Below are 144179 nucleotides of genomic sequence, written 5' to 3' on the forward strand. Positions count from 1 at the left end.
ATCTGGTTGGGGTCGTTGACTTTCCGCCTGACACCCCTTTAAGTGGTTTCCATAGTAACCCCTGCGGCACGCCTTCGCTTCTGCCCTTGTCCCTCTGGCTTCCAAACTAAAACGCCTCTCGCTGTTTGTTTCACCTTTCGTTCACAGACATGGATTATGTAGGAACGGTGTGTTAATTACCATCGCTTGACTGTCATCCCTTTTTGCATTACATACTGATAGGCAAATTTGCTCATAACCACCGAATTACGTTAGGTGTCAAGATGTGCGTGATGTGATTCGTACTGAAGAGATCTGTCACTGACAAGGGGCCATACAGTACAGTTCATTCTAACGGCTGTACTATTAAGACCAGAGCTGCACGCCGTGTACAATGATTTTAAGACAGAGTATGTAATGTGAAACTGATCTGTGACTGTAATTTAACGTACCAGAATCATAAGTGAGGTGTTACATACATGAACTGTGTTACCCATGACTGTAGGCATGTTGTTGTTGTTGTTGTTGTTGTTGTGGCTTTCAGTCCTGAGACTGGTTTGATGCAGCTCTCCATGCTACCCTATCCTGTGCAAGCCTCTTCATCTCCCAGTACCTACCGCAACCTACATCCTTCTGAATCTGCTTAGTGTATTCATCTCTTGGTCTCCCTCTACGATTTTTACCCTCCACGCTGCCCTGTTGTTGTTGTTGTGGTCTTCAGTCCTGAGACTGGTTTGATGCAGCTCTCCATGCTACCCTATCCTGTGCAAGCCTCTTCATCTCCCAGTACCTACTGCAACCTACATCCTTCTGAATCTACTTAGTGTATTCATCTCTTGGTCTCCCTCTACGATTTTTACCCTCCACGCTGCCCTCCAATACTAAATTGGTGATCCCTTGATGCCTCAGAACATGTCCTACCAACCGATCCCTTCTTCTGGTCAAGTTGTGCCACAAACTTCTCTTCTCCCCAATCCTATTCAGTACTTCCTCATTAGTTATGTGATCTACCCATCTAATCTTCAGCATTCTTCTGTAGCACCACATTTCGAATGTTTCTATTCTCTTCTTGTCCAAACTATTTATCGTCCATGTTTCACTTCTAGACATGGCTACACTCCATACAAATACTTTCAGAAATGACTTCCTGACACTTAAATCTATACTCGATGTTAACAAATTTCTCTTCTTCAGAAACGCTTTCCTTGCCATTGCCAGTCTACATTTTATATCCTCTCTACTTCGACCATCATCAGTTATTTTGCTCCCCAAATAGCAAAACTCCTTTACTACTTTAAGTGTCTCATTTCCTAATCTAATTCCCACTGCATCACCCGACTTAATTCGACTACATTCCATTATCCTCGTTTTGCTTTTGTTGATGTTCATCTTATTTCCTCCTTTCAAGACACTGTCCATTCCATTCAACTGCTCTTCCAAGTCCTTTGCTGCCTCTGACAGAATTACAATGTCATCGGCGAACCTCAAAGTTTTTATTTCTTCTCCATGGATTTTAATACCTACTCCGAATTTTTCTTTTGTTTCCTTTACTGCTTGCTCAATATACAGATCGAATAACATCGGGGAGAGGCTACAACCCTGTCTTACTCCCTTCCCAACCACTGCTTCGCTTTCATGTCCCTCGACTCTTATAACTGCCATCTGGTTTCTGTACAAATTGTAAATAGCCTTTCGCTCCCTGTATTTTACCCCTGCCACCTTTAGAATTTGAAAGATAGTATTCCAGTCAACATTGTCAAACGCTTTCTCTAAGTCTACAAATGCTAGAAACGTAGGTTTGCCTTTCCTTAATCTTTCTTCTAAGATAAGTCGTAAGGTTAGTACTGCCTCACGTGTTCCAGTGTTTCTACGGAATCCAAACTGATCTTCCCCGAGGTCGGCTTCTACTAGTTTTTCCATTCGTCTGTAAAGAATTCGTGTTAGTATTTTGCAGCTGTGGCTTATTAAACTGATTGTTCGGTAATTTTCACATCTGTCAACACCTGCTTTATTTGGGATTGGAATTATTATGTTCTTCTTGAAGTCTGAGGGTATTTCACCTGTTTCATACATCTTGCTCACCAGATGGTAGAGTTTTGTCAGGACTGGCTCTCCCAGGGCCGTCAGTAGTTCCAATGGAATGTTGTCTACTCCCGGGGCCTTGTTTCGACTCAGGTCTTTCAGTGCTCTGTCAAACTCTTCACGCAGTATCATATCTCCCATTTCATCTTCATCTTTTTGTAGGCATACGTTATGTAAATATCTTGTCAGCAGTTTATGGATTTAGCTACTCAGTGGCTAATAAATAAACGAAAAGCCTTTGGCATATCAGGCAAACTTCGAATACTCATTTAGTAGTGATGTGAGACTAAGACAACTTAATAGTAAATATCACAGCCTCACATAGGGAACGAAGTATTCACGGCATGAATGCTACTTCCGTGCAGGGTCAAACACATCAGTTGAGTGAACAATTAAATAATCTCAGTGTTCTGTTCTGATTTGGTATAGCAGATGTAGGCTCCTCACATATCCTGCATTACCTGTACAAATGGGACCAGTTAAATGGTATTTGGGGTAATACAGAGAGGGAATGAATGCACACTGAGTATGTTGAGCTGGAGCTGTCGATGCATTCAGTTCCAATCCTTCTGTCATTGTTATCACAATAGAGTACAAAACATTCGAACTTCTCCTTCGACCATTGCAATTTAGATGTTTGTAAACGGGTTAGTTTTCAAACTACAGTTACACAGGGTGATTCAGCTGCCCCTAACTCTGAGTTCATTCAACCCACAATGCCTTCAAAAACCATTTGTCAAATTTTATTGTTCTCTAGCTCGCTACATGCAAACTATTAGCCATACTAAAAAAAAAAAAAACTGTACCTTTTTGTAGAAGATGAACGTAGCTAAAATGTGTAGTGGAATACGTTTTCGTTAGAGGCCACAGTTTTCGAGTTATTCAAAAAATTCGTGGTTGAAGGTCATTTTCGTGCATTTGTCTAGAATAATTCCAAAACCACGGCCTCTAACGAAAATTTATTCCAGAACAAAATTTAACTAAGTTAAATATCTCACAAGAAAGTCCTTTTCATTTTTTCGGTAAGACCAATATGTTGCACATAGCGAGATAATAATCAGATCTCATGCGTGGTTCTTGAAGGCGTTGCAGGTTGCATAAAATCCATAGGTAGGGGCAACTGAATCATCCTGTGCAAAATGAACAGTAACCTTGATTCGCTACCATCTTAGGAGCGCGATACACAGCTATACTGCTAACAAATGGAACTATTTCGACTTTCGTCATTGGGATGTCTCGGAGAGCCTCAACAAATGCTAAAGAAAGCTGAATTGAACATAATCATCAACTGCCTCGGGAAAGCCTACTTACGAAGTTTCAAGAACCAGAATTACGTGATTAATCTGGAAATACGGTAACTGTTGTATCTTTCCTACGCGTCAAATATGGGGTGCCCAGGACACCTGCTTTCTCCGATCGCTAGACAACAGTTCAAGCAAATCGTATTAATGAACTTTATTACAGAAAATAAATGACAATACTTAACTTTGAGACATACATAGATGTGTCGCAATCGAAGGGCGACATGCAGTATAATGAGTGTGCTTCAGTATACTGATTCCAATACAAGTGAAGTAATACAGTGGATGCTTCTACCCAGGTCGCTGGTCTTGACGCTTCTATAGAACTGGGCCGCGACCAAACGGGAGCGGCGCTTATGTTCTCTTCGCCTAGATGCTGCTGATGTCGCGTTGTCGTCCTGGACAGGGGTCGGCCAGCGTGCAATTGGCTGACATCTCCTTCACGGCTCTCTCCGCTCTAACGTTCCCGACTGGCGATGCCACCTTTTGAGTTTACGCCGAGCAGTAACGATCTTCCCTTTACACATCACTCGCGCAAGGACCACCAAGACGAGACTAATTATAGCGTGCACAGTGCCATTAAAGCTGTCTTTCTTCGCATATTCCGTACGCGAATGAAATGCAAGGATCCCTAATACGTGATACAATGGGAAACATCCTATACCATGCAGATGACAGCTGTTTTCACGGTATGTATATAGATGTAAATGATCACGTACAGACTCTTATTCAGACCGTTGTTAGACAGTCATCACCACTGCAAATTAGACGGACGTGCTGAGAGCTTAAAAGGGTGGGATACGCTCTAGGGGTACATCTGTTTTAATCGGATAAGCTGCTGGGTTGGTGCTTGTCTTTTCTACAGCATGAGCGATGTATCAGCGTGGTTGTTTGGCGTAAGTGACTGATGATTGCGTTTTGAGTCTGGTGTCATGTTTACGTTATTATTGGTGATAAACTGTGCGCCCGCCCGCTGCTTCACTCGCGTAGACTGCACGGTCTGCACAGATATTTTTTGTTTTTTTTTCTGTTTTTCTTTAATCGAATTTTTATGTTTTTCACAAATTGCAACACTTTTAAATTTTCATGCTTAGTAAGGACACAGAAGCGTGGTCTTTTCCAAATCTACTTCCGATCAAAAAGTCATTCTGGTTGCTAGAGTACAATGTTTTTGTCAATCATGCCTTTGGCGTCCTTGTGTCGATATTTCCATAAAAACTTTCCCTAGGTATAACTGAGGAGTGAATATAGCGATATATTTTCTTAATAACTTTCATCCCCAACTTCATCCTCGTAGGGGTTGAATTTCCAAAAGCCATGAAACACATTTTTTAATCTCTAACAGAGAAATCAAAATCAAACTTTCATAGTTTTAGCCTTGAAAATGCTTTCATAATGAAATAATTTCAGAATAAATTTCATCTCCTATTTCATTCCCTTGGAGAGTTAACTCTCCAAAAATAGTGAAACATAATTTTTTTTATTTCTACCAATTTTCATAGATGTAGCTTAAAAATACTGCGGTGGTTCTTTAATAATAATTTACTTTGAAACAAATTTCACCAACTATTTCACATTCCTAGTGGCTGAATTTTCAAAAATCCTAAAACACGTACAGGGTGGCGCAGGGGTAATTTTGAACGTTACAGTTGGGAGCACTGTAGCGCCGGCAGATGTTCGAAACTTTGCACAATTGATGTGAACGCATTGCCATTTAGTAATCATGGAGAATTGGACTGGTGCGGAACATGCAGTAGCTGTGAGAGCGGTTTACAAAAATGGTGATAGTGAGACTGCCGCGAAGAGAACATTTCGACAGCATTACCAGATTGGACGTCATGGACGTGTCCCATCTGCGCATGCGATTACAACATGGGTGCGTAATTTTGAAGAAACAGGATCCGCCTTGAAAAAGAAACCTCCACGTGGCATTCCAACGGTACGTACCCCAGAGAACATTGCAGCTGCTAGAGCTGCAATCGAGAGAAGTCCTCGCCGCTCCGTTCGACAGCATGCATCTTCGCTAGGGATTAAGCTTACAAAGAATACTGCACGAATTAGACTTCCATCCCTATAAGTTGCAGATAGTGCAACACTTACGTGAACGAGACCCAGCGTCACTTATGGAGTTTAGTAGCCAGATATTGGCTAAAACTAACGAGGACGCGAATTTCCTTGGTAACTTATGGATATCAGACGAAGCCCGTTTCCACCTGAACGGATTCGTGAACAATCAGAATTTTCGTTATTGGGCACAGGACAATCCTTGTGAGTTTCACCAGCGACCACCACTTAGCGCCAAGGTCACAATATGGTGTGATGTATCATGTCATGGTGTTATCGGCCCTTAGTTTTTTGAACGTGAGGATGGTAGTGCAGTGACAGTAACATCCGCTCGATATGTTGAAATGCTTCAAACATTCTTTACACCGAGACTGTACGAGCTTAATCTTAACGTCGAAAACATGTGGTTTCAGCAGGACGGAGCCACGTTACACACCGCTCGACAATCGATGGCAGCAGTTCGTCAATTGTTTGGAAGACGCATTATTTCACGTAACGGTGACATTGCATGGCCTGCGAGATCCGCTGATCTTAGTGTGTGCGACTTCTTCCTGAGGGGATCTATTAAAGGCAAGGTGTACCGTACACGTCCTGCAACAATTCATGAACTGAATAAGAACATTGAAAACGAAATCACTGCCATTCCCCAAGATTTGCTACACCGCGCATTCCAGAAGTTTCATAACAGGCTGTTAGAGTGTGAACGCCGAATGGGAGCACATCTTTCCTATGTCATCTTTAAAAAGTAAAGAGACACTTTTGGACATTTTGATTGTAAAGACATACTGAATAATGGCATACTGAATACATTCACTTTCGTTAATAAATTACTAGTTTTATGAATTGATTCATAGAAATGACGTTATTTCGAAATTTCCCGTTTCCCTGCGCCACCCCGTATTTTTTTATTTCTGTCTCAGAAAATAAATAGCAGTTTTCGTAGTTCTAGCTTCAAAACTGCCTGAATAGCAATATATTTTCAAAAAGCCTTTCATCCCCTGTTTCACGCCCTTACGAGTGGAATTTCGAACAGTCGGTTCTTAAATGATGCCTCCAATATAAAATTCACACCTTCTCCAAATTTCAAATTTCTATCGTTAGTGGCTAGGGCTGCGCGATGATGAGACAGTGAATCGTGTGGCCTTATTTCACCCCCACGGGGACTGAATTTCCAAAACCAATGAAACACGCATTTTTTTTTTATTTCTTACTGAGAAACCAAATACCAATTTTCAAAGGTTTAGTTTTAAAAATACTATCACAACGAAATATTTTCACAAAACATTTCACCCTCTATTTCACCCCCTTAGGGGTTGAATTCACAGAGAAATGAGTATTTATTAATTTCAAACAGAGAAGTCAAATACAAATTTTCGTAGATTTAGCTTCAAAAATGATTGCTTGTGTTACAGTTCCATAAAACATTCATTCTCTCTTTCACCCCCATAGGAGTTGAATTTATGAAAACATTGAAACACATTTTTAGTTGTTTGTAACCGGAAAGTCAGATTTTCATAGATGCAGCTTTAAAAACACTTTGGCAGTTCTTTAATAATGACTCATTTTTAAAAAGGACTTCCCCCGCTATTTCACCCAGATAAGGGTTAAATTTCCAAAGAAACCAAATGCCAATTTTCGTAGGTACACGTTCAAATTAACTTTAATAACGGCATATTTTCACAAAGCCTTTCATCCCCTATTTGGCTCCCTTAGGGATGGACTATCGATAAATACCTTCTTATACGACACCTAAAGTATAAGATCAACACCCTCTATAGATTTTAAGTTTTTATCCTTGGTGGTTTGGGCTGCGGGACGATGAATCAGTGAATCTATCAGTCAGGAGGACGTTGCCGTTTATATACAGAGAGAGAGAGAAAAATAAAAAATCTGAACATTTCCAACTCCGGTGCTGGCACAAAAACTAATATTGTCTAATAAGACCAAGGTGTCGCTTAGTTTTAACGTCTCCATCCGATGAGCGAATGACTATCAACATTGTGGCTTGAATTAAGTTCATTCAGCACTGCATAGAGATTTAGCATTTAATCCAGGATAATGGCGGACAGATTGGTGACGGAAAATTTTACAGTGCCACTTCTCTTTCCCTTGAGAGATAAATACTGCCGGTGCAAATTTCTTAAGCCGTCATGATTCATACCTGATCCACCGAGTCGAGTGCCAGCACGCTAACGTGCGTTAGAAGCCTCCGCTACGGAGTTGGGTTCAGACTTCCAAAATGTCGTAGAATCATTTCATGACAACACACTTTTGAAAATTACGATAATTGTTTACGATAGTTTCAAGTCGCTCACCTTATTCAAACAGGTCGCAGTGGTTTACTGAAGAACGCTATTGATCCCAACTACGGATAGGCCAAAGTCTTTTTCTGCGAGGAAAACTGTTTCCTGACGTCAGCCCAAGTGAAGCAAATGGGGAAGGAGGTCCCGTGTCTGAAGCACCCCCGAAGGTGACAGCTAAACTTCGAGTGATCATACGTTGAACGGATGTTATGGCCAAGACACGACCGGCGCTGAATCTCATTTCGAATCGTGGCCGCAATGGAACGTACCGATGTTGTGTGTGCTTTTCAGTTTTAAATTGGTGCCGAATTGTTTTTCGTCACCAACACATGTCACAACGTAGCATCCAACATAGCAGAAACAGTGTGAAAAGAATATGTCCGTTAATTGAATGCCCTGTATATTTACCGGACTTGAATCACCTGCAGTAACGACTTCATAATCACAGAGTTAGCATGGTATCTTATTTAGAGATACTTCCTGGCAAATAAATGTGGTGCTGGGCAGCAAGCTTAACTGATAAAGGCACTGGACTTTAAGGACCAAACGCCAATTTAAATTAGCCATATGATAGCACAATGACCAGCATCCGCATGTTCAGCTGCAGAAGGTTACGGAACACTGCGTTCCCACACGTATCAAGAGCCACAGTAAGACTGGCTGTACTATGACGAGTTGGACGAAATCAGTAATAGCTGGAAAACTCGTGCCTGGTTCTGAAAATAAAATAGTTCCAAGCAAAGCTGCACTCTGTAATTTCAGCCCAAAATGTAGTTTTACTCAACAGAAAGCATCCTTAAAGCGTAGACACCACTGCAGTGTGCAAGATTCGTTTTGCGTATCTACAGAAATGCCAAAAGCTCCACAGACAGTCATTAAAGTAGCACAGGCTTTTTTTTGTACAAGGAATACGTTTTACTGATGATATGGAACACAGAGTAACGGCCATTATTTCAGCAATTAGAAAAATTTGTATTACAACAGTGTCTTTTTTATTTTCATTTGATCTTTTAACGCATTTCGGTTTCCATCACTTTTATTCCTAAGGCACATACAACAATTCGAATGAACGTAACTACCACACACAAACAGTCTACAATGAAATACGCCAAAACACTGAAGAGCGAAAGAAATTGATAAGTCTGCCTCATATCGTGTAGGGCCTCCGCGAACTCGCAGAAGTACCGCAACACGACGTGGTATGAACTGGAATAATGTCTGAACTAGTGCTGGAGGGAACTGACACCATTAATCCTGCAGGGCTGTCCGTAAATCCGTAAGAGTACGAGGGCGTGGAGATCTCTTCTGAACAGCACGTTGCAAGGCATCCCAGATATGCTCAATAATGTTCATGTCTGGGGAGTTTGGTGGCCAGCGGAGGTATTTAAACTCAAAAGCGTATTCCTGGAGCCACTCAGTAGCAATTCTGAACGTGTAGGATGTCGCATTGTCCTGCTGGACTTACGTCCGAATGCATAATTTACATGAATGGATGCAGGTGATTAGACAGGATGCTTACGTACGTGTCACTTGTCAGAGTCGTATGTAGTCGTGTCAGGGGTCCCATACCACTTCAACTGCACACGCCCCGCACCATCACAGAGCCTCCACCGGCTTGAACAGTCCCCTGTTGACATGAAGGATCCATGCATTCATGCGGCTGACTCCATTTCCGTACACATCCATCCGCACGTTACAATTTGAAACTAAACTTTTCGGACCAGGTATCATGATTCCAGTCATCAACAGTCCAATGTTGGTGTTGACGGGCCCAGGCGATGCGTTAAGCGGTGCTTTCATCAAGGGTACAAGAGTGGGCCTTCGACTCCGAAAGCCCACATCGATGATGTTTCGTTGAATGGTTTGCACGCTGACACTTGTTGCTGGCCCAGCATTGAAATGTGCAGCAGAAGGGTTGCTCTTCTGTCACGTTGAACGATTGTCTTCTGGCGTTGTTCGTCCCGTTCTTGCAGGATATTTTTCGGGCCGCAGTGATGTCGGAGATTCGATTTTTCACCGGATCCCTGAAGTTCACGGTACAGTCGTGAAATGGTCGTACGGGAAATCTCCACTTGGTCGCTACCTCGGGGAGGCTGTGTCCTATCGCTCGTGCGCCGATTATAACACCAGGTTTACACTCACTTAAATCTTGATAAGCTGCCACTGTAGTAGCAGTAACCGATCTATCAACTACGATAAATACTTGTCTCATGGTATATTGATAATTTTTACTTAGAGACAGTTTGGCAGCAACTGAATAAAACACAATTTTAGTGCCATACGCGTTTCGCCTTTATTTTCTGCAAGGTATCATAGTGGCAGGTTGCGTGGACAGTTTCTAACTGCCAGGTTGCGTGGACAGTTTCTTACCGCCAGGTTGCGTGGACAGTTTCTTACTGCCACTGATGATACCTTGCAGAAAATAAAGGCGAAACGCGTATGGCACTAAAATTGTGTTTTATTCACTTACTGTCAGACGGTCCCTAAGTAAAAATTATCAATATACCGTGATATTACACGCAACTGAGGAAGACAGGACTACAAAAGTTGAAGATGTCAATACTTGTCTCATATACGCGTTGCCGACAAAAGCGCTGTATGCTGCCTGTTTACGTATCTCCGTATTTCAATACGCGTGCCTATTCAAGTTTCTATAGCTCTTCAGTGTAGTTGCACGTATCAACACAATGCATCTGATATTCATATAATCATACTAACGTGTTTTATCAACGTAAATTTTGGTGTAAGAAACGAAGAGAACGTATGTACCACCAGATGACGGTGGAATACGATACAACTGTAAAATTAACTTATCAAAAGATAAAGGAATCAGGCTGTCTTGAAGCTAACAAATGGACGAAGCCCCTTTCACGTTTTCTAAAAATTCTATGAACGTTCTATTAAAACCTGGGTTACATTAGGCAACTCTCACATTTGTATGGAAATATAAATGACCACAGCTGACATAAAACAAGAACAATGTGGAGCATCGTATGGTCGTTCACAAAAAATATACCATACAGATATAACTTCGAGTGAAATGCACCATTATAGTGGAATTTTTGGAATACGCTCAGAGAATAGTAAAAAGAAAAACGTCAAACAATTGTATAAATCGTGATATTATGAAACCTACATTTCTTCATTTTGGTCTTTGCGTAAAAGGAAAAATGCGTTTTAGAATTCGGTATAGTTACTCGGAACATTTTGTTACAAAAGAAGAAATCTTAATTAGTATAAAAATATGTCTTGTGGGGTAAGTTCTATCCGGTTACCTGTTATCAAAATTCTTTTAATTACACGATTTGTTTCGCAATATTGTTTTTAGTTTTGTCCTCGCTATTATTGTCCGTGCATAAGAGATGAATGAAAATGACATACTCTCTTGAGTGTCGGACGGTGTTTAGATATCTTAGTATCAATATTTAGAAAACAATACGTATTATTTGTTAGTGTATGCAGTACACTAGTCAGCCCTCGGCGATTCTATGTCGAATAAATCCAATCAGAAAGGCTGTGAATTGTATACGAACTGCTGTCGAAACATTTCTGCCTGTTTTTCACAGATGTGTGGAGGGGACCGACAGAAACCTCAATGCAGCGGACGACTGGTGTCATTGGTGCCAGGTGAGTCAGCCGGTGCGACTTACTTCCTCTCAGGTCAGAGGAATGCCCGGACGGATGCGGTGACGAGTCGCGGAAAGAAGTGAGTGAAGTCGGACTGGTAAGCAAGTCGTAGGTGGTTCAGTCAGACATGGGCACCACAGACCGTCGGATGGCACAGTGGGCGAGCAGGCTGCTGCTCGGTGCTGCTGTACTGTGCGCCCTGGCCGCCGCCTCGCCACGCCAGCAGCGCTACGGGCAGCGGGCGCAGCCCGGGCCTCCACACAAGGTACGGTCGTACATGTAGGGGTTATCCCTGCTCTCATTATTCACTGAGACAGGTGTCATTCGGGGATCAACAGTAAATTGCAGTTAACCCAGAAAATTTACGACTGTTTTTGCAAAATACGAGGGTTGGAGCTTAAATAATGGCAACTATTTATTTACGGCTCATACAAAGTAGATACGTGTTTAAAAGTTTTACTGACCCTAAAAGTAGTCACCAGCATAATGTATAATCCATTGCCAGCGATGTGGAAGTCATAGGATACTCTTAGCAGAGCCAGTTGTGTTGGCAGTTCGATCGGGGCTGTCTATTGACCGACGACTTTGTAACAGTTCTGAAGTGAATGCCGTGAAGTGTTTTCTTCAGTTTGGTTCAAAAATGGTTCAAATGGCTCTGAGCACTATGCGACTTAATTTCTGAGGTCGTCAGTCACCTAGAACTTAGAACTAATTAAACCTAACGAACCTAAGGACATCACACACATCCATGCCCGAGGCAGGATTCGAACCTGCGACGCGGTCACGCGGTTCCAGACTGAAGCGCCTAGAACCGCACGACCACACTGGCCGGCTTTAGCTTGGAAATCGATTTGAACTTATGAGGGCTTAAGTCAGTGGAGTGCAGTAGGTGGTCTAGCACTTAGCAGCCCCATCAGCCAAACAAATCAGTAACAGCTTGCACTTTACATGCTTGAGCATTGTCCTGCAAAATGATGGTCAAGTCCTGCAGAAAGTGTCATCACTTCTGTTTCTAAGCTGTTCGTAGGCTGTGATCCAAAAATCAACAGTAGAGAGACAGAAGTGATGACACTGTCTGCAGGACTTGACAATCATTTTGCAGAACAATGCTCAAGCACGTACAGTGCAAGCTGTTACTGATTTCTTTGACTGATGGGGCTGCTAAGTGCTATACCACCTACTGCATTCCCCTGACTTAAGCCCTCGTAAGTTCAAATCGGTTTCTAAACTGCGGAAAACACTTCACGGCATTCGCTTCAGAACTGCTACAAATTCGTCGGGCAATAGTCCGCGCCCCTCGAACTGTCAACACAACTGGCACTGCTAAGAGTATCCTACGACTTCCACATCGCTGTCAACGGGTTAGACACAATGCTGGTGACTACTTTGAAGCCCAGTAAAACTTTTTATGAGCTGTACATAAATAGTTGCCACTATTAAAGTTCCAGCCCTCGTAATTTAAATTGTCGGGAGCAGGAAACGCGCATCTTTCCTTATACTTAACTTGCGAACGCGTCCTCACAATGACTGTTGTAATACTCGCTCTATTAACTTCAGAAAGTCTCTAGGTTTGTTTTTAAACTTCGCATAACTAAATGTGCTTCACGTTTTCACAAATCAAACAGGTGCACCAAATTTTCTTAGATTTATTCGCTTTTCTATATGTTCACATCATTGTTCTTCAGACGATTAGTAGAGTCTGCTCAGATGTAAGAACACTTCGCCATCCTGGCCAATGAACAACTCGTCACATAGTCCTTGTCAAACTCATAACTAACTTACAATAGTCTTCCGCCGAGAGGCACTCGGCACCACACCAAAGCATTACAGTACAAAGAAGAGACGTTACAGATATGTATGTAAGTTAATATTTAACCCTAGAATACTAAAGAGGGGATGTTACATTGTTACGAAACCACTGTAAATTTTTCCACTCCACATTTTCTTCAAAAGAAGTCACAATTATAAGGTTTAACACGATATGTCAAGTAAAAAATAAGTAGAAAATGTCCTAATTTACACCCTATACTGAGAGTACCATACTAGCGGGAACTGCGAATTGGTACCAACTGCAATCGTAAATTTTACGAGGGTTCAGTAATGTAACATTAATAATACTAGTAGCTTTTAAGATTTTGGTGTACTTGCTAGTTTAACTTGATATACAAACTTGTAAAATAAAATAAAATAATTATTCTAAATTGTAACTGTCAAAGATAAATGAAATAAAATAAGAGGTACTAATGCTTGATTTCCTGAACGGAATAGGTTCAGACTCATAAATATATATTATTTATGTAATACCTACTTCAAAATAATTGTTTTACAATTGATCAGATTTTGGGTATGAAAATGACAAAGTAAACCTATCGATACCGCGCTGCGACATAAAACGAAGACTCAAGTACTGTCGGGCAAATTTGAGCCTCGTTCGAATTCAGTTCCAACAATTGTGAACATCTCACTATCCAGAAGAAGTCTAACGATTTCCGTGGCACTTAGGTATAGAATCATATACTACAGAATGTGACACAATACGTGCGTTAATGTTTCAGATTCCTTTAGACTTGTTCAGGATAGTGACGAATTCAGAAATGCAAGAGAAAGCAAACAAGGAGATTCCACTGTTCCTAATGGTACTAGAGGAAGCTTTTTGGTTCTTAAACTTTGTAAAAGCAAAAGGAATATGCATTATGCAACATACCTGAACTGCGTTAGTTTTGCTAGTAGCAGTGTACTGTTTCCCTCTGGTGCATCTAAACTTTATAACGAGTGTTTAGCAATTAGAGTTGAGAATCTGTTGAAGTAAGACCAATCTAATTTAGAAAAAAGAAAGCAGAGAAAAATACAATACAAATTAGCAATGAAGTCACAGAACATGTGAATGACATTTTATACATACAAGAAAGAGTAAAATTGGCCTGGAGATCATTTCGTAAGCTACATTAGGTTTTCTATTTTAAGCTTAACGATTTTTGTGAAAGTTTATTTTGCTTGTTGACCTTTTTGACTCATAGCAACTGTTAGACATTTAATACAATCCATAAACTGCGAGAGGTGCATAGGTAAGGAAAAAAGAAATGTTTCCATGGTTCCAAGACACAGTAATTACATTATAGACCGTCCCTTAATTCAGATTATATGATTGACAGGATGGCTCCTTCAACAGTATAGCGCAACTATTTCCCCGAGTCTATTCAAAAATCACTTACATATAACGTCTAACTACGCATTTCCCTTGGAGTACCATTGTATCAGTTTCAGGACCTCTAAATTAGAAGGAAGTAAACATATTTAACTCTACAGACAAAGTGTAAATTTTTCAAATCCTTCGCGAGATCAAGATAATTTTTTCAAGAAATTATGTGATATAACTGATACTTCTAGTATATACATCTACAGGTAGCCATTTCTCTTCATTGTTTTAGCAGAAGCTCTGATTTCGTGTTTAACTGAAACTAATAATTGGGTTCATTAATAAAAGTAAATAACTCTTCTTATCTGGACAAAAAATTTGTAATGGTATGACCAACGAAAGTAACGAGGAGTTGCAGAAATTGGAGACTGCATAATAGACGAAGTGAAGTAATACCGCTACCATGGAAGCAAAATTACCCATGACGTATGAAGCTCAGCCTGGCACAGACTGCTAGTAACAAGAGTAGGTGACAGTTTGAGGGAGAAGTTACTGGCAAAATACGTTTGGAGCTCAACACTGCGTGGAAATTAATCATAGACTGCAGTAAAACGAGAAAACGTTACAGAAGAACGTTGAAAATTAAGTGAATAGATACAATAAGAGATGGGTGAGTCACCTGATAAGCGATGAGGGAAGGGGTGTGTGGGAAACAGTGGCTAGAGGAAAGGACAGTATGATAGGACATGTGTTAAACACTAGGGAATAACTTGCGTGATACTAGGAGAACCGTAGAGGGCAAACGCTTTCGGCGCAGACAGAGTTGGGAACAGATCCAAGAAATGACCAAGGATATGAGGTGTAAGATGAAGAGGTTGGAGCTTGCCACAGAAGTTGTGCCTGGCCGCATCATCCAGACAGAAGACTGACCCCAAAAAATAAAATAAAAAGCCAAAGATAATATTTAAAAAGGTGTTGATGTAGATCGAAAAAGAAGATAGGTCTTACTATTTTTTCATCTCTAGAGTAATAACTACTTAGATTTACATCAAGAAGATTTGGCTATGCGGATTTGATTTGTTTACTAACTATCTCATAGCTTCTTTGTCTATCATGGACAGCAGTGAAATATAACTAATATTACATATTTTTCATAAAGCTAATGTCAACGGTTCAATAACTACACCTAACAGAAGGACGAAAATCAGATGGGAAGACTCTAGTAAAAAGTGCATACAATTAATTCACAGATTTAAGGAACAGCGAAGTATGTCAAATAGAACTTATCACCAGGAGTAGATGGGTAACTGATCTGCAACCTGATTACCAGTGTATTTAATCATTTTAATGAGTCTAAAATTCAGTGCATTTTGTTCTAGTCACACACAAAACGGGAAAGTGAAAGACAACAGCAACTTTCACTAATACTACTGCTTACATTATCAGTCACCAATGCTAACATCAGCCATGACGAAAACAACGTATTCCATTACAAGACTTTTCCATTACTTATCTTCACTCTAGAATAAAAAACAACAAGCAGTACTATTGCTACTTCGGACTTGAGTAGCAACAATACCATACATTGCTGCCACCATACCTGATCATTCACTGAGACCTTATCAGGACAGACGGCTCTTAATTTTCAGTCTTCAGTATTTGAGCGAACTGGATGCGACATTCCATCTCACCCAACCAGGTCCAAATCTTTAGTTAGCTACGGCAAAATGATAAGTTGATTTTGATCTCTGGTTATCGGTATGTGTTCCTTCTATTGCTGCTTGAAATGGCAAATATATTTTGGACAAATAGCAGCTTCGGCAGTAAATACTAAAATCCTTTATTTTACATATTGATCTCGGTCACTGTGTAACCATCTTAAATGCTGAAAATATATAAGAACCGTCAGACATGAGGATCTTAACACAAATGTGGCCTTATTTATAAAAACCATCAATAAATACTGAAACAGGAAAATATATACAGATTCTCGTACACATCAAATTATTCGAACCTTATAGGCCAATATCATAACAGCACAACGGTTTCCGTGAGATGCAACATGTACTGTGATGATTACTTCCAAGTTCCAAAAGACATCTTCGCTTTCACTGCATAAATTTACAGAAGAGCCTATCTTGTATACTTAGCAGTTAACCTTACCATTTCCCGATCCAACGTACAGTGATCTTACAGCTTACGTAGCCAGCTAGTTAAGCTCAGTTGTTTTTGCAATACTGAGCTTAGCTATCTGGCTGTGTAAGCTATAAGATCACTGTACAAGGTTAACTGCTAAGTTTACAAGATACGGTTTTCTGTAAATTTAAAAATTATTGTTCGCAGTAAAAGTGAAGATATCTGTTGGAAATAATCATCACAGCGCATGTTACATTTCATAGAAAATGTTCTGCTGTTATGATATGGAACTACAAGGCTCGAATAATTTGGTATGTACCAGAATATATACATTTGTATATGTTTTCCTGTTTCTGTATTTTTTTATGTTGGCTATAAATAGGAGCACATTTATGTCAAGACCGGCATGTCTGATGATTATTATGTATTTTTATCACTGAAGACGGTCACACAGTGACAGAAATGATATAAAGAATTTCAATGTTTACGACCGACGCTGCCATTTATACAAAATATGTTTACCATAATATGGTCATGGTGCACACAGTTCCCAACGGAATTAAACATTAATAAAAATGATAAAATTTGTATATTCAGTATCTCGTAAAAGACATACTACAATTCGGCCCTTTCTTATAGCAACGACACTAAATATCTGCTTCTCTCCTCTATTTTGTAAAGTATACCTTCATTTCTAGCACCTTATCCAATACATCCAGTCACAATCTATGTGCTTCCACTTCACCCTCTCTTTTTTCCCAGTTGTCCACACCAGTTCCATACAATGTGCCCCATACACTTTTAGGTGTATCTCCATCAATTCTATTAGCTTGTGATACCAGAAAGTTTTCGTTGTTGAAAAAAAAGGCTTCCTATGCATAAATCTATTTCCCTTACATTTATTGTTTCGAGAATTCTATAGGATCTTGCTTCCAACATACGACTACTGTTTCACTTATCTGTTATTGCATGTTAATGAATTTTTATCTTTATCTAGTCGCTGTTTTCCACCTGCTACTCTGGATCACCTTCGTCACAGTTTGGCTTGAACTTAAACAATGTGCCGTGATAAGGTGATACGTATGCTGCCCGTTCCACTCAACGGGTACTCCAAGACTTTCTTAGATGATGCCTTCCGAGGTGCCATGTTCTTTGTGAATCTTGTTCCACTTGCACTATTATTATAGTACAGAAATATTTTTTACTTCCAAATTGATTCTTCCATATGCGTTAAATAACAGGAGCGATAAGCAACAACTCCACTGTATACTCTGGAAACAAATTTGTCTTTCTTGATCTTTTAACTTATTACATCTTTTCCCGTTCTACTCGCAAATAGAACGAGGGAAAAACAACTGTCTATATGCCACCGTATGAGCCTTAATGCTCGGATCTTATCTTCGTGGTCCTTAATTCACTTTATTGTGAATAGCAGAGTAATCACGTAGATGTATATGTATGTTGGCGAAAGCAGAATAATTCTACATTCATCTTCAACTTCTGGTTCTCTAAATTTTTTTTTTTCCCTCCTAATTTTCTCTAAACTGTCTTCTCGAAAAGAAAGTCACCTTACCTCCAGGTATACCCATTTGGGTTCGTGAAGTATCTCCGCAGTATTTGCTTGTTGTTCGGACCTACTAGTAGAAAATCTACCAGTCCGCATCTGAACTGCTTCGATGTCTTCCTTTAATCCGACTCGGTGAGGATGTCAAACACTCAACAATAGGTCGCACCAGCGTCCTATATATGGTCTCCTTTATAGATGAACTACGCTTTCCGAAAATTCTCCCATTGAACCGAAGTCGGCCGTTCGCCTTCCATACCACAATCCTCAAGTGCTCGTTCCGTTTTATCTCGCTTTGCAGCGTTATGTCCAGATGTTTAAACTACGTGATTGTGTCGAGCAGGACACTATAATTGCTGTATTCTTACATTACAGGTTTGGTTTTCCTATTCACTCGCATTACTTTACTTTTTCATAAATTTAGAGCTAGCTGTCATCGTCACACCAACTAAAATTTTTGTCTAAGTCGTCTTGTATCCTCCTGCAATTATTCAACTCCTACCCTTTCCCGTATACAACTGTGTCATCAGCAAACAACTGCAGCTTGCTGTCCATCGTGCTCGCCAGATCATTTATGTATATAGAAAATAATAGCAGCCTATCTTACTTCTCTGGGGTACTCTTCGATATCCTTGTTTCTGACGAACACTCGTTACCGAGGACAACATACTGGGTTCTATTAATTGAGATATCTTCAAGGCACTCACATATTCATACGCAACCTATTGCATATGCTCGTACCTTTGTTAACAGTCTACAGTGAGGTACAGTATGAAGTGCTTTTGGGAAGTCTAGATATGTGGAATCCGCTTGCAGCCCTTCATCCACTGTTTGCAATATATCATGTATGAAAAGGGCAATCTGAGTTTCGATTTCTAAAACCGTGGTGATTCGTGGACATAAGATTCTCTGTGCCAAGGAAATTTATTATGTTCGAACGCAAAATATGCTCGAGAATTCTGCAACGAACGGATGTTAGGGATATTAGTTTGTAATTTAGCGGAGCCGTTCTTTTAGTCTTCTTATGAACAGGAGTCACCTGTGCTTTTTTCCAGTGGCAAGATAAATAGGGAGCGAATCCTGTAGAGTACTCTTTGTAAAACTGAAATGGTATCCCATCCGGACCTGGCGATTTACTTGTTTTCAACTCTTTCGTTGTTTCTCTACGCCAGAATACTTATTACTCTATCGTCTATACGGGACTCTGTGTGATGGTCAAACGACGGTATGTTTCTACGAGTTACCTGCGTGAATGATTTCTGAAACATGGTATTTAAGACTTCGGCTTTCTTTTGCCGTCCTCATTTGACATACCAGACTGGTCAACGAGCGACTAGGTGGAAGCCTGAGACTCGCTTAGCGATTTTACACAGGACCAGAATTTTCTCTGGTTCTCGGCCAGATATTTAGCTGTGGTATGACGGTGGTAGCTGTTATGCGCTCCGCGCATAGGTCTTTTCACATACGTAAGTATCTCTATCAATATTTGCCTACTGTCATTTGCGCGTTCTTTTTTGAACAGCCCTTGATTCCTCATCGTTTACCGAAATTCTTCGTGTACTATGGCAGATGGCGTTTATAGGCATACGCACGCACTCTCACACCTCGGTGAAACACTACAAATGAGTGGACATAACAGACTCAAACGAAGAAAGAAAAACTAAACTGGACAAGGCATACAAAGGGTTGTGGAATCATTACAACAATAAGTCTATCTCACAAAAAGCCAAATTACGCCACTACGACACGGTGGTGCTTCCCGAGGCACTATATGCAGCAGAGACCACACTAATCCTAGGGCGTACACGTATCAGAGAACTATAAAAAGTAGAACGGAAAATACTTAGGAAAATATTTGGCCCAATTAACAACAATGGAATATGGATCAAGACATCTACAGAGGAACTATACAAACATACGGAGACAATCACAGAAAAAATTAGAAAACGCAGACTACAATTCTATGGACACCTATGCAGAATGCCATCACACAGACTGACCAAACAGATCTTTGACTGGGTAACAACTAGAAATAACAAACGGGTGGCAGACGTAAAAAATGACCTGAACCAACTGAACATAACAGCAGACACAATTATTGGCAGAATAAATTTCAGAAACATCATTAAGAAAAGTGCACTACATGAGATACAATGTGACCAACGAACAGGCGTAAAATGGACCGAAGAATGCAAGCAAGATCACAGCTGGAAGATGAAAGAAATATGGGCAACCAAGAAAGCAATCAAGATGAAGCCGAAAACACAAAGCCGACAAGAAGCATGGACAGAGGACCGGAAACAGAAACACAGTGAGCGAATGGGTGTTTCCTTAGTCATAGCAGTGTGTGGCAGATTTTACATCAGCAGGTACTCTATCCATATAGCCAGCTCGGTTAGCTGTGGAGTCTAACACACACCTTTCCAGACTGGGAACAAGTGCCTGGTCCCTGGCACGAATCCGCCCGGCGGACTTGTGTCGAGGTCCGGTGAGCAGGGCAGTCTGTGGATCGTTTTAGGCGTTTTTTCATCTGCCTCGGCAAATGCGGGCTGGTTCCCCTTATTCCATCTCAGCTACACTATGTTGGCAATTGCTGCGTAAACAAGTTCTCCATGTATGCCTACACCAACATTACTCTACCACGCAAACATAGGGGTTACACTCGTCTGGTGTGAGACGTTTTCTTGGGGGGTCCAGCGGGAGCCGAACCGCACGATGACCCTGAAAGAGTGGTTCGGTGTAGGGTGGGAGGGGGGTGACGTGGACTGCGGCAGTCGTCATGGGGTTGTGGACCACTGCAGCTGTGGCATAGATGGAACCTCTCCATCGTTTCTTGGCCTCCGGTTAACGTACAATACAATACATACAATACTCTATCCACATCATCTAAAGCGAGTACAAGCCCTCAAAAATGCATACTTCCCACCTAGAATTTCTGCCAATGGGTGCAACAACAGTGTACCCTGGATTCCCTGTTTGCAAGCTGTATTCTGTTCACGGGTGAGGCTAGATTTACCCACGATGGTAATTTTAAATACCATTTCTGTCATATTTGGGCCAATGTCAGTCCTAATGCAGCAGACGTATGATGACATCAGCAGTGTTATTCGTTGAATGTCTGGGTACGACTGCTCGGAGACCACATAATTGGACCAGACTTCCTACTGCAGAGACTAACCGGACACTAGTAAATGTGGTTTCTGTGGACTGTACTTCCGGATGTACATGTTGATGTCCCACTAAACCAATGCCTGAATACTAGTGCCCCGGCTTCTAACTTGGACATATGGTCAACATTGGATAGGTAGAGGAGAGCCTGTGCCATGGCCACCAAGGTCACTGGATTTAAATCCCATGGATTTTTGTGTGTGAAATCACGTCAGAAGCCTGGTCTACGGTATCGAGGCAACTCTCTTGAGGGCTTACGTTTGCGGATTGAAGCAGCCTTCCAGCATTTACACAATTCCCCAGGACTGCCTGAGAGGATTCACAACTCATTTCACAGACGAGCAATCAAAAACATGTTATATACCGACAAGGGTTGACCTATATATATATATATATATATATATATATATATATATATATATATATATCTCCACAGCTTGTGGCTTTGCGGTTGCGTTCTCGCTTCCCGCACACGGGTCCCAGGTTCAATTCCCGGTGGGGTCAGAGATTTTCCCTGCCTCTAGATGACTGGGTGTTGTTGTGTCATCATCATCATTCTGGTCGGAGGAAGGCAATGCCAACCGTCTCTGCTAGGACCTTATATCATCATATACATATGATGAGGTGGAAGGGCCAAGGTGGAGGTAGGCCTTCTGGCGCCTAATCGCTCTGTGAGTGATTAGGTGGCCATTCCCTCATCGAGGTCCAATCAGGCACACGTGGGCAGAGGTTTGCTAATTATCGGGAGGTTCAACGTTTGGCACGCAATGGAGTGGCTTAGGAAGGTGGCGCTCAGGGCTGGAATGCTGGTGTGCACTCGGTATGTCTATGGGGCCCTTATCCGAGATGTGAAGGCGGCCCTGCCTGCGGCTATCGAGCGTGCAGGGTGCATTCGTATGCAAGATGTGGCTCACATCGACACCAACGACGCCTGTTGCATGTGTTCTGAGGCCATCCTCAATTCGTACACCATGCTGCCAAAGGCGTGGAGGGCCTTTGGCTTCACGCGTGGGATACAAGCAGAGCACGTAATTTGCAGCATTGTTCCCAGAGGTGATCGGGGTCCTTTCATTTGGAGCCGAGTGGAGGGTCTCAAACAAAGGATTTGTAGGCACTGACGGTTTTGGCTGTAGATTTCTATACCTGCGTTTTCTGTTGGGGATTTGTAGTTTTCCTCTTGATAGGTCAATAGTGTGCTGCACAAAGGAAGCAGAGTGCTTGTTTAGTGCGCATGGGTATTATTTAGGCTAGGCTGTAGTTTGTGGTCAATACGCAGATAGCGAAATCAGACCACTTCAAACTGAAGACAATTCGACTGCCAAAATTTTATCAGTAAATTGTCAACGTATTCTTAACAAATTTCCAGAATTTGCTGCCCTCCAGGAGAGTTCTCGTGCTCATGTTCTCCTTGTGTCCGAAAGCTGGCTGAAACCCGACATAGGAAGCTCTGAGATGCTTAGACGCCATGAGAGAGGGAGTGTTTACTGCAGTTGACAAAACCTCTATGGAGGTCGAAGTTGAGTGTGGCATTGAAGTTATCTGGTCGCATATAACAGATGTAGGTGAAACCATGTTAATTATTGGACGCCTACAGATTCATCGCAAGGGGTGCAGACAGATTGTCTTGCGAAGAACTTTTTAACACGTTTTAGGAAAATTCTCTTGAGCAGATACTTCGTTCTTCCACATGCAATGGAAATGTCTTAATTCTTGTAGCTAAAAATAGGACGGTCCTAATCAACAACGTCAGTACAGAGATGGGAATTAGTGATTATAATGTCATCATAGCGACTATGGTTATGAAAATTAATAAATCAGTGGCGAAAGCTAGGAGAACGTTTCTGTTGGAAAGATCAGATGAACAGTTGTTAACTTCTCACTTCTACATCTACATCTACATGTACATCCATACTCCGCAAGCCACCTGACGGTGTGTGGCGGAGGGTACTTTGAGTACCTCTATCGGTTCTCCCTTCTATTCCAGTCTCGTATTGAAAATGGGAATCATTTCCCGAAAGGTGTCATACAAGGAATAAATGAAAGAAAATCGTGACTGGCAGCCGGAAATGTTCTTTCATAAGCACATATTTTTAGCAGTAGCAGCCTTACATCAAAGATTTGTAATGGATACAATAAAAGTAGAAAAGTAGTGCATCGCCAGTGTCTCAGGATTTCCTGTAGATGTCCTTACTTCCTTACAGCAGGGTGGATTTCGCAGCGATACGCTACAGAATGCTGTTTTTTTCCGACAGGTCCCGCCCGTCGGCGCCCCTCTGACGCCCAGGCTGCCAGCACCGCCTCCGCCTCCTCCGCCGCGAGCAGAACCGCCACAGCGCCACTACTGGCCACACAGCGTGCTGTCCTGGATGTGCCCGCCGGGGTACTCGCGGGACGCACGGGGAATGTGCCGCGAACGCTGGTAGACATGAGGCATTCCAGAAGCTCAACCATGCTACTGTCGCATGGCGCGCTCCAGTGCAGCAAAACTGTTCAGTCTGGTTATTAATGTGCGTGTCTTTCCTGTATAACACAAAACTAAATAAAAATAAAGCAATGATTTTGAGCACCATTTCTCTTTTATATTTGACGTGAGAGCTAGTGAAAAATTAGGTATCTGCTCGGCAATGTTATGGTTCTTCTGTTTCCGGAAACACGTCGAAATTGTTAGATGTCCTTCAGTTCTTTCAGTCGTATTACTTCGAGTTCTGATACTTTATGGATCTCTGATAAAGTTTGCCTGTAGTAACTAAAGGATCGGCTGACTGCAAACTTAGATTTATTGATGTACTCAAATACACTCTAAGACCAAAGAATTATCCGAATGAGACCGAAAACGGTAGGTGTAACGTACGTGTACAAACAAATTAATGATTGCAATTTCAGAAGATTGCATGATCTGTTCAAGCGAAATACCTTTATAAACTGAGAAAGTCACTATCGCATTGGTTCACCTCTGGTCCTTGTGCATTAGTTATTTGGCTTGCCACTGACAGAGTTGTTGAATGTCCTTCTGATTTAGATAGTGCCAAATGTGGTGTCAATAGCAACGATGCCACGGCATAGTTTCAAAGGTTGGCACTACCACGAGACACAGACGACAGCGCCCTATAGCTGGTGCTGTGCAGCTCTACGAGCTCCGCAACAGATTGAGCCCATTTCATCAAGTGCAGACAACCAGAACACTTCGCTTCAGCTTTGCTCTACATACGACGGGTCTACGACTTCGCATCTGTATAAAGTTATGTATTCTTTCTTGCACCAGTAAACCACCTTTACTCACTGCAGTACCGAAGTCATTTTCCTGCTCCTGCTCCTACCCACGCCCCACCTTCGAGGCGAGATACAAAACCTAATTCTGTCCATGCGGCACATTAGATAGCCAAAATTCCGAGATGGTTGGAAGGTACGACACATAATGCTCCAGACGTCCTCAACTATGGAGAGATCCGGCGATCTTGGTGGGCAAGGTAGGATTTGGCAAGAACGAAGAGACGCAGAAGAAACTATCGCCGTGTGCGGACGGCCGTTATCTTGGTCAATGTAAGCACAGGGTGGCTTCCACGAAAGCTAACAAAACGGGGCGTAGAATATCGTCGACGTGCCACTGTGCTGTATGAGTGTCGTGGATGACAACCAAAATCATCCTGCCATAAAACGAAATGGCTGGCCAGACCACCACTCCTGGTTGTCGAGCCGTATCGTGGGCGACAGTCACATTGGTGCTCCACACTTATCCGGGTTGTCTCCAGAAATGTCTTCGGTGGTCAGCGGGCCTCAGTTCGAAGAGGGAATCATCACTGAAGGCAATTATATTCCAATCAAGCTGAATTTACTCGACACCCCTGCAAAACCGCTTGTTATTGTATAGGGTTAGTGGTAGTCGGTGCAAGGGACGCCCTGAGCCCAGCCGTCATTTTGTAAGTCACCTATTAATGGTCCTTGTGGTCATTGAAGTATCAGTTGCATGTCGGGTAGATGATAATGATGAACCCGACACTCTGAAGGGTTCTCAGGCGATTGCACGGGGCTCCCTCTGTCTCTCGCCTCTATAGGTCGACTGCTTCCTTCGTCACGCTGTGTTGGGCCATGGTTTACACTTTCCTGTCAACATCGTGGAATAGAGGCATCGCTCCTACACAGTTGTGGAGCGATTTACCGATTACTACAGTCCGCTTGTTTGAGCCCAACTACACTTCGTGTCTCAAATGCGGACATCTTCGTATTTGACGGCCACTATGGTCGAGCGGTTCTAGGTGCTTCAGTCCGGCTCCACGTGATTGCTACGATTGCTGGTTCGAATCCTACCTCGGGCATGGATGTGTGTGATGTCCTTAGGTTAGTTAGGTTTAAGTAGTTCCCAGTCTAGGGCACTGATGACCTCAAATGTTAAGTCCCATAGTGCTTAGAGCCATTTGAAACATTTCTTCGTATTTTATTCACGCCCGTGCGAGGCATAGTTACTGTCCAACTGAGTACATGAAATTCGAAAAGACTTGATGGCCTGTTTATTGTCCTTGCCATCTGCGCTGTGTAATTGCGCTGCAGCGTCGCGCAGTCATCCATCGGCCGCAATAGTTTACAAGTTTGCTTTTCCCGTCGATATCTATATTAAAAACAGTTTGTGACCAACTTGCGTAACTTCTTGGTGGTGTGTAGCTTTCTTTGTATGTTTTTTTTTTACTTTTTTTTCGTAGAGTGCACAAGTGAGTGTATATAGTCGTACGTATGGTTACACACGTCAGCTTTGACAGGATTTGTTGAGACCTCTCACTGTGTCACTTCTGCTGCTCTCACTCTCTCCAGTGTTACATGCCCCAAGTCGGGGAAAATAACTATTTTGGCGGGTATCTACGTGGAGAAACTCTTCTGTGCAACAGACTTCACGATGAGTGGACGTATTGTGTGACTGACTCGTCGGCTAATCCTGTAGTAGTGCATGAGTGTGATACGTAACATATGCACTGAAACTTCCTGGCAGATTAAAATTGTGTGCCGGACCGAGACTCGAACTCGGGACCTTTGGCTTTCGCGGGCAAGTGCTCTACCAACTGAGCTACCCAAGCACGACTCACGCCCCGTCCTCACAGCTTTAATTCCGTCAGTACCTCGTCTCCTACCTTCCAAACTTCACAGAAGTTCTCCGGTGAACCCTGCAGTTTTAATTTGCCAGGAAGTTTCATATCAGCGTACACTCCGCTGTAGAGTGAAAATTTCATTCTAGTAACATATGCATTGTATTTTACTAGGAGTGTAAATAATTGGAGGACGAGTTCTCCCATGTTGCACACTGAATCTAAACGTACGATCGCTGGAGCTTGAATCCCGCGGTGATCGTTGGTGATCATTCTACTACAGACGGTAAACTCGAACTCCGGCTAGAAAATTTCTGCATGTTTTGGTGGTAGGGACCCGTGGCCCCCACTGGCTTCTTACAGAGTAATCACATCTCGTTCGATTTTTTTATTCTGTTAACATTACAAATGTCGACGGCATGTGCTGTGTGTCTTGTTTGGAAACAGACTTGTTCTCTTGACTCACGATCCTTGCTGCTTAAAACAGTAAGGCCCACTTTACTCTTCGCCCTCAATCTTGCGTCCGACACTGACCGATTCTGTCTCGGATTTGTTCTTCCCGGCTGTGTTAGTTGTAAATTAATGTTGGTACACAGCAATATGGTTGGGTTTATGACGAAGAGTTGGCCGATTTCTTCCTCGCATATGAGGTCGCTGAATGCAGTGGAAGAGCGACAGCCGCGCGAGATTAGCCGAGCTGTCTGAGGCGCTGCAATCATGGACTGTGCGGCTGGTCCCGGCGAAGGTTCGAGTCCTCCCTCGGGGATGGGTGTGTGTGTTTGTCCTTAGCATAGTTTAGGTTAAGTAGTGTGTAAGCTTAGGGGCTGATCACCTTAGCAGTTAAGTCCCGCCGGCTGGGGTGGCCGAGCGGTTCTAGGCGCTTCAGTCTGGAACCACGCGACCGAAACGGTCGCAGGTTTGAATCCTGCCTCTTGCATGGATGTTTGTGATGTCCTTAGGTTAGCCAGGTTTAAGCAGTTCTAAGTTCTGGGGGACTGATGACCTCAGAAGTTAAGTCCCATAGTGCTCAGAGCCATTTGAACCAAGTTTAGTCCCATAAGATTTCACACACATTTGAACATTGGAAGAGCGACACAACGACGCTATGCCGGGCTGTTCCCACAGCGAGGTAGCCCCAAAACAGCAGTTCTGCATCTGAGCGATGTTGTATTACTCTGTGTTGTGTGTTGCACGTTTTGGTGACTGCATATCACAGGCCTTCTTACTGCTACGAAGGTATTTCACACGGTAACGGTAATTGGGACAAACTGAATGAGTTATAATTACATTATTGTTCTGCTACAAGCCACCTGAGACCGAAGGTCCCTTATATCAATAGAAAAATCCTTCTGGTTCTGGATATCCTGTGCACAGAATGTAACAATACGGTATAGACAACCTACGACAGTTATAGAGGGTGTCCTGTGGAACAAACTCATTACAGGATTGCACGTCTGTAAACGGCGCCCAGTGACGCGGCAGAGCTTCGATATCGCAGCGGAACACGCTTGCTGCCAGGCAGCCCCTTCGGTAGTAAACATGAGGTTATACATAAGGTTGAAAAACAAACAAAATATGTTTTTCTTATTATAATATTTGTTTATTTCGAATCTGTTTTCATCCTATTAGACCATTGTCAGCATCAGCCTTCTAGCGTCCACAAATCGAATACTGGAGAAAAATGCAGCACACGCAGAATCTTGAAAAATGACATTATGTGAGAAATGCAAATAGAGCGCTCGCCACTCACGTTGTGCGCCAAACATGTTAAGTTGCAATAGACTACATGGATAATACGAAATACGCTACATAAGCAAAACACAGAATATTAACGTATACAAGTTATATGAATATAATTTTAAGAGTTGTGAGACTGAGGTCAGGGAATGTGTGGCTGATTGATTGGATCACGTGAAACTTGAGAGTGTGGATACGCTCAGCTGTAACTGATCATTCAGAACTAAGTGAGGATTTTGAGCAAAATGCATATTAACCTCAAGGAATTTTTTAAAATTTTTTTATCTATATTCTTCCTTCAACACATGTTAAGCAAATGTGCAGTTCGACTCATGTAATACAGCTGCGTTGGCTTTCAGTCAGCCCAGTTGCTGCAGCCTTGCCTGTTTGAGCCGTATACTTTTTGTTACAGTCAATGCAACTGATTTTATAAACAGCGCTGTTACTTAATAACTCCGTTTTGTCCCCGTTGTTGAATAAAATATGGACTATTATGCTTACATAAAATCAGCTTTTGTAGTTTCAGGATTTGAAAGTTTTGCCTAATTTGTTGGATAAGTAATAAATAGTAAAGAAACGCCATTTGATTTGTGACTGTTAATGCAGAGAGGTCATAAATGTAGGCAAGATGTCCCTTTTTATTTCTGTAGAATTCTGTTAACTAATTCACGGCTATAGCCATTGCTAAATGTAATAAATTTCATTATGTCTAATGGTAGACTGAATCTGTACTTTGCAGCAGAGTGTGCGCTGGTTTGAAACTTCCCGGCAGATTAAAACTGTGTGCCGAACCGTGACTCAAACCTGGGAGCTTCGCAAAATACGCTGGAGAACTTGTGTGAAGCTTGGAGCGCATACCATGAGATACCGGCGGAATTAAAGCTGTGAGCAGAGGTCGTGGTTTCCGCTTGGGTAGCTCTGCATCTGCCCCGAAATGCAGAGATCCCAGGTTCGATTCCCGATCTGGTAGACAGTTTTAAACTGTCATGACGTGTTCAAATGTGTCTGTAAATTCTATTTTGTCATCCACAAATGTAAATTTATTCACTGGACCCCAAGCGGAACTTCTCACACTGGATGTGACAAATTTCGTGACATTAGATGGCGTCTAACGAATCCACGCCTCTCAAAACAGCACGTAGACGCGGTCAGATGTTATGACAGCGTAGGTGTCAGCGTACAGACTCTGTTAAAAGGGTTGTCCAGTGACAAGGAGTTTCCCTCTAACTTCGACGCCCTTTAGCATCGTTTCTGGACATTGGTTCCTATCCTCAATTTGTTTTTCAAGGCACCTAGAGGTTCGTCAATATCAGTTTTAACACTTTGTATATGAGTGTCTAATATTGATCACCAGGAACAGAAAATCTCTGTTGCGACTCTGTCTTATAAGCAGTTTTGGAAACTGTCTTCCGTTATCAGGAGTACGTTTCTGTCTTACACCTCCTGCACTGAAGATACATTCTGCAACTTCGAGCTGTTCTGGCACATGATTTGCTCGTAGGCGAAGATACCTTACTGTACAAATTGGACAGTAAGCACGTCTGGGATGCATTAGAGACATAACTCGAAGCCAGCAAGGCACCACCAAGGATTATTACAAATTTCTCAGGAAGAGGGACGGCTGTAAATAGAATCCTTGGAGCATTCCACAGACAGTTCAGCAAGCACTACATTGCACTTGTGGCGGCTAGGGACAACCACGTCTCCTGTCTTGATGTTACGGAAACGTTTACGAGTTTGGTCACTTACTCTGAACAACATATCTTTGGTTTCCAATTTTTTCTATTTAATAGTTTTAGACATTGTTGTATGGGAAACGTGATTGTACTTAATCTTGTTCTGTTCCTCATTCGGCTATATATTCAGGAAGTTTGCTTTTATTTCTTGGACAGAGACGGGGTTTCAGACAATCCCCCAGGCTGTGGCTAAGCCATGTCTCCGCAGTATCCATTCTTCCAGGAGGGCCAGTTCTGCAAGGTTCGCAGGAGAGCTTCTGTGAAGTTTGGAAGGTAGGAGACGAGGGACTGACGGAGGTAAAGCTATGAGGACATGGAGTGAATCGTGCTTGGGTAGTTCAGATCGTAGTGCACTTGCCCGCTGAAGGCAGAGGTCCCGAGTTCGAGTCTCGGTCCGACATATAGTTTTAATCTGCCAGGAAGTTTCATATCAGCGCACACTCCGCTGAAGAGTGAAAATCTCATTCTGGAATATATCTGTTCTCTCGAGCGCTAGTCGCGTGTGGCGGCAGAGATCCTGCATGGCGTTGAACATGGCCCTCCATATTTGCATGGCAGTCGCGGGATCCAGACCAACGCGAGCAACGATATCGCAGAACGCTAGATCACAGTCTCGGCAGTCCGCGATCTTGCCGTTGTCGTCGAGTGCGGTAGCGCAGTGATTAGCAGACTGGACTCGCATTGGGGAGGACTACGGTTCAGACCCGCGTGCGACCATCTTGATATAGGTTTCCCGTGATTTCCCTAAATCGCTTAAGGCAACCTTCGGGTTCCTACGAAAGAGCACAGCCGCTTTTCTCCTCCATTCTTCCCTAATCCGAGCTTGTGTTTCGTCTCTAATGACCTAGTTGTCGACGGGACGTTAAACACTGATCTCCCACTCCTCTTGCCGTTGTCTAACTCCGACACGTGCTAGTACTCGTTTCTCCTTACACGAGGCATAAAACAATTGTCTCACAGGAAAGTAACATTCAGGTGCGGTTTCTGAATAAGAAACTCGCAGCGTAATATTTCCTTATCTACATCTACATGATTACTCTGCAATTCACATTTAAGTGCTTGGCAGAGGGTTCATCGAACCACAATTATACTATCTCTCTACCATTCCACTCCCGAACAGCGTGCGGGAAGAACGAACACTTAAACCTTTCTGTTCGAGCTCTGATTTCTCTTATTTTATTTTGATGATCATTCCTACCTATGTAGGATGGGTTCAACAAAATATTTTCGCAGACGGAAGAGAAAGTTGGTGACTGAAATTTCGTAAATAGATCTCGCCGCGACGAAAAACGTCTTTGCTTTAATGACTTCCATCCCAATTCGCGTATCATATCTGCCACACTCTCTCCCCTATTACGTGATAATACAAAACGAGCTGCCCTTTTTTGCACCCTTTCGATGTCCTCCGTCAATCCCACCTGGTAAGGATCCCACACCGCGCAGCAATATTCTAACAGAGGACGAACGAGTGTAGTGTAAGTTGTCTCTTTAGTGGGCTTGTTGCATCTTCTAAGTGTCCTGCCAATGAAACGCAACCTTTTGCTCGCCTTCCCCACAATATTATCTATGTGGTCTTTCCAACTGAAGTTGTTCGTAATTTTAACACCCAGGTACTTAGTTGAATTGACAGCCTTGAGAATTGCACTATTTATCGAGTAATCGAATTCCAACGGATTTCTTTTGGAACTCAAGTGGATCACCTCACACTTTTCGTTATTTAGCGTCAACTGCCACCTTCCACACCATACAGCAATCTTTTCTAAATCGCTTTGCAACTGATACTGGTCTTCGGATGACCTTACTAGACGGGAAATTACAGCATCATCTGCGAACAACCTAAGAGAACTGCTCAGAATGTCACCCAGGTCATTTATATAGATCAGGAACAGCAGAGGTCCCAGGACGCTTCCCTAGGGAACACCTGATATCACTTCAGTTTTACTAGATGATTTGCCGTCCATTACTACGTACTGCGACCTTTCTGACAGGAAATCACGAATCCAGTCGCACAACTGAGACGATACCCCATAGGCCCACAGCTTGATTAGAAGTCGCTTGTGAGGAACGGTGTCAAAAGCTTTCCGGAAATCTAGAAATACGGAATCAACTTGAGATCCCCTGTCGATAGCGACCATTACTTCGTGGGAATAAAGAGCTAGCTGCGTTGGACAAGAACGATGTTTTCTGAAACCATGCTGACTTCGTATCAATAGATCGTTCCTTCGAAGTGATTCATAATGTCTGAATACAGTATATGCTCCAAAACCCTACTGCAAACCGACGTCAATTATGTAGGTCTGTAGTTCGATGGATTACTCCTACTACCCTTCTTAAACACTGGTGCGACCTGCGCAATTTTCCAATCTGTAAGTACAGATCTATCGGTGAGCGAGCGGTTGTATATGTTTGCTAAGTAGGGAGCTATTGCATCAGCGTAATCTGAAAGGAATACATTATATACAGAATGCAGATGATGTTACTCTTACCTGACACAGTTGATGGCAATTGGACGTTTGTTGCACAGCAACTTCAACAGCTAATAGTGTAAATACGTTAATGGGTTGGCTCCTTTAATGTAATGGGAATTTTCCACAACGTGGTTTCACATCATTTGTGAACTACTGTCTTAGAATGCAAAGGGTTCAGCTAGTCTAAGTTTGTCCACAGAGATCTCAGAATGTCACTATTTGTTGGTTGCTGCGGTTCTTAACACCTTTCTCATCAAGACTGTCAGAAAGATCGCAAGTGGTCGTTCATTTCTTTTGGAAATGCAATGGTCTCTACTTAACTCTGCACATCTAGAAATCACCTCTGTATTTCGGTGTCTGAAGCGTGCATACCCAAGAAGAATTGTTTCATACACTAAGACGTTTGAACAGTAAACTTTAATGAATAACTACAAGGAAAAAAAACTCTCCATTGTACGTTGCGTGTAAGATGGGTGCTTTAACTCCTCCCTCCGCTATTTCGAACTCTTCGAATTGTCCCTTTGGTTACATCCTGTTGCTGTCCAAAAATTGCAACTCAGTCCTCATTGCAATGATTACCTTAACACGTCACTAACAATTGCCAAGTACAACAGACGGCACTAAACTACTACATTAACCATTCGTTCATGGATTGCAACATGTTCGGCTTGCTGTGGGGTATCCTACCCTCTATCAGCAGCCCTAACTAAACTAAGGGAAATACTCCTCCAGTGTTATTTTCGTCTCTAAGAACACGCACCATCTGAGGAGCAGCCTGGAGATTCGAACTACTTACTGTATTTGTCAGAAAGTGCGCACTGAGCTAATCACTTACTTCGGAATACATCGACACATTTTTGTTCCAGTTCGTTACTGTAAACGTTTTGATTTTCATTGTGGGGAGCACTTTTCTAAGCCAGCATCAATTAATGGGGAAACTCAAATGCACCGTTTATTTATGAGTGTCTCCTTCCAACAGTGATAAATCGCAAACGGAATGACTCGAAGTTACTCATTCTCGCAATTAAACCACTTCGATCAACTGAAGGCCCTTTAAATTTAGTAATAAAAGTGAATTACTGTATCAGACGGTTGGACTTTCTCAAAAGCCCCAACATTTTCGTAATTATTAATATAACGCTAATAGCGCTGCACTCTACTGGTTCCCACAAAGTTTGGGAACGTAATACACAAAGCATAAATTAATTGACACTAGATGACAGCATGCTCTTGCCATATTAACGCTGCGGAAAACTGTGATACAACAATAGACAACGTTGAAATATTTCATTTATCAATGGTGTATTCAATATGTTGAAGTTAGTGACTGTATTATAAATTTATGAAATAATTTTTTCTGCTGCAGCTACTTTTTGCCGATATTTATTTGAACGACGCGTTTCGGTAGCTGTGTGGTATCATCAGATGCTGTGCAGTTACATTTACATTGACTTCATCACATTACAGATTAACATACCTGTAAGTGTAGAGCACCTGATGACGCCACAATTTTGCCGAAAAACTGACTGACACAGAATAAATTACTTCATAAATGTTGAAAACGTCTTTTTAATCGTGCCTCAGCTTTTCTTTCGGTCGCCATGTGGTGAAGTCGAACTGTTTGAGAGCGCATTGTAGAGGTCGTGTCTTCTGAACGAGGTCTTATAGTTGCCCAAATATCGAGGAAAACCTCTCGACGATCTTGGTCGAAACCACAACACTATTCAAAAATATGGCTGACGTGTGTGTGTGTGTGTGTGTGTGTGTGTGTGTGTGTGTGTGTGTGTGTGTGTGTGTGTGTGATTAAAATGTGACGTCGACTCTTGCTCAACATATGAAGTACATCTCTCCACGAGTGCTGTGTGCTGTATTCTCTTAATTTCGTTGCATGCGCACAACGGGTAAGTTTATAGTGAATCTCGCCTCTGCTACCCCTTACTACTTATGTCTTCCCTTGGTTTACTCTTATATTCTGTGATTAGTAGTCAGTTCACTCCATTCAATAACTCTTGTAATTGCTCCAATTTCTCAGAGGATAGCAATGTCATCAGTAAATCTTCTCAGAACCTGCCTCCCACTCGTTTTAATCCAAGCACTTCTCTGTAAGGGTTCCATTACTGTTTCCGCCTCTGTGTCCTTGTACATATTGTGTAGTACCCGTCTTACCCAACAGTTTAACTGTTCTACCCAGTAAGATAAAGCATCGACAGCACCAGCGATCGAATCATAAAAATTGAGAGATACTTGCACGCTTGCAGCTTTCAACGTTAGCTGAACGACTGCTGTCGACTTGTAAACGAGTTTATGGATACAGACGAGCACGGAAGAATTTCTATCGCGGTCAGGGTTTGAGAGAAACATCCGGTGTGTGGATTGTTTGTTCAGTGGGTCTCGTCCTCTGCTCTTGTATGCCGAGGTTGCGCCAGGCCGACCTCGCAAAGTGCGCAGTAAAGCGATGGTCCCACTTCTTAACGAAGGAAGCACTTCCCCAGTGCGTTCGTATGCCAGGGATGGCTGCGAGAATAGCAAGAAAATAGGAAGTAGAACTAAGACAATACTAAGAAGTGTATTCATACTTCACTGCATATTGTAAATTTAAGTTCTTCACCTCAATTTCCTTTCTATAAGTGAAGGCTATCTCGAAACTACTACTCGGATTTTGATACAGTTTTCATTAATAGACTAATTTATGAACATAATTTGTATATATGTCGTGTAAATTGGGTGAATATGATAAAGATTGCGAATTAAGCCGTGTCTCCTCAGAACTCTTCTGATGTTCACTGCTTAATCGTTTAAGTTATACTAGAATTTGGAGTTGATATTAAATTACCTAACGTTGTTTTCTGAATTTTAATCATAACTCTATGCAGACGCCCGTAAAAAAATTACCGCTATGCCAGACAAATCTTATGGCCGTAGGTATTTACTGTTACCGTTCGGAGCCGGTAGTCAGGAAAAAAAGCCATCTATTTATGAGAACACCAAGTTAATGTAAACATTAAAAACGAACACTTGGTGAGAGGCAATCCCATTCAATTCGTGCACTATATGATTGGCTCCAGAAGCACGAAACTATGATTCACTTAGACACTCTACATTTACATATACATCAACATATATAGTCTCCGAACCACTGTGAACTACATGGGAGAGGGTACGTCCCACTTCATCAGTGATTGGAGCCTTTTTCCATTCCTTTCGCGTATAGAGAGCGGGAAAAATGATTCTTTTATTGCTTCCGTGCGTACTGTAATTGCCGGCCGGAGTGGCCGTGCGGTTCTAGGCGCTGCAGTCTGGAACCGAGCGACCACTACGGTCGCAGGTTCGAATCCTGCCTCGGGCATGGATGTGTGTGATGTCCTTAGGTTAGTTAGGTTTAATTAGTTCTAAGTTCTAGGCGACTGATGACCTCAGAAGTTAAGTCGCATAGTGCTCAGAGCCATTTGAACCATTTCGTAATGTAATTAATCTAATCTTATCCTCACGATCCCTATGGTAGTGGTATGTAGGGGGTTGCAGTATATTCCTGGGGTCATCGTTTAAAGCCGACCCAGGTAACTATTTCAGACTTTCTCGGGATAGTCTCCGAATATCTTCAAGTCTGCCAGTCCAGTTCTTTCAACATACCAGTGACATTCTCTTACGGGTCAAACACACCTGTGATCAGTCGCAGTGCCGTTCTCGTACACCTAAAATATCCCAAGCTAGTCTATTTGGTACGGGTCCCACACACTTCAGCAGTATTCTAGGATGGGTCGCGCGAGTGATTTGTAAGCATCTCCTTTGCAGACTGGCTGCATTTCCCTAGTACTCCACTATTAGGATGAAATCTGCTACGAGCTTTACTCACGACTAACCTGTGCGATCTTTCCCCTTCATGTCCCTATTGTAGTAGGCATTTCGATGTCACTATAGCTTTAGGTGCCAACTTATCAGGACCTGAGAAAGATCTTAAGAGAGAAAAACATAATTGCGACGGTGTAAAACATTTTAAAGTAGCACACTGTGTTTGTTATTAGTACTGTCCCGTGAACAAGTGTGCAATTATTATACGCACTCCGGTTGAAAGCGCTAATACTGTGTAACATCGCTTCTAGTCTTGATAGACGCGTAAGTAATGGAGACAGAGATAGTCCATGCGTTCCTCCACGTACGCCATATCCAGCTGAAGACACTCACTGATGATGGCATCCTGCAGAGCCACCAGACTGTGAGGTTGAAGATTGCCAAGTTTCATCTGCTGCTCCAAAAAGTCCCAGAATTGCCATAGGCTGCCTGACGGTTAATCAGACCAAGAAAGTAGGCGTTCAGTTCTTTCAAAACGGATGGTGTGGTATTGGATGACGATACTGTGCGTAGGACATTCGTCATGAAGACGTAAAAGCATCAGCAACAATTGGCCACCGAGAATCTCTACATATAAAAGGCAATGTCCTGACTGACAGACATCATCGCCCAACCCACACCGCTGGAGATAGACATTTGAAGTTCGGAGAGGTCGTGAATCTTTTACTGTAGGCATCGTTTAAGAAGAGATCGTCCGAAATTCCATTCCTAAGCGGGTGAAATAGGGATTGAAAATTTTTTTTGAAGAAGTCTATCAAGGTAATTTTGAAGCTAGACCTACGACAATTGTTATTTGGTTTCTGAGTCACAAATACTAACTTGTCTCAGCATTTTTGAAAATTTAACCCTATGGGGGTGAAATAGTGGGTGAAAGGAATCTTTTGAAAATATTTCACTATTAAAGAACTACTGAAGTATATTTAAAGTACATCTTCTCGGTTTCAGATAAAAAATGCGTCTTTCAGTGTTTTTGAAAGCTGAACGCCTAAAGGGGTGAAATAGGGGATGAGATTATTTATAAAAATATTTTATGGTGAAAGCATTTTTCAAGCTGAATTTAGAACAATTTAAATTTGGCTTCTCAGTTAGGAAAAAAAACTTGTTTCACTATTGAAAATTCAACAACTAGAAACCGAGTATGGAAGTATTTATGGGAGTATTTCATTGTGCAAGGATTTTTGAAGCTAAATCCATACTTCAGCATTTTTGGAAATTCAACCACTAAGGCGGCGAAAGTTTTTTGAAAGTAAATAATTACTAAAGAACAACTGAAGAGTTATAAGGTTACATCTGTGGCAATTTGTACTTCACTTCTTTGTTAAAAATAAAAAATATGTGTTCCAGTGTTTTTGGAAATTCAACCCTTAAGGCAGTGCAATAGGTGATAAAAATTTTTAATAAAATATTTCGTTACATTTAAAAGATTTTTAAAACTAAATTTATGAAAAGTGGTAATTCACTTCTCGCTTAGATATGAAGAAATATTTGTCTGGGGATGAACGTTGCTGTGGAAATATCTCCAGAAGAACGCTAAAGGCGTGATTAAAAACAACTTTGGATTCAAACTACCAGAATCGCTTTTTGGTCAGAAGTACATTCGGAAAATACCATGCCCCTATTGCCTTAATGAGAGTGAAAAGCTTAGAAGTAGTTGAAGTTTCTGAACATAAAAATTCGATTAAATAAGGACAAAAACAAAAATTCTCTGCTGCCCATACAGTCTACGCGAGCTAAGCAGGTGGCGCTAAGCTAGTCTTAAATAACCGTCCTACTGCACGCTCACGGCAACCAGAGTGAGTGGGCCCAAGTCACGGTGCGAAAAACACCCCCACAACATCGCAGAAACACCTCCGGTCCCATCAACAGCCTCCACACACTACGAGTTAAGCGGCTGATATACCGGCTGTGCAGTTTACGCCTTGCATCATTTATATGGTTGCGACTGACCACGTTGGACATTCCCCGTTCAGACAACAAATTCCATACAATCACGAACGATGTGATTGCAAACACGCCCAAATACGATACCTTCTGTAATTCTGCCATGTAGGAATAGTAAATCAGTGGAGCAAAGACGAACTGGGGATCATTTTCGTGGAGATACGGCCTGCAAATGTGGAAAACCATTTTCGCGAAGATTCGGTCTGCAAACGTGGAAAATCATTTTCACAAAGATACGGACTGCAAACGTGGAAAATCATTTTCACAAAGATACCGACTGCAAATGTGGAAACCTACTAACATAAGCGACTTCGGAAAAAGGCGGATTGTTATGGTCCAGTACCTGAGAACGAGCATATTGGAAACGGCGAAGCTGGTCGGCCGCTCGTGGACTACAGACGTGAGCATTTATGGAAAGTGCTGGAAGGACGGTGAAGCCACGAGAAGGCGACAAAGTGTTGGACGTGCAGACCTCATCGCAAACTGTGCAGACCAGAGGCTAGGCGGCGATCAGTTCCACATCTGACGACAGAGCAGAATGCTGGTGTGGGCACAAGCCTTTCGGAGCGCTCCGCTCAATGCACATTGTTGAATGTGGGGTTATTCCTACGTGCACCCACGTCGGCCCAACGGCATCGTCAGTTACGATTGCACTGGGCACGGTATCATCAAGATTGACCGTGGATCAATGGAAACGTGTCGCCTGATCGTATGAATCATGTCACTTGTTGCACCAGGTTAGTGATAGTTTTTGGATACGCCTTATGTGAAACACCAACGCCATGATTTCACTGTCCAGGAACTGAGATATTACCCACCGCCACAAGATCAAAATACAGTGTAAACGAGCTCTTAAATATTTAAATTCTAGACAGATGATTTAAGGCATTGTGCAATTCGGTTTAAACCATCCGTTATTCGCGGTCCATGTTTTGTGCCATCGGTGGCTCAAGGTCCTAGGTTTCACCGTTTGATTATTGCCATTTATGCTTGTTAATTAGACGTTACATTGCGGGATCTAAGCTTCATATTCCTTCGGATTATATTTATTTGTGTGCCTTTTACTGAAATGTGCTATAAAACAATAAATAAAGTGCATAATGCCACCTTCACTGGTCCATGTGTACACTAATATCCATAGCATCTGGTTAGCTACGTTCAGTGGTAAGACCACTTTTCTACATGTGCTAAACTGAGGTCGTCCTGTAGAGCTTTTACTATCAACTAATGGTTCCATAAGGCCCAAATAATACTTTAATAAGATTTACCAGTCACTCTAACACAATGGTTATTAAATGCAATTGCTTTCTACGCCTGGCTTCAACCCTTCTTATACTTCTAGTACCATTGTCGACATATATAGCTCTTATTGTTCTATTCCATTACAATCCCTTAAATGGATTCTTTTCACAGTGTTTGACACTAATAAGTACCTTCTTTTTAATGTCTGTAACAATGAAATCGATATGCCACATTACAACACGTAATGTATCAATATTATTATCAGAGAAAGACGTAGTGTTATTTATGTGTTTCTGCTACTGTAAACTTTGGCTAGACAAAAGAATATTTGCAACCTTTTAGGTATTTATACTTTTATGTGTTCACCTTGATCCCTTTAACAATCATGTAGTACGTCAACCTTTGGCAGTTATAAAGTGTCAATTATTAAGTGTGGAGATATCACAAGCTGCACTGTAATCGTTCCAAAGTGCAGCTCATTTATGTGAACTGTGTTTACACATACTACTATGAAAATTATATATGTTCTACAATCATTAAAACAAAGGCGTTTTTCGTTGCAACGGGATCTTCTCATGAAATTTCAATCACCAGTTTTCTCCTGCGATTGCGGAAACATTCTGTTGCCACCCACCTACATAGGGAGAAATGATCATCACGATAAAATAAGAGAAATCAGGGCTCGCACAGAAAAATTTAAGTGCTCGTTTTTCCCGCGTCCGTTCGAGAGTGGAACGGTAGAGAGACATCTTGAAGGTGGTTCATTGAACCCTGTGCCAGGAACTTTATTGTGAATAGCAGAGTAATCATGAAGACGTAGATGAAGTAACTACATAAAGGAATTCTGTTATTTTGGAAGCAAAACGGCACAAATTCAAGGATAACATAAAAACCAGACTAGCATAGGCAAAGAGCGCGTCTCTGCCCAGATGAAGTCTACTAGTATCAAACATCGGACTTAAGTGAGGAAGAAATTTACTATAATGTACGTTTGGAGCAAAGCATCGTATGGTAATCAATAGTGGACCGTGGAAAAATCGGTAAAGAAGAGAGTAGAGGTGTATGAGATGTGGCACCACAGAAAAAGTATGTTGAAAGTTAAGTGGACTGATAAGAAATGATGTGGTTCTCCGTAGAATCGGCAAAGAAAGAAACATGTGGAAGGCACAGACAAGAAAAAGCGATAGGAGTATAGGACATGTGTTACTACATCAGGGAATAGCTTCCGTGGTATGAGAGGCAGCTGTAGTGGATAAAAACAGTAGAGGAAGACGGAGACTGGAATACACCCATCAAGTACTACTACAGGAAAGGAAATAGTGGCATGCCGCACCAAACCAGTCGCAGACTGATGACTCAAAAAAGGATAAAAGGAAAAATAAATAAAAAAGTCAAGTAAGTGTGCATCGTGTGATTGAGGGGACATGGAGAACTTAATAAGCCATTATAGGAGGCGGGTGGAAGAAAGTATTCGGACGCGGAAAGCAAGACATAGCGCAGTGCATGTTATTCTAGGATCTAAAGGGAACAGTAATACCGCATCTCGTGGTCGTGCGGTAGCGTTCTCGCTTCCCACGCCCGGGTTCCCGGGTTCGATTCCCGGCGGGGTCAGGGATTTTCTCTGCCTCGTGATGGCTGGGTGTTGTGTGCTGTCCTTAGGTTAGTTAGGTTTAAGTAGTTCTAAGTTCTAGGGGACTTATGACCACAGAAGTTGAGTCCCATAGTGCTCAGAGCCATTTTGGGAACAGTAATACATGGAAGGAGCAGACGGACATGTGACATTTGCGTTTGAGAAATGGGCTGTACGAGAATGAATTACGTGTTAATATTGGTCGTAGGACTTAGTCGCCGTCTATTAGCCTCTTGTAGGCTTCCTCTGTGATGCGATACTATGTGGAATTTAAGTGTTTAGCTCCTTAAATTTGTTAACTTCCTTCTTGCGTGGAATTGTTTATTGAACTTCAGCTTCCCTAGAAAGTATAATTCTATAATTCTCCTGACTGTTACTCGTACCCTCGCTTATGTTAGAATGTTTCCTTAAAGGTTTGCCAGTTGACTCACAAAGACTTACGTTGAATGTAGCTTTCAACTTCACACAAAAGGCTGTCAGTGCGGACACCGATTTTACAGATAGGTGAAAGTTGCTGAGTCGACAGTTGACAGTGTCAGGAGCTGGAAGGTTACAGTCTTATCTTCAGGAGACCGTTGCTTTGAGTATCCTGCTGAGCACGTTGCGTGACGGAAGTGCTGAGCAGAAAACCGGGGCCTATGAGCTGGCGTGCATGTCCGACTGGGGACGGAACTTCCCCTCGGCTGACACAAAGGGCGTCGTCCTTCGCTCGACTGACGTCACTGTTGCTAAGTGACGTCACGAACGGAGTGTACCATGTCATGTCAGCAATAACAGTGACGTCCGCCGCAGCTTACGTCATGATTCTGTAGCTGCTTCCTAGGGAGGGAAAGCACATGCAACGATGCATGGCTTCTTACTCCGGCGAGAGGATCCTCCATGTTGGCGCTTGTGACGTACAGATAACTGTGCGCCACATTTTACTACACTGCGTTTTGTTTTCAGACCAGAGAGCAGCGCAGATTTGCCTACAGATCTGCCCTCTATTTCAAGTGACACTAATTGGTGTTAGAACCTTTCACGCTTCCTCCATTGTTATAAGGTGTGTGGGATAGAGTAACTGTGCGAGTAAATGTGAATGAGAGCCGTTTCGTAGTTTCCTCTTTACTGTGTGACAACAATTTTATTTTACCCACATTCATGTTGAACGCGGGATCAACTTGACATTTTCTCCATCGTGATTTTACCAATATAACAAATGTACTGTTTCAGATATTAGGTCTAGAAGGTTAATTTCTTACAAGTAAGTTTCTGAATCATGTCCAAGATGAACTCCTTCTACAAACGTTCTAAAACTATTTGTTTATCGGTTATCACACACACACACACACACACACACACACACACACATACACACACACACAAATATATATCACACATACACACACGCAGATATATGTCACTACATTCCATTCATCATAGTAATACACCTCATATAAATATTACAGTTTGTATTCTTCCGCATTTGCTGGAACCTCATTGGATTTAGTTCCACGTGGAGCGGAACACAAGCTGTCTCGAGTACAGTCAAGTACGATAATGAGGGTACGGCCAGCCGCTGTGGCCGAGCGGTTCTAGGCGCTTCAGTCCGGAACCGTGCTGTTGCTATGGTTGCAAGTTCGAATCCTGCCTCAGGCATGGATGTGTGTGATGTTCTTAGGTTAGTTAGGTTTAAGTAGTTCTAAGTCTAGGGGAATGATGACCTCAAATGTTAAGTCCCACAGCGCTTGGAGCCATTTGAACCATTTGGATGAGGGTACGTTTCATGCAGTGCGTTACGTGTAAATCGACTAAGCGATGGTATGGTTCAACAGCAATGGCCAGGCAAGTGATTGGTGATAGTAAGTTCCTATGGGACAAACTGCTGAGGTCATCGGTCCCTAGGGCTACACACTACTTAATCTAACTTATAGTAACTTACGCTAAGAACGACACACACACCCATGCCGTAGGAGGAATCGAACCTTCGACGGGGGGAGCCGCGCGAACCGTCGCAAGGCGTCCTAGACCACGCGGCTACACCGTGTGGCAGGCAAGTGATCCAGCTAACCTGTAGTCTTGTGAACAGTTGCAGTAAATGCGTAAAAAGAGACGAGCAAAGAAACAATATAGCTTTGAATGTCATTTAAGTTTTAAACAGAAGGAAATAACATAGGGCAAGACTCAAACGATACGCTTCTTAGGTGAATGGACAGAAAACAGTCTCACGATCTTAGCTAACATAGTACTATAATTAAAAACAAGAACGATGAAAATTTGTGACGTTAACAAGCGAAATTTTTCTGCGTGAGCTATGTGTGGCGTAAAAGCGCTCTGCTGATCTCTCCTGTAGTTAAATATTGAAGCCACTGAAGGTATTACAGTCAGTCGTATAGTAATCTCTGAACTCCTTTCATATCGGACACCGAAGAATACGGTACATCTCAGTACTGCTATGTTGATAACGATGCGATCAGCAAAAGTATCCCAACCCACCATAAAATCTGCATTTGCCCCTCCTCTTTTATTACGTGCTGCTCTGCATTCCGCCGTCGTTCGGCAATTAAGTGTCACAGGCCTTCGTACATTAGTTCCAGTACCTTGGGCAACTTAAATGTCTAGTTATTTCTCCCGGCAAATCCCTTAACTTGGCTTCAGATCAATCCTATTGGGTTCAGATTGCAGTGTTACGGTGACAATTGTAAAAATACAACATTTGTACAATGTTCTCACGCCGCGAGAATTATTGTGTTCCATGTTTCTATGAAGCTTATCACTCTGGCTCGTGTGAGACTGTATCTGTCCTTCAAAACAACGAACATATTCAAATTAAGAGCGATTTTTCATTTTTCTCAAAAAAATTTAATTGTGTACTGTTTTCTTAATTTCAACAATCTTCAGAAAACTTTTACTCGTATAAAATATGAATAATTCAGACTGTATATTTGCAATGAAAACCTGCATTTTGCGTGCGATACTTAATTAGAAACTAGAGGACGTGTATTTTTCTTGAAAAATGATAATTAAGTGTGCCTTAACATATATTTGATGAACTGCGTATTTAAATGATAATATGTCATATTATGATATAATATAACCTGTTCCTATATTTACTACGAGTATATAGCTTTTCTCGAAAAACGTCAAAGCTGATTTTTCTCTGCAAGCTTGTAAAAAGCAGTAACACAATTTGTTTCACGCCATTAACGGTGCACTGCGCGCGTGTTTCACGACGAAGCACAAAGCAATGTCATTCCTTTTTACAGTACGTATAAACAGCGAGACAATCAGAGCACAAGCAGCGCTTACAGAGACTGTCACTGTACACGATTTTGAAGTAAAAATTACGTAATAAAAACGGCTTAGGTTGTTAATACATCAGAATGTCTTAAAGGTTCTTTTACAGTGAATAGTAATAAGATAGCTAATACATACGTTCGACCAATTTCCAAGAGCCGAACAATACCAATGTGAGAGAGCTGCGGTTGCTGACCAATCATCGCTTTTGTGTTTGTTTACATCAAGTTTATTCTTACGATGAACTAAGTATAACATCCAACTATCATCACAATGAGTACAAGTTATTGTGTTTTCGAAGTACTTGTGCTGGCAACTGGACAGTCCATGAACATTTGCCGCCTTTCGGGACGTTTTAGTGTATTAAGTTAATAATATTAGGTAACATTTTATTATTTTACAGCAGAAAATCCGTTGCGATGAATATTTGTGTGAAGTGAAATTGGGAGGCGGACTGGAACTCGAAACCAGATAATTCCTTTTCGCGACCTGTGCGCTTCAGTTTGTGCCGCCCTAGATCGCCTTAGGGACAGACGGTATGCTTAAACATATCACGAAATTGTCGCCATTCCACTCTTGGTCCGGCAAATGTGTCTGTGATGTAGGCCAGACGTTGATAGGGTGAAAATCGCTGCTACTTTGAAACAAATCGGATCGTATAAGCGCGAGTAGTTGAATAACAATGTATTAGATTTATCCACTACACTAGTGCCCTCGATCAGGGTTTCCGAAACTGCGTTCGGCGGATCACTGATGTTCCGCGGAAAGTGAAGAAGTACTCCGCGGAACACTATTAATAGTATGGCGCTTCTTTCCGACTTTTTGACAGTACTAAACATTTTTTAAAATTTAATTCTGATTTTTGTGTTATTAGTTATCGAACAAAACAAGTTTTTCAATTTTTTTAAAAAAATGTATTAATCTTCAAAATAAACAAGGTGTTCCATCAGACTACCAGGATTCCCAAAGCGTTCCGACAGAGTAACAGTCGGGGAACGCCTGATCTGTTATCCACTTCCTAATAACTGACCCCCGACTTTGAGCTCATATACTGGTCACATTGCATTAACACCATCTTTATTTTATACCTTGCTGGAATCGTGAAAATGTCTCCTTTTATTTAGCGTATGAGTACTACATCCTAGTTGAAATGGGGTGACATACGCTGTAATATTTCAGAGAAACCATGCTTTTTCAAGCATTTTTCAGTGTGTCAACTTTAAGCACACACAAAAATCAGATCGTAATTAGGAGAAAAAATTTCTTTGCACATTTTAAAGATACAACCTTGTCCTATTTTCATGCGGATTTTCGATATTTCCTGATTACTCGTTTCATCGCTACAATGTCAAACGCAAGATGCTGCGATAGAGCTTATCGTTGTAGCTATCGCGACGGAGGAGGCACTGGTGTTAAACTTGAGCTTCTGTTGGTTACATCATATATCTTTACCAGTAAATATCCCTCGTGTTTGCTAGTTTGTAAAGCAATTTTGTTTGTAGCTGCGGTACACGCACGGCTGCGCTCGAGCGTAGTTGCTGCGAGTAGAGGGAAATGAAATGGGAAATTGTAAATAAATGCTCGATATGCCAGCATATCACAATAAATGAACATTTGCATATTGTACTCGTCTACTTGGATTAGCAACGGTTCTACAGGACCTTTCAGAAGTCATTGTGAATAACTCACATATGGAAAGTACAGGCCAAAAGTAGCTAAAAAGCTCCAATAGACGTGAGTCCAAAAATCAAGCAACACATTTTCTATTGCGGTTCATCAGTGTCTAGGAACACATGGCATCCCTAAATATTAAAGTAGGTGTTCGAAATGTTGTCCATGCGTCTGAATACAACGTTCAACTCGTCTCAAATGAGTTGCGGATCCTCTCAGGTAGTCCTCGGGAATTCTGTAAATCTGGAAGGCTGCTTCAATCCGCGAACGTAATTCCTCAAGAGAGTTGACCTCGGTATCGTAGACCAGGCTTTTGACATGACCCCACACACAGAAATCCATGGGAATTAAATCCGGAGACCTTGGAGGCTATGGCACAGGCCCTCCTCTACCTATCCAACGTTGACCATACTTCGAAGTTAGAAGATGGCGCACTAGTCAATGAAAATGTGCTGGAGCGCCGTCATGCATGAACCACATGCTCAGGCGTTGGTTTAGTTGGACATCGTCATCTACATGTTGTAGTACAATACGCAGAAATCGCATGTACTGCTGCCCGGTTACTCTCTGTGGTAGGAATAGTGACCCAATTCTGCGGTTCCGAGCAGTCATACCCAGACGTTCAACGAATAACACTGCTGATGTCGTCATACGTCTGTTGCATTAGAACTGACCTCGGCCCAAATGTGACAGTTATTCAAGTTAAAATACCGTCACTAGTAAATCCAGCCTCATCCGATAACAGAATAGTGCTTAAAAATGTGATTTAGTGTACATTGTTGTTGCATGTATTGGCAGAAGCCCTCTCTAGGAGGGAACTCGGCATTGTTGAGGGCTTGCACTCGCTGGAGATGATATTGACGGAGTAGTTGACACTGTAAAATCCACCGTACACTGGTAAGACACAGGACACGGTCTTGGGTAGCAATCCTCCTTGTTGAAGTACTCGAACGTTCGTGTACAATGCATGACATCCTTTCTTCAGCATCGGGTTCTATAGATCTGGGTCGACCTTCTCGTACGTGGTGTGCGAAACTCCCGGTTTCTGAAAGGCGCTGGTGTAACCGGCTGAATGTACGCCTGTCGGGTTGCCCGCGGAGAGGAAACGCTAGTTCATACAATCGTGCTGCCTCAAGGGCACTACCATTTGCTTTATCATACGTAAAGTGCATGTCAGCGTACTCTTCATTGGTTTAACCTCTGTCCACGGTGACTTAACATTCATAACTGATTGTAAGGCTGATACGGCAAGTATACGGAGGGGGAAAAAGAAGTAATCGCGCATGCTGAAACAAACAGATATCGATCCCCAACCTTGAGATACCAAAGTAAATACCGCGCTATCGAGGGGAATTTACAGCTGGTGCTCAACTCGAATTAATGCAATACCTTGGCAACGGTTGATTTGGGGACGCATGTTTACTGTAGCTTTTTAGCTAGTTTTGGCCTGCGCTCTCCATGAGTACATTATTGATCATCACTTTTGAAATACTCTGTATTCCTATAAGACAGTGGTCTCCTTGTGAATAACTATTAAGTTTGTGTACATATCTCACTGAATTCCTCCAGGCAATTTGGGGAACACTTTCCCGAGAGGAGCGATTCAACTGTAAAGTATCATTTATTTTAAAATTCTTGCTCCCTTTTGCTACCTTGTTCTTGACAAATGCCCGAACCAGTTCAAATCGCAGTGCGCGACAGGAAACCACAGAAGTTTAATTTTCTTGTCCACTGATCGCAATATACTTTCCAAAATGTATTCCTCCGCCCTAAAGCGCGGTCGCGTGTGTTCCAGGAGGTCAGCTTTAGTAAATTCCTCTAATGATGTGGCATTACATGGAAACTCTACATTATTGCTTTCCATCATTTCAATAACAGAATCCTATCTCTATTTCGTAGATGTCTTTCGTGACACTGGATTTATCATCGTGTGATATGGAGCCTCATATAAAACAATCGCAGATCTGTTTGGTAATTTTTCCAGAACGCTGCTAAACCACTCTTCGTAGCGTCTGGCATTCATTTCAGAATGACGATTTGCACCTCCTTTTTGCCCAGTAAAACATAAGCCAGCATTTTGCACGAACCCATCTTCGTTCCCAATGTGGCAGATTAAAATCCTTTTACCAGAACCGAACTGTGTTTGAATTCCTCCTTCCCAGGCATTCCAACTTTGAACACTTCGTCTGTGATAATCGTATACGTTTTCTGATGCACCAGTTGACTGTGCCATTCCTATGTTGAAACTTATATATTGTTACTGAGAGATAACCGTGTTTGAAACAGTATGATGCATGTGGAATTTTTTGTTCCTGCCAACCAAATTTTCTGGAACGATTTGCACCACACCAACTCTCTTCATTGTAATAAACAGTTCATCCACTGTTGCGCAAGTGTGTCATTTCTCGTAAGAACTAGTCTCCTGTTCCTACTACTTGGTTATTTTCGATAAACACAGGTTTTTTGTTGTACTTTTTGTATCTGAAGCACAATGTTCGAATAGCTCGTCAAATGGTTTTTTCACTCATATCAGGAAAATCTTCCACTTCATTCTTCATATTTTCTAACACAGCTGCCACTGTTGGAAACTGCTTTTCGACATAGAAATGGATTTTTCTTCTTATGACTCCCTGTATAAACTGGTCCAGTCCAATATATACTTCTGCCTCTTGCCACAACTCTTTTTTGGTGATACAAGACATCAAGACATGAAGTTTCCCTACATTCTCTTGAAATCCGCTTCACCGTACTTTCACTAATACCGAGACGTTCAGAATTTCTTTTTATGGGCTGAGATAAGGAACTACTCGCACCCTGTTCTTTTTCGGCTTCGCACTGATCACCATAGACTTTTCACAACTCCGTAAATGATTCGGGGTTTTACACAAGCTCAAGCCAACTAATTATGTTACGAGCACTGTCTCACACGAACGCAAAACAACGAAATGAAGCATGATTGTTTCCTATCTGACGGGAAGCCGCGATGTAAACACTCCAACAATGAACAATTAAGTGGAAATACTGCTCAGAGGTCCAGCAACAGAGCATACGCGAACACAGAGCGCGTAGAAACGCGAAAGCAAATAAATTAAAGATGTGATATTAGCGCTTGATGTAAATTTACGTGCATAGAAAACAGCTGTGAAGGGCAACATAGCTTAAATTTACACTTTTCGTCTTGTTAATGTGTATCACCATTAGGTGAACTGCAGCGATCTACGCCCACCGTCATTAGGACAAAACGACTAATTGGAAAGCAACGACAATTCGTTTGGAACTTGAGTATGCTATTATCTTTAACCCGGCAAAGTAAATTTTACTCCCAACTACGGTCTGACTCCTATGACTCCTTAAAATTCGTCTTTCTCCAAAACATCGTCAAAAAAGCGCACTTTCTCTTAAATATTACCTCCTACGCTGTCCCCTTTTCGATTAAATGTGATATTCGTACACCAAATAAAAGTACACAGTTCCACGATTCCGGCAAGGTATAACACATAGATTTTCTTCACGCGATGTGACCAGAACATGAGCTCGAAATCAGGGATCAGCCTTTATGAAATGGATAATAGATATAGACACTTTCATAGAAGAGTACTACTGTACAAAAATCATCCCTTGCTTACACCGGCTGCTGAACTACTCTGTACTTAGTCTACCGACTTCTACCGTCGGCCGATGTAACACTCTGAATGCTGTATCAACGTGGTCACCGTTATTACAGTTTGTATCGCACCTTACTGGATCTTACCCCTACTTGGCCGGCTACCTGCAGCACGTCACGCACCGAGCTAACCTTGTGAAGTCTCAGTGCTGTGTGTTTGGACGGACACCGGAACCTGTTGGAACTAATGCAGGTGCTTGTCTTTTTCCGTATTCTCCTGTGTTCCGCCTCCTGTTTAAAGTGGTTACAATGGCTTTTGCACTGCCTACATATCTGCGAATGTATGTCAGCTAAAATTCGAGGCTGAAACCCAAGAAAAATAGCTTTTCTGTGAAATAAAAGCGTAAAAATGCATAAAGGCAGCCTGTTCGAAAGTGCGTATCTTTGTACACCTGCGAAACCAAATTTACTGGTGACACATTCAACAGCGTATTGCTTCACCCGTGATTTGTAACACGGTTGGATTCTATTTGGTGTGCTGCGAAAAAGCCGCTATTGATGCCTGCCCCAGTGGTCGACAGTAGCGCTCCTGGATCACTCAGTGCGTCACAAGGGCTCCAGCTTAGACTTACTACACGTTTCAGTTCGTCGCAAGAAAGGCTGTGCCTAAGGAGTTGATTGCAGCAGATAAAACAGACAATTATATTCCGTTTATTCCTGTGTCCTGGTAGAACGTTATAAGCTGGCCTACCACTTCACCTGAGTACATAACTAATATTACTCCAAGAATTGCGATATAGTCGCAGTCTAATAAGTAGCGTCATAGAGTAAACTTGTCTCTTGCAATTTCCACGTGGTATTTAAATCAGATATATCCACGACGAAACTTGTACAGCTCATTATTGTGTCTGTACCATTTTTACACATGCGGACTCGATATGCTTAGCAAGCTGTGTGTACTCAGATTTAAAGACGGTCATAACTGACAGAAATTAATAACCTAATACACAAAAAATGTGATCCGCAACTGGAGTAAAAAATACGATTATATTAATATGACACGTAGTACAAATGCCCTGAAAACGTTCTCATTCTTTTGCAAAATTTTGACCCATGACTGAACAGCAACGCAATCTGACATCTAGAAGTAAAATATTATGTACTAAGAATGCTTTCATAGCATAATGCAATACATGAAGGCTGCCTCTAACACGTGTCTGTGATAGATTTGTCATACTGCTACAGCTGTAACAGCTGCTGCAGCTGCTGTAACAGTGCGACTATCAACATGCCTTCCAGAGGCTCTGCTCAGGTCAATAAATCAAGCTCGCCACTCCATCTGTTGATTTGTCTGATGAAGATATTCGTCTACAAGACGAGCGTACCATAAGGAGCCACTTTTCAGCAGCACTGTAAACATCGCCGAAAATGTTTTTTGACCACTGAAGATCAGTGCCGTTATGAATAGTATTTGTCGTATTTTCCATTTTTATAATTCCGTTCACTCATATTTATAAACGCCTATTTGCCACAACACTCTTCACGCGTTGTTGTTAAACGGTTTCTTTTTCTCACACCGGTGTCCATTTGTCGGTGAAAACAGTGAAGACTTCTCCTCCATACTTTTAAGGAAACCGGCCGGCTGGTTCTCATCTGTGTCCTGAGTGACGCACGCTCTTCTCCAGCGCCGCCAGAGCGCTCTGGTGCCGACGTCACTGTTGCTACGCCCTTTTTCCACAAGAAACGCCGTATTTAAAAAACATGTGACGCAGCAGCTGCAGTGCTGGGAACCAGCACCACCGCCTCACGAGTTTTGTCGCTGCAGACGTGCCTTTACGTAGGAGCCTTCGTCACAGTTTCCGCCGTAAGGTGACTCCCTCTAAGAAGTGACTAACACCCAGCTCCTACGTCACAACGTCCCTTCTCAGTTAGTGTGACGTTACCAAGTTCATACAATTGAGGTAATTACAAGAAGCAGGTAGATTGGTAAAATTTCTCTAATTAATTTTTAATATATTTTTATAGCAAAACCAATTGCCTATCCCGTAATACTCTTTCATCAGTTCACGTTAATTTAATTGAAGCTGAGTAATTCAAAGAAGACCTATAAGCCTGTCATCAGGTTTAACATGTATTTTCTTCCATAATGTGATATGAAAAGTTTGCTTTCGTTGACTTCGTATGAAACAGATTGATGATTGTTGTAAACATTACAGAATACCTGCAGGAACGGTTGAAAATTTTTATCCTTTGACTCTGGTTGCAAATGTTGAAACAAGCTTCCGTAATATGAGGGTTGACTGAAAAGTAATGTCTCCACCTTCGTATCTCTTCAACAGTTGGCAGCATTGGTATGCGGCAGGTACTGGCTTGTTCCGTAGCCTTTTCTTTACAGCTCCAGTTCGCGAGAAGCCTTAGCACTGAACGGTTGTGTTGTTACAGTGTCAAGTATGGAACCCTGCACAGACGGTCGGTCAATGTGATTTAAGCAACCAGTCATTGAATTTTTGACAGCAGAAGGTGTCACCCCAAAGGAGATTCATCAGAGAATGAAAGCAGTTTATGGTGGTTGTGTTGATATGAGTACTGTGCGTCGCGGGGCGAGTAAGTTTAAAGATGTTAAGGCGGGAACATCTGAGCTCTGTTACAAAGAGTTGGACGTCCTGTGACAGCAACTACCGAGTTTCACAAGCAAAATGTTGACAGATTGATTCAGGACGATAGTCGTATTACTCAGAGAGAAACTGCAAGCACAATCGACGTTTCACAAGAACGTGTGGGTCACATTGTTGCCTTGCTTGGCTATCGGAAGATCTGTGCACGATGAGTACCCCGGATGCGGACTCCTGCAATGAAATTCAGCACCGTCTGACTTCCATTTGTTCCCGCTAATGAAAGACGATCTGCGGGGACACCAGTATGCTTGATGAAGACGTTGAGAGAACTGTGAGACGGCGATTGCGGTAATAGAGTGTCGACTTCTTCCGTGACGACTTCAGAAAACTTTTTCATAGTTGGCAGAAATGTATCCAATTGGCTGGTGATTATGTGGAAAAGTCAACATTGGAAATTAAAGATTACGTTCTAAAACTTTTCGAAGACATATGTTTTGAGATGAACGTAAGATGATGCCGATTACCGAGCTGTCAGAGGGCGTGTTTTCTAAACCTAAGAAAGGACATGTCAGAGGACGGAGCTGTCACCAGCCAGCTAGCGTACTGGTAGATTTGCTTGGGCCTTCGGCTGAGCTGTTCCACAGCTCTGGAGAGAGAGAAGACAGTTGCAGTATTGCCAAAGACGAACGCAGTAAAGATAGTGGGATTCGCAACGTATAAAATGAATGGCTATAGCAGATAATTCAGAAATTGAGTAGTGAATCATTATAAATCCAAATACATCGGCGTGATCAGACAGTTGCAATACGTGCTTCTAGCCAGGATGAGCAAAACTAATTGCGACGCTACCTGGCAGATTAGTGTGGGTAATGCAAATAATCATATATAGACCACTTTGTCCCTCCAGAGAGCTGTGAATTACTCTGCAGCTTTTACTTGATCTATTCCACTTCTCAGCCACTGTATGGATTTGGATCTAACGATATAAATGATGTAGCCTACACAACAATCAGTGCTTTGCGCTTACCATTTTCAACGTTTACAAATTATTTCAAAAATCTTTGCTCATATACTACAAGCCTTTAAAAAGAAGGCGTTCGTAATTTAATCACATCTGTATGTAAATCCAGTCGAAGCGGATGTCTGTCAGTGCCATTCAACTGCATTCATTTTACTTATTCGTGACATTTAAAAGTGAGTTCGGAAGAAGAGAATGTGGCGCAAATGAGTTGCTTATCGTTTGGACTGAAGAAGAAATATACCAGCGAAATTAAAGATATAAATATTATGTTGCGAGAGAGCATAATTTAGTTCGCGTCCTGGAGAGAAGTCATTCGAACTTGTTCTCGCTGTATTATAGTTGATCTTCATTAGTTTCTTATCTTTAATTTAAATTATTTATCTTTAAAGTTAGTTTGTGGTGGTTATTGGTCGCGCCAGACCGCTCGTGAAATTTTTTTTTTATGAGATAGAGAACGCAACGGATGTGGCGCGATGCAGTTCCGCGACCACTGTGCGTCGCGCTTCCAGTAGCACGCCAGGGGCCGACCATTTTCGGTTAATGTTGGGGCGTTCAGCTGCATTCAGTCTCTCAAGCAATATATGGACAAGTTTTACATTCCTGAATACGATGTTAGAAAGAGGAAAGCTAGGTCCGAAATTTCAACTATATGAACAACATAGCATGGCATGAAACAAGAAACAACAAACCTGAAATTACAGTGAAATCTTGACCAGTAGCAGCTTATAGGCGTTGCTAAATATCAACGGGGACAGTCGAAAATGTGTGTCTCGACCGGGACTCGAACCCGGGATCTCCTGTTTCCATGGCAGACGCTCTATCTTTTCTTTTTTTAGTGATCTCATTTTGTTCGTTATTGTTCGTTGCATTTGTTCGGAGTTGACGTTCCATGGCACCCTCTCAAGTTCATCGTTGATGCGTTCGCTCAGGTTTTTTATTAGAGAGGGCAGCAAACCCTCTGACGGAACACGCTGAGCTACCGTTCCGGCGATCCGACTGAGCCATAGAGGATACAGAGAATAGTGCAGAAGTTATAATTATGTTTTGCATTTCGATAATTGACGAATCTAGCGTAACCGGCGTATTAGGGCTGGTTGAACACTTTTGGAATGCTTCAGTTAAACTGCCTCTCTTATTTTCATTGCAACTAATTGAACAGTCTCATCCAGAAGTATGCTGTCGAGGTCCATGAAACAACATGAGGCACCACAATATCGTGGGCTCTGAACCTGTACTCTCGCAACTTTGTGACGCATGACACAGTAAGTTCTTCGTAGATAGTGTTCCACAGTGTAGTGTTTCTGTAGCAACAAATCATCTATACTTGTAATATTTTATTTTGCTATTAGAGTTGGTTGGGAGAACATCAGGTGACACATATCAGTTATTTACGTAGATGACAACAAGATGACAGGTAAGTTATTCTACAAGACGGGTTCCGTAAGGGAAATGGAAGGAAATATGCTGAAATGCTTCGTACTTGTACTGATATATCTCCCGAAAAGAAATGAATATAGTTGCTTCCTACATTTATATAGAATGCGCAAAATAAATCTTGCCGGAAAATATTTATTAGACAGATGCCCATCTCCCACATAGTTTGTTCTGAGTACTTCGTTGTGTCGCTACGGTTGAGTCAGTGAGAGGAACACATGTGTTTAGATACCAGTTGAAAGCAACATAAAATGATTCCCACGATAAAACAGAACTTGTTCATTGTTGAGTGTTTTTTAAGCACAATTCGTGGAAGTGTTTCACCAAGAGTTTAAGACTGGAAGTGATTGAGCAAAATTTCCTTCAAAGTCCGCACTGCAAAACACAGTCGCAAAGTGGCACGAAATGAGCGAATAAAATCAGTAACTATCCGAAAAGAGTTCGAACACCAGAAAACACGACTCGAATCGTATTGTAAGGCGAGTTTTATCTTGCCACCCTGTACGGTAACTCCTTCCTCTTCTTAGATCGGGTAGAACCGTTCACGACTACTTCAGAATCCTGAGTATACACTCGCTGCTTGCCTATAGAACTGCCTTCGATTTTAAAAATATGTAACTGCTTCAGCTATATTTTTAATGATTTACACATCAATGAATATAACCTCCATGGAACGAGAATTGAATCTGGATTTTCGGATCGATATCACTCGCATCCCTTACGTGGTTTACAGCAGTTACGGCTGTCGTGACAGGTCAGATAGCGAAAAATAAGTAACCTCACAAATCAGGGGCTACATTGACACAAAAATTCCCTAGGATTGAATTCAGAAAGGCTCCTCAGATATCTAGAGAACGGAAGGCTCACAAAAACTTTACCTTTGTAGGGCAGCAACTGAAAAACAAAGAATTTGTCCACCGTGAATGAAAAATTAAATAATCTCTTTTTCTCTAAACAGGAACAGTGGTACGAATTTTTTTCTCAAAATGAAATGAGGACACAAGACACAACCAATTACAATACGTGGCTGGGATAAGAACAGACTCAGTTTCATGTTATAATTGTGTTTTGTCTCCCAGTGTGGCTGTGTGAAAATGATTCTGTACATAATTACATGGAACTGCGGACTCTGTTGCACTCTTGAGCTATTTTTCTACCTAATCGCTATTTAACTGAGGCACTTATCATACCGTGGCACAAGTTTCTCAGTACTGTCTCTGTAGAAATCCGCCGCCTGCGACTGCAACCATTGATTTATACTGGCGTGCAGTCTGGCGTCAGTATCAAAGCGTTGTGTAACGAGCCATGTCTTCATTGCTGGGAAGAGGTGATAGTCGTTCAGTGTCAGATGCGCGTTATATGGTGGATGATAAAACGCCTCCGGTCCATGGCACCGTAGGAGCTCTCCCGTACGATTTGCCATATGTGGGTGTGCGTTGTTGTGAAAAAACAAAACGTTTTCACTAAGTTTTCCCCAATGCTTGTTTCGTGTCGCCCGCTTTAACTCTGCCAGTGTCTGACAATAGCTCCCTGAGTCAATTGTTTTGTCATGTCAATTAAATCATCGATAATCGCTCCCTTAGAGTCCCAAAACACAGCAGCCATGATCTTTCTTGCTGTCAGCGTTTGCAAACATATCTTTAGTTTCTTGAGATAATTTGTCTGTCCCAATTCCATAGACTTTTCTTTCGCAACTGAAATGCATCACACAAATCACGTTCCTTGTTGCGATAAATCCTTAACTTAGTTACCATTTTTCTCGTAATTTTCGAGGAGGGTCAATGCTGCAGCCAATCTGTTTTTTGTGGTCTTCCGTTAGCATTTTGGAAACCCACCTAGCACAAGATTTGTGTTAACCTAGTTTCTTCGCCATTATTTCATGCACCAAACTCCGTGAAATTTGTGGAAAGTCTGGCGAAAGTTCTGTAATCGTAAAACGACTCTTTTCACTAATTTTGACATTGATTTCAACCACTAGTTTACCACTCACAAGGCCAGGCCTACCACTGGAGTCCTCATCGTGAAAACTGGTACGGCCATTTTTAAAATCAATGCACCATTGCCTCACTCGGCATTCACTCGTTATTCCTTTTCTTTACACTTCAGAAATGTCCCGGTAAATTTTAATTCGCTTGCAATCTTTTGCCATCAAAAATCTAATCACAGAACGCAAGTCTCACAAGGCGGCATTTTCTATTGCAGCGCACATTTTAATACGTCATAGAAAGCGAAGTAGCAGATACACAGACCACACGCTACCACCGATGGATGCGTACTGAGAGTATGAACTTTATGGCACCAAGATGGCGGCTGTAGCCCCGCCTATTGCCGCGAGAGACCAATACGTCTGTTACTTTCAGCATAGCTCTCGTACTAGCGTCGACATAGATACATCAGAATCTGCATCGTCGTAGGGCATAGTTACGAAACGTGAGCTCAAATCTCACACATGCATTGTGAACTTTTGTTTTCATTTCTAATGTTAGTTTTGGCAAAACCGTTACTGGGTCTCTTCCGGAAAAAATGCAATATCTTGGGTCCGTGGATGGTCAAAATCGTTTGTTATCTCCTCCACTTCTTTTTGCAGAGATTCGAGCTGAAAGTTATTTTCCTAAATTTTCTCGATTTTACCCTAATCAACAGATACTCTCTTCCCATTAATTCAGAGTTCTGCCTCCACAATTATGATTCATTTCCAATTTCCATTCAGGCATGTAATTGCTATCAAATGAATAAGTTTGTGATCCAACTTTGCTTCATCAAAGTCATATTTATGGTAGATTACATGTTCCTTGTACCATCTTTATTTTCTGCACGAGAGATAGATCTTTAGTTTGTTTTCTGCTTGTTCCATTTTATTAGTATTGCATTGATTGTATCCACAGTATCAAGTCAGTTCAGACATATTCGTAGGAAACCACAGTAGTGAGATGCAGGTGTAATTTTTCCTCCTATCTACGTGATTATGTAGCTCTCAATTCGTTCGAGCAATCAGTCATTCATAATATGAAACACAGTCACAGACTATTCACTCAAAACGATTCAGAAATTTTACTTGTTAGAATGAAATCAGGCGATGATTCTTCTTCTCGGGAGGCTCGTGCTTTGCGGCAGTCTGCTAATCTGTACAAATAAAATGCCTCGTAATTTTTGGGAGCGTTGCATAATCAGTCGGGAAACCTCAGATCAAGCGGATATTTGGCTTTGATGAAGTTTAACCTTCCGAAGAAGTAATGGAGCTCTTGGATTATTAAATGCAGGTCCGTGTCCAGTCTTTCGGAAGTTCCCTTCTGATTAACAACTACGCAATATATCAATGAATATCATTAATTCTCAAATGTCAAATACACACCTTTTGTATGAAGTAGCAATGTATATATATATCCCTTTTAATCGTACAATTTCTTATCAGTTATCTTCTGTCATAAATCTCAATAATCAGATTACAGTTCTTCAAACAAAGCTCAGGCTAATCGGCACGAAGACAATCTCGGAAGCCTTTTTTCTAACAACCACCAGAGAGAGTACTACAAAGAATAATTATGCGCTCATGGCATAGCTATTGTATGAAACTACTTTGCGCATGGATTCTGCGAGTATGAAGATAGAAAATTAGTAAACGTCATTCAAGGGTAGAATTGTATCAGAATAATTCACCGAATACAAAGAGATATTACACAGGGTATATTGTCACTGTGGAACAAGAGCGTAAATGTTAGCCATTATATTCAGGTGCTTGCGAATTTCAAAGTTTCACTATTCCAGTATTACACTGAACCCAGATTTCTGTAATCTTTTGTAGATAAAACATCGTCAATGATTTGGTATCCTCTTCAAGATCAATTGGAATCTGAGAATTCGCATTGACTACCCTAGCCATCAAAGGGAATATGCTACTGCAACCTAACGATCCGCAGCAACGCTCTAAATTTGCTCTTCGGTTTCTGGCACAGATCGAAGTTGATCACATGTGGCCGGGCAATATTCTATGTAGTGGCAGAAACATTTTACACTACAATTTACAGTGAATACACAGAACTGCTGAATTTGGGGTAATGTTAAACTGCGTTTTGTGCACAAAGGGGTAGTCCACTCGCCGTATGCGACTCAGTGGTGGAGATTCACGGGCACCTTTATTCTCAATCCGTTCTTGTTTGAAGAGAACCCCAGAGTGCCTGTCAGGTGTACCGTGACACCTGCACTTTATCGAGACATTCTTGTACAGCATGTAATTCCTGCTTTGGAAAAGCGCAACTGTGTGGAAACCATTGTTTTACACGCCCAGTGAAAGATGATCTTAAGGCAATTGACGAACGTGTTATCTCCTTTTGCGATATCTAAATGAACGCGTTTCGCGGTCTGCATCTGATCTGAAGGCCAATATAGAGAAACACGTTGCTCAGAGTCCTTCGGGACTGCTGCAGACAACTGCTGATTACGTGTTTTTATGGATACAACATCTTGCCGACGTCTCTGGTGTTCATATTGAAAAAATTGGGTAAGCGGCTGTTAATAATAGAATTAAAATTATGCCTTTCTCAGTTGTTTTACCTTTTTTGCCTACATTCCGCTCCTAATCCATAACATAAGGAAACATTTCAGTGTATCGTTCTTGCATTCACAGCGCCAGATTTGTACCTGGTGGCCAAAACCGGAACTAATCTTTTCCAGAATATATCGGTTCCGCATTATTTCATTAGCATCTATCAAGTTTGACTGTCATGCGATAATTACAGCCTACATTAGACCTTTGTGAATAGCTGCACTTTAATTATGATGGTTGTCCAGAAAGTAAGTTCCGATCGGTTGCTAAATGGAAATCACAGTGAAAATCAGAAACATTTTATTTGTAAGAGTTAGCTACACTTTCCATATACTTCTCTACATAGTCGCCGCTCCGACTTATTCATTTGTCGGAGCGTTATATCAAGTTTCCAACACCATCGTCATAGAAGGCAGCCGCCTGTGCTTTCCGATAATTCTCTACACTGGTGTATGGCGCGTATCCAGCATTTCATGTGAACAGAGGTGATACTCAGGACGAGCCAATTATGGCTGTGTTGTGGGTGATCGAACACTTCACATTGAAAAGGCTGCAGGAGCGTCTTCACTGCCCCTGCAGAGTGCGGCTGAGAATTGCCATGAAGAAGGAAGTGCGTGGCAGTTGTGTTAGGTGGGCAGCATTCATTAAGGCGAAGCCTCTCAGCGGGCCCTCCTACTTGGTGGGAGACATCGTTGTTCTAGGCACCTTTACTCGCTCACAGTGCGCTCACAACTGAAAAGAGCGTTTTGATGCTATCGACGGTCATACTAGACACACTATCCAACACATCTGTGCAAAGCTTCATCGGGTAATCACTGTGGTGTCCATTTCGAAACCGATTGGAACTTACTTTCTGGACAACCCTCATGTAACCACCAAGTACATACTGCATTAATTAATTAATTATTGTTTAAAAGTGATATACCTTTTTTTGCAAATCGAAATTCCAATCACCAACTTTCTCCTATGAATGCGTCGACATAATAGGGAGAAACGATCACCATGATAAAATAGGGGAAATCAGAGCTCGTATGGAAAGATAGAGATGTTCGTTCTTTCTGTGCACTGTATGAGATTCGAATAATAGAGAATTGCGAAGGTGATTCGATGAACCCTATGCCCGGCACTTACATGCGATTTGTAGAGTATCCCTGTAGATGTAGATGTATGCACGGCCAACATTGGCATATTTCCGTACATACTGCTTGAATAAACGTTCGACTTAATCTGGTTTAGTCCACACTAGCACCCTACTGGATTTTTAATGCTTATGCCACATTTCAGTTATTTTATTTATGATATACACTCCTGGAAATGGAAAAAAGAACACATTGACACCGGTGTGTCAGACCCAACATACTTGCTCCGGACACTGCGAGAGGGCTGTACAAGCAATGATCACACGCACGGCACAGCGGACACACCAGGAACCGCGGTGTTGGCCGTCGAATGGCGCTAGCTGCGCAGCATTTGTGCACCGCCGCCGTCAGTGTCAGCCAGTTTGCCGTGGCATACGGAGCTCCATCGCAGTCTTTAACACTGGTAGCATGCCGCGACAGCGTGGACGTGAACCGTATGTGCAGTTGACGGACTTTGAGCGAGGGCGTATAGTGGGCATGCGGGAGGCCGGGTGGACGTACCGCCGAATTGCTCAACACGTGGGGCGTGAGGTCTCCACAGTACATCGATGTTGTCGCCAGTGGTCGGCGGAAGGTGCACGTGCCCGTCGACCTGGGACCGGACCGCAGCGACGCACGGATGCACGCCAAGACCGTAGGATCCTACGCAGTGCTGTAGGGGACCGCACCACCACTTCCCAGCAAATTAGGGACACCGTTGCTCCTGGGGTATCGGCGAGGACCAACGCAACCGTCTCCATGAAGCTGGGCTACGGTCCCGCACACCGTTAGGCCGTCTTCCGCTCACGCCCCAACATCGTGCAGCCCGCCTCCAGTGGTGTCGCGACAGGCGTGAATGGAGGGACGAATGGAGACGTGTCGTCTTCAGCGATGAGAGTCGCTTCTGCCTTGGTGCCAATGATGGTCGTATGCGTGTTTGGCGCCGTGCAGGTGAGCGCCACAATCAGGACTGCATACAACCGAGGCACACAGGGCCAACACCCGGCATCATGGTGTGGGGAGCGATCTCCTACACTGGCCGTACACCACTGGTGATCGTCGAGGGGACACTGAATAGTGCACGGTACATCCAAACCGTCATCGAACCTATCGTTCTACCATTCCTAGACCGGCAAGGGAACTTGCTGTTCCAACAGGACAATGCACGTCCGCATGTATCCCGTGCCACCCAACGTGCTCTAGAAGGTGTAAGTCAACTACCCTGGCCAGCAAGATCTCCGGATCTGTCCCCCATTGAGCATGTTTGGGACTGGATGAAGCGTCGTCTCACGCGGTCTGCACGTCCAGCACGAACGCTGGTCCAACTGAGGCGCCAGGTGGAAATGGCATGGCAAGCCGTTCCACAGGACTACATCCAGCATCTCTACGATCGTCTCCATGGGAGAATAGCAGCCTGCATTGCTGCGAAAGGTGGATATACACTGTACTAGTGCCGACATTGTGCATGCTCTGTTGCCTGTGTCTATGTGCCTGTGGTTCTGTCAGTGTGATCATGTGATGTATCTGACCCCAGGAATGTGTCAATAAAGTTTCCCCTTTCTGGGACAATGAATTCACGGTGTTCTTATTTCAATTTCCAGGAGTGTATTTCATTTTGGGTAACTAGTCCTTCTGCAATTAAAAGGTTTGATGAACATTTCTTTGTTTGAGATTTGTGCTTAAAAGGAATGGTGCACGACCGCTACCTATGCATATATATATATATATATATATATATATATATATATATATATACAAAAAATGTAACATTATGTGCATATATATACACAAAAAAGTGTATTATACCGTTTTGGACGTTGCAAGATTATAAGCAACCTGCACTGGAACGTACTTGCACGGATTCTTCATTGTAGGGAACCGAAACATCTTCCATTTAATAATAATGCTTTGTTTACATCCATTAAAATTGCTGTGAGGCACAATAACAGTTAAAAAGACGTCATCTCACATCTTGTTTTGGTTGTTGGTTTCATCAGACGTGGAGACAAAACATGACATGTAATGTAAAGCGTGAACTCGCCGTCTGACGATAAACCTATCGGTTCGAAACCGGTAACGGCGCAGTTTAAATAAATAAATAGCATTGTAAAAAGTGGCTGGTTGCTTTAATCCTCTGTGTAAGAGTCAACCTATATTTTATCAGTAGCTCCATATGAAAAGTTTGGTCCCTCTGGATGATTTACAAGGACGCTTCAGATATTTTGCACTCATTTTAAACTGAAACCGACAAAACAAAACATTCAACTCTCACACTATTTATCTATACACTGTGCAAAAGTGAATTCGAGACCACTATCAGAGATGTCGGTGCGGACGTTCCACTTAAAATTAAGGCGTTCACTTCCTTGTGAAAATGACTGTATGCTGGTCCCTAATCGAATCCGCCCAGCTGATTAACGACGTGGGCTGTCGTATCAGCCACCCTGGATGTGATTTTTTTGGCGGTTTCCCACATCCCTTTAGGTGAATACCGGGCTGGTTTCAATGTTTCGCCTCAGATACACGCTACCCAAACATTTAGTACACTTCCTCACACTTGCACACGTAATTCACTCAATTGAGAAAGACTGGGTGCACTGTTTCCGTCCGGAGAAGAGGAGGTGAGTAGGAGACTGATGATCATAATGTTTGGGCTCCTTAAACACTCTTCCAGCATCGCCAGCTGCGGCGAAACCTGGTTGATGTGCAGGCTTTGCGAAAAGCAGTGACGCACCAGCCAGCGGGTGCAACGCTAACGCGAATACAAACTGCGCGCGTCCGTGAGAACAACAAACAGGGGCGCTTTGTGACGCCGTCCATAACTGTAAACCATCCCTTGGAGTAGCCTATGACGCAGCCAACCACAAAATTGTATTTCTGCGCCTTATCAGTTGCAGTCTGTGACGTCACTCATCCGAAAAAATGTAGATCAGCACAACGTGGCTTGTCAGAACGTCCTAAAATGATGCCATCAGACTCGTGAATTGTTCGTCATTGCAGTCCGTAAATTATTCTTTTAGAAATCTATTGAACCACAATGAATTATGCTGCAGCATAGTGTATCAATAGGCGTTATGGGTAAATAAAACTAGATTCTGTGTCGTGAATTACTGTTGCCCTGAGACAGATCGCTGCTGTGCACTTAAGAAATATACGCCTTATAATTCTTCAGTATATAAAATGTAGACTAGCAATGGCAAGGGAAGCATATCTGCAGAATAGAAATTTGCTAACATCGACTATTGATGTAAGTATTAGGGAGTATTTTCTGACGCTATTTGTCTGGAGTGTAGACACGTATGGAAAAGAAAGATGGATGATAAACAATTATTCTGTAAGTGGACAGAAGCTTTTGGATTTTGGTGCTACAGAAGACTTCTAGAGATTAGCTAACCAATGAGGAGGTGCTATATAGAACTGGGCAGACAAATTCGTGGTGCGACTAAAAGAAGTGATCGGTTGATAGGACACATTTTGAAACATCAAGGGATCACCAATTTAGTACTGGAGGGAAGCGTGTGGGGTAAAAATTGTAGAGCGAAACCAAGAGATGAATAACCACGCAGATTCAGAAGGATGTAGGTTGCACTAGTTATTAGGAGATGAAGAGGCTTACTCAGGAGAGAGAATCTTGGAGAACTGCATCAAACTAGTCTTTGAACTGAAGACCACGACGACAGCATTTTTTTCAGTGATACCCTTGGGAAAGTGGCCGGGTTCTGTTATTGATTTAACTACTTAATTCTCAATTTCGTTTCTAAATGTATAGTGCTCCAACTTTTCCAGTACTAACTCATACTGTTTTATTCGTCCGTAGTTGTTTTGGCTCACCTACAAGTATCTTTTTACGTTACAGGTATCTTATTTGTAGAACTGTCTCGGGCCGTGTTTTTTTACCGTGTTATTGTTTATTTTTAGTTCCTTATGTATGTTTTGCGACTCGTACTTTAGTAAATACACCCTTCACTTTGTACAGATTTTCCATTATCCTCTCATTGATCAAACTCATAACCTTTCAAAATTGTAATTTAGTTGTTGTTTCTTTTAAATTCTTTTTAACTAGATTGAGAATACTGTATTGGAAAATTGTAGACTTCGTCCATTAACACTATTTTCCATTGCCTACAGACCATGTTTTATGGAAGATAGTGGCCCTCCTGACCTCGTAAGATGAATATGCAGCATATTCATGGTATGCCGTGTTATCTGTTCCTTTGTTATCTCGTAACTTCGTTGGAAGCATTGTTGTGACCGGAATAAATTCACGCAACGTAGATTTTATCAGCACATTAACACATTCATTCGAATGACCCTTGCATTTCGCTGTGGATTATTTTTGTTTTACTGAATAGTACACCATTACTGGAATGGAAAACGATGGGTCTTAAAAAATTTTTTGTTGCACCTCAAGATGTTATGCTACTTCATCAGCTTTCCTAATGCAGAGACTTGAGACATACGTATTTTTTTAGATTATCTAACTTCATAACCTTGGCTTCGTATAGGCCTTTAATAAAATTATAGGGACTAAGTTTGAGCGAAAGTGAATAACTTTTTACCAAAAATTTGTACCCACTTGCCTACAGAGAATTTTAAAAGGCAGTACCCAAACATAAAACAACAATATGGGTTATTCAAATGAATGATTTCAAATTACACATCACTGAAATCGCAACGCTATAGTTAGCGATGCGGCTTTAACACTGCAGATGAATCACGCAGCAAAGAAATCTGTAAGGAACGGAACCGCTATAACTCCACGGGCATATCAGTAGACGCACATTCATTACTACACGTATTGCATGACATCATAAAACCTAAGATAACTATCAAACTTTTGCGTCCATCGACTGATTGTACTTGTTTCGCTTAAACAACAATTTTGGTTCTATGGCGTCGTGGCCATCGCAGAACTCAAAGGTGTTCGGTAGTACTGTTTGTAATTTGAATACATTTCACAAAATTATTTCAGCATTCAAATTTGACATACAAACATACACTGATGACCCAAAGCATTACTACCACCTGCTTAACAGCTTGGTGGTCCACCTCTGTAATGCAGATCCTGCGTGGCGTGGATTCGACAGGTCCTTGGTAGGTTCTTCGGAGGTATGTGACAAGAGATGTGTACGTCCAAATCACATCTTTCCCTTTAAGTACGGACCGGTAACCTTCTGAACGCGAAGCTGGCACTCGACAGCGCCCCAGATGTGTTACATTTGATTCAGATGAGGTGAATTTGATGACCAAGACTACAGCGCTTGCTCGCTATCATTCTCCTGAAGCCAAAGCAGCACGACGCAACACGAACGATTTACCCGAATGAGACGGTAACAGTTTCTGAAAAATTGCACAATTTATCCAAGTTCAACAGCTTCATAAACTGAGCTAGTCAATAGCGCGTTGGCCCTTATGCAAGCAGTTATTCGGCTTCACAAAGGCTGCCGGAGTTGTTGGATATCCTCCTAAGGGAGACAGTGCTGAATTCTGTCCAATTGGCCTGTTAGATCGTCAAAATGCTGAGATGGTTGAAGGATCCCGCCCTTATACCTCCAAACCTTCTCAGTTGGGAAGAAATCCGCCGACGTTGCTCGGCAACGCAGGGTTTGGGAAGCAAGAAGGCAAACAGTAGAAACTATCGCCGTGTGCGGACGGACGTTATCTTGCTTGGATGGCTTGCTGTAAAGGGCAACAAAGCGGGGCGTAGAATATCGTCGACGTAACGGTGTGCTGTAAGGACGCCGCAGATGACAACCGGAATGGTCCTGCTATGAAATGAAATGACACCCCAGACCATCTCTCCCAGCTGTTGGGCGCATGGCAGACGACAGTCAAGTTGCTACCGACCGCTGTCTAGGACGTCTTCAGACTCGTTTCCGGTCTAGAGTCCCATTGATTGCAGTAGAATTGTCCTCAGTGATGAGTCCCGCTTCGAACTGAGCCCCAGTGGCCCGAGGAGACATGTCTGCAGACGCTACCGACAGCGTTGAGATATCAACCTTGTTGTCGTCCGGCACATGGCCGGACAGGCAGGAGTGATGGTCACGGGTGATAGTGAAGTACGTACAGGCCGACCTCGTCTGTTGACTGACAGAGTCCGCCGACAGTTGAAGAGGGTTGGAATGTGTGATAGGCAGACATCTGTCCAGACCATCACATAGGAATTGCAAACTAAATCAGGATCCACTGCAAGTACTATGCCAGTTAGGCTGGAGGTGAGAAAACTTGGATTTCATGGTCGAGCGGCTGCTCATAAGCCACACATCACATCGGTAAACGTCAAACGACGCCTCGCTTGCTATAAGGAGCGTAAACATTGGACGACTGAACAGTGGAAAAACGTTGTGTGGAGTGACGAATCACGGTACACAATGTAGCGATCCGATGGCGAGGTGTGGGTATGGCGAATGCCCGGTGAACGTCATCTGCCAGCCCGTGTAATGTCAACATTAAAATTCGGAGGCGGTGGTGTTATGGTGTGGTCGTTTTTTTAATGGTGGGGGAGGGGGAGGGGGGCTTACACCCCTTGTTTTGCGTGGCACTATCACAGCACAGACCTACATTGATGTTTTAAGCACCTTCTTGTTTCCCACTGTTGAAGGGCAATTCGGGGATGGCGATTGCATCTTTCAGCACGATCGAGGACCTGTTCATAATGCACAGCCTGTGACGGAATGGTTACACGACAATAACATCCCTGTAATGCACTGGCCTGCACAGAGTCCTGACCTGAACTTGACCTGGGGAAGAAGAGCTTTTATATTTTGGAACGCCGACTTCGTGCCAAACCTCACGGACCGACATCGATACCTCTACTCAGTGTAGCACTCCGTGAAGAATGGGCTGCCATTCCCCAACAAACCTTCCAGCACCTGTCTGAACGTATGCTTGCGAAATTGGAAGCTGTCATCAAAGCTAAGGATCGGCCAAAGCCATACTGAATTCCAGCATTACCGATGGAGGACGCCAGGTGTCCGGATGCTTTTGATCACATAGTATATATTTCAACCTCAGGCCACACAAGTAGTATAACAAACCTTTTCCACTTATTACCAAGTCGTCAACAGATGTTTTGAATAATTACTGAGACGTAATGTTTTCATGTCATCTGATGGTGACTTAGTAAAGAATCGCCGGCCGGTGTAGCCGAGCGGTTCTAGGCGTTGCAGTCTGGAACCGCGGGACCGCTACGGTCGCAGGTTCGAATCCTGCCTCAGGCATGGATGTGTGTGATGCCCTTAGGTTAGTTAGGTTTAAGTAGTTCTAAGTTCTAGGGGACTGATGACCTCATATGTTAAGTCCCATAGTGCTCAGAGCCATTTGCCAAGTAAAGAATCAAAACATGTAATGATACCACTTGTGTGACCTGAGAACGAAATGTGTAACTAAAAAGACAGGTTATTTGTGTCTCTGTTTACTAAGAAGTTTAATAAGGGATATTTTGCCAGCGCATTGCCATTACCACATAGATCTTCATTTCTTTACACAAAAATTTTGCAGTTGCAGATCAGTAAGGTCTGCTCATTTATCTAATTAATGTTCAGCTGTACCTACTTAGGTATCTTGCAATATGAAGATCATTAGATTTATTTTATATATATATATTCGTCCTGGTAAGGTTAATGCCATTAGGATGGCTCTTATTTTAACCAGGTATTGTTTATATTTTACATGACATTCGTCAACAAACATTTCATAAGCGGTCTAATAAATTGCGCATAGCTACAACATAAATTATGAAAACAGTAACAGCTAGAGCAGAAAATAAAATCTACATTCGTTTGATAAATGTAGAATTATAAAAATAAATTAGAGGCAGATAGTTTTAGACTATGGGCCGTGGCAGCAATGAATATGAGAAAACATTTGGCAGAGCAAAAGAAGGAGGAACGTTTAGAACACAAGTAATGAATAGGGTGTAAAATGCGGTGACTTGACTCGGAAATGGAGAGCAAGAAGGTAACTGGGGAAGACATTGTTGTAATTTCCTTTGCACTTTGTGGTTCTTTAGTGGTTACAGTAGCGAAGAACAGATGCCGTTCGTGGACAGAGAATTCAGGTGTTAATTTACGCTACATGTAATATCAAACAGTAAGCGTAATACATAACTTTGTTTGCTGTAGTTGCAGCGACAATTACTAACAGTAGATCTGAAAGTTGAAATGTATACAGATATAAAGGTTTGCAATTCAGTGAGTCTTCAATATAATGACTGTTACCTAGACGACGGACCCTGACCGCAATGAAAGTCTGTAAATGTTTTGAAATGAAACACGCAAAATGGGCCCAGTGCTTGAATGTTCGAACTTAAGTACACCCGCCGCTGCAGCTTCGGAAAGTCGATGTTGGCATCTGATTGGCGGCGGCGTATGCACTCGTGGCAGCGTCCTCATGCCGCGGTGGCGGCTGCAGGAAACATGGCGGCGTACTGACGGCGCGTGTGTTTTAAAGTGTGGCCGACCAGATGGTGGCCGAAACCGCAGAGGTGACCTTATGTACCTCCGTTTGACAGATATGAAGGGTACATACGTTAACTTTTGAGGGAAAAGGAAGCACTTATTTTTGCAACTGACATGTGATTACATTTTCACGCAATTTTGGTGCATAGATGCTGAGAAATCAGTATCCAGAAAAACCACCTCTGGCCGTAATAACGGCCTTGATACGCCTAGGCATTGAGTCAAACAGAGCTTGGATGGCGTGTACAGATACAGCTGCCCATCCAGCTTCAACACGATTACGCAGTTCATCAAGAGTAGTGGCTGGCGTATTGTGACGAGCCAGTTGCACGGCCACCATTGACCAGACGTTTTCAGTAGGTGAGAGATCTGGAGAATGTGCTGACCAGGGCAGCAGTCGAACATTTTCTGTATCCAGAAAGGCCCGTACAGGACCTGCAACATGCGGTCGTGCATTGTCCTGCTGAAATGTAGCCGGCCGAAGTGGCCGTGCGGTTAAAGGCGCTGCAGTCTGGAACCGCAAGACCACTACGGTCGCAGGTTCGAATCCTGCCTCGGGCATGGATGTTTGTGATGTCCTTAGGTTAGTTAGGTTTAACTAGTTCTAAGTTCTTGGGGACTAATGACCTCAGCAGTTGAGTCCCATAGTGCTCAGAGCCATTTGAATCATTTTGCTGAAATGTAGGGTTTCGCTGGGATCGAATGAAGGGTAGAGCCGCGGGTCGCAACACATATGAAATGTGACTCCACTGTTCAAAGTGCCGTCAATGTGAACAAGAGGTGACCGACACGTGTAACCAATGGCATCCCATACCATGACGCCGGGTGATACGCCAGTATGGCGATGACGAATACACGCTTACAACGTGCGTTCACAGCGATGTCGCCAAACACGGATGCAACCATCATGATGCTGAAAACAGAACCTGGACTCATCCGAAAAAATGACGTTTTGCCATTCATGCACCCAGGTTCGTCGTTGAGTACACCATCGCAGGCGCTCCTGTCTGTGATGCAGCGTCAAGGGTAACCGCAGCCATGGTCTCCGAGCTGATAGTCCATGCTGCTGCAAACGTCGTCGAACTGTTCCTGCAGATGGTTGTTGTCTTGCAAACGTCCCCATCTGTTGACTCAGGGATCGAACGTGGCTGCACGATCCGTTACAGCCATGCAGATGAGATGCCTGTCATCTCGACTGCTAGTGATACGTGGCCGTTGGGATCCAGCACGGCGTTCCGTATTACCCTCCTGAACCCACCGATTCCATATTTTGCTAACAGTCATTGGATATCGACCACCGCGACCAGAAATGTCGCGATACGATATACCGCAATCGCGATAGGCTGCAATCCGACCTTTATCAAAGTCGGAAACGTGATAGTACGCATTTCTCCTCTTTACACGAGGCATCACAACAACGTTTCACGAGTCAACGCCGGTCAACTGCTGTTTGTGTATGAGAAATCGGTTGGCAACTTTTCTCATGTCAACACGTTGTAGGTGTCGTCACCGGCGCCAACCTTGTGTGAATGCTCTGAAAAGCTAATAATTTGCATATCACAACATCTTCTTGCGGTCTGTTAAATTTCGCGTCTGTAGCACGTCATTGTCGTAGTGTAGCAATTTTAATGGCCAGTAGTCTAGAAACGACAGAGAGGCTTCTTCCGGTTGTAGCCCTCAGTGGTTCACAACCCCACAACAGGCTTCAGCAGTCCACCCACCTCACGCCGCCCCACACTGAACCCATGGTTATTGTGCGGTTCGGCCCTCAGTCAAGACTCTATGGAGTATGATCGATGACAGTGAACCCAAGAAGTCGGATTGTTACAGATGTCGCAGCGCCCGTGTGTGGCCTGACACTGTGATGTTGAAGGAGAGCGTGCTCCATGTGTGGAAGAACTGTTCGTGTTCGAAACTCGATTGCAGCACGCTGCTTCTCGGGCACCGGAATTGTTACGTGACACACTACCATTTCACACGTTACAGCTCGTAGCCCTCTAGCGGCAGAGGGCTATAATATGTACAAATGAAGGATATAGTTGTAGAATCTCAATAACTTTTGTTTTATTTAAAATTTTTAAAGAGTTTTCCCATAAAAAGTTCAGAAGCATTACTTATGTGCATGGCCTTGTAAACATAATGACGTGATACTTTATTTTCAGGTAGAAAACATCAAACTGTCATGTCAAATGAGAATGTAATGTTATAAATTGGAACAGCACGTTTGGAGAATCAATACAACATCTTCAAATGAACATCATTTGCATGTTTCGGTTAGATGTATGTCTAAACAACGTAACCCAGATTCACCACATTATACTGTTTCCATTGACACTCTGATTTTATTGGGTGTCTATCAGCAGAAAACTGTATTTTGGGATGAAGCGTCACAGTGACGTCCCATACAAATACCATGTCAAAACAGGCGTTGTCCAAAATTAATTCATTAAATCTTGATCACCTATTGTGTACAATCTGTTATCGTGCATGTTTTGAAATCACATACTCACAAAAACATTTATTTCAATATCGCAATAACACTTTTTAAAAAATGTCATTCATACTCTAACTCCGCTGTCCTCAGTCACAAAAATTAAATTAAACTTATATTTAAATTTTGTGTATTATTTGATATACAGAGCAAATGGTTCAAATGGCCCTGATCACTATGGGATTTAACATCTGAGGTCATGAGTCCCCTAGAACTTAGAACTACTTAAACCTAACTAACCTAAGGACATCACACACATCCATGCCCGAGGCAGGATTCGTACCTGCGACTGTAGCAGTCGTACGGTTCCGGACTGAAGCGCCTAGAACCGCTCGGCCAACGTGGCCGGCACATATACAGATGGGAACTGATACTGCATGAATCGATAGCGAGTGTTCAGCATCCTATTACCATTTATTCATCGATATTTGCAGCTACTCTTTTATTGTACACATTACTAAGTGTATTCAGAGACACAAATTTGGTTGTGACGATAGATTATAACTGAATTCACTGCACCTGAAGGTAGGAATATCAGAAATGAAACCCTGCTTGAATAAACAAAAAGGATTGTGACGGAAGGTGGCTTTAAACTGTTGTGTAGCTTTTTCGAGATCAACAGTCCATTATGGAGAGAGTGTATTCGCCATTCCGGTATGTGATCGCACGTGTGGTAACCGCTTCCAATATTGTCGTAAGCGCAACCGTCTCACTGGCGGAAGCGGAGACTGTTACGAAACAGCCACAGCGCCTCCACGCTTTCCTTGTTCCAGGAATAAGATTCACAGTACAGCGTTTTCCCATGTACGTGGCACCGCAAGAGAAAATCCCCTAAATGAGTAACACGTCTACAGAATTATGCGTTTCATGAAGTAACCAAATATGGCACTACGGCGACATGAACGATATGGAGAGTCCACGGCTCCCTAGCCGAGGTCGACTGGACTGGGAGGTATCCGGTTCTAACCGTGGTGGTGGAAGAGATTGCCAGCCAGCATGTGGCCGGCAGGAGGAGGTGTCAAGTTCCTGATCACGAGACATTACGTCAATTTCCTAGATAATTTCCGAACGTCTCCGCAGTGTCTTTGGAGTCGGCGAGGAAGGGGGGGGGGGGGGGCAAGGGACACTACTGATCGTGATCCGTCCTTGCAATTCGGACGTTTAGGCGGACCCCTTGGTGCTATTCCAGAGAAATATGCGAAGTGTCGGCACCGGCTTTCACCGCTCCATTTCTATTGCCCCACAAGGTTTTGAGGAACGAGGCTTAGGTGATAACGTACAGAATGACGGCTTCAAACATTTATTAATCAAAAACATACAATAGGTTGGTAAAATAATTTCTAAAACAAGGTTTATCTGCCCCATAAATAAGCCAAAAATTTGCAATTATTCATTAGTTAACAAAGTCATTCTACGAAACAAGGCTCATCTGCCAAAGCAATCAGTGCAGAATTTGTACAATTAACATACTACAACAGAATTCTCTGGAAGCTGTTCAGAAGGAGTGTGTCCGCAAGAGACAAATGTCAATGCTTAATTTGGCCTTTGTAACAGATTACATAAGCAAATAACTCTGGTCATCTGAAAAATAACAAATTTATCAAACTAGGATTACATTTCTGATCTTGCCAGTTTGGACTGGTGGCTATTATATTCCATCCAACTCCGGCACGACTCTAGTTATAATAATCCAGTGCCACTTGAAGTTACTCTTCATATTACGGTATGAATTTTGCAACAAGTTTCTCAAAATAATTATCTCATACAGTGAGAGATGTACTAACTCACACAAGGCAAGGTGAAAATTTAATGTGTCTTCCAACTAAATAATTTAAGGTCATCGAATCACTATCATAAGGAGATATCTTCTAAAAACATCCCAGCAACCCAATAAATATGAGACAACTCACTGTATTCAACACAGTGATAATTACAAAAGAGTGTCCATCATTCTCCTTGGACATCACTGTGGTACGTAACGTTAGCTCAGTCAGTGCACTAAATTTTAAAAGAAGTCTATGACTCCTTAGACTCGGTGACTTTTGACATGAACGCTAGCACCATATGGTGACGAGACATTTGTAAATACAACCTCCAGTGTCTAACTAGATACGAGAGGGGCGCCGTGAAAGCGGAGGCGCCCTGTGAGCTCTGAATCAACAGCTTGCTTACCCGAGCCGTATAGCTCGGAAACTTTAAATAGAAGTTACTGAATTCGTCAGCAGGGGAAGAACACCGCTAGAGTACGCTAAAACAAGTACTGAAGTCCACAGAAGAAACGTACCGTTAAATTAGATATTCCTTGCACTGCCGTGGTTACGATAAGGACACAGTTCCCCTCCTGGATGTTTAACTGTGCTCATTAGGTCCACCACGGCATCGTAGTTAATTGCAAATTAGAAAAACAATGGGTGCCAATGCGGAGTCTTCTAACAGTGCCGCTCAACCACCAGCTGCAGCAACCTTTAGCATGGCAGAACATAACTCTGGCACACTAGCGGTAGTTGCGCCCGCTAATCCCGCCTATCGTTTACAAGTCCTTTCGCAACCGTGCTTCTCCCCGGCTCACAATATACTGTCCATTTCTCCCTGCTCCCGACACGCCTTCGCCGATCGGCTTACAGGTGGCGCCACAGCGCCGATACAAAGATGCTCCTTGTAAATACCGCGTGCCAACAAGCGGCAACACTCGTCATGGTACAACGTAAACACAACATCACATTATAGTATACACGTCAATTACAGGCACTCTCCCTGAACAGATACGTTTAACTATAGGACATTGAACCGCGGCGAGGGGGGATGTTACTAAACCGTCGTAAATTTTACTACTCCTTATCTTATTCACAGGAAGTCATAATTTACAGTTTGTGACTTGTTAGTTACAATTATGAGATCTCCAGTGGTATGTCACATACAGAATAAGTACAAAATGTCCTGTTTTACACTCTATACTGACAATTCCAGTTTGGAGGGAACAGCAAGTTAGTACCAACCGCAATCGTAGATTTTACGGGGTTTAGTAATCTAGGAAAGCAAAGGAAAGCTGCCAATGGACACAACAGACCTTTGCAATCAGACTGCTGAATCTCAGTGTCTTCCAGGCAAGAATGCCACACGACTCTTTCTTCCGTATCGGTTCAGATACTGAGGGGTACCGACGTATAACATTTACTGACAATGTTTAGGATATCACATGTATTGCTGCAGTATTCTGAATAAGTATTATTTTTCATATCAATGGTCGAATATCTATATAAGCGAAACATGCAATGACGATATATCAGACTGTTCATCTAATGATACCCAAAATATATACTCTCCTGTATTGCGCCACGTGTCCAACAGCTGGTGTTTAATTCAGCGGTACCAGAAATTTAGCTAAGCGAGGAAAAAAACGACAGTGTATGTGGAGGGTCAACTAGCAGTTAATTACTTACTTTCCCCTACAAATCAAACATCGCAATGGAACATATACACATCATGCAAAATTTACGCTCTGGCTTTGTCTTTGACGATGCTTTGTCCCAAAATTTTGCAAACATCTGTCTGAGACAAATCTTGCGACTTGATGTAAGAATAGACAAAGATCACTTAAATTTCTGAAATGAAGGGAACCCAAGAAGCAAATCTGATGTCCACGGAGTAGAGAAAGGACGTATGAACTAAAATATACGAGTATATTACTTAATAGATTCTTTGAACAAAGTTAAATCTTTGCATAATGTAAGGTAGAATAAATGTTTGAAATCTTGAGAATTGAAACGAAGTACTGATAAAGTCGAGTAATTTGCAGTCATTACGATCACAAAGCGGATGTATAAAAGTGAAAAATTAGGACATTCCAGTTTGTGTAACTAAGGGTAAAAAGAATCCCAAGTGCAGTCCGGGTGGAACGCTCGAGACGATAGAGATGTTTGTCAGAATATGGAAAGAATTTCAGAGACAGTGACGTGAGAAACGTTCACTTTTCTGTTAGATACGTACAGAATGAATGTAAATAAACTAACCGACTAGATCTAGAACAAGGAGAATCCTACAGATTTAGCTGGAAAAGTCTGTTCTCAGTGTGCCAAATGGCAGGAAAGAGTATACACAGGGGTGCAGTACAGTTTTTGCATTTATTTTAGGCGGTTAAGAGAACTGAGTGAACGTACACGCCCTTGAAGAACGAAGAAAGGGGACAAGCCAATCATGAAGTACTGAAAATAAACGATACTTCATACGTAGAAAAAAAATCTCAAGTGATCAAAAGAAAGATAAGGAGAACATGATTAAAAGTATACAGAAACTTACTTTATGACTATAATTATAAGTTGGGAAAGACAGAACAGGAGCAGTGACAGATTCTGTTATTATAAAGGTTACACAACACGTCAAAAGCAATGAACATCAGGAGGAGAGTTTTACAAGTACAAACTTTTTGTTAAAAAAAAGGAGCTCTAAGGATAAAACTCTGGAAACTATGCGTCTAAAGTTTGCCATAATAACGAATTTTAAAGCAAGCGGAGGGAAAACCAATGTATGAACTAGAAGCAATAGAAATCAGACATAACAGAAGGATGTTGAGAAACATACCGGTCACACCACGACCGGCTCCGTTCATTCGGCCATTTTCTAGAGTTCAGGAAGTATTCTACACAACCAGCTGTTATGTTGTGGATGCAACTGTACTCTACTTCTATCTCTTCTCGAACTCAGCCCAATAAGCGGCTAACATCGCTGCTTGGAACTCTTTGTTTTTCTATGTAACTCATTTAATGCCGGTGTTATTGACACAATGAATGAACGACTGATAATACTTGCTCATCAATGGTCACAGTCAATACGCAGAGGGCATCGTGGTAGTGGGTGGCAGTCCCAAGAATAGAATAGAACTGAGCATGACAACGTTCCCTTCCAAGGATGAAGGAGAAGGCTTTTGTGGAAATATAAAATGCCAATGGTGTAGATTTCTGTCCCAAAACGGGAACAGCCTTCATATTCCTAGTGCCACAAAGTATCGATCGATGACCAAGTCCGCTCAGTCTCCTCCTTGAACATATTTTTTACATACTTGTAGATCAAATATTTATTTAATAACTTTACATTTTTTGTACATAGACATATTACTAACAACATTAACATTTAGAAGTATAAAACAGAAATTTTACCTTTTGATGTACTTTCCTTCCATATACAAATGAAAGATGGGCACTTGGGAACATTTCATTCTTAACTGATAGTTATTGTGGGTTCTTTATTTTCAGCTCAAAAGCATTGTATTTTTTGAAAATTTATAATTGTGTACACGATAATGACAATGTGGTACGTAATATATTTATCTCCCGTTACTAGTAATGGGCAGAGACTAGGAAAGGTGACTCTACTGGTATACTCTTTCCTCCTAGTACTGTTGGTATGACCGTTATGTTCAGTATGTTGCCAAATAATTCTGCGCAGCCCTTAGAGAATCTTATTGTTTGATGTTCCGATTCTGTGTATGAACAATTATCGTTGAAAAAGACTGGTTGACGGTGAATCATGTAAGTAGCCATCTGTCCGATCATCCGAAATGCGAACAATATGGACATCAGTGGTCTGCTTTAGAGTACAGAATCCGGTGCAGATTTCCTCACTCATCGGTGACGCGACAACATACTGTTCTGCGTGACTACGAGTACAAACAGCACATTTTTGTTCTAGAAACGAACAATGGGTGCATGCAATTGATCGTCTTGGTACGACGAGTAACTCGTAGTCCAAAGTAACATTAATCATAGCCCAGTTATGGCAGTAATGTTTGCATTACATCAATTTACTTTTACTTACGGTGTATTATAGCTAAACGGATAGGTAACAAAATGAGGAGTAATTTTATAAAATAGAATCTGAGAATTATTTTAATTCGGTGAGACTTCCACCTTCGACGAAGAAGCCGAATTTTTCAAGCAAATGTAATAAAAAGTGTTTTCCACAATGATCATCGGAAAGTAAACAGATTATTAGCAGTAAAATCAATGCAAAACATCTCCCTATAAATACTTTTACCCGAAATTCTTTGACTCAGCCTGGTATATTTTCTTCATTGGTATAATTTGACGAATATAACGGATAAAATCTATTTCCACCAATTTACGGGACTGCACGAGACATTAATTTATTGCCACGCTCAGAGAAAAATGAAAAGAACAATTTTCAGTTGAAACTTCTGGACTGAGAGGCCGTGGTCGATGTATAAAATTTCCACCTAACGTTTCGTCTCCATCTGCGGGAGACATCTTCTGAGGTCGTCCGGCATCGAGCACGGCCTCTCAGCCCAGAAGTTTCAACTGAGGACAACACCGGCCGTGAAAGCCTACATTCTATGGTTAAAAGAACGATTCTTCGAGCGTAGCCGTGCACAAAACGAGACGGCAGTAAAATACAAATACAAGTTTTTTCTACAATCACTGTAGTGGTCTAAACAAACCGAGAAAGAATCACGTAAGAATTGCTGCTCAAAAAAATATGATGTCAAATGTGATGAATCGTAGTCAGTGCGTAAAATACGCGACATTACGTAAAGAAATTATGAAAAAAACCATTCCAGACAAAACGTCTATGCTGCGAAGTTGTCGGCATTTGTGGTGTACAGAATGGAAGTCTCAGTTTGATAGCCGCGCGGTATAGGGCGCCTTGCCACTGTTCGCGCGGCTCCCCCAGTCGGAGGTTCGAGTCCTCCCTCGGCCTTGGGTGTGTCTTTTGTCCTTAGCGTCAGTTAAATTAAGTAGTGTGTAAGCCTAGGGACCGATGACCTCAGCAGTTTAGTCCCATAGGTACTTACCACAAAGTTCCAAACGTTCAGTTTGATACAGCACAGGTAACGCCAGTAAACAGTGCGATTATTCCAAGCAGCTATACAGCACATAGCGTGACGCTGCTAATGATGTCATCTGTGGCTCCACAGTAAGAGCATTGCGTTCATTTTGCGAAACAAACGTCATCGCGCAGTGAGCTGGGCGCGTACTGCCTCAGGACCACTCTCCAGTTTTCTGTACGATGTCAAGTCGGTAGACTGAAGTGCCGACTCTGCGCGCTTATTCGTTTGCCGTTGAAGATAGGCGCCCTCGAAATGTGCTCTGTGATCGACGGTGAGCGGTACGTGCTGCAACAGAAATCTCGCAATCTTATCACGTTCATCAAGGCTTCTGCCAAGGGCAAAGTGTACTGAAATAACTAGAGATCCTATAAATCCGTTTCAGAACAACAAATGTTAGAACTTGAGAGACAGGCTCTTCCATATGTTCTGGATCACTATTTTTATTATTAATGAAGACTGGTTTAGATCTGAAACTTCCTGGCAGGTTAAAACTGTGTGCCGGACCGAGACTCGAACTCGGGACCTTGCCTTTCGCGAGCAACCAACTGTCGAGGAGTGCTAGTTCTGCAAGGTTCGCAGGAGAGCTTCTGTGAAGTTTGGAAGGTAGGAGACGAGGTACTAGCGGAATTGAAGCTGTGAGTACGGGGCGTGAGTTGTGCTTGGGTAGCTCAGATGGTTGAGCACTTGCCCTCGAAAGGCAAGGTCCCGAGCTCGAGTCTCGGTCCGGCACTCAGTTTTAATCTGCCAGGAAGTTTCATATCAGCGCACACTCCACTGTAGAGTGAAAATTTCATTCGGTTTCGATCTGACTAGCAGATCGTCTTCAGATTTACATTGGCAAGTCCCTCAGGGTGTACTTCACTGATGCTGATTATACGTACAATATACATGATGAATTTCGGACCCTTCGTTCCATTATGAGATTGTACCGCTGAAATTAGGGCAAGTATAACGATTCAGTTCATTATTTCTTTTCATGGACAGCAACTATCCACCCGCATCCTGCGATGTCACATTACCCTAGATAAAATCATGTAGTGTTATTCGAAAACTTCTATCGTTTATAAATTTTTCTATACGTTTGAAAAATAAACTGACCGTGGAACATACTAACCAGAAGTTTTGGTGTAACTATTAATCAAGAAAGGAAACATCTCCAACAAGGAACCTAAACGTGCTACTATGGTTCTGCCAGCCAAAAGTGCCATCTGAGTTCGTTTTACTGTCCGTACTTCATTCCCATTCCCTTGAGGACTTTTAAACACTTTACGGACGAGTCATCCGTCGATTATAGTAAGCGTACAACGAGTTAACGTTATATTCATACGATGTTCCTGGCTTCATACCCTGATGGTTTGCTCATCCTCCTAATTTTTAAAATGTAGGTGATTGATTTGTGTGTGCGTGTGTGCGTGCGTGTGTGTGTTCCCCAACAAAGCGATATATGGTCTAGTCACAGTGGCAGCACCGTCATTTCTAGGTACAGTCAGACACACGAACTAGTCCCGCTAATGTTGCAACACAAGTATAAGGCTGTAACCGGCTACGTAAGTAAATGATCACATCAATTATCGCAAAGTTGCCACGGCATTCACTGGCCTTAGGCCCTCGAGTTCTCAGCACATTAACAAGCGGATATAAAGATGGATTATGCCCGTCATTCTGACATTATTGCACTTGCAGTTTCGTCGTGCATCAACATAACTGTCGACCGGTAGCCACTACTTTTCAACAGCGTCTACCTTTTTTCTCGTCACTTAATATTACTTTAATAACCAGTTGAAATTATATTTGAGCTATTGCGTCATATCTTCCACTGGTTGTGAATAAACCTAAGTCACACAAAGCATACCTCATTGCCGTCCATAAAAATTGCATCGTTATTTGGGAACAAAAGTCGATCAATTGGGCAAATAGCCTCCAGGTAGCCGCACATAACCATTCCAGTCAATGACCGGTTCAGTTGGACGAGAGTACCCTGCCCATTCCACGTAAACACAACCTACACCATTATGGAGCCACCACAGGTTTGCACAGTGCCTTGTTGACAATTCGGGTCCGTGGCTTCGTGGCGTCTGGGTTGCACTCGAACCCAACCATTAGCCCTTACCAACTGAAATGGGCACTCATCTGACCATACCACGATTTTCCAGTCGTTTAGGATCCAACCGATGTGGTCACGAGCCCAGAAAAGGCGCCGCCAGCGATGCCATGCTGCTAGCAAAGGCACTCCCGTCGGTTGTCTGTTGTCACAGCTCATTAATGCCGGATTTCGCCTCTGTGTCCTACGTCCCACATTGGTATCTGCGGTTATTTCACACAGTGTTGCTTATTTGTTAACGCTGCTCTCGGTCGTTAAGTGACTGACTGAGCTGTGCGTAGTGAGAGGTAATGCCAGAAATTTGGCATTCTCGGCACACTATTGACACTGTGAATTTCGGAATACTGAATTCCCCAACAATTTCCGAAATGGAATGTCACCTGTGTCTAGTTCCAAATGAAATTTCGCATTGAAAGTCTGTTAATTTCCGTCGCGGGCCCATAATCACGTCGGAAACTTTTTGAAGTGAATCACCCGAGTACAAATAACAGCTCCGTCAACACACTGTTCTTTTATAGCTTATGTACGCGAAATATATGTGTATATCGCTATCCCTCTACTTTTGACACCTCACTGTAATGCGTTGTTCTGTTTCTGTTGAAGATGAAGGGAGAAGGTGAAACGGCACCACGACGTAACATACTACTCTTGAATGTCACTAAAGGGCCTGCTGAACATAATGTTTCTATCTGTGCACAGAGCTCTATTTTATTTATTTTAGCGTTCATGGTACATACCACACCGATAGCACCTTATTACACTGACGGTCAGTTAAAAAGAAATTGTGAAGTTACACATACAGCACATAATTAGCACACAGCACACTGATAACAGGTGATACTATCATATGGTCGTAACTACCAAAAATTAAATTACGTTATTTTTTTGAGAAGACTGGTACAAACCCAGCTTAGCATCAAATTGCTACGTAATCTTCTAGTTTACATTGGAGTCCATTAGGTAAAGCCGAAACAGTATATAAATATAACACAATCGCCTAACAAACAGTCCATGAGGTGATACGAAAGCTCCAGATGGAAAGACGCAATGTAATAGTGAAAGTTACAGTATGTCCATAATGACTCTATAAGTTGTAATCCCTGATGCGAGCACAGTATCTATATTAAAGGGAAATTGGTCTTCCTGCTTGATTAGTCTCTTGCACAAAGTGACTTACTGATCGCAGTATCGTTCACGCAAAGCAAATTGGTGACTTAATCATCTACTGAAGTTGAACCGCACGGTTGAGTCATTGTCAAGAGCGATGCTCTGACATATGGTGTTAATGGGTTTAGGAACAGTTTGCTGATCATAAACTAAAATGCAGCCTCCACAACTAGTACCTACCAATAACTGATGAAGAATATTTTTCTAGAACCTCAGTTCCAGCGGTTACTTAGCAGTGGAGAGCCGCAGCACCAGCTGGCGGTAGCAGAAACGGCCACTGTGAAAAGTTTATCGGGGTCCAAAAATACCGCGTAGGTATATTCCGTGTTGTCAGTGACATTATTTGAGACCTGTAAGGTGTACTTGACCGGAAATGCGCCGTTACAAGTTTTGGATTCACACTTTCATCATCAGTCACCTTGCATTCTTTTAGCAAAACACATGGGATATGGTTTGCGGGTGAGTTACCCAAGGAAAAACAACAGTTCACAGTTCCAAAAGTGTGAGATGACTGTCACGCTACAAATTCGTGTTAGAATGCAATTTGCGTGAGGTGCTCTACTGGAATTTTTTTTCCCTTGAAGACCAACATGAGTGTTACGCGTTGGTACGATGGTAAAAAACATTCTAAGTGCCAGTATTTTCAAAAACCCGTTTTCGGTGCTATTGTGTTCTTGGCCCTCTATTGCATTTCCCTAGACTTATTCCAACTGTAAATTATGGTGCATGATCTTTGTGCCAAACAGTGCTTCACTCAGGAATTCCGTCAGTTAAACCTATGAATTCATTCCCTGTAATTCCTGTGCATACAGTTGAATTCTTAGATGTCAAAGATGTTTCTGGAACAATGTTGTCAATATAGGCTTTGAGTTCTCAAAATGCAGTATGGTTAAAGTGTTTTATCTCAAAAAGTACTACAAATTGTTATTCTGAAACAAAAAATGCAGATGTAGATCACGACAGATGTACACCACGAAGTATTTCATCTCAAAGATCAGCCCATGTTTATTAGTTGCAAAACAGGAAGACCTGTTGACGATGTTACCATTTATTCCCCAACAGCACAGGAAATTTTACGGTAAACTGTGCAACAGCCGATGCCAAGAATGAAGTAATGTAAGAAATTGAAGTCAATACCGACAAATTTTTTTCATGAATTTAATTTTGTTATTCTTTCGTGAAAAACGTAAAATAAAATACAATTATAATAGTTAAAATAAAACTGATGTATTTCTGTTCTTGTATTATCCCTCTTTATTAATGGCACCTGGAGTACAAACGTTCTTACTGGTGCTTAGAACTGGTCAGTTTCCTGTTATTGCACCTATAACGTCCTTAATAAATTATTTGTTGTCTAATTCATCTCATTTATTGAGAAAATACTCTCACACTACAGATTTATGCTGTTCAAACATAAATCTGTAGTATCAGAGTACCTTCTCAATTTGTTGGATAGAAATAAGTCATGTATAAAAAGAGATACAGTGGTGTAAATATTTATTGCATCACCTCTTACAATTAACAATTTTTGTTACAATCATTGAATAACTGAGCGAAATTTGCCTGATTTCTCTTGATTTCCATCAGAAATGAATATGCACAATAATTTTTGTCAATTTCTTTTATTCTTAATTTTTGTTTCTATAAAAATATTTGTTTTTTAACATTTAACACTTTCTTGAAACATGAGAGTAAGTGAATATGTCAGCTATTCTGTTTGCTATTCTGAAATCTGTATACTTATGCTGAAGGAAACGCTGCATATTAATGTTATAACATAGCACTGATTGATTTTAGTGTTTGTATTGCCTCATATGAACACACTGTTGCATTTAATACTTCGTTGCTCCACCACGCGCCTTAATCACCGCTTGGCATCGTGAAGGCATTGAAAGAATTAACTTTTTAATGTGTTCCTCACTCAGTTCATGAAATCACACACGCACGAGGGTCTACAACAGCTCCCATTTATTCCGTGGCTTCTTTTTGGTGATATCATTTCCAATACCCTTCCAACAGTTCGCAATAAGACTGAGATGAGGCTGTTTCCAGGCCACTCTAATACTCGAACCCCATTTTGTCTAAGGAAACATTTTACCTGAAATGTAGAAGTACGTGATAATTAAGCAAGAAAGTAATCTGCTTCGTGTTTGGTACAAATATTACTCATAGGACTCACATTCAAAGCTTTATGGCAAGAAGCGGGTTCATCCTGAAAAATGCAATAGGAAATATCTCCAAACTGGTCTTTAATAGTTGGCGTAAGCTTCCTTTCAAGGATGCTTATGTAGGCATTTGCGTTGACAGTGTCATTGATGAAGTCCAGACGAACTACTCCGTGATTGGAAATGCGCCCCCAGACCATCTGTCCTTGTGGGTGTGTGACTGTATGTGTTATGCATGATGGCAAAAATTCTTCACCTTTCCTTCGACGTGCGAACACTTTTCCATCTGAGCCATGCAGATTAAATTTGGACTCCTCTGAAAACATTACTTTGTTCCACATCTCTGGTGTCCATGTCGCATGTGCCTCTGCCCATTGCAGTCACTGTTGTCGAATTACCTTGGTCAATAAAGGCTTCCTTCTAGGACGACGGGTTGAGAGTCCAGCCTTCAGAAGTCTATTTCATACAGTTCTACTGGTTACTGAGATGTCGCAAATTTCTTTCCAGTCTCGCTTTAGTTCAGTCGATGACAGGCGACGATCGTTGAGCGAAAGCCTTTTCAATACCCTGACCTGTTTGGCAGACACCCTTTTCCGACCTCTTTCTCTCTCAGGATCAAAATTTCCTTTTTCGCTGTATTTTTTCAGAAACCTCGAAATCGTAGACTGATTAAATTCTGTGTTAGAGGCCATCTCTCTGGTGCTGAGACCAACAGACGAATAAGCAAGTATAGCAGCTTTCTTTTCTGGAGTTAATTCAACTGTTCTGCCCATCTTCTCAACTCAAAATGGTAGTATAAACACTGGTTTCATTGTAAAACCAAACGACAACGACAAAGAGTTCTGTATTGTTGGAAAACATGCGGGAAGAAGTCAGATTATTAAGGCAAGAATATGTCAACAAAGTTTAGCAACAATGGGACTGCAGAATACTGCAGAAGACAAAAAGACGAAGTAATTCATGGTTATGCAATAAATATTTCCACCATTGTACATTGTTTTTTGATTCTCCAGTCATACGTGAGACTGCCAGCCATCTGACAATGGACGTATAAAACAGAATCTGGTAACGGTGTTTTTACAACAAAATAAACCAAAACCACATTGTGACAGTTCACAATCAACATTCAGTACTATGTAGGAGCCCACGTTTTTCTGTATCGGTGGTAGCAATAAGTTGGTCAGTTGTGACAAAATGTTATGCGGATCCCAACACAGTTTCTGTTCTGTAGAATTCTGCTTCTGCACCGGTCCTTGGGCCGGAAGAGATTGCACCGGAAACTGGGACGCTCGCTTATAGGGAAAAAAACAAGCGAGAGTTGACGGCAGTGTTTGTCTTGGCCGGACCCGGGCGGGTGACGCAACGAGCGAGGCGCTGTACTTAAGCGTGCCTGCAGCGGAGGAAGGGACAGTCCAGCCGCCGAGATGCCAGGAGCGCGAGCCTGCAGCCTCTTCGCAGCCGCCGCCGCCCTGTGGGCTGCCGCCCTGGCGCTGCCGCCCACTGGGGGGTCCTACACCATCCGCCTGCTGCAGCAGGAGAGCGTGCTCGTCGTGGGCGACCAGCCGCCGCCGCCCCCGCCGCCCCCGCTCCCTCTGAGCGACGTGCTCAGCACGATGCTCCGCTACCTGCCCATCTGGACGGACCAGCACCGGCCACCGGTCGTGGAGGGTCTCGAGGGACCGCTGATGGATCGCCTCACGGTGAGTCGAGCTGCTCGGTCAAATGTTTGAGCGGGAGCGATAACAAGACACCGTATAAATAACGCAATGCCCTTTTGTTTTAATTTTATTTTGTCTAAAACTGACATGGTGAGATCGTGGCTGTCTACAATTAATGTAGGTTAATTCTTACAAAGAAGAAAACAGCAACCAACCACTATTAATACTGCTATTTATTTAGGTAAATAGCGCCGTTACCGGTTTAGAACTGACAAGTTCGTCATCAGACGGCTGTTCACATGATTTTCAAGATACACTTTACATTATCGTCCGTTTTCGATTTTTATTATTCCACTGTGGCGAATACTTCGGAATAATAAAAATCAAAAACGGACGATAATGTAAAGTGTATCTTGAAAATCATGTGAACAGCCGTCTGATGATGAACTTGCCAGTTCGAAACCGGTAACGGCGCTATTTACCTAAATAAATAGCAGTATTAATAGTGGTTGGTTGCTGTTTTCTTCTTTGTAAGAATTAACCTACATTAATTGTTTTAAATAGCGAAACGGAGAGCTGGAGCTGGGCAAATGCGGTATCAGACTGACTAGTACGAGATCTAGTTTTGAAGAGAAAATGTTTAGTTGCTTGAAAGCAATCCGGGTAATTGAGAGAAACCTAATTAGTGATTTGAGAAAAAAATTAATTATTTCAAAGCCTAGCTATAAAAAGTTAAATTGATATGATATTCAACTGTCAAAATTGGTTCCTTCGAATTAAGTGGTTGGTTGGTTAATTCGGGGGAGGGGACCAAACAGCGAGGTCATCGGTCCCATCGGATCAGGGAAGGATGGGGAAGGAAGACGACCGTATTCTTTTAAAGGAACCATCCCGGCATTTGCCTGAAGTGATTGAGGGAAATCACGGGATACCTAATCCAGGATGGCCGGACGCGGGATTGAACCGTCATCCTTCCGAATGCGAGTCCTGTGTGCTAACCACTGCGCCACCTCGCTCTGTCGAATTAACTGCAAAATTCAGGAGAAATGAGGTGTCAGTAAGATCTGTTTTCTGAACAAAATTTGAAAATATCGGTCTAATGTTTTGTGAGATGGTTTGTCTAAAAGTAAGAAATAAAACAGAGTACAGTGACATTTGGTGGGCCTATGAATGATGCTCTAAACTATGTACAGCAAATGAGGTGCGTCAAGCGATTCTCTAATCTAATTTATTTATTACTTTTAAACAAATCATTTCACAAAACAATTCGCAGAATTTTTTCCATTTTTTTTAGTTGTCGGCTCTACGTTTTGGCTATCTGATAAACCAGTTAATAGAGAGAGGTTGTCCACAGTGCAGTGCTGTGCTTAAAATACAAGTAAAAAACACAACGTAATCAGCCACTAAACTTATATTCTTTGTTTACTTTTCGCTGCCGAGGCTTTTCTTCATCCTCAGGTGGAAGTCCCAGTTTAGCTCAGGTTCACTTGTCCTGGAAAAATCAACTAGCACGAAATTTCCGGAAATTTTTCGGTTTGTCGCTTTGACTGCAGAATGCATTTCCTGGATCCGTCGTGCCGCACATACAGCTACTAAATATAAATTTTTTAATTTACAAATGCTTTCCAAGGCTGGCGTGGAACATACATTCCAAATTATTTCTTCTTATTAAACCACCTTCCGGCCCTTGTTGCCGAGCGGTTCCAGGCATTTCAGTCTGGAATCGCGCGACCGCTTCGGCCGCAGGTTCGAATCCTGCCTTGGACATGGTTGTGTGTGATGTCCTTAGGTTAGTTAGGTTTAAGTAGTTCTAAGTTATAGGGGACTGATGACCTCAGATGTTGAGTCCCATAGTGCTCAGAGCCATTTGAACCATATTAAACCACCAAAATAATTTAGCAATCAAACTGACGAACCTAATACTTTTTTTCGACGGCGTTCGTTTCCCGGGAGCAGTGCCAGCTGATGGTGGAATAAACGCAGCAACACTCGTCGTAAATAATAGAGTGTAGTGACTGTTGACATCGTGTTTTTTACTTACCGAATGTCGTTACAGAGTGTCGAATACACAGGGATCCCCACTGTGTAATATTGAGAGGATATGCGCTCTTATTCTCAATTGTTTCTTCAAAGTACCCCTCGAAATTTCTCGTTGAAATTGTGGTTCATCGCCTATAAGCACACATAACAAGCTACTATAAAGTGCATTAGCAAAGGTATTTTGTACCAATACCAGCTCTGAATTCACACAATTTCTTACAGTGATTGCTATTTAATCCCCTAACATTCTCCATTACACTTTTGTTAGAATATACCAACCTGTTCGTGTCTTCGCTGTGAGTATATAAGTTCTTTCGGTGTCTGCCGGCAGGCCATTCGACAATGGACCCAAATGTTGAGGTATTACTCGGGCGCACACTGTGGGTTAGGGCATTACTAGTTCAGTACGTATACTCGCATTCGTTAAGACAACGCTTCATATCTGTATCCAGCATCCAGTTTATTCTTCTCGTGCTTTCCGTAAAAAGCTCAAGGCAAATGCTGTGATGCACCCTTCGAAAAGAACAGAACCTGTTTCTTGCGCTATAGATCCTCAATGTGAACATGTGTTCTGTCTCTAATGCCTTCGTTGTCGACGGGACGCTAAACCCTAATTTTCCTTTCTGTGCGGTTCCCTTGGAAAATTCATTCCTCTTTCCCTGTACCTTCCCAATGAACCAAATTCTTATATTCGCCTTACCCTGTACGGTTTCACGGGTTAATACCACTTCATAATTTTATACCTTTTTATAGGGAGCTTGTGACAGATTCGGAAGTCGACTACTAACATTTTATTCGTTTTTGTAGTCTTCTTCCAGTTATTTATGTACATTGTCCATTTATCAGCATTTAAAGAGTGCTATCATTGGTACGCCAAGAGGAAGTTTATCTAGATCTGGTAATCTTATCATGTATTAGAACATGAATTTCTTTCGAAACGTAAATGGTAGTGCCTTTCATGTTGGTATGTTAAAGCTGTAGACATCTGTAGAACGTCTCTTAACGTATTCTGGTGGATGCATTCCCAGTCTAAATCACTGTGCTTTCATTATTACTAGAGCGAAGTAACACCCCGCCTGTGCAAACATAGTGACACAGATATTCTGATTACATGTACTGACAAGCAAGCGAAATCGTTAATCTGAACGATTCCCTGCCGAGTTCTGTCAATAATTAGCGCCTAAATTCACTCCATTCTTGATCATAATTACACTCAGATCATGTAACCAGAAAACTGTTCGTAGCGACTGGAAAAGAGCATAGATCAAACTCATCCAAAAACAAAATACAAAAAGACCTTAGAACTAACTAACACAATCATCTCCATTTATTGCAGAATCCTAAATCCCCTTCTAAGTTCAAACGCAAAGAGTTATGCAGAACTGTATCGCCTTCTCCATGGAAACTTGCAAATATTCCGAAAACTTCGTTTTTCTGAAATTCATCTCGCGCTCTTTACACGTCATATGATAAATCATTGACACAGGTAATCAGGTTGACTCGTAGTCTCTAGATTTCTGTAAATCTTTCGAGGCAGTACAACACAGATGTCTACTGGAAGCAATTAGTCCGAATCGCATATAAAATCAGAATTTTTATTGGATTGCAAATTCCTTTATGAGGAAGACTCAGGACGTTGCCCTGGATTGGAAACTACAAAAATGTCGCGCTTCTTATGACAGGTCTCATGGTGCATTGCTCAAATATTAATCACATTCACTTGGCAAAAAGACGTCACACCAGTCCTTACGCATTCCGTTCAGTTTCTTACTGGATTTACTTTTTTTGACCGTAGTTAAATTCCAATAAAAGATTTAGTTTACGTGAACAGAAAATATTTTAAGTGTTGAGTATCTCTGTAATCCACAAGAAAATGAACTATTGTACATTACGTTCTTGGGCTGTAGAGAAAACGCTATCAAAGAAAATAATACGAACCAGGTAGACTTTACTAGTTCTTACTGAATTAAATGTAGAGCAAGAGAGATTTTAACAAAATCGATATGTGTAACTACGTAATATGATGTCACAGCTGCATCTCCCTTGTTCCTGTGCATAACAAATATAGTTTGCTCTGGTAGCAGCATTGTAAATAACTTCGAATGTGACAGTTTTGCAATGCGAACCACGTGATAGGGCAATATTAATCCGAAGGTTACCACTAATCTTATAGTGGGCTAGGCAACTGCACTGGACTACAAATAGGCATTTGTCTATACTTGTAGCGTATCTCACAGAGAACTGGATGCACAATAGGACAACTCGCTCCGTATGTATTCCAGCTTGCAAGCGAAGGATGGAAGGGAGATTTGAACTTTACGTTCAGTTTGTGACGAGATCATTACAGACAAGAAAACGGTTGGATTGAACAGGGATGGGCAGGGAAATTAGCCACCGTTCCATAATTCACCTTGAGTGATTTAGGGAAATTACCCGAAATCTGGATGGCCAGATTTTAGGTGATATGTACTCGCATCAGGAAGATGGTAAATGACCCCCAGTCGAGGAAAGCTGATCAGAAGTTTTGTGCCTCACTTAACTTGTGAAATTCACAGAACCTTACGTCTCAAAGTGGCCCAGTAAATTACTCCTTCTCCATAAATATATCACAAAGTAATTGTACATGTAAGATGAGAGACCAGTGTTCGAAGCAGATTAATACATTCTTCTCTTTACATTACCATGATAAACTATTACATGGCTCTTGGCGAGTTTAACAGTAACTGCACACTATACTCGCAAACACTGTGTTGTTTTGTGTTTTGTGCGAAATGATTTGGAAATAACTGTTGAACATCGCTTTCCTCTTCTTTCCGTTACGTTTAACCTCACTGGAAACCTATAAAATATGTATTGATTCAACTCGTTTCAGTGTCATGTTAAATTACAAAAATGACATTCGTAAACTACTTATTTTGTTAGATGGCCCTAAGATAATAATATTCTGTTTTCCCCGTCTCCCTTAGCGGTATCGCAAACTAACTTACGTTTTCATACAACGAAGAGCTTGAAAACGGTTCTTTCTTTCTTCAGTCTACAAATCATAGAACTTCATGTCATCGAAATCAAGTAATTAACTCACGTGAGTAGATGGTATTGTGAGCAATACACATCTCACGAATAGTTGGTAAACACAAACCTTCGGCCGCGGGAGATGAAAGTTGAAAAATCTGACTGTTGTTTACCGAGGCAACATATCTCAGTTTTCAATACAAGAAACGCGAATCTTCTTCCGCACGCAGTTTCGAATTTGGTATTCCGCTTTTGCATGTGCATTTGGCATCAGATACGCTTAAGCGGTCGGGGAACTTCGCAAAATAAATGCTGGGCCTTATTGAGATGCTAATGCATTCACACGCGCGCAGCATTATTTTAGATGAAAAATGGCAGATTACGTGGCTGAAAATAAAGTTCCCACTTACGACTGATTTACAGCGTGTAGGTATTCGCCCCTGGCAATAATAGTACGGTACATTGTGCCTTAATATAACGCTTTAATTATTCGCTACCCTTAGCGCTCATACGATGTGTACGTGAATAAAGAACGCTTTATATGTAGGCTGCTGTTTTTCTCAGACAGACTGTGCCACTTCATATCGCCAACAACATTACTATAAGGCAATGTATTGGCTAACGTTGAGGACACCTGTGATATTTCCCTGTTTTTGACCATTCAGTCGCATGGTCCGTCTCTCAAGACCTCGTGACTGACGGGACGCTGAACTCTAGTTGAGATGGTCATTGCCGAAAGGTCATGAGTCAATTTTTTTACTAAAATGAGTTACATGTTTGAATTAGGTGATGAAGGGTAGCCAGATTAATACGTACAAGACGGACAGTAGTCAACCATCAAATGAAGTCACTATCAGAGCCCGAATCTTCACACCACCTAGAAAGGTCATGAGTCATTGACTCCTGCCAAATTTGCAATAACTATATGGAAATGTGTTTAGTTGAAGCGAAAAGACATTGGTGGCCTGATGCTGCCTTCACGTGTATATTTTTTTATTAAGTTTGACAAACTGTAATATTCCGGTTAGTGATTCACCACAGGAGCTCCAAAAAAGTTTTACAGTAAAATTAATGAAGTTTCTGACAGAAGCGAAAAGAAAAATCAAGTCCGTAATTTGAAGTTTGACTACAAACAAATTTTTCCGTTACCAAATAATACTATTCGGGATACGTGTTATTTGCATAAGATATAGGTCAGTGTTTTTGACACACTTAATGCGATAAGTAAGCACTCACACTTTTACGGGTAGCATGAAGGCAATGCCAAGAAAGGTGGAAACTAAGTTTGGTCATTTGTATACCATTACATCCAGACACAGATCCCAGAAGATCTGAATGAGCTTCATCTGTCCTCCATCGGGTGTGCTTGTCGGAATAAGAATAACACAATGATTCACTTTTATCTAAGATGCAAACCCACTGGGAGATTTAAGAAGACGAAATATTACTTCCCCATACACGAGCATAGTTTTCTCCCAAAATATACAGATAGGACTATAAAGAAGTTGATGAGCTATCATGACAGGACCTATATGCTGGAAGAGTATGCCATAATGATGAAAAAGGAATCAAGTAAATTCCCAGAGGAAACTGTGAACAATGTTGCTATATTAGAATTTAAAAATTGGTAGCTTGTCTATTTGACAAAGTCTTGCCTCTCTGAATCAAGCATGGTAAAATTTCCTAAGTACTATGAAATTTCTTTTTCTCCTTCTAAATGAATGAGTTTTGAGTATGATGCATGTTATACTGGAAAAATGAAAAGAGAGCAGTTCATTGATGGTGCTGTCACAGCAATATTTCAGCTCCTTTACATCTTCACTAAGGATCGTGTACCTTCCAGGGAGTTAGCACATCCTGAAAAGTGGGTGCCCAACAATTTCAAAAAAATACGAGATATATTGGAAATGAAAAAGTATATTCCACCTGCGTATATGGGATTTTACGATGAACTGCATGAATGGCAAATAGCAGGGGGAACAAACAATGACGACGATTACCAAAAAGATTAACATCTTTTATTGTGTTTTTCTTCAGCATCGTTATAAGAAGTGCAGCTACTGCTCAAAATGTGAATAAAATAGTAAGTGTCTCATCTAAGTTTGAAATTTAGCATATTTACTGATTTTGTAATGAAATCATCATGTTTTTCCAATTGTATCTTCAATTTATTGTAATGAATAGTTTTTCATTGCAAAAAAGGTCAGGAGTCAGCGGGTTTTAAATTTGCAATTTACGAAACAAAATTACACAATGCTGCACAGTCCTCGGACTCTTCCTAGGCCATTGGCATTGAATAATAATAAATACGCACATGATTTATGCTGTAGGGTGTTTTTGCCTTCTGTAAAATCTTGATTTTGTGACTCATGACCTTTTTGAAGTAACCGATTCATTTACGCTTTTTTTTTTTTTTTTTTTTTTTTTTTGCTTCCGTGAGTAGCGTCGCTTAATTACTGAGGATACCAGTGCAAAGAGGTACAAAAATATAAGTGCAGTGGCCTTCGTTTGTCAAGTATGCAGACACGCGTTTGCTTTAAAGGAGTGTCAATATTTTCACTGCTTGAGCACACTGAAGGCGTAGGCGTTTCGCCGCAAGCAGAATCCTGGAGGTCATCCTGACGGGAACCTGTAGTGTTTGCTATAGACACTACCCCGCCACCCTCGCAAACTCATAGCGGCAACTCAGTATTCCAGTGCAGAAAAGAACGTTCCTTTCGCCAGTCATACCGTTAGTAGTAGTCTATTAATAAATGCCCCTTTGCTATTCGTTTTTATTCCCTTCTCTAGGCAAGTCACTTCCACCTAATAAGCCGTTACACAAAAAATGACACCTTGTCATTGCTTTTGTCATGTGATGGTGTACAATATCACTGCAAAATTCTATTTATGCGATTCCGAAAGATAATTGTGTTAGACACTCATTGTTCATTATCATTCTTACCAATACGACAAGATTAAGCTGTTAGAATAAGAGGACACTTAAAAGTAATACTTACTGTACCCCATCCTGTTCATTTACACAGAGATGAAAAAAGTCGTGGGATACCTCTTAATATCGTGTCGGACTTCCATTTGCCCGGCGTATTGCATCAACTCGAACTGGCATGGGCTCCACAAATCGTTAGAAGTGCCCTGCAGGAATATTGAGCCACGTTGCGTCTATAGCCGTCTATAATCGCGAAAGTGTTCTCAGCGCAGAATTTTGTACACGAACTGACTTCTCGATTATGTCCCATAAATGCTCGATGGGATTCATATCGGGTGACCTGGTGGGCAAATCATTCTCTCCGATTGTCCAGAACGTTCTTCAAACCAATTGCGAACAATAGTGGCCCGGTGACATGACATTGTTGTTTGGGAGCATGAAATCCATGAATTGTTCAAATGATCTCGAAGTAGCCGAAAATAACCATTTCTAGTCCGATTCAGTGGAGCCTAGGACCCAGCCCATTCCATGTTACAACATGCCCACACCGTTATGGAGCCACCACGAGCTTGCACATTGGCTTGTTGAAATTGAATCCATGGCTTCGTGGGGTCTGCAACACACTAGAACCCTGCTATCAACGATTACCAACTAAAATCGGGACTCATCTGACCAGACCACGATTTTCCAGTCGTCTAGGGTCCAACGGATATGATCACGAGTCCAGGAAAGGCGCTGCAGGCGGTATCGTTTTGTTAGCAAAGGCACTCGCATCGGTCGACTGCTGCCATATCCCATTAACGCCAAATTTCGCTGCACTGTGCTAACGGATATGTTCGTCGCACGTCCCACAGTGATTTCCTCGGTTATTTGGCACAGTCTTCCTTGCCTATTTGCACTGACGGCTCTACACAAACGCCACATCTCTCGGTCGAGTGATGGCCGTCGGCCGCTGTGATTTCCGTGTTGAGAGGTAACGCCTGAAATTCAGTATTCTCGGCACACTCTTGACACTATGAATTTTTGAATACTTAACTGTCTAACGATTTCCGAAATGATATGTCTCACGCGTCTAGCTCCAACTGCTTTCAAAGTCTGTTAATTCCCGTCGTGCGGCGATAACCAAGCTGGAAACTCTTTCACATGAATCATCTGAGGACAGGTGACAGCTCCGATAATGTACTGCCCTTTTATACCTTGTGTACCCGATATTAACCCTTATGTATATGTGCATATCGCTACACCATGACTTGTCCCCTCAGTGTCTTATGTGCGTTGAGGTTTAACATTAGAATCCGATTACCATCAGGAGTATTCATTAGATTTGTAAACTGCTTGACTTAGTTTCGAGCCAGCCGCGGTGGCCGAGCGGTTCTAGGCGCATCAGTCCGGAACCGCGAGACCGCTACAGTCGCAGGTTCGAATCCTGCCTCGGGCATGGACGTGTGTGATGTCCTTAGGTTAGTTAGGTTTAAATAGTTCTAAGTCTAGGGGCTGATGACCTCGGATGTTATGTCCATAGTGCTCAGAGCCATTTTGAACTTAGTTTCGAAAAAATCGGTTTTGCCTAAAGTCTTACCCACATTTTAGAAATCTCCAAGCCGTTGTGCAATGTGTGATACGAGGGTGAGTCAAATGAAAACCTTAAATTTGTAATAACAAATCGAAATTTCACGCCGTGATACTGTAAATTGGTAAGTGTGCTACAAACAGCGTCCAAATGGCCTGTAGGTGGCAGCATAGTGCAGATACACACATACCGTCGCAGTATCAGTATAAATATGGCCGCCCCACTAGCTACTTGCACCAGGGAAGAACAGCGTCCTGTTATTCGGTTTTTGCGTAATGAAGGTGTGAAACCTATTGAAGTTCATCGACAAATGAAGGTTCAGTACGGTGAAGCATGTTTGTCACAGCACTAAGTCTACGAATGGAATAGGAAGTTCGCAAATGTTGTGACTTTAGTGGAAGATGCTCCTCGTCAAGGTCAGGCACAACGAGTTGTGACTCCACAGAACATTGCGGCAGTTGAAGCCATAGTGAAGGAAAACCGCCGAGTGACACAGAACGACATTGCAGCATGTTTACAGTTTAGTCATGGGTAGCACGCCACATTGTGCACGATGTGCTCCAGTTTCACAAAGTGTCTGCAAGATGGGTGCCACCGCAGCTGACTCCTGATATGAGAGAACGACGTGTTGATGCTTGTGAAGAACTTATTCGGCGTTTTGAACGAGAAGGTGATTGCTTCATTGTAAGAATCGTTACTGGGGACGAAACATGGGTTCACTTCCACATACCGGAAACGAAGAGAGCGAGCAAGGACTGGAACCATTCCACATCACCAAAACCAAAGAAGTTTCGAACAGAACCATCAGCAGGGAAGGTTATGCTGACACTCTTTTGGGACGAAACAGGCGTCATTTTGGAGCATTACATGCCTAGAGGGACCACTGTCACCAGTGCATCATACACGGATCTCCTAAAAAATCATCTGCGGCCTGTAATCAAATCAAAGCGACGTGCATTGCTATCAGCAGGTGTCCTTTTGCAACATAACAATTCAAGCCCCCCACACTGCCCGTACAACAGTTGCAACAGTTACAGACCTGCAATTTGAGCGTCTTCCTCATCCACCATACTCACCAGACCATGCCCCAAGTGATTTCCATATGTTTGGACCACTCAAAGACGCAATGGGAGGAAAGAAGTTCCGTTCTGATGAAGAGGTACGCCACGTGGTGCATGAGTGGTGGCGCGGACTACGGAAGGAATTTTTTTCTAAAGGAATTTATGCACTTTGTAAGCGCTGGAGGACTTGCATTGAGCGTGGGGGAGATTATGTTGAAAAGTAGTACAGCTTTGTACCACTTCTGCACAACAAATAATATTTAAAAAATATTTAAGGTTTTCTATTGACTCACTCTCGTGTAACATTATTCGGCCTTTGGAGTTATGAATGTCTAGCGAATTGCTTGCTAGAGTGCTGACTGTGCCCGTATGTTTGCGCAGACTACGACAGCGGCAACGACCACCTCCAACAGCACGAGGAAGGGCATCCTGAGCTTCATCAACGCGCCCGACAGGCCCTGTCCCGGCAACCAGCTCAGGGACGTCACCGGCCAGTGCAGGGAGCCGTGGTAGCTGCCGGCGCGGCGCCCCGGGAGGCCCGGCGAGTCGCCTGCATCTTCAGAAGGCCACCTAGCGACAGGAGAGCCGTGCTGCCGCTTGTGGCTGTTGGGAAACGCGTCTCTCCAATGGCTCGAACAATGCATCGTGTAACTCTTCTAAGGAAATACAGTAAAACAACGTCTGTGTCATTCGTCAGACAAACAAATCGACTATGTGAATAAGATAAGAACTTCAGAATTCTGAAGATACGACTAAGGAATCTGTGATGAATTAAAAATCAACAGCATGGCTCCAGATTACAGAAAGTTTATTCATTCGTTTATGAATCTGCCGTACCTGTCTCTTACGTAGTATTGCCTCAACTACCAAACACGTAGCGCTCAGCTTTGCTTCGAAATCAGAAATGTTTCCTATATTCCTTCTTATACAATAGTGGCAGTTCATTGTAGAATTTTTTAGGAATATGAAACTAAAACCCTAAAGCAATTTGTTAGAAATACCAAGCAGCATCATTCATTGTATAATTAATGTTAACACTCTTCCATCATCACTTATTTATTTTTATGTATATAAGATTTTGCATGACGTAAATAAACTTTTATTGCATCAGCACTCAGTTATTTTTATTGTTCTATTTAAATTTCAGTGGTCAGAATTTAATTCATATTCAGTGTTTCTAAGCCAGTTTGAACGTAATGAATAATCATATTACATTATAAGCTCACCTGTTGCCAGGAATTGCTGAAATGTAAGTTACACGTCAGTTTATCACAGTGCATGGAGTCCTATGTGGTACTGAAACCTAACTGCAGTGAGATCAAATCACTTTAATTACTCTGAGCTAACTATGTGGCATGAACAGATACAGGTAAAAACAGTATTTACAGGTAAAACTACAAGACGTAATTTTTTTTTCTATCAGACACGCAGGCCATTTGCAAATTACATCTCAGTAACTACAGTGTCCACAGTTACATCCACTCATGTTGATCATACCGATACTATCATTCGTCATCTTATGTCTTAACAACAGGTAACCAGTAACTGCTAACGTAATTTACTGTGATCCCGATTTTCGATGTTCACTGCTCCGGTATCGACGCTGCTATAGGTCGTCACCAAGTGAGACCATTTGATGCCTTACAGTGCAATCTATTATGCGTCATATCCTGACACATGTGACAGTAATTAACTGAATGCTGTACACATCGTGGTTGATTACATCTTCTGATTATCTAGGGGAAGTCGCAAGACAGCTGTTCTCATCTGGATGTTCGTATTTAAATTATCAATCAGAAATATTTGAATTATTTGAAGTAGCACTCCTAAAACAAAAATATCCCGATGAAAGTATCTCATCTAACTTGCACATGTGGTTAGGATGAAAACAAAATTTGTATTAATTGTCTGTTAAAAAGTTTTTATACGAGTGGCGTTTTTATACTAACTTCAGAAAGAGATTCTTGAAATAGAAAGAACGACAACTATATGTGATCCATAAGGTCTCGCCTCCGCTGCATAATCAGATAAATAAAAGACGAACATCTGTATAAAAACTACGTAGAACTACTACACTTCTTGGGGAATGAGAACAACACTGACGAATGTAGCCTAGCAGAAGTTCAAAGAGTCGTACTCTGGAAGGAGTTAGCAAAGCGTGAAGAGATTAGGATACATCCTCGGCATCGAGCAGCGTACTCTGTCGTCGTCAGGGAGCTGTACTGTTCCAGAAGGACAATGTCCATTCACGTACTTGGTTCACGCAGCGCTCAAATTTGTATTTAATTCTTTGGAAACAATCTGTTCCCCCGCGAGCTCCGTATATGGCAAGATGGAGTCTGGCGAGACCAACACCCCTTCAACTATTGAGACAATAGGAGGACATAGGGAAGTCGCTCAAGACGACATTCGCAACTGTCTCCATGAACGGTTGCACTACTAAATGGTAGCTAAAGAAAATTAAACGAGATACTAGAAGTGTTCTCCAATATAATCTGTCTGGAAGTGGATGATCGAGTATTTACGATCCTTTAATAACGTGACAATAAGACTTTATTTACGTGAAACGTCTGCATAAATGTGATTTTATTTTCCATTAGGGTAAGGTAATGAACAGGTCCACTGAGAGAGATTCCGGGAGTGTCACAGGTTCTCAGATATTTGTTTACATAACAAATTAGCTACTTCAAAATCACAGTTATTTTACACATACACATGTTTGATGGGCAGTTATCATGACTGGCTATTAATACGGAAACAAAACATATCCCAACTAATCAATAATATTCAAGTTTTTTTTTTATTAACGGCGCTTGTGACACTGTTGATGGTCGTCCATCTGTCGAATGCGGACGTCAAAGCTGGCGGCTTGCTTCAGTACATTCGAGAGAGTAAGCTGTCTGACGGCACCGGGTTTAACAGTCTCTCTTCTCTCATCATCGCCGGCCGGAGTGCCCGAGCGGTTCTAGGCGCTACAGTCTGGAACAGCGCGACCGCTACGGTCGCAGGTTCGAATCCTGCCTCGGGCATGGATGTGTGTGATGTCATTAGGTTAGTTAGGTTTAAGTAGTTCTAAGTTCTAGGGGACTGATGACCTCAGAAGTTAAGTCCCATAGTTCTCAGAGCCATTTGAACCAGTTTTCTCTCATTATCGGACAGCATAAACATAATAACACACCATACACACCCATTAAGGTCACTTACACTCAACAGGAACGCCTAACACAAAACTCTCCCAGTTTATGAATGAAACGTACTACTGTGCGCGAAGGAAAGCAAAACCTTTGCAATTAGATAGCTGAACCTGCCCCCCACGTCGTATGATAATCAATCAACCATAAGCTGTTCTGGCTACAAGTACGAAGAAAGAGTTGGTGGCAGACGTAAACACGATTGTGCCCAACAGGCGATGTATCAGATGAATAGGTAAAGCAGAGACGATGCGGTATTTGCAGTACACCGCCGTCGTCTTAGGCAGTCTTAGTAATCCAAAGATCAATACTCTCCTATCTAAGAACAGCTATGACTAAAAACACATAACTTCGCTTATGTAGCTGTAGTTGAGACTGTCCATAATTCCGAGCATCTGGGATCATCTACAGTACACAGTGACGCGCCACACCGCCTCACCACCCAAAAGATAGACAACGCGATGTGTGAGACGGCGTCCCAGACATATCCAGTCATCATCACCATCTGATGCGATACTCGCCAGTAAAGACGATTGTGTTGTTACATCTCTGTGTTTATATTGGCTTCAGGGGTGTGCTGTTTCAATGAATTAACGTATAAGCAATCACTGACTGCAGTCTGAAGATGCTAACCATCTGTGGGAGCAATTGATGTCACACTTGCAGCAGCTTTCCATGGATACGACTAGGGACCTAAAGCAACTCACTGGTCATGTCAGTGATAGGCAAACGTAGTGTCTCTTTCCGAGTAGTAACATCACATTATGTAGTCCACTGCAGGAGAACACCTCACTTTTTTCAGGCCATGACATCCATACATGGGTCTCTGGATTATTAAACTAAAATATAAATATCGCTTGCTTAAAGAAAAGTGCTGACTTATTTGTATACTGATTCATTTTCACGTTTTCGGTCTCGAATGATGTCAGCAAATGAGATGGCGCAGTGCTTACTATACGAGCTCACATTCGAGAGGATCGAGGCTCAGATACAACTATTTTGTGATTTTAGTGGCTTCCTTCAGTTATTTAAGGCACATATCTCTACTTAACTTGTCGTCGACAGATTTCCAAAGGTACAACTTTCTACTTACATTACGCGTACAAAAAGAAGAAACAGTACTATGGGACTCCTCAGAGCAGATACATAACGGCGAAAGTATTTTCAAACATATCTTTCAGTTTCGTTACTTAATTTTTTATAGTTATTTCAACTGGTGTGATGCCGTATGGAACACCTTTTATCGTGTGCCTACCTCATGATTTCTTGTGGAGGATATCTGCAAAAACACAGGCCAGTACACTAGAATAAACCAAAAATAAAAGGTTAAGTGCTATTTTATTCATAACTTCTTTTCGGAAATTTCTGAATTTTTGCAAAATCTAGCTTTTAATTTCTGAGGAAAGAAAACTCGTGATACGTACGTGGATAATAGCTACCATCAAATATGTCAGAGAACACGTTACTAGATGAACATTAGCTTAATATAGTTGGAAAAGTTGCACGAGAAAGACAAAGATATTTTCAACTTTACGGTGTACGTACTGAAAGAAATATTCATTTGTTACATTTCGGCCTTGAAAAGCGAAACGTGTCTGCTCTTGGTATAGATAACTTACCCGAATAGTTGTTAATAAAAGTTATTAGTGAACGCAAGATACGAAATCAATCAGCAATAGCTACTTGTCTATAATAATTTATTCTTTTGTAGTAAATGACATCCCGAAACAACAGCAATTCACATTTATATATAGATACTGACATTGAGTACTAACACGTGACATATTTATGCTAAGCAATCTTTTACAAGGCGCGGAATCGAAATAATTGATTTTTACTGGATCTAGAACACCAAATACCGATTAATGTACAGTAATTGCATTTGTCAGTTCCCAAACTGTATGTATGAAATTAAAAGAAAAGTAAGTGAAACTGCAGCTTTGCTACGCAGATAAGTTCACTTAATATTTATGTGGAATAAAAAAAAATTTTTTTTCATAACTCTTAATGTACAAACGTACCATCAGCTGCATCTAAAATCAAAGTAAATGTAGACTACATCTTCCTCGCGGATAAAAACTGTTGCATCTCTGTTGTATCGTTGTTAAAAGAAGCTGTAGCCTTTAGGAACGTGCAGCGTATGCTACACGTTTTATCCAAATGGCCATGAAACTGGTCCATGGAAAACATTAACAGTTTCTTATTCCATCTGACATTACAAATTGCTGCAACCCGTTACAATTTTGTTTCACTTCCTCTACACGTTTAGTAGAGTTTAACCTCGATCATCAGGTGGATTTCTGTCAATTTGTAAAGCATGTATGTATTATATATAAGACTTTCAGGTAATCTATGGCACTGTCTGGTACCAGAAGACAAAAAGCAAAACTCTGTTTTAGTACGAGGTTCAAAGTTGCGTGGTGATTTCTAATTGCATAGGTGAATAGTAATGTAGAAGTAACTTTCAGTAGTCACAGGCTCCCTTTTCTCACGTGCTTGCAGCACATACAAAGTCATAGATACATCGTGTACACTGAACTAAGCAACGACGTGTTATTAAGAGCTAACAAGTCCAAAGAATACACAAAAATAATATTGCCAACAATGACAAATTTATAAATATTTAATTGTTATTATATTAAGCTGATATTGCTCCTGTGTTGTTTTTTAGTGTGCGGGTGTAAATGTGAGGGGGTGCCTGAGAGGGAAAGAAAGGAAGGAGAGTACAGACTGTATATGGCTTAGCTGTCGGTTGGAACCGTATGATTGCCATAATTTTTAGGGTGACGTTTACGATATGTGCCGTAAAGTCAAGTCATATATATCTAACTGTGCTATACAATTAACATACCTAAATAATGATGAATGTATTCTGGCTGTGAAGGTGCTGTGTGGGGATGTATTGAGTGGCCCTAAAGGTAGTGGCTTATACACCAGTTAGTGGTTTAATAAAACTTACAACTGTTACGTGGTACGTATGTGAAATGGCTGAGGAAAGACGTGGACTCTGTCTATTAATAACGTAAGCAACTACAAGGTGTCTGATAAGTCACTTCCTAATTTTAAACAGCTATAGTTTGTTTATTTATGAACCAGTTTTCTTAGAACTACACTCCTGGAAATTGAAATAAGAACATCGTGAATTCATTGTCCCAGGAAGGGGAAACTTTATTGACACATTCCTGGGGTCAGATACATCACATGATCACACTGACAGAACCACAGGCACATAGACACAGGCAACAGAGCATGCACAATGTCGGCACTAGTACAGTGTATATCCACCTTTCGCAGCAATGCAGGCTGCTATTCTCCCATGGAGACGATCGTAGAGATGCTGGATGTAGTCCTGTGGAACGGCTTGCCATGCCATTTCCACCTGGCGCCTCAGTTGGACCAGCGTTCGTGCTGGACGTGCAGACCGCGTGAGACGACGCTTCATCCGGTCCCAAACATGCTCAATGGGGGACAGATCCGGAGATCTTGCTGGCCAGGGTAGTTGACGTACACCTTCTAGAGTACGTTGGGTGGCACGGGATACATGCGGACGTGCATTGTCCTGTTGGAACAGCAAGTTCCCTTGCCGGTCTAGGAATGGTAGAACGATGGGTTCGATGACGGTTTGGATGTACCGTGCACTATTCAGTGTCCCCTCGACGATCACCAGTGGTGTACGGCCAGTGTAGGAGATCGCTCCCCACACCATGATGCCGGGTGTTGGCCCTGTGTGCCTCGGTCGTATGCAGTCCTGATTGTGGCGCTCACCTGCACGGCGCCAAACACGCATACGACCATCATTGGCACCAAGGCAGAAGCGACTCTCATCGCTGAAGACGACACGTCTCCATTCGTCCCTCCATTCACGCCTGTCGCGACACCACTGGAGGCGGGCTGCACGATGTTGGGGCGTGAGCGGAAGACGGCCTAACGGTGTGCGGGACCGTAGCCTAGCTTCATGGAGACAGTTGCGAATGGTCTTCGCCGATACCCCAGGAGCAACAGTGTCCCTAATTTGCTAGGAAGTGGCGGTGCGGTCCCCTACGGCACTGCGTAGGATCCTACGGTCTTGGCGTGCATCCGTGCGTCGCTGCGGTCCGGTCCCAGGTCGACGGGCACGTGCACCTTCCGCCGACCACTGGCGACAACATCGATGTACTGTGGAGACCTCACGCCCCACGTGTTGAGCAATTCGGCGGTACGTCCACCCGGCCTCCCGCATGCCCACTATACGCCCTCGCTCAAAGTCCGTCAACTGCACATACGGTTCACGTCCACGCTGTCGCGGCATGCTACCAGTGTTAAAGACTGCGATGGAGCTCCGTATGCCACGGCAAACTGGCTGACACTGACGGCGGCGGTGCACAAATGCTGCGCAGCTAGCGCCATTCGACGGCCAACACCGCGGTTCCTGGTGTGTCCGCTGTGTCGTGCGTGTGATCATTGCTTGTACAGCCCTCTCGCAGTGTCCGGAGCAAGTATGGTGGGTCTGACACACCGGTGTCAATGTGTTCTTTTTTCCATTTCCAGGAGTGTACTTTTGTTGGAAACAGCACTCATTGAGGATGGGTTTAGCATCATTTTAAACCTCGACATAAGCATTCTCTACGCATGTTTTTTCAAACAAACTGATACGCGATTCTGCTGCCTGTCGCTTGTGAGGTTGAACATTGGCTAAGCCATCAGATATTGCTACTTACAATTCGTCCGAGTTCCTCCTCCTTAGCCCACCCCCGGAGAAAAAAAATCGCAAGGCGTTAAATCAGAGCTGCGGGCAGGCCATTCATGTGCACCACGTCTGTCAGTCCAACGAGTTGGGAAATGATCATGCAGCCATTTGTGGACATCACTTGCAAAATAAGCGGATGCTCCGCTCTGCATGAAGTGAAGGTGTGGGCTGTTCCACTGTGAAATTGCTCGCCATACACGATCTTGCTGCATTTTCAGGTACCTTCCGCCGTTCACTGTGCTCCACAGAAAGAAAGGACCAATAACTTAACACTGTGAAATTGCTGGTCGTACACGATCTAGCAGCATTTCCAGCTATATTTCGCTTTACTGCGTTCCGTACAAAGAAATGATGTCAAATCATACTGTCACCTTCCGACGCCCCTGTGCTTTTTCAGCACATTCGAGTGGGTTACCGGTAGCCCAATAACGACAGTTATGCCTGTTCAAAAATCTACTAGTGTGGAAAACTGCGTCATCAGTCCACACAATGTTCTTACAAAGTTCAGGCCAATCATCATTCCAACCCAAGAAAATTTCTCCAAACTCCATTCTTCTGCCACAGTCAAAAAAATGGTTCAAATGGCTCTGAGCACTATGGGACTTAACTTCTGAGGTCATCAGTCCCCTAGAACTTAGAACTACTTAAACCTAACTAACCTAAGGACATCACACACATCCATGCCCGAGGCAGGATTCGAACCTGCGACCGTAGCGGTCGCGCGGTTCCAGACTGTAGCACCTAGAACTGCGCGGCCACCCCGGCCGGCCTGCCACACTGATCAGCAAACTATTGCTGCACGTAATGTGGCTTCCACGGCGTAAAAGTTGACTCTTTCTTAAGAATTGTAACAACTGCATAATGTGAAAGACCACTTTCACGAGATCATTGAAGTAGTGATTTCTTAGGGCTGCTAGTGAACTCTGTCAACATTCTCTGCTGTTCTCGAAGATGATGGTCTTCCTGAGCTTCTTCTATCGGCGACTCTGTGTTGTTAGTGATTTAGAACGACAATTTTTCACTGTTTTTGCATCCCCTGTGGCATGGATCCTCATTCAACACTCCATCGTCTTTGTACTCGCATCTCGGACCCATAGACATCACAACGACCTGTTATTTTGGCCCGTTTTTCCACAGTCAACAAAGGCGGCATTTTCCAACTGAAATAAAAGAAAAAGTAATGTTAACACAATAACAAAGAGTGCTGCTTCTAATATAAGTAGTTCTAAAAAAATTGGTCCGTAAGTAAATAATTTATAACTGTTTAAAAATATGGAGTGACTCATCAGACACCCGTAGGTATGCACTTAAGCTGACGGGGGGGAACGTTCTATTGGTGTGTGGTTTGAATTAGGTTTTATTAGTTAAACCAAATAACAGCTTCTCTAGAAACCCCATGTAATCATGCAAATAACTAATAACGTAGGTGACTATAAATGGAGAAGAAGAGAATGTGTGTGTCTTTTATGTGTGTGTGTGTGTGTGTGAGAGAGAGAGAGAGAGAGAGAGAGAGAGAGAGAGAGAGTGCGTGTGTAGAGGGGAAGAGATTATTTATGTTCATATTTAATAAACGAGGCTGCTGTTGTCAACAGAGATGATACTGCTGTAAATGTCACAATTTTCGTCGTTCAGGGTAAAGTCCCGTTTCTTTGATGTCTGTGTATTTGAAATGTTTCGAAGAGCTTTAGTTTTTTGACTTTAGGTTGGATGTGTAGAATGCTGATAGTTGCGTTATAACATAGCCTTATAAATGGGTGGCTACTGCTGATGTACTGTATTTTTTGTTTCTTAAAGCCACCACGTGTTCCTTAAATCTGATGTCGAATGATCTGCCTGTTTGACTTATCTAGAAAAAGTCGCAGTGCAAACATTCAGTTTCGTATACACCCATATGGTGTAGCTGATTTCTTGTATTGCTGCTATGAGGTAATTTCCGTCCAATCTTCTTGTCAGTGGAGAAACTTATGTTACTACCTTTGTGTTTAAACACATTGGCAGCTGGATTTGAAGAATTACCCATAAACAGGACTGTATGGGAGATCTTATTCTCTACTTCTTATTTTGTGGACGCCTTGACGGTACCGAGTGACTCAATGTGTGAATTGTCGAACCGGAATAACAATTTGCAATGCTTGTTCCACACAGAGTGGTAGCTGGACAGCTCTGTTAACCATGTACCGGAATGCTGTCATTTTGTGGGCTGCAGTGTGACAAGAGGTGGTGAGTGTTGCAGTAAGTTACTCTTAAACTTTAAATTTGTGTTAATTATCCATTATTCTAATCATTAGGTATAGTGAAATGATACACTTATCTTCTCGGTGCTCTACAGTGAACCTCGTATTTCCATGAAAACTGTTGGATAACTGGTTTAACTCCTTGATACCATATTTTGTGTCAAGGATTAAAACTATAGTAATCTCTACATATTTACTGTAGTAAGTTATGCTTGCGTGAAATTACTGCAACCAGTCACCTTTTATTTTGTTCTTCAATTTTTTATTTATTCATCACAGTCTCAGTGTTCTTCGTCCATAACGGATAAAAGTTTTTCCAAGTTGTTTGTAAATGTAGTTTTGCAAAAAATACTTTGGCTTTTAGAACAGAATACTTACATTTATCTATATATTCTTCTCCCGTCACTGAGTCGAATTCATATTCATCGTCATCCATTAAACCTTAGACTGAATTGCTGAACGTGTTTAATTCGTACAAGATTTCCTGCAGATGAAAATATTCTACTTCTTCGTCTCATGTGAAGACATCAAACGTATCAATCTGATTCGTAAATGTTGTTGCATTTAAAGTGGTTCGCATAAGTTTTAACTTGGAAAGGTTCGCTACTACATCAGCCATAGTGCTTAATTTATACTGTTGCCGAACTTAGACTGTCTGTTATCTACCAACTACAAAAAAGTGCCATTATTTCCCAAAATCAGCGCTGCATCCACAAAGCTACATGCAGGCTACTAAGCAACTAGTCTGGATTCAAAATCGGAATAGAGAATACTGCGACTTACTTTTGCTGAGCATAGTCAGTCGGTTTCATAACTTTCGAGCTTGACACTCATCAAAAATCTTCTCTTTCGTTTCCTTATATCTCCTCGTGCTTCGGAAGCAAATTTTATATATTGCGAACTAATTTTATTAGTACTGTATTACAAATATTTAAGAAAATATGTGAACACTTTAAATTAAGAAGAAATATTATTCAATCACAAAACAAAGAGTTTTTATTCACATGTTCTATTCTCTCTAACACTTCAGTGAATTCTCGGACTGTAGATTACAAAGTAGGAATATCTATGGAGTGAGCATTCACATGCACGGAAGAGGAATTTTGGTGGAAATATGTATTACCTCGCGGGTCACTGGAATCTGTGGTACTTTCCTGTTTCTCCTTTCACTTACATCCCGAGTAGCAAAAATTATTCACGGTTGCTGTTATTAATAAATAATCTTACACCCTTCAAATTCATCCAATATTAAAATTCGGTGTTGGTGCAACATACGAGAGCGCGCTGAAAAGTAATTCCACAGAATATTTATTGTAAAAACCTTACAGCTTTTTATGTCTGTGTCCTTATTCTCATGCCTACATATTTGCAGTTCTCTGCCACTTGAGGGCTCCGAATTGTAAATGTAAATGGCGGTGCGTAACGTAATTATGTCGGTGCGTGAAAAATAGCATGCTATAACCGAGTTCGAAGCGTTCGTCTACACCTGGAGCACCCTCTCCTTCAGGATGAGAATACCAGACCACACACGAGCACTGTGAGATCTGCAACAATCCGACGCTTTGGATCGAGTGTCTTCGAGCATCTTCCATACAGTTTTGACTTGGCCTCATCCGCTTTTCATGTGTTTCCAAAAATTAAACAACACCTTCGAGGACATCACTTTGATAGTGATGAAGCGATGCAAGCAGAGACCAGTTTGTGGCTCTGTGAACAAAGTGAAATATTCTGCACAGACGGTATCGACAAACTGGTCCGTCGTTCGGAGAAATGCGCTAGTCTCCAGGGTGACTATACTGACAAATAAATGAATAACGTAGAAATGAATAATAACGACGTGGAATGTTAATAACGTCTGCATTATTTAAAAAGCTAGCACGTCCTCTTATAAACAACAGTGCTGCACTAAAAGTAAGGTGAAATTGTCCGTTTAATACTTCCAACTATAATGTATAATGCTGTGCATTAATGTGACAGTACGAGAGAGACAAAGATATTCTTTATTACTCCGTGGCATAGATAATTGGGGTTGGGTTATTTTTGGGAAGGAGACAGACAGCGAGGTCATCGGTCTCATTGGATTAGGGAAGGACGCGGATGGAAATCGGCCGTGCCCTTTCAAAGGAACCATCCCGGCACTTGCCTAGAGGGATTTAGGGAAATCACGGAATACCTAATTCAGGATGGCCGGACGCGGGATTGAACCGTCGTCCTCCCGAATGCGAGTCATTGTCTAACCACTGCGCCACCTTGCTCGTTCATAAATAATTATCCTTAGATTAATTTCGCTCCTGTTAAGTTTTAATTACATGAGAAAGACATCTGTTCTTTATTGTGTAGTACAAACCGATGCCATTGCAAAATTACGAAGGAAATGTGTATATACATCTATATATATACTAGAGAATCGATAATTCATGTGCGAGAAGAATTTCATTGACACTGAGATCAATAAAACTTCGTTCATTTCAAAAGGGTACGTGTTATTGCCACAAACGACGTATACTCAAGTGTGATCCATTAATGAATACCAGCTCGAAAACAATTCCGACGGGAGCGTTCAGTTCTAATTAATTTGATGCTTTTTTCGGAAAAGAAGTAATTTCAGGGATTTTTTTTCCACCAATTTTTCTAAGAACTGAAGGCAAATCTGATTGCTACGCAACAGAGTCCCGACGAATACTTCTCCGCAACTTTGATTAACACTTTCAGCTTTAATACAGCATCTGCAGCAGCTGGAGCAGATCGCCATAACAACGGAAGCGTATAATGTGAAAGCAGTTTCACCCATCGCCCCGCGTCCCACCAACGGTGTATGTATTCACTGCAACAGAACACACACACACAGACAGTCACTCATTTATATAAAGCCACAACACAAGGTGGTGTGGGAAACATCTCAGTATAAAAGGCCCAGTATAGGCAAAATAAAAATAACAGTAAGTGAAGATAGCTGAGTGATTTTAAACGACACGAGCAGTACACTGCTCAGATTTTCTACTCTACGACTAGAATGTTGTCTACAAATCGATCAGACAGATGACCTTGTCCGTTTTTTCCCTCATTCATCAACAGCGTCAGTAACTGTCTTTTGCTAGCGCATATAAGCAACTACCGGAGGGTATTGAACATCGACCACCTCCGAGCACGATAGCGTGAGATGCAATAGCGACTGCGTACGAATAATGTTTGTAGACAGCGGTGGTCAGTACTGGCTTCATCCTATACAGCACCCAGCCTTTACTGTTGCTATTACTACAACGTCAAGAAGATATGCCCTTCCAGCTGAATGCTGCTCGTGCCAACACTAGCGAACGCCCTCCTGAACATGCTCGTTAACTCTCCAGGCCAGTACGGTCACCAAACAAGTCCGTCATGGACGACGAGGTCATTAGAGACGAAGAATAAGCTCTGACAGAGGAAGGAAATGGGCCTCGTCGTTTTCAGAGGAAACATGCATGCACTTCGAAGAAGAGAGCGACTCCAGCCGCAATCTGGCATCGAAACAATTCGCGCTACTAGCGTGTGACAGTTTGAGATTTTGAGGCGAACGGAAACCGTTTCTGGATGGTCGAGGTGGTTAAGGCAACCGCTCAAATTAAGCAGGAGATGTGGTTTCGAGCTCCTGACCAGCACAAATTTTTAACTTTTATAATCGAATTATTTCGATGCCTGAGTGAGGCTGGACGCGGTCTGTATGTCGAAATTTGACATCTACAGCCGCTGTATCAAACGACAGTGTGGGTCTGCTTTGTCAGACGTATGAGACAGAACAGACACCTCACACATATAATAGCATAGCCAAGCATTTATTTAAATCAGCAATTTGGGTAAACCACGAGAATTCTAAAACCGGATGGTCAGATGGCGATTTGAACCTAGGCACGCCTCTGCACCACCTAGCGTAGTCATCAGAGCGGGCAACACATAAACTGCTGGCAATCAGAAATGATAGCAAACAACGAAAGTAGACTTATTGTACATATACAATACAGCAGGAAGGCTACAAGATTAATTTGTAGGTGGTTTGGGAGTACTGTATTCAGGGTGTTCTGGTATCGAGTTGAACACGGCTTGAATGACAGATATGGATACGTCATTCCATGCTACTTCAACTGTATGCCAGAGTTCATCTGTCGACAACCTATGGCCAGATGTCAATGTGTGAAAGATGTAAAGAACGTGGTGGCAAAAGAAACAGTTAAAACTCTCTCTCTCTCTCTCGCTCTGTCGAAGTAGGCCAGGACAGCACATCAATATGCCGTTTTGCCGTTTTGCAATGTCGTATTCAGAAGTTGTGTCACGGAGGTCTCGAGAAGAAAGAACAACCACCCGTCGTTACGCGTCAGAAATGTAATTAACTACTTAATTCAATAAGAACATTAGACAGTGCCAATACAGTGAGCAGAAGTACAAAAAGCTTTACAAATATGCATTTAATACTTAAGTTCTGATATTTACAAATTTATACGCATTTCGATTAGAGAATCTATTATTAATACTGAAATTATAAAACCGTCGTGTCTGTCTATCTACAAGACGAATTTTCATGGAGATTTTCGTCTGTGATTTGAAAGCAGCTTGGGGTAACATATACGCTTTATTTCATCAAAATCGTGTGACTCAAAAAAAAAAAAAAAAAAAAAAAAGATATCGTAACTTAAAGTTTCGTCTGAAGCCAACATATATGTCTGACTGAACACACTAATCTTCAAAACTATTCGATGAATTTTCACAGGGAACGTAAGCGTAGATTGAGGTAATATATAGGCCGCCATTCATCAAAATCGTATCACGAAAAAAAAGATATCGTGATTTAAAATTGTGTCTAAAACCATCGTTTCTGTTCGTGTGTCTCAAAATACGAATCTCCAAAACTACCAGACGAATTTTCATGGGGTTTTTACAGGTAACATTAGCGTAGCTTCGGACATTTCCTCAAAATCAGATGATGAAAAGAAACGATACCGCAGTTTAAAAATTCATTAATGAGAAAGTGTATTTGCCCGTTACCTTTCGACGACTAAACTGCTGAACCGATTTTGATGAAATTTTGTGTGGCGAGGAAGAACTTAGGTTGCTTTAGAAAGTAAAAATAAAAGGAAATGTCGTGTGGCTAGGGCCTCCCGTCGGGTAGACCGTTCGCCTGGTGCAGGTCTTTCGATTTGACGCCACTTCGGCGACCTGCGCGTCGATGGGGATGAAATGATGAAGTACAATATATTTAACGATGTACAGAATATTACGCGATTAGGGAAATATATTTATAGCTGTCCTGATAATCTTATTACACATACAGATGAAATAATTAGATTCTGGAAGCTATAATTATTTATTTTTGTAATTTCAGTACAGAGGTCAAGGTAAACCGCCAAACTCTATAAACAAAGGAATAATCGAGCTCTCAAAGAATAATGGGACTGTCACGACAGAAGTTCCAAGGAATAAACTGCTGGCGTGCACTCAGTACTCGCATGATAGCTACTCCCACATATACGCTCTTTGGAAAAGCTATGTACCCTTTGGCTTCTGAAATTTACCATATTTATGAAAATGCTTTTACTGATTGATATGTTCTGCATAATGCGATTCAATATTAGGAAGTCGCGCGGTTTGAGGCGTCCTGTCACGGACTGCGCGGCTCCTCCCGCCGGAGGTTCGAGTCCTCCCTCGGGCATGGGTGTGTGTGTGTTGTTCTTAGCATAAGCTAGTTTAAGTAGTGCGTAAGTCTAGGAACCGATGACCTTAGCAGTTTGGTCCCTTAGGAATTCACACACATTTCAACATTTTTTGAACATAACGAATAGAATACTTATACAATGCTCAAAGCGTTTAAACCATGCTTCCATACCATAATATAAAAAGTGCAAAAATAATTCTGTACATTTTTACGACTAAATCGTTGAACCAATTTCGATTAAATTTAGTATGGAGATAGCTGTAACCGTGATGAAGAACAAAGGTTACTAGCAGAAAGTAAATAATAAAGTCGACACTTATAAATTTGAAGTAGAGGATGGAGCACAATTCTCCATCAGTGAAATTAAACCACATTAAAAATAATTAAGTTTGTTGCGTAATGTACTACACAATATATAGCTACTTCAGTAGCAGGATGCATACATGCACGTACCTGTCCGCACCCTTCCACGTCCACTGCTCCGCAACAACGCTGTATGCGTGCCACGCTGTCGTTTATTACTTTATCATCACTCATTATAACAAAACTACTTGTACGGGTATAGCCATAGGTAAAAGACAGTACGTAATATATCTGGACCTATGATTTATGTTACCGTCAAACACATGGAGCTACACAGATTAAAATCTGCTGTATACGAACGCTGCTGGGACTTCGTCAATTTCATAACAGGAAGAAACCGTTCACACACGTGCGTTGAAGCAAACACGGCATTCACTTTAATGATTTGCCTGTGCAGTCGAGAATATTGTTATTGGAGTAATACTTTACAAAAGGCCTGCAAATTCTTGGATTGGTAGGTGAGCTGGGTGCTAAATTGTACGTCTATCAGCTCACATTGGAGGTAATGAGGTACATTAGCAGCCAAAAGCGAGAACGGTCTGACAAATAAACCGAAATCAATCTTCAACATTCAAAGCAGTGGAATCTGTTTGAGAACTCATGATGAATACTTTGAATTATGGAAAGGTGTTTAATTATGTATGGTCCACAAATGACTGCTTGAGCTATTAACCAGCACACGGACTTTCTTCTAGTAGCTTGGGAGCCATCACAATATTTTTTTTCAGATTTTTAAAGGTGTTCGTTCGACCAGCGTCGGGGTCTAACTGCAAAAAGTCGCACTTCGTCAACACGAAACCTTGCAACATGCAGCACACAAAGAACAGCCAGTTTGCATAAATAGTTAAATTGGAGAGAATAGTTGTGAAAAGGTGTGTATCACGAGTATTAGGCGGCATCTGATGATGCGAAAGGCAGGTTCGTAGAGAGGCAATCGTTACTATCACCATCAAAAAAAAAAAAAAAAAAAAAAAAGATCGTGAATGTATTTTCTGTCACGAAAAATGTTTACAGCTGTTCAATTGTGCATGTATAACCACTAGAACTGACAAGATCTAAATAAGCAGGATTACTAGAACACTGCAGTTCGACGAACTATCGGAACACTCCAATTAAATTCATAATTTCTCAAGGAGAGGTGGCTACTACTAAAAACTTCTCAAATGTAGCGAAACACTCTTGAATCAGAAGCCAATCCGTCTCTGATGCCATAAAATGATGTATTAAATGCGGAACTACAAACGATCTAGAACTTTTGTCCTGTGTTTGATCTTAGTATCCACGCACTGTGCAAGGCAATGTCATTAGAGGTCAACTCCGCTTGTTTGTGATGTTCGCTGTATAATCTCCTACACATCGGCCAGCGCAGAGTACACAAGCAACGGCTGCTTGAAAATTATGCTGGCGACGAAAGTGTTGGGTCCCATCAGAGGATGTGAAACTTGATAAAAAGCTTCAAGAAAAAATGTTTCTTTCTCCAGCAGCCTCTAAGACACGCAGGGCCTACTACTTTCTTCACACATCTGAAGACGATAACAAGTAGGTGATGCGAAGTATAATGCACTGACTCTAAACTACGGCAAGATTAAAATATGAGAAGCAACTCGCTCTCAAGAAAATAATGTGTTTTACAGTAAGATAGAACGACAGTTTGAACAGTGAGATGTCTATGGTTATTTTCTAAATGGACACTTGCATGATTAGCGGTTACTAACTGGTGTTATACACTTAAAAACTAAAGAATGATTAATGAGAACTTCTGTGCAATTGAACTTTGTAACCAACAGAAAACAATCAGTTAAGCAGCATTAACTAATTAACAAAACTTACCATCCAGTGCTCAACAATAAAATAAAACTCAACAGAAACGAACAGCAATGCAGAAACTAGACATTGTGGAATATGGGACACTTCCACGTTTACCGTACACTTCCGACATGACGTAGCATTAGGCTGTTAGTTGTCGAGAATTGGTGTACAAACGTACCATCTACCGACTATAGTACTGTGTTGTTACATCGCTACAGAAGTTCGTAAAAGGAGGTAATGTTCTAACGTTTCGTTTATGTAAAAAAGAGCGCTGAATGATACCTATCAATAAGGCTCAATATGCACATACTGCTATTGATGTTCCTCTACTAAACTGAGAGCAGTCTCAGTCGCATTGTTGACTGAGCGATCCCGATGGCTGCTTTTTCCTTCGCCCACATTTGCAGCTTTCCTTCAGGATATGTAGACATTATGTCATAAAGGTAGCTGATTAGGAAAGGCTTATGGTTATGAATGCTCGTTGTGTTAATATCGTTTATAATAAAGGGAGGAAGTGAATCCCAAAACCTGTAGGTGCATACAACGCTATCAAGCGCGCAATTTTCTCATCCCAAAAACGAACTACAACGGTAATGTCACATGGTGCCACTGCAAAAAATAAAAGAGAGAGAGAGAGAGAACAGTGCTGCGCGGTGCTTGGTGTGCTAAAATTCTCGGAAGCTTATGAAAGCTTTGATGATCAGCAACCGAAAGCTACAACTCTAGCTCCAATCTCTGCCACAAGTATTCGATCCGTACATCTCTTGATCGGGCGGTGTTAACGACCTCGTCCGCAGAGAGAAAACAAGTTTTTACGTTCAATAACCTTACTCTTTGATAACTATAAGTAGGGTAATGAAAACAGAAACTGGTACAGCAGAAAAACCTTGAGAGAACGCTACCACGTTGAGACTGCAGTATAGCAATGCCTGTGAGGCATATTGAGTAAAACTGGATTTCGAGTTGTCATGCATCGTTTACCACTGACGCCATACAGCAGAAAACATAGACTTACGTGCTATAGAGCTATGGTCAGCTGGACCAGTGAGTGTTCAGCTATAATCTCACTTCTGTTTTCCGTGCTGAGGTGGACGCCACTGCATCCGTAGATGATCTGTTGAACTGTCACAAGAAGTGGAGATTCTCGAGAACAACACATCTCTAGCTCATGGCTTCATGGAGTGGACAGCTACTGGATGTTACAGCAGAACAGGTCTGATGCTTACTGACGAGAAGCTCTATGCTCGCCAATACGTGGCAAGAAATGTAGAGCCTGTTCTGATTCCTCTTCTGACCTGCGTACCAAATGGCATACTCCAGCGGAGTAATCTAAGACCCACGTTGCACTTCACAGCACAAACGCCTTTAGGGATGTACATAATCTTAACTGTCCTGTCGAGACCCCCAATTTTTCAGCCGCAGAGCGTGTCTACGATGCGATGAGAGGACGTACACTTTCATACTAGCTTCCAGTCAGCAATCTCCTTGAAATGACGCAGCAAGTTTTCAGGTATAGCAATAAATTCCACAAGTTGATATCAGAGGACAGTTTACTGCCACTCCACAACAAATACAATGGCTTGTTTATGTATCTGGGGGTTACAACTCATGGTGTACAACATTTTAGAATGCAATTACTGTCTAATCATTCAACACCCGTTATGAGATAATTGTCTCCACATACTATGACAAATATCGACTGGTGCTCCATGGTGCAACTTTTTCTGTTTACGTCAGTGTATTTGTAGGACGTACCTTGTGCGCCTTACATGGATAATCAGTTGGCTTTTCTACATGGAATGTGCTTCTTGCTGCGGTATCGGGAAAACAGAAAACGTGGACATAGATGCATTGCAACTGAAGCGACTCACAGGCGTTTCTCATTAGAGAGATGTTATAGAAGAATGTCGTGTAGAGGCACGTTCTTACTAACGGCTGTTAAGTACGTCACAAGCGGTACAACTTACGCACGCGAAATGTTCGTTAACATCTTTCCGTAGATCAGTCTTCTCCAAGCAAACCAACAGTTCTGATAATCAGAGAGCTTTAACTCCCAAACAGTTATGCACGATCCATAAGTCAATTACCGTACGGTTTACGTGGCATAGATAGAGCGTGTCTCGTTAAAAACTCATTTTTTCAGCAATGTATTGTTCTTCTGACATAACAATTAGTGTCTGGGGTTTCAAACACTTCTCTTTGCTGATATAGGGTGATATGCAGAACCATACCATCTTTCGGCCGCGTTGCTCACTGTCCTAGTGTCAGCCATAGATAGCTGACGCACTATGAGATACAGTCCCAGACAATACCATTCGTAGCAATACAGTGCCTCAGACGCATAACGGCAGACGCATGTCAGACACGCATAACGGCAGATGCATGTCAGACACTGCATCTGACTGCCTTGTGATGAATATCATAATGGACGTATAATTATGTGATTTCTAATACCACCGTAAATTATGTGCACAGAGTACAAAATGTAATTACGTGGAACGCGTGACACTATTAACACGAATACTGACAATTAACAGAGATGGGAGACGTCTAAATAAGGTTTAGTAGCTTGTGCATCAGTTACTGCTGCTATAGATACCTGTGAACGTCTGTACTCTGCATTTCTGATATCCTTATAAATAGTACTTGGCCACCGCAAACAATGGAAGTGGTCACAATGAAGCAAATTCAGCTGGCTATATCTATTATTTAAGTATCATACTGCCATAGGGAAGTTGTACGACACATGGGATCTCAAAATGTCATATAGTCATATAGAACATAATACTTTTATTTAATATAAGCAAGTGAAGAACTGACAATGAATAATGCAGAGCCATGTCTTGAAAATTGATTCCAACTAAAATAAAATGACTCTAAACTCTGTGGGACCCATGTTCAATTGAAAGACTGCAGAAAGCGAAATGAATAAGACTTCCACATCTGGACAGCTCGCAAAGAAAGATAAATGAAATAAACATTCAACTAAGATAATTGAACATATAAATAATATAAATATTCAGCTCAGGTAATTGAACATACAATTGCATAAAGACATGAGTTAAACACGAGATGCTCTGGACATTGATTGTGCTACTGACTGAGCAAAACTTACATCGCTCAAGTACAGCGCCAGAGGACGCCGGTCGGCACTACATGAAAGCCAAGAAGCAAATCCTCTTAAGCTTCTCCATTTCCAAGCTCCACTTGGAGGGGAGATTCATTGCTGCTGAATCTGGCGAATATTTTTCCTTTCATACATAAAAACAGGGAAAAGCAAGAGGAACTTCTCACTCAAGCTTCGCAAAAAGTGTCTTACGATGCATGAGGTTGCTACTGGTTTTCATCACTCTCTCTCCATTGGTCAGCACTGACTGCACCGTGTCTGCTGGTGGAGGTGGTATTCTCTTTGACTTGCAGATAGATAGACCGTTTTGCAGTCAGGTACCGTAAGTTAAAAGCTGGTGGTGTCCAACCAATCCGTGCCTGTGGCAAACGGATTGGCGCCAGCAACAGTCCGCAGTAAGCATTTCGGGACGCAGGACCATTTCCACGAAAACTGGAAGCCACTCAGAAGGTGATCGTTCCCTGCAAATGAGACACCATGAAAAGGCAACAACTGACCTTACGGGAGTGCCGAGTTCTGCGAGCCCACTTCCTTCTGGGGAGATATCGAGATTTGGCACTCTCAGCAAAATAAACCAAGCTCCTGAAATTTTATTTTTTTATTTAGTGTATGACTAACACCAGTTTGGCGTAATACATAAAAGTAATATGTATAAAACAAAATGATAAAATTTCACAATGTAATCAGAAGAATAAAGCAAAACATACTAACAGTGTATACATAAAGTTAAATTCTGACGTTGAAACCATCCAGCGCAGTATAGGGTTTGAAGTGTAATGAGCTAAATATTTTTTGTTACGATTTTTTGGTTTCGCATTACGTAATAGAGCTCACTCAACTTAGTCTGGACAAGAAAATGGATGTTTAAACTTCGTAAAAGATATGATTTAATGTGTATTCCTTGGACATGTTATAGTATCTAAAGACCGAGAGAAGAAGCTGACGAAAACCAGGCCGCAGTCGGAGTCAGACATTCTCCATCACCGAGAGGGTGGGTAGCAGCACGAATAAGTGACGTCATAACTACTGCAGTTGAACATCAGAAACGTTACCGTAAGCCACTAATAATGAACTTAACAAGTACAAGAGATAATCACCGTTCTAAGATTGTTCGAAAAATGGTTCTTAGTTCGATCATCGAGGAAGGAAGCGTGAGTAGTCGCTGTCATGACGCAGACGGGTAGCGGTCGGTCGTAGTAGTGTATAACAGGAGACTGACGTGTCATAGTTTGATTCTGAATGCCCGTTCGTCATCAATAATAATATACTCGGACAAGTTAATTGAAATTAATTTGTTTAAAATTCGGCAGCCAGTCTTGAGGTCGGGAGTTTAATCGATTGGATTTTTACTGAGAAGTGTTGGTCTGCGTGGCAGCCCAACGTGACTGATATACGAGCGCATGATAATTTGCATTCGGAAGATAGCTAGGTGGGCGTCCGTGTAACTCTACGCACTGTGGATTATAAGTACGGAAATACCGTACCCGATAATATGGTAGATCTGTTAATGAATTTTGAAGACTAGTTAGTCGTACCGGCTATTAGATGTGGAGGTTTCTTTTTTTTCGTTAGGGATTTATCCGAATGTTGGAGAACTCATCCGTTAACTATCCAATATTTTGGATAGTATTGATCGCGTGCACCGTAGAAGGTAACACAGCTGATGCAATAGTGGGTGTAAAGGAATACGGAGTGAGTATCGGCCAATTAGGATTATTATTGTTGCGTGTTCTAAGGTATTTGAACACTTGAAAACCCCATGGCCACCTACCGAGGTGAGACTTGTAGTTTTGAGGTCCGGACGGCGCAACTTTATGTCGTTGCAGTTAATATACTGTACCATATATCGCGATTGTCTTTGGAAACAGACTATCTTCTTGTATTTTGATAGAGTCATGGCAGAAAACGATCCAATCATGAACCATTTAAAGGAGGGACGAGCGGCGATTATTTGCTACGATTCAAGTGCTGTAATTGATTTAGTAACTTGAAGGGTGTAGTGGGTACGCGAATGTCAACGCTTGAAGCAGTCTGAATTTTGCTAAAATCTTAAAATAGAATACAAAGTGGTGGTGACACTTTGGCTTTTTGTTTGTATTTTTTTGTTGAGTTTGTCATCCGATTCCAAGGGGAATGGTTAATAAACAGCACTTGAACCAACCACTGTAAAGTGTGAACATTGAGATTTTCTGGATAAAAGTAAAGTTGTTTAGTTATGTGAAAGTTTGAAACTGTATTCTGCGTACGTCATTTGTAGTACAGAGGAAGTACTACAGAAAGTTTTCATTCTTTTAGTTAAGAGAAAGAAGAAGGTAAAGATACTCAGATAAAGAAAGAAAGGGAGAGAAAATGTGATTTTTTCAGAGCTGCTTTTGGTAAAGTTAGTTAAAATAAGGTTAATCGCATTTATTGGACTTGGCAAGCTCCAAGTATATAATATTACATAAACTCAGAAAACCAAAGATTTAGCTACACGTTATTTGGGAAACGTATAATAATAACTGTATTGAGTCGGACTTGGACAAAATAAGAAATATTTGGAAAGCAAAATAGAGTACAAATACTTAAAGAGAAGCAACATTAAGAAAGAACAGGTTCGCAGTAGAATTGGAATATTGGAATAAAATTATGAATTCTCAGGCTGCAAAGAATACAGTCGCTGGTTCGCATCGAAACGTAAGAAGGACGTAATAATAATGTCGTTGCGTCATCAGAAATTAACGGTACAACAAATACGTAATATTTCATGAAAGTTTAATATTATTAAACAAGGTTGTGTATGTTCACATTTGACGGAATAGTACTCTATTAGTGTTTGTCAATCTGATTTCATACTAGAAGGACGTCGTTGTTTTATACACATCAAAAAAAGGTTTGCATCACTCCAGTTCCCAGAACTCCTAAAGATAGACGTTGACTGTGGGTACTGTATCACAGACACAGTCCCTTTGACTGTTCGGAGGTGTCACTAAACCCGCACAAAGATGTAAAAAGCCATGCATGAGCAGCGCCTATTACACGGAGGGAATCCGACAGCCGATCAGTTCCTGTCATTCCTCCAAGAAGGAGGCACACGGCTCGTGTTGTGTTGTCTGTAGTTCAACCATGCCAGGACGGTCAATACCGCAGTTCAATCGCGTCCGCATTGTTACTTTGTGCCAGGAAGGGCTCTCAACAAGGGAAGTATCCAGGTGTCTCGGAGTTAACCAAAGCGATGTTGTTCGGGCATGGAGGAGATACAGAAAGACAGGAACTGTCGATGACATGCCTCGCTCAGGCCGCCCAAGGGCTACTACTGTAGTGGATGACCGCTACCTACGGATTATGGCTCGGAAGAACCCTGACAGCAACGCCCCCATGTTGAATAATACTTTTCGTGTAGCCACAGGACGTCGTGTTACCACTCAAACTGTGCGCAGTAGGCTGTATGATACACAACTTCGCTCCCGACGCCCATGGCGAGGTCCATCTTTGCAACCACGACATCATGCAGCACAGCACAGATTGGCCCAACAACATGCCGAATGGACCGCTCAGGATTGGAATCACGTTCTCTTCACCGATGTCACATATACCTTCAACCAGACAATCGTCGGAGACGTGTTTGGAGGCAACCCAGTTAGGCTGAACGCCACACTGTCCAGCAAGTGCAGCAAGGTGGAGGTTCCTTGCTGTTTTGGGGTGGCATTATGTAAGCCGATGTACGCCGCTGGTGGTCATGGAAGGCACCGCAACGGCTGTACGATACGTGAATGCCATCCTCCGACCGATAGTGCAACCATATCGGCAGCATAGTGTCGAGACATTAGTCTTCATGGACGACAAGTCGTGGCTGTGCATATTTTGTGAATGACTTCCTTCAGGATAACGACATCGCTCGACTAGAGTGGCCAGCATGTTCTCCAGACATGAACCACATCGAACATGCCTGGGATAGATTGAAAAGGGCTGTTAATGGACGACGTGACCCACCAACCATTCTGAGGGATGTATGCCGAATCGCCGTTGAGGAGTGGAGAGTGGGACAATCTGGACCAACAGTGCCTTGATGAACTTGTAGATAGTACGTCACGACAATTTCAAGCATGCATAAATGCAAGAGGACGTGCTACTGGGTATAATAGATACCGGTGTGTACAGCAATCTGGACCACCACCTCTGAAGGTCTCGCTGTATGGTGGTGCAACATGCAATGTGTGGTTTTCATGAGCAATAAAAAGGGAGGAAATGATGCTTATGTTGATCTCTATTCCAATTTTCTGTACAGGTTCTGGAACTCTCGGAACCGAGGTGATGCAAACATTTTTTGATGTGTGTATTTGTGCGAGTTTAAGCAGACGATAGCGTTGTTGTGGAATCAGCCACAGTGAAGGTTAGATTTTGTAATCACCAGTAGTAAAAGTTTGTTGATAGTGGTAGTGGCGCATACGAAAGCTCAGCAGTGCTAGATAACAGGATATTAATTAACGCTGTTGGTAATATTAATTATACGTTGAGTCGTTGGGCAGTGTTGACGGATTTTTTTATTTATTTTTGTTCTTTTTTTTAAGTGAATAGAGGTGTTGGTTAATTTCATATCAGTCGATCGCTATTAGCGTGTGTTCCATCATAATCATAGAAGAGTGACACTGATACGTGGTGTCTACGTGTCGACGTGATTGTTATTTTCTGGACTACGAAAAGTTGCATGCACGGTTTGACCGTTGTATTTATTTAATGCCTGCCAAACTAGTCTCGCAGTTAGCTGGCCGGTGTGACCGAGCGGTTTTAGGCGCTGCAGTCTGGAACCGCGCGACCGCTATGGTCGCAGGTTCGAATCCTGCCTCGGACATGGCTGTGTGTGATGTCCTTAGGTTGGTTAGGTTTAAGTAGTTCTACGTTCTAGAGGACTGATGACCACAGAAGTTAAGTCCCATAGTGTTCAGAGCCATTTTAACCATTTAGTCTCATTGTTGTTGGTTATCGTAGGAACTCTGCAGTTCTTCTTGTCAATTAAAGTCAGATGTGATATCTTAAAACTCTTTCGACTACGATATCTAACATCGGCCATCTAGTCCGAAATTAATATTGTGTCAAGGTTCAGATTGGTATTGTGTTTGTCAGCGGCACTCTTTCTTCAGAGATCAGCCATTAGTTACGTAGTTAGTGAGTTCTTCGTTGTAAACGAAATAACCACAGTTCACTTCTGGACAGGATATTACAAAAGTGGCTCGTCTAACAAATCGTAACTTATCTTACGACAAGTTCCATATATACAGAGCAGTGTACCATCCATTGTTCGGTGTCAGTTGGTCTGGGTATATCAGGATTGAAAAGGTGGATTTTTTCTAATCCGTCCGCTGCGACAGGAGGTGTCAATCTAATCTGCATGGCGCTTTACAGAAGCTTCAAAGAAATCAAATTGGTCTCCTCGATATGCTGCAAGGTGGCATTCAATGACAATGTGGTCAACAGTCCGACGAGATTCTACGCAGTTGCAGGTCGGTGATTCGGTTATTCCCGGTTTGTAAAATGATTCACTACAGATGTCATGTGACGCTCTTATTCTGTTGAGTGTTTTCTATACGTGGCGAGGCAGTTCCAAGCCTGGTTGTGGTGAATTAGGGTCGTTAGTGGGTGGAGCTTGAGTCAGTTTCAGGCCCTCCAAATGTTCTCTCCACACGTTCTTAACTCTGAAACTGTCCCTCAAAAGTAGTTCTACTTATCGTGGTGGGGGTGATCTGTAAGTTGGCCTCTGTAGAGCTGTACAGTTGAAGATGCAGGCTGTCTACAATTATGTAGTATTCCTTAACTAATCGGCCTATCTACGAATTTAAGGAGGAGCGATATGGCTCAAAACAGGTAGCCAAAGAAGGGGAGTGCTTTCATAGAGCCGCTAATTAATCCTTGTGGCCTCATTTAGTCTGGTGTCAGTCTTCTTCAAGTGGTAGCTGTTTAACCAGACTGGAGCAGAGTATTCGGCAACCGTGTACACAAGTTAAGTGCTGATGTTGTTGGGGGGGGGGGGGGGGTTGCGTTGCAGCCTTTTCAGTAGTTGCACGATTGATTGATCTTGCCTACTAGTACTAGCCAACGTGGCCTTGCTGTGCTGATGCTGCTACCAGCTGAAAACAGTGGGAAACGGCAGCTATTATTTTTCCCGATAACATGTAGTTCCACTCTATGGCTACACGATTTCGGCATCCTCTTGGATAAAACACTCCAGAAGTGAAATTGTCCTGCATTCAGACCTCGAACCTGTGACTGAGTATGTCGTTACCAGAAAAAACAAGAATGGTTTTCTGTGGGTCGAAGCGTGGAATGTTAGTTCTCTTAATCGGGCTGGCAGGTCAGAGAAGTTAAAATGGGAAATGGTTAGGATGAAGTTATGTATAACAATAGTTAAGTGCAGTAGTGTGAAGAACTGTACTTCTGGTATAGTGGTTGCTGGATTAAAGATACATAATCAAGTAGAGTTAATGCAGCAGTAGATCTAATAATGAATAAGAAAATAGGTATGCAGGTAAGCCACGAAAATTGCTTAGTGAAAGCGATATCATACCCGCGATAGACACGAAGCCAACATCAATCACAATAGTACGATTTGATATTCCAACTAGCTTCACAAATCAAAATAGAAAGATTGTATGATGAAAGAAATTATTTATATAACTAAGGGAGAGGAAAGTTTAATTGTGATGGAGGACTGCAATTCGACAGCAGCTAAAGGAACAGTGGAAAAAAATGGAAAATGTAGACTGGCAGAAAGCAATGAAAGAGGAACCAGCCTGGTGGAGTTTTTCACAGAACATAATCTAATGATTTCTACATAGTTACTTGTATAAAGGTTGTGTACGTGGAAGAAACCTGGAGGTACTGGAAAAATTTCAGACCGGATATTTAATGGTAAAATTCGTATTTCGGAACCAGCTTTTAAACTGTGAGACGTTTACAAGGGTAGATGTGTATTCTGACCATAATTTATTGGTTATCAACAGTAGATTAAAACTGAAGAATTTGTAAAGAGGTAGGAAATTAAGGGAATATGTTCCGTATAAAATAAAGGAAGGATTTCAGATCGATTATTTAATGGTAATACAGGTATTTCACAATCAGCTTTAAAAATGTAAGACATTTCTAAAGACAGATGTGGATCCTGCATGTAATTTGTCGGTTATGAACTGTAGATTGAAACTGAAGAATTTCTAAAAAGATAAGAAACTGAGGGAATGAGGCCGGGGTAAAATGAACTCACTTCTGTGTTAGGTTTTACAGGGTCTAAACAATATCTGCCCCCAATATACATATGTCAGAGAGATGCAATAGCACTGTCTACGCCATCTGCGGACTTAAGTCCACTAGACATCTGTCGCTATTTTGTCTAACAGTGATCATATTGCAGGACCGTGACTGTTACATGATGCTGAATGTTCATAGTATACAGCAACAACTGCCACGGTAAATTAATCGAAAACCAAATTTTGGCTAGTTGTTAAAGTATGTTATCAGAAGACCCATCATATTTACATGTAATACGTCAAAAAAATCCCGCATGTGAAGACACCGCAACCTCCTAAGGAAGTCTGCTGGTTGACAATCAAAACAGATTAGTTCACTGTTTTAACTATTATATATAAAGACGCTGCTGCACACCCTGAAGAATTTTAGTAAGCTACCTTCGTTGGCTCCTGGTATGCGGAGACGAAGAGTATAACCATGCAGCGAGCGTTTTCGAATGGTGTGGAATATTTTAATGGGAGAGTGAGTGCACGAGGAAGTTCACAGGAGCTCGAAGAAGGCACTGGCAATATAATGTAATACATGCAGTCCATATACGCGTATATGATGTTGTTGACTCTTACGTTCCATCGTCTAACATGGGTCACCGCTTATCATCGGAGATCTATGAGTTATGAAACTGCAGTTTACAACGCTTTTGCAGTGGTTTTGCAGCGGTAAGGATTTTAAATGCGGCGATCGTTAAATTGCGCGTAAAACATGCCCGGTCAAGGATATCCGGATAAACGGAACACGAAAATCGTCTTTCGTGAGACTCGCACCTCTGGCGTGGCGTGTACGACACGACTCGGGTGTAATTAATCACCTCTGTAGGGACATAAGTAATTACCTAGAAGCACATATTTCTCACGCAGAAACCGCCGGCGGCAAAATAACGAAAATTCTTATCCAGGACAGCTAACTGCCTATTCTGTAGAGAGAGTCGGGGATTTGGCATGCGTCATCGCGTTCGAAATAAAGGAAATTTTACTATCAAGTAACAGCGCACACTATTGCGTGTTCGTGTTACGAAACCTTTTAAGGTAATGTTACATAAGTGCTATGACAAATCAATCGTAAAAGATAGCTTTTTTCCTCTTGCAAAAGGATAATGTACTGGTAAGTGTCACGCGGTGAGACATCCCACTTAATTATGTGACGGGATGAGGAGAGTGCAACTGAGACACATAAAAGTTGGTTCTAACGGCCACTGACAGGCGAGGGCAAGTTCATTGCTCTTAGCTGTCTTTAGATAACATGAGTATGCGACTTCCAGTTGAGATGGCGTCGAGCTTTCTCCGTACCACAAAACTTTGTTCTAACACAAAGGCAACAGAAGATCTGCTTCTCTGTTGGAGATACTAACCAATATGATGCTTTTGTTAATATGTGAAATTAGATCACAACAGATGAGATGTACGATTATGGCATGTCTTGAGAATTAGGTTGTAAAATGGTTGCTTAGTTTTACTGAGTGAAGTACGGTTATTAAATAAATGTAAGGCACAACCGGGTGGAGCAACCTAGTGCTTTTCGAGGTTCAGACAGAAAGATTTTTGGACCCACGGGTTCTGCAGCAAGGCTACCGTCCTCCCGAGGATTCAGATGCATTATTGATGCTTTCCAGCCGGCCACTGTAGCCTAGCAGTTCTAGGTGCTTCAGTCCGAAACCACGCTGCTGCTACGGTCGCAGGTTCGAATCCTACCTCGGGCATGGCTGTGTGTGATGTCCTTAGGTTCGTTAGGTTCAAGTAGTTTTAAGTCTAGGGGACTGATGTTAAGTCCCATAGTGCTTAGATCCATTTGAATTTTTGATGCTCTCCAATAATGCCATAGGTGGGTTGTCTAGTTACTTTTACAATTTTGCTGTAATGTTTCATGCACAATGAGTTATCCTCATTGGCATTTAAGTCTTAGGTTAGGTAGAGGAAGCATAGTTTAAACGTTCATTATTGCTCTTTATAGTGTTGCAATGTTACAAAAGAAGTATGATTCACTTGCTATCATGCAAACATAATAGCTTAAGCAAGATGATACATAAACCTTAATCAGCTACGCTGCAGAGCGACATTCTTTCATCACGGTGTATCCCAGGACTGATGTTTTACTTCAGTTTACGTTTACTGTACAGGATAACCCTCTTCTCCGACATTGTTACTAGTGGCAGCAAGCACATTGAAACACTAACTGTAACAGTATATCTTGTGATAACTGCTAAAGTTACTTAATTTTGACGCAGGAAAACTTTCGTTTTTAAAGCCAACGAATTGGTCCGTACCCTAGAGATGCTTTAAAAATATTTCCATTCAACGCAAAGACAAAATAGAACTCAGAAATCGAAATACCCTAGCGAGAGAGGAAACTACGAACGGTCTTCACTAATGTCAAGTACCGTTAGCTCTACGACTAAATACGACTATTCTCTCTTCATCCCTTTAGGCTTACTTCTCAGGAACGGCATGCACGGTGATGGGATGTGAGTCCGCAGGCTAAATGACTCCCGTGTTTCTAGCACAGCTTTCAACAAACGGGTCTTGATGGTACAACCGATACTCTGGGATGCAACCTAAGTCCTAATTTGATGTTCGATGAGGGTGTAATCAAAGGTGGCTGCTCGTCTGATTCGACGATCGTCTGGAACCAGAAAGATAAACATGTGTGACGTACTTGTACTACGGGAATAAGCAGCTCATTCTTTAGAAGGTCCATCCACTTTCATTTATCACGTGTCACGACAAAATCTTCAGATCCAGGCTGGCTGGAGTTCGATTGGCAATTTTATCGGATATTTTGTGACAGTTGGGAGTTCCGGGAATGTTAGTATTCCGAACTGGATGAAAGAATATTGGAAATAATAGACTGAGAAAACTTAAGTTGTGTCTTTGGGCGATGAGGCAGAACTACCGATTTCTTCACCCGCTTCTTTCTACAGGGAGTTTGGCTAAATGGACATTAAAGAAACTCAAATCAATTTTTATTTAGCTGCAATATATTTTAAAAAATGTGAATCCCATTACCAAGTTCATAGACTTGCAACAGGAGGTAAATAAGATCAGAAGTCAAGAACTCATCAAAAGTGCGACGAAAAATTGAAGACCAAATTGAAAAATCAGGATGTACATTTTATTACATCTGAAGCGAGGAAACAGAGAACTCATGTCGACCTTTATGGTAAACAAGAAATTTAAGAAAAATGTTGAAGGCTTTGGTGGCATCTCTATAGTGAAGGCAAAAAACGAAATCTGTGGATGTAGCAGCAAAGGACCTCCAAAATGAGTTACATAGCTGTTAAAAGTCAGAAAGTTCCATTACAGATTTTAATGTGAAAATGAGACAAAAACCAAAAATGACTCTTCAGTGAGAAACTTTGAGTGTTATTTACCCTGGCATCTTGCTTTTAGCTGCTAGAATTTTATTTTACGTTTTTATTTTCGGCATTAAGATGACAAGCTGTTCTTTGATGTGCATATTATGTTGTTATTTCAGCCTAACGTAAAACGATGAGTCAAAATCTTGTAAGGAGTACAAAATTGGTTGTATCTATTATTAACCTCCGTGTAATTTGTACTCATTGCGTCATATTATTTTTTGTAAATGCTTGACAATGGCTTAATGCCGAAATGGCAATCGTAAAATTTTAATTCTAACAGCTGAAAGCTGTGGACCCATGTTATAAAAAAGTAATTCAAACTTTAAGTTTTTTACAATAAATGGTAGCATCATACGTTAGTGGAATTTGTCTGCTAGGCTAACACTTTCATTCTTAATAATTTCTTACAGGGGAAAACAAACAAAAAAATGAACTTGGCAAGGACTAAACTTAAAATTAAATGGACTTTTTGATGGACTAAAAATATTGGACAGAGCATAACGTTTGTAAACCACTCCAGAATAATAAATCATATAATAATAAAATGCACATGAAAAGTTCATACAAAGATTCATCTAACAGAGTTTGAAATTTAGATTATGAGACTTTTTCCTACATGGAATTATACCATTTTAAATTAAACAACACCTTCTACATTTTAGAAAATGAAGGTTATGTGAACACATATGAAAGGAGAAAGTTATTTCACAAAGGTAACTATTCCAACATAATCTAGTTTCAGCACTGCATTACCAAAATTTAAATGTGTTATAGAACTAATCTGCCAAATGATTTTCTTGGCAAGATAATCCAAGTCGTATAACCACAAACCAGCAATGAAATGGATATTAGTAGAGCAACAATACAAATATGTTTAACTTAATTCCGTTGCAGGATAAACTGGTTCAAGTTTATTATCACTTATTAGTAATGTGACACATTTTACATGGTATGGGCCTTTCATTTTTTCCAGACTCAAAACATAGTTACAAACATATTTGGAGTCGGCAACATATCAACTTGTACAAACAGAAAGCTGTACCATATTAATGCAGCACTGAACATATAAGATTACGTCAATCAAACACTGTCCAACAGTTAGATATGTTTGAGCTATTATAATATTTATAAAATTTTTACGAATACAAAGCCATGTTTCATTGTTAACAAGTTCAAATACAGCTAAAGCTGTCAATTTAGAAAATGCCTGTAAATATACCATATTGTAAATATCGCAAAATATAAAAAATTAAATAAATAAAAGTTTATGAAATAATTTTTAATTGTTAATTTTATATAAAAATTCACTCCCAAATTAGTATTAATGTTTTCAGTAGCATTTTATGTCATTATTTACAGCTCTGTATGATTTTTACATATCTTTTGTATTACTCTTGAGAGTTTATTCGAAAGCTGTTGAAGTGATAAGTGCCTCTTACCTAGGAGCAACAATAGGCAAAACTTAAAATGTTATAAAAATTATATTATCACAAAATAAATATAAGTCATAGGGAAAACATGTAATTATATTTCAATGTGGTAAAATGAAATGTCATTTGTTATTAGATTAATGTAAGTATAAAAAAAAATTTCTGGTATTGGTTACTTATTAATGGGGATAGTGTTATTCAGTCTGCCTAACATGAGGAGTTACATTACCTTACGCAAACTGCAAAAGATGTTGTAAGTACAAAGACATCATAGTAAAGGAAACTCTCAAATGGAAGGAAGCAGCTCTTAAACAGAAGATGAAAGTTTTGAACAAACGGTAATAGCAACATGACAGAGTAACCTATCTTAAACAAAGCTGTTTGGTAATATTTCTGAGAGGATATCAGAATATAACATGGACATTTAACGAGAAAACGACCGAAATTAATAAGAGTGTGAAGAACAGAAAACGTAAACTTACGTTTGGCAGTCACCACACTACATCTACGAAGATGTCACACGACTCAGTAACCACAAGCAGATAACATTATACAAACGTTGGATGAAATCTTTAAAAGTGTATGTTGATCAGGAGGTAAGTCAAACATACAGATAGTTGATAATAAAAATGATGAGTTTTCAAACGTAGTGGCAGTTGTGCACAAAAAAGTGAAAATAACTTAGTATGACACTGTTTCAGTGGAAATTGTTTGAGTTGAAGGGAAAGTCATAAGAGGAACTTGGAAACTTGCTTACAGATTGCTTTTGGAGGAAAGCGGATTCCTAAAGCTGAAGCAATGCAGTAATAATTGTTCTACTGCCCACCAAATGAAACAGACAAGAACTAAGAATCTAACAGTTTTCCCTATAACAGTTTTATTAAAATGATTTCTTATCGCATGGAAACAGCAATGGATTTTAATCAAGCAAAGTAACAAGCTGGTCCTAGCGCTATCGACCACCTGAAAGTTGTGAATGAAAGCAATAAAACAACTAATGCATATGAGTCATAGATTTTTCTGGTAGTCACACAATTTGAGAGAGATCTTGACTCAGTTTCAACGGAACTTACACAACTGCTCCTGGGAAACGAGGCACTGAGTCAGCCAATATTAGTATGTAGTGGAAAACGTATGTCAGTTCAACAGTTTCCATTACTCTTTACCAGGATAGTGGAAAACTCACAACTGACGGAGGAGCTGCGCAAGTAGATCCATATCACAAAAACCCACCAGCCCTAGAGAACGTGTCTAAATCTGTAAACTGGGAAAAAGGCAAACGAACACATGTTAATGGTAGCTATTTAATCCTCGTAGTGTGTAACCCACATATTGAACGTTGACTTAGCTTTTCAGACATACTGGAATCTTCATTCTGAAATCTCTGTTCAATTTGGCAAAAGCACTCCAGACCATTTTTCATAATGTCTATATGTTTACTATTCTCCATCCAGTCATCGTTGTCAACTGCTCTAAACAGAAAAACTCCTGTACTGATTCTATCACTAGACATGTAACTTGTGCTAGTTATTTCGTTGTGTCGATTGTGCGTTATTTCAGTCCCACTATAAGTAATCTTCAGACTACTTCCAAACTTGCTCTATTTAGTTCCTCAATTCATAGCTGAAGTTTGATGCTCTAGAGAAATACGGTACAAGGCCATCAGCAAATCAAAGGTGGCTAAGAGATGTCCTAATGGTGCATATGTTTTTATAAATGGACGTTCCTCGAAATGGCGCTTGGTATATACTGTGTTCAGTGAACACACATCCTGAGTGATGTAACAACACAAGAACGGGGGCAGGACACGCGGAGTAGCGAGTGTGCCCGCAGCTTCCCAGCACCAGGTCTGCGGTATCCGCCTCTCGGGTGCATCCTTCCTGCCGTCTGATTGCGGCACACACTGCTGTATCCGGACAGACACTCCGGCAGTCGCTGTCTCACAATACTGGTTTAGTTACTGAATGATACATCGGGCAAGATTCTACTGGCTTCTCAAAATTATCCACCGAAGCTAGATAATTATTTGGGCGTGAGTGTTTTTGCTAGAAGGTTTATCGTTCTGGGTAAGGTTCTGATCAAATCAGGTTTTTAATTTTCATTACTCATCACTTTCTCAACTCAGTCGGCTACATCTCTTACTTTATTCTAAGATGTTACCACTTAGAACCAGCTATCAGGAAACACGAGTCGTATGAAACGCAAAGTGATTTTAAAGATAGCGCACACATGAAATCAATAGCACAAATAGAATTGTCGTCAGCAGTCTGCAGTAGTGAATTGGATCTATTAAGGAAACTGTATACCAGTTTGTAATGTTGTGCAGTCCAAAGAGCTTTGAATGCTTTCGGGATGTACAAGACTAGCAAAGGAGTTTTCGTAAATGGAAAAGCACTCTCTACTGAAATCGTAAGGGATCGCTATGTACGCTAAGAAAGTCAAACAGGCTGTTTGGCGATTTAAACGGCATTCAATACAAAAAAAGGCAACACCGTTTTCACAAAACTGTCTTGAGTGAGCTTAGACAACTAGAATATTAGGTAGGCTCAAAAACATATGACGCCTCCGTCGTAAATTGTGCATAATGGCCATGAAAATGCGTTAGGAAAGACTAGGGCGTAAGCGGAGACAGTTATTTTCCTCGTTCCACATGCCTCTAGAACAGCACATGGGGTTGTTAACATTGCTACGGAATATCCTCCAATCTGTGTCTAGATGCGAACATGTGCAAATCTTTTTACGTACTGAGATCTGATGCCTTCATCATCGTTTTAATCCATGCTATATATTCCGTCTTTTAGCATCTCCTGTAACTGTGGTCTCTTCTACTTCCTTCGTTGGCACACTTGCTGCTGTTGTGGTCCTCAGTCCAAAGACTGATTTGATGCGGGTCTCCAAGTCCCTACATTTCGAGCAATGTCTCTTCATCTTTGCATAAATATTACAAACTATCTCTATTTGAATCCGCATACTGTAATCGAGTATTGGTCTCCTGTTATATTTGTTAACCCCCCCCCCCCCTACAACCAAACTGACAGTTTCCTTGATAAGGTAGGGTCCTGTCAACCGTATGTGACGTATGTGGCAGTCTGCCTGTGGGGACGAGGGTGCTGTAATCTGTGTTATTAAGTCTGTTCACCTTCCACCATCCTGAATGTGGATACGCAAAGATTCTAAGAGCCAATCCAGGTGCAGCGCCAACAAAAGGGACCCAATGTCAATCCCCTGACACAAGGGTCAATAATTGGTATGGCACGGAAGTAAATATCCTCACTCTACTTGCAAGGGATTTTCAGTTAAAGTTCGTTCCTGCTCACTACCGAATAAATTTTAACACTCCCAGAATTACTACCTTTTCCTAAGCATAATTACGTGTCACTTCTGTAAATCTTCCCACTTCGAGATAATATGTTCAGCCTGTTAAATCCAGAAACAGTAAGTCAGATATATCCTTTCACTGTAACGCGTCACCACACTGCAGGTCAGAAGTCAAGAATCTCTGCTGCAAGGAAAATTCAACCACACTCCCCCAAAACAGTACACAATCAGCGCGCTATAATGTTCCCTAACAAGAGTTAAATCTTCAGTTCAAATCAATTAATACATTTGAGCCGTGGTCTGGCGCATACTCCTGTTCCTATACAATACAAACAAGAAAATCTTCAGTTCAAATCAATAAATACATTTGAGCTGTGGTCTGGCGCATACTTCTGTTCCTATACAATACAAACAAGAAACTGAACATACATATTTTACAAAAATCCATTCTTTTTCTTCACCTAAGGCAGTTTGGTGTTTCTTGGCTGCCAGTAGATTGTAGCCTTACTGTTGCTGCTCCCAATGACACATAGTGACTCACACAAATAAACAGCTTCTGCAACATTATCATCCAGCCATTAGTACATATAAAATTCCCCTCACCAGTAGCAAATTCTTCCGCCCAGCAGTGATCGTTACACGTTTCTGAGGATTAAAAAAATGAGCACAGATGGTTACCCTAGGTAAACAGTCATGTACCTCCCCACTATGACGAAGCAAATGCAAGTGGTCAGCTGGTGAGTCGGATTAACCCCACTATAGGCTGGATCTTTAACAGCCATAAAATATGCAGTTCATTTTTAGCATTGGATTATTCATGTCGAAGTACTGAGATACAACGCGTGATAATACGGGATATTGTCCATTTATTGTTGTTGACTACAAAACTCCAACACACTCTCTGACCTATTATGGGTACACCGGTTACTTAATAAATGGATCCAATTTGATCTCGTAACTGTTTTGTTCTCTTACTTTGTGTTTAACCATAATAGTAAAATATAATTCTCACTGCATATTCGTTCCTTTTATGAGAAATAGGGGGATACGCCATTTTTCATCTCCACTCCAATTCTCATAACAGTACATAAATACTTTACTCATCATCACGTCCCATATAAATCACTATTCTTACTTCAACTTTACTTCGCATACACTCTCCCTTATACTTACAACAAATTTAATTTCATGTAACCTTTTCTCTTACACAAAAACAAATACTAATAGCATTAATCATTCCTTTTCCTTTTCCTTGCCGGCCGAAGTGGCCGTGCGGTTAAAGGCGCTGCAGTCTGGAACCGCAAGGCCGCTACGGTCGCAGGTTCGAATCCTGCCTCGGGCATGGATGTTTGTGATGTCCTTAGGTTAGTTAGGTTTAACTAGTTCTAAGTTGTAGGGGACCAATGACCTCAGCAGTTGAGTCCCATAGTGCTCAGAGCCATTTGAACCATTCCTTTTCCTTACCACTCTAAATGTTATATTCTAACTCTCGTGCATTGTATATTAAACGGGGGACCTAGAAAGGATGGAGAGGCTTCATCCCATCATAGCCCTCAGTGGTTTACAACCCCATAACGGGCCGCAGCAGTCCACCCACCCCACCGCCGCCCCACACTGAACCCAGGGTTATTGTGCAGTTTGTCCCCCAGTGGACCCTCCAGGAACGTCTCATATTAGACGAGTGTAGCCCCAAATGTTTGCGTGGTAGAGTAATTATGGTGTATGCATATGTGAAGACAGTGTTTGTGCAGCAATTGCTGAGATAGTGTAATTGAGGCGGAGTAAGGGCAACCAGCCCGGATTCGTCGAGTCTAATGTAAAATCGTCTTATAAATCATCCACAGGTTGGCAGACACACAGGACCTCGACACTAATCCACCAGGCGGATTCGTACCGGGGACCGGCACGCCTTCCCGCTCGGGAAGCAGCGCGTTAGATCGCGCGGCTAGCCGGGTGGGCTTCTAACTCTTACTACTTAATGCATGTCCTGTGCCCCTGACAATAACCCACTCCATATTTAGCTACCTTGCAAATACACTCTATACAAAATACAGTACAGTTCATTCTCTTAAAAATCCTTGTATTCTAAACAATCAGTTTAATCAACCTCCATTTAGTAGTGTCCATACTGATTTACTCAGTTAGTGATTGCTCTTTACATTATGGCGTTAAACTTAAGTTACTGGGATAAAAATACGACCGTCATGTCACATCATGCAGAGATTACTTTATGTACATACAATATTATTTCTTTTTTCATAATTAACTTTATTTCAAACACCAGTAGTAGGTTTAGTCCTTCCACCTGCTACGTATATCTGGCAACAGTACTATGCCAATTGAGGTTTAATTTTCTTCAACATTGCAAACATATTCCTTCCCTTCATTACGGTATTTGTCCTTTTTACAAACAATATTTACTTATTTTCTGATCAATTTTTCAAAACGAACTCCATCGTTTATTTATCAAATTAGTTTCCCGGAACGTTTGGAAGATTCCTTCAATTAACATCTACCTCTGTTGAATCGGCTATGAGTTATACTGAGAAGCCAAGTAAATTATTTATTGACGCTTACGCATATGTATGCCAGAGCACAGACTAAATTATTACCGCTAGGCTTTAGCAGCTGCCTGCAGAACTTAACATCAATAAAATCTCTTAATTCAACGTGACTATTTAATTTTCATAGCAGCATTGATTTCATTTAACAACAAACAAAAAATAAGGCTACTTTCGCCCATGTAACTGAATAATTTCATCATCAATACCATCCACTACTAACGATCTGAACCTGAAGCTTACATAACCGTTATTGCCGAAGTTCATGTAACATAACGTGCTTTACACACTACAAGAGTACTTCTTCAGCATCTGATACTCATTTAGTATCGTATTCCAATGACGTAAATAAAATACTTTGTACACAGTAACGGCTTAACGTCCGCACAGAAGAAGCTAAAAATTAATCTTATAATCAGTTGCTGATCAACGGTTCTATTTAACGCTTAACTCTTTCTAACATCAGCTGACCAAAAACTGTTGACTGCTTAACCTTAATACTTGCTCTACGCTAACATCTAAAATCTTTTGTACATAAACAATTACATTCAACCATAAATAAATAAATTTACAGATAACTAAAATGAAGCTCCTGCACCTCAGGTAAGCAGTTAGCACAAGCGTAGTGGCATAAACTCTGTTATATAATCTGATTTCTTTCCAGTGCTGAAGCTGATTGCGTTATGGACATCGGATTTGTAATGCTGTGTGCGGCTCTCCCCGACTTGAACTAACCTAACCACCTGCGAGATTTTGGCAATAGCACATCTTAAATCTATGATTCTAACTCTTTCACTAAGCAGAACACTTCTTACTATTCGGCACATGCCATCTACATGCAAGAGCATGCCTTATGTTACATAGCATACATTTCTAATAAAACTTTACTCCTTCCACAGACAGTACACTAGGTAATAGTTTATTTAAAACACTTCGATAGAATAATGCTGCATTCCAACACGTATTCCCGTCAGGTACCTCTCACACTAAATATTAAACGAGTAATATGGCTTGCTATCTCCACTCATGTTCAGCCTCAAATGATACAGATTATTCTCAAGTCTTAAATCTTCTTCAGCATACCTGTTACTGATTAAATACCTTTGAAAGTAACATTTCCACTTCAGTGAACCCTCAAAGACCCATAAATGTTTGCTTGAATACTGTTTCATAACGATTTGTTGTTTCATAGACGTCTGTTTCTGCAGTGCCAATAGCCCCTTCCTGTTCCTTTCGCAACCTTATGATCTGTGCTTTGGTATCATGGCTTAGATTGTACATGTGCCAGGGATTCCTTCCTTAAATTCCAGATAATATTCGTGATACTTATTTGTTTCTTCTGGCTTAGTTATTTAATCACCTTGACTTCATGTTGCACTTGACTAAGATCCGTTTCAAGATCCCGTCTTAATGAATTATATTCTGATTTTATTTACTGTCTTAATCATGTGGTTTTGGTGGTCTAATTCATCTTTTAGCTCTTTGTGATTCATACCTGGCTTATTTCCTAATATACTCAAATCAGATTTCATTTCTTTATACATGATATTTAATTTATCTTCTAATTCAACATATTCAGTTTAAATTTCGTTAAGATTATAATACATCTCTGCCCTTACGTATTGACTATCAGCTTTAATTTCTGACTTTAATTCCTTAAACATACTTTTCATATAAAACCAATAGGGTGTTCCTTCCTCTTCAAAGAACTTCCCTCCTTAGAGTCTACAGACGCCTTCTCAGTTAATCCCATTTAACTCGCACTTCCTACAGTTCCTGATCCTACATGTTCTCCACCTGCAGACAGTAATCTCCATGCTGCACATGCAAATGTCCAGTCTCTACTAGCTCATCTCGACGAGTTCCATCATACATTTCAAGACATAGAATTCTATCTAATACTTCTGTCGGAGACCTGGCTCAAGCCAAGTATTTAGACAATTTCCATAAATTTACATATTTGTTAGACATGAGAGATGCTAGAGGGTGTGCAGCGCGGGTATTACATGCACTCTGATTTATCACCTACTGTGCTACACACATCCAACAATAATGAAGATAAGCAAGTCGAATATACACTGATAGAGATGACATCCCTTAATAGTAAATGCTGGATATATATCCTCCTCAAACCTTAAGCAGGAATGTTTACCTGCTTCGAAACTTCTCTTTCAAGTATCGAATCGACATTATAAGCTTATAAGTACGACAAGTGACGCTAAATTACATTTGTTATGTGATAGTCCCTCCCGCGTGAAATTTAAGTGCACGCTTCTTCTTCAAATGTGTCACTACTTCAGCCTGCCCCTACCCGTAATACGACAGTGGTCACACTCCCATAGACATATTTGCAACTAAATCCCCAAACAGAGTAATTTGTACCACTCGAATATCTGCATCAGGCATGGCTGCCTATGGCATAATTTTCATCGCGAACTCATTTGAATATCTCAGAAAGAAAGCACAACTGATTATGTACCGAGACTTCAAGCGCATTTATTTATCCGAACTTGCAACCGAGGTGGAAGAAATAGTTCGGGGTACGTCTTTTATTCCCTTCTCCGACATAAACGAAGAACTTCATGGACCTACTAACAAACTTACTCAACTACATGACAAACTGGCTCCTCTAAAGACCAAAAAAGGAAGAAGGAAACCTGTACCTCAACGAACTGTAGAACTAAATCAATTCATGAAGCTCAGAGAGGCTGCACATTGGGCATACGACTGCGCCCTTTTCCAGAAAGTCATACTGCTTACAAGCAGAAGCGGAACAGAACCATTCAAGCTGTGAGAAATGCTGAACTCGAACATGCCCAAACATTAACTGACAATGGAGACACCACAGTTGTCCAACAAAAAGAAACCTGCGTGGTCTTGGTGTAGGCAAAGTAAAAGCTGTAGCTGAGCCCACTGTCCCAGCCGAAGAACTGAACTGGTACGTTACATTACCTACAACCACAATTGAACCGCACACGAAACAGAGACTCACTGCTTACTTCATCGGGGTAAACTACTGAGGCCATGAAAAATTCTGTCTGAAGCATATTACTTACGACACTGCCAGAAAAGGCATCGTGCATATTAAGTTAGCATCTCCTGGACACAATGGCATCACAGTCCAAATGATCAAGCTTATTATTGCCTCACTACTGCTTACTACAACAAACACCTTCAACCACTCCTTGAACACAAGTGTTTTCCCTAAGACTTGGAAACAGAGACTAATTAAGCCACTACCTAAAAGTGGCGCTGCCACAGCACCCTCTGATTAGCAACACACCTGCATTCTTCCTACACACTCCAAGGCCTTAGAATATATGGTCCACGACCAGCTAACAGGCCGGCCGTTGAGGCCGAGCGGTTCTAGGCGCTTCAGCCTGGAACCGCGCGACCGCTACGGTCGCAGGTTCGAATTCTGCCTCGAGAATGGATGTGTGTGATGTCCTTAGGTTAGTTAGGTTTAAGTAGTTCTAAGTTCTAGGGGACTGATGACCTCACATGTTAAGTCCCATAGTGCTCAGAGCCATTTGAACCATTTTGAACTAACTAACAACAACCTACTAGACGAATACCATTCAGGTTTCCGTAAACATCGCAGCACAACATCTCCCTTAATAAAGTAACAGGTAACCTGAAGCTTGCCATGGACAGAGAGAAGTGACCGTCATGTGCTTCTTAAACTTCACCAAAGATTTTGAAGCTGTCGATTTCGAAGTTTTGCTTGTCAAACTTTGCAGCCTAAATTTCTTGCAAAGTTCAGTACAGCATTTCCGTTCGTACCTGGCGTCTCGCCAGTAGTGCGTCATGTCTGACACCTTGAAGTCGTAGTGGTGGCAGGTGGTATGAGTGTGCTCTCGGGGTTCGTTATTAGGTCCCATACTCTCTTCACTGTATGTCAGTGACGTGTCATCAGTTTTGTCCTAGTGAAAATAGAACATGTAAGCTGATGATTTCTAGTTGTGTCTAAGTGCACAATTTGCACAGCAGTCCCGGCTGCGCGCAGGCAAGCATTGAAATTTCCATAGACTCTGTCTTCTCTACTGTCCTATCAACCTGAAGACAGCTATCGAGAATCTCAGTACCGACTTGTGTGCACTATTGACGTGTGCGCAGAAAACAGTGTTAAAGTTCAGCTCATCCAAAACCCAAGCGGCACTGGTCATTCTAGGCTCATCAGCCGAAATACCAGAAGTCATTACCATTTTTAACTCTAAGTGGGACAAATATCAACTTCTCTCCCTCGGCAAAGAGTATAGGTGTAATAATAGATGGCAAACTAAATTGGACAGAGAAAATAAAATAACTGATGTGTGCAAGAATGCATCCACGTCTCTCCATGCCCCATAAAAATTTAAAAAATCTTACCTCTTGACTTGAAAAAGAGACTTGTACAAACACTTATATTTCCAATTATTGAGTGCAGTGATGTTATCCTGCAAGTGCTTTCTCGAGAAACCTCATGGTGCCACGAACTGGATATGAATGCCTGTGTTTGTTCCATGTGTGATATTGGACTCTTCGATCATTCTTCACCACAATTTGCACAGCAGTCCCGGCTGCGCGCAGGCAAGCATTGAAATTTCCATAGACTCTGTCTTCTCTACTGTCTTATCAACTTACAGTGTTCCTAATATCTCTTCTAGGCATTAACGTTCTTGTCTGAAAAATGTGGCAGAAACATCTGTTCCCACTAGATCAAAATCCTTTCTGTCACACTCCATCGTTCAACCACTTCCTCGAAGTCCTTCTCGGTAACAGGAGGCCGACTCTGGAAAAACCTCCCACATTACCTTAGAGAAATGACTAACATCCAGCTTCAGAAGAAAGTTAATGACATAGATATTAAAGCAAAATTAGTGCTCACTATAGACCCTGTATGCACTCGTAACCCCCGTACATCCTTCATTTCAAGGAGATCTTTCTTGTTTCCCAGTATTCTTAGCTGGTGTAAGCTCCTTGAATTTCCTTTCCCCAGAAGTCACTAAATCAGAAAAAATGTTTTGTACACCTATAATTTTTTTATGAGCCGTGGCGCCATTCAGTTAGTAGACTTTTCTGTCTGGCGCCACTGGCTCAGGACTATCCCTCTTGCGGCCCCATTGCCAATATTTATGAGAAAGAGTTGGTATCTGTGGGTTGTGTCCATACAAGGTGTTTGCTTGCCGACATATTTACGGGTTCGCTGGGCCGTGAGGGAGGCACGATGTTTGAGGATTGGCGGTAGCGTCGCGACAAGAGGTGGTCAGGAGGTCTGAGCGGCGAAGCCACGAGCTGCGCAAGGAGGGCCTGCGCAGAGCGAAGATACCAGAGTAATTTGCCGCGGTCAGCGTCGAATACAAGCAGCAAGCCAACAACATTCCGTCGGCTGGTTGGCAACATTCGTGTCGGACGACAGCTCGTGGCCTGGCTGCCCTCGCCTACCTGGCTTTCATTCGCACCACTCAGTAACCGCTGCGACGCACCGTGGATCCATGGAGTTGTTTGCTGATAAAGGGGAGTAACATTCTGTAATCCTCTTGGTGATTTGTTTCATTGTCTACCTGCCCTCATTATTTTCTGCTTTGTACCCGCCCCCCAGAGTTTTACTCACTCGGCTCTTTGGTCGTAAATACAGGCAGTAGTATTGTGCTAAGACGCTAGCTGTCGTTTGAAAATTTGTCCCGCTATTATATTGCCTTTCCTTTCTGTTTTGTACCCGGTCATTAATGTTCTAATTGATCAGCTCTCGGTCGTAAAAACAGCCAGAACAGTTGTACTAAGGCACATGTTGCCGTTAAACAAAAAAGAGGGACCTTGTGGTTAGATTTAGCTATTTACCGGTTCAATTCTTTGACTGTAATTGCATTTCTTAGTCGTTAGCTATAGTCTGAACAACCTGCTGTATTAAACTGGGTTGGAAAGACCGGGTCATTATTGGTGTATTTTGGTTGGATCTTGTGGTTCCGTCGAGTGAGTTCTCTTGTAATAAGTGTTCACAAGTGATGCTTTATGACGTTCCTTCAGAGCGGTATTAATAACTGATAATCAGTTTAACCTTGAAAATATTAACAGCCAACTGTCACCAAGGCTTTAGTCAATTGTCAGAAGGGACGGGTTCGGGTCCAGTCTCACCTTGGTTTTGCCGATTGAAATTAAGAGGTTAGTTGCTTTGAAGTATGGCTTATCATTAGTAATAGTGTTTGCTAATCAGTTTAACCTTTAAGCACAGGTGCGCACATTATCCCCGAACCTTTGGACATACAGCTTTAAAATTAAAAGTTAAGTCATCTGTTTTGAGTAATTGAATCACGCTCGTCATCAATGATGCTTATGTAGTTTTCATGTGTTGCAGAAAGGCGGTTAATAAGACAGACAGTGTCCGTTTCACCGATAACGGGCGACTACAGATCCAGTCGTCTTTTAATCATTGTCATATTGTTTGCTGTTTTGCAATACAGCACTTCAGATTTCTTTTGCAAAGATTAAAAGTTTATTCAACTTTACGCTTAAGGTCAAAAGCATTTTTCAAATTTGTTCATTTTGTTAAAGAAAATTTTTTGTTTGAATGCTTCGATTATCTGTAAAACACAGCATATATAGTGTTAAATAAACAGGTTGTGTGAAAAGAAAGTTATATTGGTGGGTCCTCCCTTCCACGTTTTCCTTACTTCCAGTAAGTCCCACGTATAATTTTATATCAGCAACGGTCATTATTGTAATTATTGTAATTACTTTTATTATTATTTTTATTATTAATACTGTTTTGACTATTAGCGTCAACGGTTGCAATAGTACTAGTACTGCCACTGTTAACTTTATCAATTCATAGTCAGTACCGTTTACTCACGTTGTGATTATAAACACTTAAATTATTTTAATGCTATTCATCACTTGGATTTGCAGCTCCTGGTGTTTCTCCAGTTTGCAGTTAAAATTGTAGGATGTAATGTCCGTCAGTTATGCAAAACACCGATTTCTCCAAGTTCCAAAATATGTTTCAGCACCTCTGTGCCATTACCTGTGGGTTTCCGTTTTTTACTAAGTCATTACAAAATTACGGAAATATTTAGTTCAACCAACAATTTGTTTCCTTTAGTTAATACCTTTACTTTCGGTTTGCGTGGTTTTGCAGGACCATTTGGGTAATATTACTTACAGGTAGCTTGTCATCTGCAACCAAACGATGTGGATGAGAAATTTTGTTGGGAATTATCCTATCGTTTTACGTTTTAAACGTAATTTAGTATGTCAAATTTTTCGCGCCTATATTCATTTTGCACTTACGTTTTTGTGTGGCAAGCCCTTTTTTCTCAGCATCCTGACAGGTGAAGCACACGTAAATGTAACACATATTTTTAAAAATATGGTCGTAAAAGCAAATGTAAAGGTATTAGCTAAAAGAAACAAATTGTTGCTTGAACTAAACATTTCGTAGTTTTGTAATCACTTAGTAAAAATGTTGACATTACAGATTAAACGAAACAGAAACCCACTGGTGATGGCACAGAGGTTTTGAAACAGGGGAAACTTGGAAAAAACGGTCTTTTGCATAACTGGCGGACCTTACATCGCATTTTAGTGCTATTCAAATTATAATTTCTTAGGTAAACATGATTTAAAAAAGGTACTGTAGGTGTGAAACCCTGGTCCAGTGTTAGAGAGGGCCTGATGGCCGTTAGTAGATCAGATTAAATAAATAAATAACATCATGTTTGCACCGTATTTTATAGCTAAGCCATGCATATAATCATCTTGCTCGTCCATGCTGATATTATTTAATAATCAATTTCTTAAAAACTTATTTTTGATTATAATTAATATGATGATCACTGCAGCTGGGTGAAAAATCAGCCGCCTACATGCTGCCGGTACAGTTGATGGACCCGTGACGTGCGGCCTGCCGTCGCTCCCCCTGCGTAGAACAGCGACCAGTGACCTCTCGATTGGTCACCCACTCATTACGTTGATCTCCGATACACTATCGCTAACTGCCATTTTCTTGTACGTGCGCCGTGATGCCTGCTTGCTGTTATCGACTGCTATGACACAACGTAATCACCTGCTAGACTTAGCGGCAGCACGACTCTGTCATAAAGCAGATTCAAAGCGAGCGCTCAAACGTGCACGCAGCCCGCTCTTCAACAATGCCGCTGAGCCTCTGACGAACCCGCGAAGGCAGCACTGCCGAACTCATGACCTCCGACTAAGGAGCCTGTGCTGCTCTGCTCTCCACAGAATCACTGAAGGCAGCTGCAGACGCCGCGAGGGAGACGCGTGACTGCACCCCGCGCCGAGATGAGAAGAGCAGCGTCTGCCGTGCCACACATACCCCATTGGAGTCGAGGTGCTAAAGCTGATCATTTATTTCCTTCCCCAATTTCCTGTCTGACTAGTGGATAACCAGCACGATACTGGTCAAAATGGGGCATAGCGTGGCAATTTGTTTATCGAGAGGAGGATGCAATAATCAGTGTTATTAGGTCTGTTCACTTTCCACCAGCCCAAATTTGCATATGCGAAGATTTTAAGACCCAATCCACGTGCAGCGCCAACTGGAGGGACCTAATATCAATCGCCTGAAAAAACATAAGGATAATAGTTAATATGATCCTGATACAATTGTATCCAGTGTAACTGCATTGGATTCTCAGTTAAAATTCGTTCCTGCTCACCGCCGAATGAAATGTAGCCCTCCTGGAACTTCTGGCTATTCCTAGGAATAATTGTTTATCAAACAGGTGAAATTATATTTTTAAGAGACATATTAAGTCTCAGTTTTGCCTATGATAATGAAGCCAGGCCGAAGTAATGCCTAGTGAGCAGGATATCTAGGCCTGAATACCAACCTTGATGTATATGTTAACTCATTGTTTTGGCCTGTATTCATTATCATGAATTGTATATCTTCCCTCTTCAGGATAATAACTTCAGCCTGTTTAATTTAAAATCAGTGAGACACCGCGCTACAAATCAGAAGTCAAGAATATCTTCTGCAGAATTAAGTTGAACAACATCCCATCAGAACATTATACAGGGGGTCACACAGATCGATTACCCCTATTTCTTACAGATATGTTAACGAATTGTTATTTCTTATTCTTGTAGATGCTGATATATGTCTAAATCACAGCTGATGACTCACCTTGCACAATAGAGGAACGGATCATAATGAGCAGGTGAGCACACACGAAACTGAAAAATCAGTGCGACATTCAGCATGATTCCACTGTAACGTTTCAGGAACCTTCCCCACGTAAACCAACAATTTTACGTTGGTAGAAGAAGCTGTTCGCAACTGATCGTATAAAAGATCAACTCCG

At 41.7% G+C, this 144179-nt stretch overlaps 1 protein-coding gene across 1 annotated transcript; it reads left to right on the forward strand.

The window, feature by feature from the left end:
- The first annotated feature begins 11483 nt into the window (after nucleotides 1-11483).
- LOC126473553 (uncharacterized) lies at nucleotides 11484-96892 on the forward strand. The gene is made up of 3 exons (XM_050100715.1): nucleotides 11484-11621; nucleotides 84938-85241; nucleotides 96193-96892. Exons 1-3 carry the CDS (start codon nucleotides 11484-11486, stop codon nucleotides 96531-96533), a joined length of 783 nt encoding a protein of 260 aa, XP_049956672.1. The 3' UTR covers nucleotides 96534-96892.
- The last annotated feature ends 47287 nt before the right edge of the window (nucleotides 96893-144179 follow it).

This window comes from Schistocerca serialis, chromosome 1, assembly GCF_023864345.2.
Source record: "Schistocerca serialis cubense isolate TAMUIC-IGC-003099 chromosome 1, iqSchSeri2.2, whole genome shotgun sequence".
Taxonomy (NCBI): domain Eukaryota; kingdom Metazoa; phylum Arthropoda; class Insecta; order Orthoptera; family Acrididae; genus Schistocerca; species Schistocerca serialis.

Excerpts from the sequence above, each read along its gene's own strand:
- LOC126473553 (XM_050100715.1), top strand. The coding sequence starts at position 11,484 with ATGGGCACCACAGACCGTCGGATGGCACAGTGGGCGAGCAGGCTGCTG. Across the intron at positions 11,622-84,937 it reads AGCCCGGGCCTCCACACAAG|CGGAGGAAGGGACAGTCCAG; the intron begins GTACGGTCGTAC and ends GCGTGCCTGCAG. Across the intron at positions 85,242-96,192 it reads CGCTGATGGATCGCCTCACG|ACTACGACAGCGGCAACGAC; the intron begins GTGAGTCGAGCT and ends ATGTTTGCGCAG.